The sequence below is a fragment of the Phyllobates terribilis genome, unplaced genomic scaffold (genome assembly GCF_046119375.1).
Source record: "Phyllobates terribilis strain yellow unplaced genomic scaffold, ASM4611937v1 Scaffold_11__3_contigs__length_659146591, whole genome shotgun sequence".
Taxonomy (NCBI): Eukaryota; Metazoa; Chordata; class Amphibia; order Anura; family Dendrobatidae; genus Phyllobates; species Phyllobates terribilis.
Genome location: NW_027362771.1, coordinates 532960784 through 533104962, shown reverse-complemented (window position 1 = coordinate 533104962; position 144179 = coordinate 532960784). Strand labels below are relative to the sequence as shown.

The 144179-nt window shown below is 47.9% G+C and overlaps 1 protein-coding gene across 5 annotated transcripts; it reads right to left on the bottom strand.

Annotated features, from left to right (window-relative positions):
* Positions 1–77445: 77445 nt before the first annotated feature.
* ZMIZ2 (zinc finger MIZ-type containing 2) lies at positions 77446–128082 on the bottom strand. Of its 5 annotated transcripts, XM_073653771.1 has the most exons (20): positions 127939–128066; positions 127589–127695; positions 99974–100048; positions 99213–99327; positions 98815–99020; positions 98413–98599; positions 97392–97655; positions 96969–97142; positions 88562–88636; positions 87426–87597; positions 87192–87333; positions 86895–87105; positions 84624–84729; positions 84059–84216; positions 83669–83736; positions 81952–82020; positions 81578–81822; positions 80811–80983; positions 79011–79214; positions 77446–78916 (listed from the first exon to the last, which is right to left on the bottom strand). In XM_073653771.1, the coding sequence occupies exons 3-20, from the start codon at positions 100021–100023 to the stop codon at positions 78809–78811; spliced, it is 2727 nt and encodes a 908-aa protein (XP_073509872.1). In that variant the 5' UTR covers positions 100024–100048; positions 127589–127695; positions 127939–128066; the 3' UTR covers positions 77446–78808. The 5 variants fall into 5 exon arrangements, with proteins under 5 accessions (XP_073509872.1, XP_073509873.1, XP_073509874.1 ...); XM_073653772.1 differs by lacking the exon at positions 127589–127695 and having other exon boundaries at positions 127939–128082; XM_073653773.1 differs by lacking the exon at positions 127589–127695 and having other exon boundaries at positions 127972–128050.
* Between the last annotated feature and the right edge of the window lie 16097 nt (positions 128083–144179).

Here is a 144179-nt window from a genome sequence, read left to right as displayed (position 1 = left end):
CCACGATGGGAGGTGGCCTCTTGCCCTCCTTTGGCACGCCCATAATGGCGTCCGCTGCTCTTCCAAGGCGGGAAATCTGCGGTTTTGGCGGGAAGCGTCGCCCAGTGGCGGGAAACTCTGCAGATGGCGGGAACAAGCTGGAAATGGCGGACAATCGGCGGGAAACGACCTGTGATGGGGTCCGATGGCGTGGACCCTCCGGAACCGGCGGGAGACTTCTTTCTGAGGTAAACTTGCACTTTTCTTCAGGCACGCAGTACCCGGGTGTTGCGGGCACGTAATCCTGCCGACTACGCCAAAGTTGACGCGCCCCCTGGGACATATTCCTTTTTGAGGGGAATACCCGGCACCGGATCAGATGGGGGGTTGTAGTCTCTGAGCGGCTGTGACCCGGCCCCGTGCCCAGGGCGTCAAGCTCAGTGTTATGTGGCAGTCCTACAGATGTTATTAAGAGTTCTTTTGTGTCGACTACGCCACCCGTTGTGATGCGGTCACTGTGGCCGCCGCTGCAGCAGGGTCCGCTGAGGCTGATGGTGGGTGCGCAGCTTGGTGGGATAACCCCCAACGGGAGGGGTATAGCCTCAGAGGGGACAGGCGCAGAGGATGGGGGTTGTGGTGGTGTAGTGCAGACGGCAGTGAAGACAGAGTCGGGTTGTGCAGTTAAGGGTGTTTACTTACTGCAGATGTTGTACTGGTCACTCCAGCTGCTGGTGACCACCCGAGCCGTGCTGCGTCCACCAGGTCCTGGATCCAGCCAACCCCCAAACAAGTCCGGAGCGTGGCCCTGAGCTCTCCCTCTGTCCCGTTCTCTGGCCGTCCCCACCAGTGATCCACCTAGGTCCAGCTCCCTCGGGCCTTCTGTTGGGACACCCTTGGCCTTGGGTTCCCTGACCCTTCATGTGGTGTGCCTTCGGGGTGGATGTGATGGGTGACCGTGACAAACGCTGCCCACGGTCTCCGGTCTCTGGCTGGGGTGTGTTTTCTGCCCCCACCAGCTTGGGATCCGGTACCCTGTGCCGACTCCTCACCCAGTGCTTTAATTTGGGTTCTTGGGTCCTCTCTGTTTTCCCCTCTGGGTACTCCTTCTCTTCTCCTCTCTCACTCTGGGCCTCTCTCTTGCTGCAGGCTGACTTCCTCTCTGCTTGCTGTCTGCTCCTCTGCAGCTGTCTTGTTCTCTGCATCTGACCCTGATCTTAGTTGGTGCCCACCTTATATACACCCTCTATGTGTGAGCTCAGGTGACCAGCACCCAATGAGCTCCTATCTTTACCCAGGCTGCTCCCCCTATCTGCCCCTACACTACATGGGATGTACCACCCCCCTCCCACTCCAGCCAGGAACAGACTCGGTCGTACCTGCACATTTCTAAGTGGGAGTACCGTCGGCCTGTTCCTCGGAAATGGGATGTATGTAGTGCATGCAGCCTACCGAGCTCAGTTCCACACTCCATCCTTACCCGGGAGTGGAATACCACACCTCTGGGTTGAGGTGCAATACCCCTGTAGCAGCCGAATCCTCAGGGTGCTACACATACAAATTCAAAGTTTGAAAATTACGAAATTTTGATTTCTTTGTCAAATTTTCGATATTTTCATAAATAAACGCAAATCATATCGACCAAAATTTACCACTAACATGAAGTACAAGATGTCACGAAAGAACACCCTCAGAGTCACTTGGATACGTTGAAGTTTTCCAGAGTTCTTACCACATAAAGTGACACTGGTCAGATTTTAAAAATGAGGCTTGGTCATTAACATGCAAAGTGGCGGTGCGCTACTGTACAGGGGCTGTGCGCTGTCGTACAGGGGCTGTGCGCTGCTGTACAGGGGCTGTGCATCTGGCAATGCCATTCTTGTTTTTTTGGGTGGAGGGTGGTCCTTACTCTTCTGCAACCTGAAGCACCATCCTTATAGCGCAGTTGTTGCCTGATCACTCCGTCTATTCACCAGCACTTGTGTATGTGTTTTATTCTGACACATGGCAAGTTACTTTTCAGTTAAACACCTAGACAAAATATCACATGAGAGGCCTAATAAATAGAGACAACCAGCAGACCCACAGCCCCCCTAAAAAATAACTTTTATTAATAATCTCTAAAAAGGACCTAAAAGTCCATAGACAAACAACAATAATACTCTAAATGATAGGACATATAGAATCAGGTAATACACTGACCGGGAGGGAATACAAATTAAAGCTGTCCCTGTTATGTCCCTAAATCCTGTCCCTACCTGACAGCGGAGGTTGGCACCCTAATTTGTACTTCGTGGCTTCTGACTTATTATCGGCTTCTGTACTTATACGTTCACTTTTTCTACCCTTTCTCACTATTGTGGTTTTGTTTAATTTAAGACAAGGGTCCTTGTAGGGACATTAGGGATACCGACGTTGAGCGGGAGCGCCACGAAGTACAAATTAGGGTGCCAACCTCCGCTGTCAGGTAGGGACAGGATTTAGGGACATAACAGGGACAGCTTTAATTTGTATTCCCTCCCGGTCGGTGTATTACCTGATTCTATATGTCCTATCATTTAGAGTATTATTGTTGTTTGTCTATGGACTTTTAGGTCCTTTTTAGAGATTATTAATAAAAGTTATTTTTTAGGGGGGCTGTGGGTCTGCTGGTTGTCTCAAGTTACTTTTCAGAGCAGCTGTGTTATATACTGAATAAGCAGTGAGGGGTCCGTATACGGGGGTTAATAATAGACATGCTCATATTAGTACATGTGTGATTTCAGGTCAGTTGTAAAAGACCCTGATTTTTTTCCCCGTTTGCTACAACTACAAAGAATCGCTGCTATTTGTAACACAATACCTGCACCATGAGTCCCGCTGCTCATCTATGTTACATTTTAGGCACGCCTTGTTCCAAATTTAGCCCCCTTTAGATTAGGATATCTTATATCGAGTAATGATAACCAATACACACTCAACATAGCCATATGCTTTAGATAGAAGTTGGTTAATGGTCCTCCTGTCGACGCAACCATACAGATATCCCTTGTAATTGGCTATTACAGTTGGTTAACGCATACACGTTCAATTAAAACAAGTAATTAAAGGGTTTTCTGGTTTCGGAAAACCCTTTTCCCTGGCTGTAGTTTGTATAAAAAAAAACAAACAGTACTTTACTCACTCTGCCCAGGTCCTTCACTGTTTGCAGTGTCAGTTCTCTGCAGCCCTGATGTTACGTCGACAGCACTGCAGCCAATCAATCAGCTCAGCGGCTCTTAGCGGCTTGTACTGTCTACTATGGCAGAGCAGTTGAGCTCTGTTATTGGCTGCAGCGCTGTTGATGTGACGCCAGCGCTGCCGACAATAGCAGACACCAGATGCAGTGGCTGAGACCCAGAGCTGGACCCGGAGAGGGTGAGAAAAGGACAATTTGTTTGCTTTTAATACAAACTGCAGCCAGGGAACAGTAGTTTTGTGAAACTGTAAAAACCCCTTTTAACGGCCCATTATAACGATTAAAGCATAAAGATCTTTCATAGAATGATGTCGGCTGAAAATTTAAAATATGGCCGACTCGTTTGCAACATATGATGTTCATTGCTAGCCAACCTGATGAAGGTACATTGGAGTAAGGCCAGGTGATCGGAAACTCACTGTCACAGCTTCTTCTTTATTCTTTATTCAAAATATCACATATAAAAAAATTAGTAGCAACACCATTATTGTCTTCCTCTCATCTTTGACCACATCAGAACTGCATTGCAGACTTGTCATCTGGCATTACCCTTATGGCTGAAGTCATCCAATATGAATATGGGAATCTGCCATGTAAAAAAACACTATTAACCTGCAGATATGGGGTTAATCTGCAGGTTAATAGCATTCTGAAGCTTCCCGGCGCCTGCACTGAGAGCCCCACTGCCGGGAGGAAATTAACTTTATTCTTCCCGGCAGCCACTGGCTTTCAGCCTTAGAGGCACAGCTTCAGTCACCTCTCAGTGCATAGCGAGCGGTGGCTGTAACCGAGCGTTGGCACTGACTGACAGCAGCTCGGCATCAGAGTCTGCTGTCAGTCTGTGCCAGGGCGTGGTTACAGATGCCATTCACTATGTCCTGAGTGGTGACCGAAGCCGTGCCTCAATGAATGAAAGCCAGTGGCTGCCGGGAAGAATAAAGTTAATTTCCTCCTGTGGGGCAGTGGGGCTCTCAGTGTGGCTTCAGAACAATATTAACTGCCGATTAACCCCATATCTGTAGGTTAATTTTTTTTCACGTGACAGGTTACCTGTAATCTGTTACGCACACGCCCGGACTGACTGGCGTGAGTGTGGTTAGTGATCCCACTGGACCATGAACCGAGGAGTGCCTGGAGGGGCGTGACTAAGTATCAACTCGGTCCGACCAAGGTCGCACGGCGGCTCAGTCGACTCCGTGAACCAGGGAGGAACAGAGCAGAGGGACCAGGTGCTACTCCAGGTCACATCCGTTGGTTGACACTCTCCGGGGAATGCAGGAACGGGCAGGCACAGCTGGTATGCAGACAGGTGGGTACTGGCAGGCATGGCTGGTATGCAGACAGGCGGATACTGGCAGGCACGGCTGGTATGCAGACTGGCAGATACTGGCAGGTAGGAACGCAGGCTGTATAGGGACCAGTACAGACTGGGATACAGGAACAGAGCCACGGGTGCGGTGGACTAGCAGAGCAGAACCACAGGCGCGGAGGACAAGCGGAGCATAGCGAAACCGCAGGTGCGGTGGACAAGCGGAGCAGAGCGAAACCGCAGGTGCGGTGGACAAGCGGAGCAGAGCGAAACCGCAGGTGCGGTGGACAAGCAGAGCAGAGCGAAACTGCAGATGCGGTGGACAAGCGGAGCATAGCGAAACCGCAGGTGCGGTAGACAAGCAGAGCAGAACCGAGCAGAAGGTGCAGGCAGACAGGACAGGGCTCTGTTCACATGGAACAGACTGGAAAATACAGGAAGATGGATAGAACACAGGAGGTAGATACGGAGGCAGGGAAACTGGACAAGAAGAACCAGATACACATAAGGTACTTACAATGAAGTAGCAAGTGGACACAAAACTCACAAACAGAAGTACAGAGACAACGAGTTGGAGTTAGGTGCAGGTTCAGACACTGCAGGAAAAGGGCAGGTACGGACATAGAGACAAACAGGTAACGGGCTAGGACACAGTTCAGACAGGAACTGAACCCGGAACAAGATACAGGAACGAGCCTGGGAACTCAGCCCCCAGGGTGGCGGAAACAGACTAGAAGTCACAGATACAGATAACGGGCCTGGGTATACAGCCCCCAGGGTGGCGGAACAGACTAGAAGTCACAGATACAGATAACGGGCCTGGGTATACAGCCCCCAGGGTGGCGGAACAGACAAGATACAGGACAGGACCTGACAACTCAGTTGCACAGAACACACTGAAAGAAAGTGTTGCTCAGGCACTTCCTACTGGGTGGAGGGGGTCTAAGTATCCAGTGACTCACAGCAATAGGCTGGGGAGGCATTAGGAGTGCGCACACAGTAACTATAAGAATCAGACAGTAACCGCGCTGCCGCCCTAAGCAATCAGACAAGAGACATGCACACAGTGGGTACTGGAGCAAAGTGTGCAGCCTGGATTGATAGGTAAGATGGCGGTCTTGCATGGTGGAAGGTGGTAAGCCATGCCAGCACGCCGCCAGGGATGTTGCATAATCTAAGGAATATGGGCTCTTTTATTCCTAGAGGGGAAGACCAGTATTAAAACAAGACATATAGATGTTAAAAATGAATATGAAAGTCCCTCAATGATAGAGCATACAAGACTATTCTGTTTTAAAGGGGAGGTTCCATGTCTTACACATAGCGAAGATGAGCCATAAATGTAAAAGATGGGAAGGCCCTTTAAGATCCCATATATATTAGATTAAAGTCTGCCAAACCTGACGATTTTGGTTTGACTGGCCGACCACCTAATGTGTACGGGGCCTTCGCCTCTCCCCTTACAGATGATGACGAGGGAGAGAAGGATCTAATGCCTGATCCTTTTGTTTCCCTGGCAGATAAGCTCCTGCCTGAATTGTCCGGCAGCAGTTTATCCCACTCTCCCTATAGAGAACACGTGCACTCTTAGGCCATTGTGCAGGTATATGGGACAGGCTGAAGAAATCGCTGTTGACCTTACAAGCATTTGTCCCTAAGCTGAAAGCTATAATACCTTCATTAAAAAAAAATATTAAAAAAAAGAAAAACAAATTTTTAATATTCTGAATCATTTCGGCACACTGTTTTTTTTTTTTTTTATTAACATAGTAGAGCTCCTTCTTATAAACACCTACCGTGCTTTTTGACTGCGAGACTTTAGACTTTGCTTACACTGTGCCAGTGACAAATCTAATGATTTTACTTTCTCTAACCTGAAAATCATTTGGCGTGCCTGGAAACTTTATACATGGAAAAGTACTGAGTTCCCACGATGAGCTTTTTGGTGAGTTTTTGATGTTGCAGATTTTCTGCGCCCATTATCTAAGATAGGCTACTTGCATTTTTTTTAAAAAATACGTAACGTCAAAAACTCATTGTGGAACCGTAGCCTAATGATACAATGCAGCACATGCCACCGAACAGTAGTTTTCTACATGATCAAACCTAAAGACTGATACACCCTGGAACATTTGCTACTGGTGGGCTGGACCCAGGGGCGGACCTACCGCCCGTGCAGCCCGTTCATTGAACGGGGGCCCCAAGGGAGAGGGGGCCCCTCCAGCCTCCAGCAGGGCCGCCATCAGGGCATGACTGTCCTGACTCCAGTGTGGGGCCTGGCCGGTCGGGGCCCCCTCGGAGCCCCGTTGGGGCCCCCCTCTTGTGTGTCTCCTCATGGGGCCCCCCGCAGGGCCGGCGTCAGCACCCGGCGCACCCGGGCAAATGCCGGGGGCCTGAGCAGGTGGGGGGCCCCTCACCGTCGGGCACTCCTCACGCTATGGGACCCGTGAGTGGAGGAGAGCGGTGTCAGCACCCGCTCCCCCCCGCTTGCTCAGGGCCCCAGCACCCGGCACAATACTTACCCCTCCCCGTGCCTCCACAGCAGCTTCTGCATCCTCCGTGGCTGATGCACTGTGACGTCTCAGGTCAGAGGTCAGATCTCCTGAGCAGTCACAGTGCAGAGCGGGAAGACGACGGTGATGCTGGAGTCCGGAGCAGCGGCAGCAGGTGAGACGTGAGGTGAGTGTTTGATTTTTTTTTTTTTATTGTATGGAGGCCTGTGCAGTATAAGGGAGGGGGGTGAGGTGGGGGTGTGTGACATCCTGCATGGGGCATTATAAGGGGGGGTGTGACATCCTGCATGGGGTATTATAAGGGGAGGGGGTGTGACATCCTGCATGGGGCATTATAAGGGGGGAGGTGACATCCTGCATGGGGTATTATAAGGGGAGGGGGTGTGACATCCTGCATGGGGCATTATAGGGGGGGAGGTGACATCCTGCATGGGGCATTTTAAGGGAGGGGGTGTGTGTGACATCCTGCATGGGGCATTATAAGGAAGGGGGGGGTGTCATCCTGCATGGGGCATTATAAGGGGGGGGTGACATCCTATATGGGGGGGAACAGCCTGCATGGGGCATTATGTGGGGGAACAGCCTGCGTGGGGTATTATGTGGGGGGAACAGCCTGTGTGGGGCATTATGTGTGGGGAACAGCCTGCATGGAGCGTTATATGGGGGCCAGTATTCTGCATGGAGCGTTATATGGGGGCCTGTATCCTGCATGGAGCGTTATATGAGGGCCAGTATCCTGCATGGAGCGTTATATGGGGGCCACTATTCTATATGAAGCGTTATATGGGGGCCAGTATCCTGTATGGAGCGTTATATGGGGGCCAGTATTCCGTATGGAGCGTTATATGGGGGCCAGTATTCCGTATGGAGCGTTATATGGGGGCCAGTATCCTGTATGGAGCGTTATATGGGGGCCAGTATTCCGTATGGAGCGTTATATGGGGGCCAGTATTCTGTATGGAGCATTTTATGGGGGCCAGCATTCTGTATGGAGCATTATATGGGGGCCAGTATCCTGTATGGAGCATTATATGGGGGCCAGTATTCTGTATGTAGCGTTATATGGGGGCCAGTATTCTGTATGGAGTATTATATGGGGGCCAGTATCCTGTATGGAGCGTTATATGGGAGCCAGTATTCTGTATGGAGCGTTACATGGGGGCCAGTATCCTGTATGGAGCGTTATATGGGGACCATTATCCTGTATGGAGCATTTTATGGGGGCCAGTATTCTGTATGGAGCATTTTATGGGGGCCAGTCTCCTGTATGGAGCATTTTATGGGGGCCAGTATACTGTGTGGAGCGATTCGCTGGTTTCTGAGCTATTGTGGAATTTACAATAGATATTACTCATGTAATGTAAGAAGTGAAATCTTTGCATTGTACTATATATATATATATTTCTCTTCGGTATCTGTGCATCATGAATCGTGGTATGTGTTAAAGGGGCCCACTGAGATTCTTTCGCCTGGGGCCCACAAAAACTTGGAGCCGGCCCTGGGCCCCTGGCCCCATGCTGAGCGCTAAGCGCCGGGACATCTCAGCGCTGCTTTCTTCTGTGTAGCAGTGCAGCGCTGCTGCAGCAGTGCAGCGCTGCTGTGGCAGCGCCTTCATGATTCCCCTGACTTCCGGTCATGTGACGGCGCCATCACAGAGCCGGAAGTCAGGAGAACCTGGTGGCAGCGACGTGGACGAGGGCCAGGATTCTGCAGGGATCGCATGGGGGTAAGTATAAAAGTTTTATTTTTTTTAAATACAATTAATTAACTAGGAGTGGGGGGAATCAGAGATGCACGGGGGGATGAGAGATGCACGGGGGGGATGAGATGCACATGGGGGGGATGAGAGATGCACATGGGGGGATGAGAGATGCACATGGGGGGGATGAGAGATGCACATGGGGGGGTGAGATGCACGGGGGGATGAGATGCAGGGGGGATGAGATGCACGGGGGGGATGAGATGCACGGGGGGATGAGAGCTGCACATTTGGGGGATGAGAGCTGCACATGGGGGGATGAGAGCTGCACATGGGGGGATGAGAGCTGCACATGGGGGGGTGAGATACACATGGGGGGATGAGAGATGCACGGGGGGATGAGAGCTGCACATGGGGGGGAGAGAGCTGCACATGGGGGGGTGAGAGATGCACATGGGGGGGGTTATGTTTACATAACTTTGTTGCCCTATGAAGGGCGGGGGGGGGGAATTTCTTGCACAGGGGCCCACTACAGTCTGTGTCGGCCCCTGGCTGGACCTACCGGGTCACTACCAGATTTGACAAGGAGCTAAACATTGAGAGAGGAGTCTAAAGCTATATTCACACATTGCATTTTTTCATCACTTTTTTTCTGCAGCAAAACCTGATCTCTTGGCAGGAAAGAAGCTGCGTCAAAAACGCAGGTTTTGGTGCGTTTCTTTGTGCATTTTTGGTGCGTTTTTCAGGATCCCAAAGACCAGCTTTGCTTCCACCACAGAAGCATGAACACAGGTCATCAATGCAAGACATACAGTATGTGAAACCATATGAGCCAGAATTTCAAATGTAACAGTGGGGGAGGTGAATTGTTCAGGAATAGTTTACCTAAGGTACTGGCAGTGCATTGAGTTTGTAGGACACTATTTATTTTCACACTATGGTCTGCCATTAAGTTGCTCAGGGATTGTTCAGTTTCACACCTCTGTGGGCCACAAGTTTTGTTCAATCTCACACCTAGGTCAGCCAATATTTACATTGTATACATCACTAATTTAATTAAACTGCACTAATCCAAACTGCCATCTCATGTGACCAAGACAAGATAGTAAACTTGGAAAAATCACAAAAATAAATGAGTTTCACATACTGCTGTACTTAATTACTTGATTTTTTTCATTAAAAAGGCAGCAAAACCTGATAACTTTGTTCACACTAGGCGTTTTTTCACCATCCATTACTTTTAATGAGTGAAAAACGCTGAAAAAACGCTGAAAGAAGTGACATGCTCTAATGTGCAAAAAACATGCAAAGCACAAATTACTGATTGCACAAAAACCAAGGTGTGAGCATGAGATTTCTGAAATCTCATAGACTTTGCTAGTACTGTAAAACGCAGCTGAAAATGTGCTTAAAAAATCTAATAAAAACGCTGAAAAAACGCCTAGTGTGAACATACGCTTAGGCTGTGTTCCCACAATGAGCTTTTTGGTGAGTTTTTGATGTTGCAGATTTTCTGCACCATTTCTGCACCCATTATGTAAGATAGGCTACTTGCATTTTTACAAAAATACGTAGTGTCAAAAACTCACCAAGAACTCATCATGGAACTGGAGCCTAATGGTACAATGTGTTACGCTGACGCACGGACTGACTGGCGTGAGCGTGATTAGTGATCCCACTGTACCATGAACCGAGGAGTGCCTAGAGGGGCGTAACTAAGTATCAACTCGGTCCGACCAAGGTCGCACGGCGGCTCAGTCGACTCCGTGAACCAGGGAGGAACCGAGCAGAGGGACCAGGTGCTACTCCAGGTCAGACCCCGGTCACAGCTGTTGACCCACACCGGGAAATGCAGGAACAGGCAGGTTAGACTGGCATATTGACAGGTGGGCACTGGTAGGCACGGCTGGTATGCAGACAGATGGATATTGACAGGCACAGCTGGTATGCAGGCAGGTGGGCACTGGCAGGCACGGCTGGCATGCAGGCAGGTGGGCACTGGCAGGTACGGCTGGCATGCAGGCAGGTGGGCACTGGCAGGCACGGCTGGCATGCAGGCAGGTGGGCACTGGCAGGTAGGAACGCAGGCAGGATAGGGACCAGTACAGGCTGGGACACAGGAACGGAGCAGCAGGTGCGGTGGACAGCAGAGCAGAGCGAAACCGCAGATGCGGTGAACAAGCAAAGCAGAACCGCCGGAGCGGTGAGCAAACAGAGCAGGGCGAAACCGCAGATGCGGTGAATAAGCAGAGCGGAGCAAAACCGCAGGTGCGGTGAACAAGCAGAGCGTAGCAAAACTGCCGGTGCGGTGAACAAGCAGAGCGGAGCAAAGCCGCCGGTGCGGTGAACAAGCAGAGCGTAGCAAAACCGCAGGTGCGGTGAACAAGCAGAGCAGAGCAAAACTGCAGGTGCGGTGAACAAGCAGAGCGGAGCCAAACCGACGGAGCGGTGAACAAGCAGAGCGGAGCGGAACCGCAGGTGCGGTGAACAAGCAGAGCGGAGCCGCAGGTGCGGTGAACGAGCAGAGCGGAATCGCAGGTGCGGTGAACAAGCAGAGCAGAACAGAGCAGAAGGTGCAGGCAGACAGGACAGGGATCTGTTCACATGGAACAGACTGGAAAATACAGGAAGATGGTGAGAACACAGGAGGTAGATACGGAGGAAGGGAAAGGGGACAAGCAGAACCAGATACACACAAGGTACTTACAATGAAGTAGCGAGTGGACACAAAACTCACAAACAGAAGTACAGAGACAACGAGTTGGAGTTAGGTGCAGGTTCAGACACTGCAGGAAAAGGGAAGATTCGGACATAGAGACAAACAGGTAACGGGCTAGGACACTGTTCAGACAGGAACTGAACCGGGAACAAGATACAAATACAGCCCCCAGGGTGGCGGAAACAGACTAGAAGTCAGAGATACAGGTAGCGGCCCTGGGTACTCGGCCCCCAAGGTGACTGAAACAGACTAGAAGTCACAGGTACAGGTAGAGGCCCTGGGTACTCAGCCCCAAGGGTGGCGGACAGACTAGAGTCAGGACGGGACCTGGAAACTCACAGTTGCACAGAACAGACTGTAAGAAAGTGTTGTTCAGGCACCTCCTACTGGGTGGAGGGATTTTAAGTATCCTGTGACTCACAGCAATAGGCTGGGGACACATTAAGACTGCACACACTGTAGCTTTAAGAATCAGAAAGCTACAGCGCCCTAAGCCAGCAGACAATAGACATACAAACAGCAGGTACTGGAGCAAAAGTGTGCAGCCTGGCCTGAAAGGTAAGATTGCGGTCTTGCATGGTGGGAAATGGTAAGCCATGCAAGCACGCCGCCAGGGATGTTACACAATGCAGCACACGCCACCGAATAGTAGTTTTCTACATGATCATTCCTAAAGACTGATACACCCTGGAACATTTGCTACTGGTGGGCTTGGCCTACTGGGTCACTAACAGATTTGACAAGGAGCTAAACATTGAGAGAGGAGTCTAAAAGATTGTAAATTTTTTACCTCTGCAAGGGTGTGTGGCCTTTTTCTACATGGAGTTCCCAGGTTGCTGCCCCCAGAGTAGCTTCAGCAAGCAGTGTCTATATGTAGATAAGAAGTAGAGACAAGGACTCAGTTTGAAGACAGCAGGCAGGAATCATAGTCAGACATGCAAAGAGCAGCTAATCCCTGTGTTTCCTGCAGAACGTCAGTCTGTCCTTGATGTTTTTGTTGGAGAGAAGTGGCTTCTTTCCTGCCCTTCTTGTCACCACGCCAGACTTCGAAAGCCTTCACCTCCCTATTCTTGCAGATGCACTGACTCCCGCCTGCTGCCATTCCTGAGCAAGCTCTGCACTGGTGATCCCGTAGCTGAATCCTCTTAAGGAGACGGTACTTGATGGACTTTCTTGGGTGCGCTGAAGCTTTCTTTACAGCAATTTAACCTCTCTCTTTGAATGGGGTTTTTGTGATTAAGTTAATTTTTATGGCAAGGGATGATGTGCATTTTTTGCAGCTCATTTGACACTATTCATGACAATCTAGAGTTAAAAGAAACCTGTCAGGTTGAATTAACCTGCAGATATGGGGGAATCTTCAGGTTTTAGCATGTTGAAGGTGCCGACCGCTGTACTGGAAATGTGGCACCTGGGAGAAAATGAACTTTGTTTCTCCCAGTTGCTGCTGGCTTTCAGTCATACAGACATGCCATTTACAATCACAGCTCACAGCACTGAGAGCGCCAGTTGTAAGCACGCCCCGGCACTGACTGAAAGCCGACTCTGCACTGATGCACTGCTGCATGTATGTAGGGGTAGAGACACGGATTCCAGAAATGTGTCACTTACTGGGCTGCTTGTTGCAGTTTTGATAAAATTACTGTTTTATCTACCAGTTTTCCTAATGCTGAGCTCTGTATAACCCCGCACACGCCACTGATTGAATGCTTTCTGTGTACACTGTGCATAGGCAGAAAGCTGCCAATCAGTGCTGGAGGCGGGGTTATACAGAGCTCATGAATGTAGAGGACTACATGGCCGAAGGTTTACTAGTGTATAGTGATAATCTCCTGCTGATAAAACTGTGATTTTATCAAAACTACAGCAAGCAGCCCAGTAAGTGACACATTGCTGGAATCAGGGTCTCCGTCTCAACATTATGCTGCTCTAAGATTAGGTGGTAAAACCTGGTGACACATTATCTTTAATGGGTATTAAATATATAGAATTCTTGTTTGTATGTTGACCTAGTCTGATGACCACATGGGATAAGGAATGATTTTTTTTTGTTGTTTTAGATTTTTTTTTTTTACCTTCCACTGTATCAGTAGGGAAAAGCATATTAGTAAGGTTTAGCCCTCCCCTGCTTCCCTGTTCTCTCCCATCCCCCAGAAGAACTTGACGGATGAGTTTATTTGCACCCTTTCTATATAATTACCGTATATGTTGCCACACATTAAAGAAAAAACACACTAGACTGTTGCATGTAAAAACAGGCAAACCTGTGCATGTTTCTTTACCTGACGTGTTTTGCCCATTCAAAGGACAACTGGAAGTCTGTGAAGCAATTGTAAAATCTCACTAATGTTATTCCTAATCTAACAGGTAAAAATTCTGTAGAGATATTTTTGGGGTGTAACAACATTGAGAACAAATCAAATATATTTCTTCTGGATGAGGGCAAGGGTGCTTTCACATTGCTTTTAGGGTCACGCTCGGTGGCCCCGTCGGGGCATACGTCTGAACCCACCAGCAAAACAGGAATCTGATGTATGCACCGACAGGGCCATAAAATGTAATGGTGCCGACAGAGCGAACGTGCGCTCGGACGTGCCTCATTTTTGGGGGTCTACGCCTACAGAAGGCGGACACCTAGACAAAGTCTACTAAGTCAGAGTGTCCCCCTCCAGAGCTTGTTTTGCTGCCTGGGTCTCCTGCAGAAATAACTGCTGCCAACATGCTGCTGTCCTGTGTATTGAGCTGTGTCTGTGGGGGTCCCAAGGGTCTTCTTTCCACCAATCAAATATTCATGAAAATATCCCAAGGAAAAATCATTATGTATGTTTGCAAGGTTTTGAAACTTTGCAACATTTTCTTTAAAAAGTACCTGTCACTAGTTCAAAAGTGGGCAGTTTTTGCTCTTATTTTATTCCTGCTGCTCCCCTGGGTTTTTTTTTAAATCTGCTATATAGTTAGCAATATATGGGCCCTTTTATTTACTGCTAATTTTTATGATCTTTTCAAGGCTCACAGGATAATAATTTAGAGACTCCTAAAGACACGCCCCAGAGGAACCGATCCTGTGTGCTGCACCCCCTAACCATAAAAAGTAGCACTAATTTAAAAGGCCCATATCTTACTGGTACTGTATGGCTGATGTCTGAAAAACTGTATACTCAGTCGAGCTGCGGAGAAAAAAAAAGGAGCAAAAGCTGAAAATTTTTGCCTGGTGACAAGTCCTCTTGAACCCCTCCACACATTCTGCCATGAAAAACATGGAAAATAAGTATTTTGCAAAAAAACAGACTTCTGAATGAGCCCTAACTAGCAATTTACTGAGCAGAATTGTGAATGCTGCTCTGAGACATAATATACTGAAGGCTATATAGACATTGGTGGGCATTATGCCAATGTGCTGATTTTCCCGATGCAAGATTTGGTTCTCTGATTACAGGTGTTGGAGGGGGTTCTCCAAAATATAATGAACTCCAGTTTTGGACAGGATGGAGCTTGGATACTGAATCCCTATTGCTGGTGATTCTGATTACTATTCCTCCACCCAAACCCTCCAGTACACATGTATTCTGGACGGAGAAAGAGAGAGGACTAAGCTGCTACCAGCGGATTATCTCTCCTGAGAACAAAAGGATCAGAAACATTGATATCCATATGCCTAATCCCACTCTCCTCGATATCTGGAGTCGGGGAGAGTCTAAAGACCCCCTTACACATTAGATGGTTGGGCTTTTGCTGATGTTTGCAGGTTCGTTCCACAATGTATGGTCACGCTATGGCTTAGGTGATGTATACAAGGTATTGGAGCGAATGGACAACATTGAAAAGTGTGGATGTAAGTCTGGGTTTAGTTGATCATATGCAAAATTGTCCATTTTTCATGAAGGAATAAAAAGACAATTTTTCAACTGAACTTAATCCACATGGCCATTTTTACAGCCGTATGGTATCCAGTTTTTTACATGAACAATGAATAACTAATACATTGATAAATAGTTAATTGTAATGTATCCATGATGAGAAAACCCCATGTGATCCATTTTTTTCTGCACCCATTGACTTATAGTGGGCAATAGTTGAGTCTGATCCAGAATACAGACCAAAGTAGTCCATGCTTTATTTACAAGCCATCACAGAACTTTGAGAAGGAAGAAAATCTGATATGACATGTCTGTAATCCGTGTCAAGTATGTAAAAGCCGTGGAGGTGCCCTGCAGGAGAACGCCCTATTTGCTCATGTTACACACAAAATGGTTTGTGTGGTTTTGGATCAGTTTACCACTTTTGATGTCGGAACACGAGTTCCTTTAGCCAAAGAACTGGAGTAATAGAAAATCATCATCCCTAGAGAAATTGTAGAGAAAGTACCAGTATTAGGTCTCATTCAGATATCTATTTTTCACGTACGTGTTCTGTCCGTTTTTTTACAATTAGCACACATATTTTTTATAGTCTTATGGGGCTGTTCATATGTTCTTGTTTTCTTGCAGATCGTTTGTCCGCAAAAAAATGACTCAGACATGTTCAATTCTGAGCCGAGTCGTGGATAAAAATCACCTATACAAGTCTAAGGGTCCGTGAAAATCACAGACCTCAAATGTATGGAATCAGTGTTCAGTCTGTGTGCTGTCCACGATTAACATTGTAAGGCCAGGGCGTATAAAAAATCTTTTCATCCAGAAAACTCGGATGATTTTTTTCTCACTGGCAATTCATGTGCAGTAAATATATTTTTACAGCAATAGCCAGTCTCATAGCTAGATCCCGTTAGGCCCCAGTGGAAAATTTTTACCTGCACCCCTCCCCCACATTTTGGTCAGATGTATGGGCCCCTGTAGTGTTCTAATTCTTATAAGGATATATGAGTTGCCCCTCCTCCCCCATTATGTAGCAATGTCTCCCATCATGGTCCCTTTCCTGGTATTTGTATCCCATCCTGGTATTTGCTCCCCCATCCTAGTATATGTCACCCATCCTGGTATATGTCCCCAATCGTGGTATATGCTCCCCCATCCTGGTATATGCTCCACCATCCTGGTATATATCCCCCATCCTGGTATATGTCCCCCATCTTGGTATATGCTCCCCCATCTAGGTATATGGTCCCCCATCTTGTTATATGCTCCCCCATCCTGGTATATGTCCCCCATCCTGGTATATGTCCCCCATCTTGGTATATGTTCCCCATCTTGGTATATGCTCCCCCATCTTGGTATATTCTCCCCATCCTGGTATATGTCCCCCATCCTGGTATATGTCCCCTATCCTGGTATATGTCCCCCATCTTGGTATATGCTCCCCCATCTCCTGGTATATGCTCCCCATCCTGGTATATGCTCCCCCATCCTGGTATATTCTCCCCCATCCTGATATATGCTCCCCCATCCTGGTATGTGTCCCCCATCGTGGTATATGCTCCTCCATCGTGGTATATGTCCCCCATCCTGGTATATGCTCCCCATTGTGGTATATGCTCCCCCATCCTGGTATATGTCCCCCATCCTGGTATATGTCCCCCATCTTGGTATATGCTCCCCCATCTTGGTATATGCTCCCCCATCCTAGTATATGCTCCCCCATCCTGGTATTTTTCCCCATCTTGATATATGTCTTCCATCTTGGTATATGCTCCCCCATCCTGGTATATGTTCCCCCATCCTGTTATATGCTCCCGATTATGGTATATCTCCCCCATCCTGGTATATCTCCCCCATCTTGATATATGTCCCCCATCTTGGCATATGCTTCCCCATCCTGGTATATGTCCCCCATCATGGTATATGCTCCCCCATCCTGGTATATATCCCCCATCTTGATATATGTCCCCCAATCTTGGCATATGCTTCCCCATCGTGGTATATGCTCCCCCATCAGGCTCCCGATTATGGTATATCTCCCCCATAATGATATATCTCCCCCATCTTGATATATGTCCCCCATCTTGGCATATGCTTCCCTATCGAGGTATATGCTCCCCCATCATGGTATATGCTCCCCCATCCTGGTATATGTTCCCCCATCCTGGTGTATGTCCCCTATCCTGGTATATATCTCCCATCCTGGTATATCTCCCCCATCTTGATATATGTCTTCCATCTTGGTATATGCTCCCCCATCCTGGTATATGTTCCCCCATCCTGGTATATGCTCCCCCATCATGGTATATATCCCCCATCCTAGTATATCTCCCCCATCTTGATATATGTCACCCATCTTGGTATATGCTCCCCCCTATCTTGGTATATGCTCCCCCATCCTGGTATATGCTCCCCCATCTTGGTATATATCCCCCATCGTGGAATATGTCCCACATCCTGGTATATGCTCCCCTCCATTGTGGTATATGTCCCCCATCCTGGTATATATCCCCCATCCTGGTATATGCTCCCCCATCCTGGTATATGTCCCCCATCCTGGTATATATCCCCCATCCTGGTATATCTCCCCCATCTTGATATATGTCTTCCATCTTGGTATATGCTCCCCCATCCCAGTATATGTTCCTCCATCCTGGTATATGCTCCCCCATCATGGTATATATCCCCCATCCTGGTATATCTCCCCCATCTTGATATATGTCCCCCATCTTGGTATATGCTCCCCCATCCGCGTATATGCTCCCCCATCCTGGTATATATCCCCCATCGTGGTATATGTCCCACATCCTGGTATATTCCCCCCCCATTGTGGTATATGTCCCCCATCGTGGTATGTGTCCCCCATCCTGGTATATGTCCCCCATCTTGGTATATGCTCCCCCATCATGGTATATGCTCCCCCATCCTGGTATATGTCCCCCATCTTGGTACATGCTCCCCGATCTTGGTACATGCTCCCCCATCCTGGTATATGCTCCCCATCATAGTATATGCTCCCCCATCCTGGTATGTGTCCCCCATCCTGGTATATGCTCCCCCATCGTGGTATATGCTCCCCCATTGTGGTATATGTCCCCCATCCTGGTATATGCTCCCCCATTGTGGTATATGTCCCCCATCTTGGTATATGCTCCCCCATCCTGGTATATATCCCCCATCGTGGTATATGCCCCCCATCCTGGTATATTCTCTCCCCCCATCGTGGTATATGTCCCCCATCGTGGTATGTGTCCCCCATCCTGGTATATGTCCCCCATCTTGGTATATGCTCCCCCATCATGGTATATGCTCCCCCATCCTGGTATATGTCCCCCATCTTGGTACATGCACCCCCATCTTGGTACATGCTCCCCCATCCTGGTATATGCTCCCCATCATAGTATATGCTCCCCCATCCTGGTATGTGTCCCCCATCCTGGTATATGCTCCCCCATCCTGGTATATGCTCCCCCATCGTGGTATATGCTCCCCCATTGTGGTATATGTCCCCCATCCTGGTATATGCTCCCCCATTGTGGTATATGTCCCCCATCTTGGTATATGCTCCCCCATCCTGGTATATATCCCCCATCGTGGTATATGTCCCCCATCCTGGTATATTCTCCCCCCCACATCGTGGTATATGTCCCCCATCGTGGTATGTGTCCCCCATCCTGGTATATGTCCCCCATCTTGGTATATGCTCCCCCATCATGGTATATGCTCCCCCATCCTGGTATATGTCCCCCATCTTGGTACATGCTCCCCCATCTTGGTACATGCTCCCCCATCCTGGTATATGCTGCCCATCATGGTATATGCTCCCCCATCCTGGTATGTGTTCCCCATCCTGGTATGTGTCCCCCATCCTGGTTTATGCTCCCCCATCCTGGTATATGTCCCTCATCCTGGTATATGCTCCCCCATCGTGGTATATGCTCCCCCATTGTGGTATATGTCCCCCATCCTGGTATATACTCCCCCATCCTGGTATATGTCCCCCATCTTGGTATATGTCCCCCATCCTGGTATATGCTCCCCCATCCTGGTATATATCCCCCATCGTGGTATATGCCCCCCATCCTGGTATATTCCCCCCCCCATCGTGGTATATGTCCCCCATCGTGGTATGTGTCCCCCATCCTGGTATATGTCCCCCATCTTGGTATATGCTCCCCCATCATGGTATATGCTCCCCCATCCTGGTATATGTCCCCCATCTTGGTACATGCACCCCCATCTTGGTACATGCTCCCCCATCCTCGTATATGCTCCCCATCATAGTATATGCTCCCCCATCCTGGTATGTGTCCCCCATCCTGGTATGTGTCCCCCATCCTGGTATATGCTCCCCCATCCTGGTATATGCTCCCCCATCGTGGTATATGCTCCCCCATTGTGGTATATGTCCCCCATCCTGGTATATGCTCCCCCATTGTGGTATATGTCCCCCATCTTGGTATATGCTCCCCCATCCTGGCATATATCCCCCATCGTGGTATATGTCCCCCATCCTGGTATATTCTCCCCCCCACATCGTGGTATATGTCCCCCATCGTGGTATGTGTCCCCCATCCTGGTATATGTCCCCCATCTTGGTATATGCTCCCCCATCATGGTATATGCTCCCCCATCCTGGTATATGTCCCCCATCTTGGTACATGCTCCCCCATCTTGGTACATGCTCCCCCATCCTGGTATATGCTGCCCATCATGGTATATGCTCCCCCATCCTGGTATGTGTTCCCCATCCTGGTATGTGTCCCCCATCCTGGTTTATGCTCCCCCATCCTGGTATATGTCCCTCATCCTGGTATATGCTCCCCTATCGTGGTATATGCTCCCCATTGTGGTATATGTCCCCCATCCTGGTATATACTCCCCCATCCTGGTATATGTCCCCCATCTTGGTATATGTCCCCCATCCTGGTATATGCTCCCCCATCCTGGTATATGCTCCCCATCCTGGTATATGTCCCCCATCCTGGTATATGCTCCCCCATCCTGGTATATGCTCCCCCATCTTGGTATATGATCCCCTCCTGGTATATGTCCCCCCTCCTGGTATATCTCCCCCATCTTGATATATGTCCCCCATCTTGGTATATGCTCCCTCATCCTGGTATATGTCCCCCATCCTGGTATATGCTCCCCCATCCTGGTATATATCCCCCATCGTGGTATATGTCCCCCATCCTGGTATATGCTCCCCCATCGTGGTATATGCTCCCCCATCCTGGTATATGTCCCCCACTCTTCCAGCGCCACTGTTGTTCAATGCATTGAGAAAAAAAAATGATACTCACCTTCTCTCCGCTCCCCCGTCGTGCGGCGGCGTCTTCTGAAGCCGGCAGCTGACATTGGAGTCCAAGCGATGGGAGCACATGATGTCACTGCCATGTGCTCCCAGTCATGTGCACACCGACGTCAGCTGCTGGCCTCTGATTGGCCGGCAGTGTGTATTGCCGTGTACGGACCCGGCGAGTTCATGCGCTGCAATACACTTCAGCTGGTTGTGCGTCCAAAGGCCCATCACACTCACGGGCCGGGTTATAGCTTCCTATATCCTTTAAAATTGTATGCTTTACTGTGACTCCATTCGATTTTATTTGCGCACCCATAGATGCGAATGGACGAGTCTCATTGTATTTATGGAAGGAACTAGTGCATGCTCTGATTTTTTTTCACACGCAGATTTGGTCAGTGGAAAAAAACCACTCATCTGCACTGCCCCATTTCATATTTTTTCACGGACAGCGCTTGGACTGAAAATATGGTCGTGTGAACAACAGGGCTGTGGAGTCGGTAAGCCAAACCTTCGACTCCGACTCCACAATTTCCATGACACCGACTCTGACTTCCGATTCCACAACTCCGACTCCCTCATACACGGCTCATGTTTAAGTGATAAATTTACTGTAGCACAGATTCATCTCAGCTAAAAGTCTAGACCCTTAGATCAGGAATAGGACAGACATTTATAGGACATTTCATAACTTTCCCAAATTCTTATGAAAAAATATTCCCCATAAACTGCATTGAACTACTGTACCCAATTTATTATATATTTTAGGTGTCTGAGTCGGTACGTTTTATACCGACTCCAACTCCGACTCCACCAAAATGGGCTCCGACTTCAACTCCACGATTCCAACTCCACAGCCCTGGTGAACAAGCCCTAATGGATAGAAAAAACTTTTACAATTTTAAAAACTGACACATGGACCAAACACTGATGAAAATCTGTCCAGTTTTTTTGTGTATGAGAAAGAAAACGGGAATCTGAATGAGCCATTAGAGATTGTTAAGATGAGCTTATATGTCCGGATATGATCCGTTAAAATTGGATAGCACATGGACAAATGCAATTGAATTCGCTGTTCAGATTGTTGTTTTTTTTTCACACGGGCTGAAAAAATTGCAGAGTTCATTATTCTGTTCTTTTGGATGAAATTCACTCATTGAATTACCGTATGCATTTCGTTCTGTAAATTGTTTTGAACTCCTACATGTATAAAAACAGATGTCAAACGGGCGTAAAATACAGACATACAGATGAAAACATGGACGGAAGTCATCTGTCTTTTTTTCTGGATCATTTTCCATATTCACTTCTGGACCCATCAATAAGAAGAATTTGTAAAAGGGATTGATTAAGTAATAGGTGATGTCTGCCAGACAAAAGATGATCTTTTGGCTAAGGCTATGTTCACACGTTCAGTATTCGGTCAGTATTTTACATCAGTATTTGTCGGCCAAAACCAGGAGTGGAACAATCAGAGGAAAAGTATAATGGAAACACGTCACCACTTCTGTATTTATCACCCACTCCTGGTTTTGGCTTACAAATACTGAGGTAAAAAACTGACCAAATACTGAAGGTGTACACGTGGCATAAGGCTGCGTTCACACAACCGTATTTCTGGTCCGAGTGCTGTCCGTGGAAAAACTGACATCTCAGACCAAGGTTGTTTAGATAACAGTTCACACTGATCGAGTGAATGCAGTCGTGTCTTCCATGTTTCGGAATGAGACTCGCCTATGAGTGCGCAAAAGAAAAAAAATTGAATCCCATAAGGATCATCCATATTGAATCTGATTTTTACAGATATATTGCCATTGATAACAAAGGAAACATTATTTGGTCTGGTAAATTTTATTAACTGATGATATATACACTGTGTTCCAAATTATTATGCAAATAATATTTTCTCAGATTTTCCCAAATTACCTATATGAATTGCAGTCATTGTAATTTTTCAGTCAAATAACTATTAGAGTACAATTGAAAGGTTTTTGTACAAACTGCCTATGGTAACAGTATATTTTTAAAAAAATAAAAAACTCAAACTACACTCAAAATGCATGTTCCAAATTATTATGCACAGCAGAGTTTTCAACCTTTTCATTTTAATAAAGAACAAAAAATGGTCATTTTTGAAATTATAAGCATTAGCAGGTTATTACAAACTGAAATCAAACAGTTTTCAGCTCAAAACTTTATTCTAGGTGATGTTACATTTGCACATAGGACCCCTTGTTCGAAAGGAGCTTCTGAACTCTCTCGTCCATTGAATTTGTCAGGTTTTGGATGGTTTCTGCTTTAATTGTTTTGCATGAGGACAGAATACCCTCCCAGAGCTGTTGCTTAGATGTGAACTGCCTCCCGCCATCATAGACACTCCTTTTGATGATGCTCCAGAGGTTCTCAATGGGGTTGAGGTCAGGGGAGCATGGGGGTCAGAAACCATCCAAAACCTGACAAATACCTGATAAAGTTTTGAGTTGAAAACTGTTTGATTTCAGTTTGTAATAACCTGCTAATGCTTATAATTTCAAAAATGACCATGCCGATAAAAAAAAATTGGCCATTTTCTCTTCATGAAAATCGGAAGTTTTTTTTATAAACTCGTGTGAACTTAGCCTTTGGCCTCATTTAGAAGTCAGTTTTTCGCAGACAAGTGCTGTCTGCAGTTTTCACAGATAACACTCTTAGGCTGCGTGCCCACATAGCGTTTTTCAAGCGTATATGCTGCGGAATTTCCGCAGCGTAAACGCTTGAAAAACGCATGTATATCCGCACCCCATGGTCCCCAATGGCATTCCGCAATGTCAATGCCCATGCTGCGGATTTTTCCGCAGCGTATATGCTGCGGTCAAAAATCCGCAGCATGTTCATTAATTTTGCGGAAGCGCAGCGGAATCAATGTGCGGATGGTACCCAAGTCTGGATGAGAGGAGACTCTCATCCAGACCTGGGTACCAAAGAACCTGTAAAAAAAAGAATAAAATAAAGTTTATACTTATCTTCTGATGTTTTCCCTCCGTCGCGCTGTTGTCTGAAGGACCTACCACGTCATTGAGTCATGTGACCCACCACATGACTCAATGACGTCACCGCAGGTCCTGCACACAACAGCGTGAGCCGCTCAAGCCTCCGGACGGGGCAGAGAATGCATCAGAAGGTGAGTATAAAGTGTATTTTTTTATTTTTTACCATTCTGAACAAGTTGTCAAGCACTTTTCCAAGTGATGCTTGGAGAAGTGCTTGATAACCCGCATGCGGAAATGCATGCAAAGACGCCTCACAAACGCTTCTACCTGACGGGAAAACCGCATGTAATATCCGCATGCGATTTTCCCGCCAGGGAGAAGCGTAAAAAATATGCTTCAGGTCCGCAACGTGGGCACATAGCCTTACATGTGATAGTCTATGAGGCCTTTCCCGTGTCCATGATTTTTGGGGGACTGAGCGATCCACGGGAAATGGAGGTGACCTGTTCGATTTTGATCGGAGGGTCGGATCAAAGTCACCAATGGTCTACGGGTCCATGAAAAATTTGGAGCGCACTAGGTTAACATCCAAGTGTGGTCCGATTTTCACAGACTGTCAGAAAGGAGAAGATGGAGAAAGTTTATTTTTTTCTCCATGTACAAGAAAAACTGCTAACACTCAGACCAATCTCTGATCAAAATAATCCGTCTGTTTTCTCATACGCGTGAAAAACTGATGTCTGAATGAGGCCTTAGGGCTCATTCAGACATCAGTGATTTTTTTTCTTACATTGAAGATTTTGATCTGACTCTCAGATAATCATGGACATGTCAACAGCCCCATTCACTATTAGGCCATGGTCCCACTATCAGTATTCGGTCAGTATTTTTTCTCAGGAGTGGGAGCCAAAACCAGGTGAGGAACAATCAGAGAAAGGGTATAATAGAAACAAGTCACCAATTCTACATTTATCACCCACATTTATCTCAGGTTTTGTCTCCGACTCCTGAGAAAAAATACTGACTGAATACTGACCAAATACTGATAGTGGTGCCGTGGCCTTAGAGGCACGAGTTCTATCCTTGTATAGGTGCGTCTGAATGAGCCCTTATAGCAGGGATGTCAAACTCAAATATACAGAGGGCCAAAATTAAAAACTTGGACAAAGTCGCAGGCCAACTTTGATATTTATTAAAAAAAATGTGTACAATTGAGGAAGTTTTTCCTTATCATCTAATATGGAAACAAACTTAAAGGGAATTTGTCATCCCCTGGCACTTATCTGACCTCTAATATGGGCATATAGGTGCTAGAAATGTAAATCTATTCCTACCTGTATGCCTCATATTAGAGGTCTTGTTGCTGTGAAATGTTTTTTTATTCATACAAGCTCTGATGTGTTCCAGTCCTGGAGACTGGAAGGAACCCCACCTCCTGTGGTAATTATAATTTTTCCCCCCTTCCCTGCATGTCACAGTGCCCTGTGTTACGGATCCGGGTGGTGGAACCTCTGTGCTGCAGTGCAAGGAGGGACCAGAGGGGCGTAACTAGGTATCAACTCGGACTGACCAATGTCGTACAGCGGCTCAATCGACTCCGTGACCAGGGAAGGACCGAGCAGAGGGACCAGGTGCTACTCTGGGCCAGACCTTGTATGAGAGCAGGTGACTCCCACGGGTCAGAAGGCAGGGACTGACCGGTACAGCAGATGAGCATGGCAGGCAGGCTGACGGGTGATCCGGATAGACGGACTGGCAGACACGGCAGGTCACAACAGGAGCCTCCAGGTAGGCTGGCTGGTAGGCACGGCAGGTAACAAGCAGGAGCCTCCAGGTAGGCTGGCTGGTAGGCACGGCAGGTAACAGGCAGGTGCTTCCAGGTAAGCAGGCGGGCAGGGCCCATAGGCAGACTGGCGGACTGGACTGTAGACAGACTGTCGGGCTGGAGAGTAGACAAGCTGGCGGACAGGACTGGTAGTCAGGCTGGCGGACCGGACTGGTAGTCAGGCTGGCGGACAGAACTGGTAGTCAGGCTGGTGAACAGAACTGGTAGTCAGGCTGGCGGACTGGACTGGTAGTCAGGCTGGCGGACTGGACTGGTAGTCAGGCTGGCGGACTGGACTGGTAGTCAGGCTGGCGGAGTGGACTGGTAGTCAGGCTGGCAGCGGGACCTGAGGGCTGAAGCAGAGTTTAACACGCATAGCTACAACCTTGCACGGGCACCTCCATTTTGGAGGAGGTGCCTTTTATATGAGAGGTCCTATGACCATTGACCAGGGACTCCTTAGGACGGTGCACGCGGCCCCTTTAAGAGGGAGAGAGCGCGCGCCCTAAGCACAGTGCCCGGGAAGCTGCGCGTGCCAGCAGAAGCAGGAGCGCCGGGGGACGCAGGGCTGGGAGCGCGGTGGTAAGAGGGATGGCGTCTCTGCCTGTCAGGGGGCAGAGACGCCAATACTACAGTACCCCCCCCCCCTTTACGCCCCCTCTTTTTTAGGCCTGAAAGAAATTTTTTAAGGAGAAGCGGGGCGTGGATGTTCTCCCTGGGTTCCCAAGTTCTCTCCTCCGGGCCAAACCCCTTCCAATCCACCAGAAAAAGGGTTTTTCCTCTTACCCTCTTGGTGGCCAGAATGTTCTCTTCCTCTTAGATGTCCTCAGTGGAGACCGGAGCTGGGGAGGTACCTGGATTGTCGGAAAAAGAATTAAACACAACTGGTTTGAGGAGAGATACGTGGAAGGAGTTGGGAATCCGTAAGGTGGCCGGGAGTTTTAACGTGTAGGCTACTTGGTTGATTTGCTTGAGGACTTCAAATGGACCGATGAACCGTGGACCCAACTTATAGGAGGGTATTTTGAGACGAACATGTTTAGAGGAGAGCCAAACCTTGTCTCCCGGACGGAATAGAGGCGGATCCAGACGTCTCTTATCAGCATTTTTCTTCATCCGCTCGGAGGATTGAAGAAGTGCTGATCTAGTGTCCTCCCAAATAGTGGAAAATTCGCTGACCAGAGACTCCGCGGCAGGGTTGTCCACTGAAGCAGAAACGGGAAACGGAATCCGGGGATGTTGACCGTAGACCACAAAGAACGGGGACTTGGAAGAAGATTCGCTCTCATGGTTGTTATAGGAGAACTCGGCCCATGGTAGGAGCTCCACCCAATCGGTATGGTGAGCGTTGATGAAGTGCTGAAGGAAGCTGGTAAGGATCTGGTTGATACGTTCCACTTGACCATTGGACTGCGGATGGTAAGCAGAGGAGAAATCCAGGGTGACATCCAGCAACTTACACGTAGCTCTCCAGAAGCGCAAAGTGAACTGGACCCCCCGATCAGACATAATGTGGAGGGGTAGGCCGTGGAGACGAAAGATGTGATGGATGAAGTCCTTAGCCAGCACAGATGCAGACGGGAGACCAGGCAGAGGGATGAAGTGGGCCATTTTAGAAAAGCGGTCAGCGACCACCCAAATGACCGTACAACCGGCAGAAACAGGGAGATCAGTAATAAAGTCCATAGAAATGTGTTGCCACGGGGCAGCAGGTACGGGAAGAGGCAGGAGACGGCCGGCTGGAAGATATCTGGGAACCTTGTTGCTGGCACAGGACGAACAGGCCGTGACGAAGTCTACCACATCCTGGCGCAGGCTAGGCCACCAGTAATGCCAGGTAATGAGCAGGAAGGTCTTCTTCTGGCCAGCATGGCCGGCTAGTTTGGATGAATGACCCCAGTGAAGAACCTTCTTACGATCCAGAACCGCTACAAATGTCTTTCCGGGTGGGAGACGAGACAGGTCCAAGGGGGCCACATTCATCACTTTGGAGGGATCGATGATATGCATAAGCTCCTCCTCTTGATCGGAAGACAGGAAGGATCGGGACAAGGCGTCGGCTTTAACGTTCTTGTCCGCCGGGCGGTAATGTAGGGTAAAGTTGAAGCGGGCGAAGAACAAAGACCACCGGGCCTGACGCGGATTGAGTCTTTGGGCATTCTGTAGATATGTCAGGTTTTTGTGGTCAGTATAGATGACCACCGGGTGCAGAGTCCCCTCGAGCAGGTAACACCACTCCTCCAGCGCCAATTTGATGGCTAGCAGTTCTCGGTCTCCTATGGAGTAGTTGCGCTCAGACGAGGAGAAGAGCTTGGAGAAGAAGCCGCAGATTACCATTCTCCCGGATGGAGATTTCTGGGTGAGCACCGCTCCAGCTCCGGAAGAGGATGCATCATCCTTCAGAAAGAACTGTTTGTTGCTATCCGGACGGTGCAGCACAGGGGCAGAAGAGAAGGCTTGTTTTAAGGAGAGGAAGGCCTCCTCCGCTTTGGGCGGCCATTCCTTAGGATTTGCTCCCTTTTGGGTGAGCGCAGAGATGGGAGCAGTCCGGGAAGAGAAATGTGGGATGAAGAGACGGAAATAGTTGGCGAAGCCCAGGAATCGCTGAATCGCCTTCAACCCCTCCGGACAGGGCCACTTTAAGACGACAGAGACCTTCTCGGGGTCCATCCGTAGACCTGTCTTGGAGATAATATAGCCCAGGAACGGAAGGGAGGTCTGCTCGAAGAGGCATTTTTCAAAATTTTGCATATAGGTGATTCTGCCTGAGCCTAAGCAGGACCTGACGAACATCCCTCCGGTGTGAAGGAAGATCCGGAGAGAAGACCAAGATGTCATCCAGGTACACCACCACGCAAGAATATAAGAGGTCACGGAAGATGTCGTTAACTAATTCTTGGAAGACGGCGGGAGCATTACAGAGACCGAAGGGCATCACACGGTATTCATAGTGACCGTCCCGGGTATTGAATGCCGTCTTCCACTCGTCTCCTTGGCGGATCCGGACCAAGTTATACGCCCCACGAAGATCGAGCTTGGTGAAGATCTTCGCGCCTTTAAGGCGGTCGAACAGCTCAGAGATGAGCGGCAGGGTGTATTTGTTTTTGATAGTAATTTGGTTGAGTCCTCTATAATCGATACAGGGGCGTAGTGAACTGTCTTTCTCTTTTACGAAGAAGAATCCGGCTCCAGCCGGGAAGGAAGATTTCCGGATGAATCCCCTAGCCAGATTTTCTTCGATGTACTCCGACATGGCCCGGGTTTCGGCCAATGACAACGGGTAAATACGCCCACGGGGTGGAGTGGCACCGGGTACCAGGTCGATAGGGCAATCATATGGCCTATGAGATGGCAGTGTCTCTGCCTCCTTCTTGTCGAAGACATCAGCATAGGACCAGTAAGGTGCCGGAGTAGATGGAGGTCGAGCCCAGCGAACCGGAACCAGGCAGGTCTCATGGCAATCCTGAACCCAACGCAGCACCTCACCGGATTGCCAATTCAGAATGGGTTTATGTCTCTGTAGCCAGGGTAGACCTAGCAAAAGGGGATGAGAGAGTCCGGAAAGCACATGGAAGGAGATCCTCTCTGAGTGCAGCATTCCCACCTACAGGGTTACGGGCTCTGTGACGAGCAAGATGGTCACCGGAAGGAGTCTTCCATCCACGGAAGCGACTGCCAATGGTTCAGCCAGAGGTTTGGTAGGAATCTGATACTTCTCTACAAGGGACTGGGAAATGAGATTCCCAGCGGCTCCGGAATCCAGATGTGCGGTTTCAAAGAAGCGGTTCTCTCCACAGGAGATAGAGACGGACAAAGTCAAGAACGGAGAGGATTTACTCTTGCCTAGGATGACCTCTCCGAGCGGTCCTAGACACTGGAGTTTCCTGGCTTTACCGGGCAGGAACGGATCAGGTGCTCCTTACTACCACAGTAGAAACAGCTCCCCTCGGCTCAACGTGTTTCTTGGCGAGACTTGACCATCTTGGTCTGGTCAATCTGCATAGGTTCGGGCGAGCGTGCCCGAGGAGTTGCTGGTTGGGAAGCCGGTTTCTGGAAAACAGGAGCAAGACGAGGAAATCTTCTCTCCCGGGTAGTCTCCTTAGCACGCTCTAGGAAACGGATGTCAATCCGGGTAGCTAGTGACACCAGGTCATCCAGGGTGGTAGGAATGTCCCGGCCGGCTAACTCGTTCTTAATCCGACCGGAAAGACCCTCCCAGAAGGTGGACACCAGGGCCTCGTCCCAGGCAAGCTCAGAAGCGATGGTACGGAACCGTATGGCATACTGGCCCACGGTGAGACTCCCTTGGCGGAGACGGAGCAATGAGGAGGCAGTAGAAATCCTTCGTCCGGGTTCATCGAAGACCCTCCGGAAGGCAGTGAGGAAAGCCGGAAGATCGGACACCAGGGAATCCCCTCTCTCCCATAGAGGGTTTAGCCATGCCAATTCTTCCCCGGTGAGATGAGACACGATGAACGCCACCTTGGCCCGGTCGGAGGGAAACTGATGTGCCAGAAGTTCAAAGTGCAGCGTGCACTGGTTCAGAAAGCCCCGACATAAGACGGGGTCACCTCCAAAACGAGGAGGCGCAGAAAGCCGGGGTCCTAGTCTGGATGCCGTGGTATTGGTAGGCAGCGGTGCTGCCAGATGTAGCATCGGCGTCTCTGCCCCCTGCTAGGCAGAGACGCCGTCCCACTCACCTCCTTTCTCCTCGCGCTCCCTGCTCTGCGTGCTCCAGCGCTTCTCTTCCTGCTGCCGGCGCGCGCAGCTCCCCGGGCACTGTGCTTAGGGCGTGCACGCGCGCTCCCTCCCTCTTAATGGGGCCGCGCGCGCCGTCCTAAGGAGTCCCCGGCCAATAGCCAAGGATCCTCCCATATATAATGCACCTCCTCCAAAATGGAGGTGCCCGAGCAAAAGTTGTTGCACAGTGTTTCTGACCTCTGCTTCAGCCCTCAGGTCCCGCTGCTAGCCTGACTACCAGTCTTGCCCGCCAGCCTGTTACTTGCCTGTTACCTGCCTGTTACCTGCCGTGCCTGCCAGCCCGCTCACCTGGGAGCACTTGCCTGTTGCCTGCCTGTTACCTGCCATGCCTGCCAGCCCTCTCACCTGGGAGCACTTGCCGTGACCACCTAGAGACTCCTGCCGTCACTTGCCGTGACCACCTAGAGACTGCTGCCGTCACTTGCCGTGACCACCTGCCAGCCCACCTAGAGACTCCTGCTGTCATTTGCCGTGTCTACCTGATAGCCTACCTGGAGGCTTCCGCTCACCTGCTCCCTTACAAGGTCGTCCCCAGAGTAGCACCTGGTCCCTCGGCTCGGTCCCTCCCTGGTCACGGAGTCGTTAGCCACCGTACGACCAGGGTCGGTCCGGGTTGATACTTAGTTACGCCCCTCTTGGTCCCTCCTTGCACCGTAGCACAGAGGTTCCACCCCACGGACCCGTAACACCGGAGCAGGTGTCGCTCGACTCGAGGCTGGCACAGGTGGGACAGACAGCATGTCCAGGCGAGAGTTGACAGACCGCAGGTAGGTCAGGATGGTTTCCTGTTGGGATCTCTGACGAGAAACCTCCTGGTACAGGTCAGCAAGCGAAGGAGACTGGGCGCCACCGGGTTCCATGGCCCGTGCTAACTGTTACGGATCCGGGTGGTGGAACCTCTGTGCTGCGGTGCAAGGAGGGACCAGAGGGGCGTAATTAGGTATCAACTCGGACTGACCAAGGTCGTACGGCGGCTCAATCGACTCCGTGACCAGGGAAGGACCGAGCAGAGGGACCAGGTGCTACTCTGGGCCAGACCTTGTATGAGAGCAGGTGACTCCCATGGGTCAGAAGGCAGGGACTGACCGGTACAGCAGATGAGCATGGCAGGCAGGCTGACGGGTGATCCGGGTAGATGGACTGGCAGACACGGCAGGTCACAAGCAGGAGCCTCCAGGTAGGCTGGCTGGTAGGTATGGCAGGTAACAAGCAGGAGCCTCCATGTAGGCTGGCTGGTAGGCACGGCAGGTAACAGGCAGGTGCTTCCAGGTAAGCAGGCGGGCAGGGCCCATAGACAGACTAGCGGACTGGACTGTAGACAGACTGTCGGGCTGGAGAGTAGACAAGCTGGCGGACAGGACTGGTAGTCAGGCTGGCGGACCGGACTGGTAGTCAGGCTGGCGGACTGAACTGGTAGTCAGGCTGGCGGACAGAACTGGTAGCCAGGCTGGCGGACAGAACTGGTAGTCAGGCTGGCGGACTGGACTGGTAGTCAGGCTGGCGGACTGGACTGGTAGTCAGGCTGGCAGTGGGACCTGAGGGCTGAAGCTGAGTTTAACACACAAAGCTACAACCTTGCACGGGCACCTCCATTTTGGAGGAGGTACCTTTTATATGAAAGGTCCTCCGGCCATTGGCTGGGGACTCCTTAGGACGGCGGGTGGCCCCTTTAAGAGGGAGGGAGCGTGCGCGCGCCCTAAGCACAGTGCCCGGGAAGCTGTGTGCTGGCAGCAGCAGAAGCAGGAGCGCCGGAGGACGCCGGGCGGGGAGCACGGTGGTAAGAGGGACGGCGTCTCTGCCTGTCAGGGGGCAGAGACGCTGATACTACACCCTGTGATGTGCAGTTGCAGCAGCCAAATCCAGGCACTGTGACATGCAGGGGAGGGGGGAAACATTGTAATTCACACAGTAGGCGGGGATTTCTTCCAGTCCCCGGGTCTGCAAGCATCAGAAACTTGAATGAATAAAAAGACATTTCACAGCAACAAGACCTTTAATATGAGGCATACAGGTAGGAATAGATTTACATTTCTATCATCTGTATGCCCATATTAGACGTCAGATAAGTGCCAGGGAAAGACAGATTCCCTTTAAAGGGGTTGTCCCACAAACAAAGTACATTTTAATTAATAAATCTTAAAAGACAGACCACATGACTGGATCATTGGGTATTTCTTTGTGAGCCGGGGCGTACAAAGAAATCATGGCATCCCATAGCAGAAGTTCTAATTGGGCCCTGCCCCTTCAAAAAAACCCCTTGAGGATCACAGAAGAGCATATCTCACAAGTTTGCTGCCATTACAAAGTAATTTTCCTACTATTGAAGCCCTTAGATTGCCCTTTATAAAGTATGATGCCAACAAAAGTGCCCTCCAAACACAGTATGGTACACCCAGAGTGAGTTCCTCCACAGTACACTCCACAAAGATGGTATGATGACTCTTCTGTACTCCCCTCAACTCCCCTGGCAAAGTATGGTGACCCCAACAAAATAGGATGCCCCAACTGTGATCCCCATATAGCCATCCACACAGTATAATGGGCCTCGCATAGTCCTCCATACTGTATAATGGGCCCCACATAGTCCTCCATACAGTATAATGGGCCCCACATAGTCCTCCATACATTATAATGGGCCCCATATAGTCTTCCATACAGTATAATGGGCCCCACATAGTTCTCCATACAGTATAATGGCCCCACATAGTCCTCCATACAGTATAATGGGCCCCACATAGTCCCCATACATTATAATGGGCCCCATATAATCCTCCATACATTATAATGGGCCCCACATAGTCCTCCATACAGTATAATGGGTCCCACATAGTCCTACATACAGTATAATGGGCCCACATAGTCCTCCATACAGAATAATGCTCCCACATAGTCCCCCATACAGTATAATGGGCCCCACCTAGTGCTCCATACAGTATAGTGGGCCCCACATAGTCCTCCATACAGAATAATGGGCCCCACATAATCCTCTATACATTATAATGGGCCCCACATAGTCCTCCATACAGCATAATGGGCCCCACATATTCCTCCATACAGTATAATGGGCCCCGCATAGTCCTCCATACAGTATAATGGGCCCCACATAGTCCTCCATACAGTATAATGGGCCCCACATAGTCCTCCATACAGTATAATGGGCCCCACATAGTCCTCCATACAGTATAATGGGCCCACATAGTCCTCCATACAGAATAATGGCCCCACATAGTCCTCCATATAGTACACTGCTCAAAAAATTAAAGGGAACACTTAAACAACAGAATATAACTCCAAGTAAATCAAACTTCTGTGAAATCAAACTGTCCACTTAGGAAGCAACACTGATTGACAATCAATTTCACATGCTGTTGTGCAAATGGAACAGACAATAGATGGAAATTATTGGCAATTATCAAGACACACTCAATAAAGGAGTGGTTCTGCTGGTGGGGACCACAGACCACATCTCAGTACCAATGCTTTCTGGCTGATGTTTTGGTCACTTTTGAATGTTGGTTGTGCTTTCACACTCATGGTAGCATGAGACAGACTCTACAACCCACAGAAGTTGCTCAGGTAGTGCAGCTCATCCAGGATGGCACATCAATGCGAGCTGTGGCAAGAAGGTTTGCTGTGTCTGTCTGTGTAGTATCCAGAGGCTGGAGGCGCTACCAGGAGACAGGCAGTACACCAGGAGACGTGGAGGGGGCCATAGGAGGGCAAGAACCCAGCAGCAGGACCGCTACCTCCGCCTTTGTGCAAGGAGGAACAGGAGGAGCACTGCCAGAGCCCTGCAAAATGACCTCCAGCAGGCCACAAATGTGCATGTGTCTGCACAAACGGTTACAAACTGACTACATGAGGGTGGTATGAGGGCCCGACATCCACAGATGGGGGTTGTGCTCACAGCCCAACACTGTGCAGGACGCTTGGCATTTGCCACAGAACACCAGAATTGGCAAAGTCGCCACTGGCGCTCTGTGCTCTTCACAGATGAAAGCAGGTTCACACTGAGCACATGTGACAGTCATAACAGAGTCTGGAGACGCCGTGGAGAGCGATCTACTGCCCGCAACATCCTTCAGCATGACCGGTTTGGCAGTGGGTCAGTAATGGTGTGGGATGGCATTTCTTTGGAGGGCCACACATCCCTCCATGTGCTCGCCAGAGGTAGCCTGACTGCCATTAGGTACCGAGATGAGATCCTCAGACCCCTTGTGAGACCATATGCTGGTGTGACACCCCAGGGGTCTGGTTGTCACAGTGATAGAGATATTACGTCTGAGAGCAGGTGGGAGGTCCTTTGGTCAGGGATCCTGTGCATGCCACACCTCCTGCCCAGCCTTGGGAGGGGAAGAACTTCCCCTGTATAAACCCGGGGCTGAGGCAGGGTTAGTGAGTCCAGGAAGAGTAGAGACAAGAGCAGCATAGGAAGCAGCAGAGTCACAAGGAGTCAGGGGCTGGCAGCTAAAGAGCTCGCCCTGACTAAGAAGATTCTTTACCGGACCCGGAGTCCGAGGCTGTGGGGACTAACTTCTACCCAGCAGCAGAATCCGTCAGGCAGGGGATTTCAGGTCCCCTGGCCCAGAAGCCCGAAGGCCCGGTCGCACGCGTGGGACCAGCACCGCCATCGTGGAGCGGAAGCCATTAGAAGGCCCCGAGTCACCGGCCATACGGGTGAGCACCACACGGTACACTCAGGGACGTGGGCTACTTACATCAGCTTCTAGCAAGGTAGCCAGAAGAGTACAGTCAGCTTGGGAGGCCTACAACTACGCCTGGCCAGGGGAGATCCCATCTGCTCAAGGACTGACCAGGCCCCGTTCGCTAGCAAGTACTCCGGGAGGGTCTATCGTTGTTACCAGTAAAGACCCTGAACGCTACCATACCGTCTCTGAGTGGTTCCTGCTACCCCCATCATCCACGTCGGCTGCCCTGAGGCCATACCCCTCCCGTTGGGGGTTATACTATCACGCTGCACCATCCTTCCACCGGCCTCAGCGGTCTGCCCTGCAGCAGCAGCCCCCTGGCTGCATTCAACGGGTGGCGTAGTCATCAACCATTTTCTACCGCTAACAGACTGCCGTCCAGTTTGACTCCCTGGGCATGGACCGGGTCACCGCCACGAGACTACAACCCTAAACAGATCCGGCTCCGGGTAAGCTCCCGCGTGCGCAACGCAGCGCGACACAGGCCCAGGGGCGCGTCAACTTTGGCGTAGTCGGCAGGATCACGTGCCCGCAACCACCGGGTACTGCGTGCCTGAAAAGCAAAGACTGTTCAAACTTACCAGTGGTGAAGATTCCCGCCATCGGTGAAGATTCCCGCCATCCGGCGCCATCTTCAGCCTTCTTCCCGCCATCGGTGAAGTTTCCCGCCATCCGGCGCCATCTTCAGCCTTCTTCCCGCCATCCGTGGAGTTTTCCCGCCATTGGACGCCATCTTGAGGACGCCGCGCGGGAAGAAGAGGGGCGTGGACTCCGAAAGCGCGCGAGAACTGAAGCCCCGCCTCACGTCCGGACGTTGCGTAAGGTCCTGGAAGGAGCCCAGCAGACGCCGACGTCACAGGAGCGCGACGGAAGGTCCTCAACCCTGACGATCCACTGCGGAGCCGCGGCCTACGGAACAGGATCATCGCAAGGTAGGCCACGGTCCACTAGGGGGGAGGAAGATGTCGGATACGGAGGAGAGCTCCACTGCCTCAACCCCCGCCAGCGCTACCGCTGTTGCAGTTATGCCCTTCACCATGCCCTATATCCCGGGAGCAGCTTGGCTACCCCAGTACTCAGGGGAGTCACATACCCTGCATGACTTTAGAGAAAAGCTGGATAGCCTCTTCCAGGTGTACCCCCTCACAGAAGAGCAAAAAGTGAGCATCCTGGTGGCCCAACTAACTGGGGCAGCCAAAAGGGAAGTAAAATCCTGGCCACCTGGGAGGAAGACTGTCGCAGGGATACTAACCCGGCTGAAGGACACCTTTGATACCCGCACCTCAGCCGAGATTAAACTTAGATTCTACGGGTGCAAGCAGCGAGCGCATGAGAGTATAAGGGACTATGCACTCAACCTACAAGAGGCCCTGAGGGCCATTAAGCAGACCGACCCTAATGGAGTGGGAAACGAGGACAGGCTGTTGACCGAACAATTTATAGAGGGTTTATATTGCAATGCCCACCGCACCCAGTTGCGGGCAATGGCCTTACAGGACCCTCATCTAGAATTTGCACAGTTCAAGGACAGAGCCATCCGGGTGCTCCGAGAACCGGCACCAGGTGGCGTTGTGACCCACAGACGCCCCACTACCACTTACTACCAGGAGGCGGCGCCCTTGTCAGCAGGGCCTGTGGGAGCTGATGCGCAGGCTTTGGACAATGACCCGGCTCCAGACCTACACCATCAGGTCCAAGAGCTAGCTAAAAGCGTTGCTGCGCTAACCCGAACTGTGCAGTCTTTACAGGTTTCCACTCCAGGGAAGATCCAGCTGGCATCCGGACCGGAGGACATCCCGTGGCGTCGACCAAGGAGGACCCCACCGGCCAGAGGAAGACCCAGTGACCGATACAGCGAGGACGGACGACCCATCTGCCGCCGCTGCAATCAACCCGGACATATGGAAAGGTACTGTTCTTTAAACGGGCACAACCTGGGGTAGAGGGCCAACCCCCAGGAAAAAGATCACCAGGCCCATCGAACTGGCGCGACAGATATGTGGGAGGACGTCCAGTCTTGCCTGTGGTACTGGATGGCATTCCCATGAGTGCCCTACTGGACACCGGGTCACAGGTCACCACCATCCCGTACGTGCTCTTCAAGCAGTACTGGAATGACTCGGATATTACCCGCTACCCTGACGACGACTTGAGTATCATCGCCAGCAATGGTCAGCCCGTGCCACAGATTGGATTTAAAGAGGTGACCATCAAAATTGGTAGAGTCGAACTGGCCGCACAGGGACTGATCATTGTAGATATTGACAAACATGAGAGTCACCCAAAAATAACTCTAGGAACTAATGTAATTGAAAATTGTCTTGCAGAGGTGATTTTCCTTTTACAGCAGGTTGCCAAGAATGCCAGCTCCGGCGAGCAGCGGGTGCTCCAGAAAGAGATCCGGGCACTGATGCAACGGCAACAAGTGGAACTCTCCGGCGGTGAGATTGGTAGCGTAAGAATGTGTGACCCTTTTCCTATTGCCATGCCCCCAAAAAGTGAAATGATGATTTGGTGCCGGGCAGCTATTGGTCTGAGAGGTAGAGATTACCAGGCAATGGTAGAACCAGTTTACTCAGACAGTAGGCCCACCATTTTGACAGCACGGGGGGTGGTCAATGTACGCCATGGGAGGGTGCCCGTTCGCATAATAAATATCGGGGAGAGGGAAGTGTACCTGCCCCGGTATGCCACGCTAGCCAAATTATATACCACTAATCAAAATTCTATACAATCTGTGGAACCCTTGCCTCCATCTCACCCGGAGGAAGGTAACGGCTCTAAGAAAGACATGGAGGACTGGTGTCAGCAACTACATCTGGGTACTGACTCCACTCCCTCACATCAGAAACAAGGAGTCTATCGGGTGGTTCAAGAGTATGAGAGAGTGTTTAGTAAACACCCGTTAGACTTCGGGCGAGTCAAGGGGGTAGAACACCGCATCCCCACGGGAGATCATCCTCCCATAAAAGAGAGGTATCGACCCGTACCCCCTGCACATTACCAACACGCCAAGGGGATGCTTAGAGACATGAAGGAGGCTGGGGTAATCCGGGATAGCTGTAGCCCCTGGGCAGCCCCACTAGTTTTAGTCAAAAAGAAAGACAACACCATGAGGATGTGTGTAGATTACCGGAAAATCAACCGTATCACACACAAGGATGCGTACCCCTTACCAAGGATAGAGGAGTCATTGGCTGCTTTAAGATCTGCTAACTTCTTCTCTACCTTGGATCTCACTAGCGGGTACTGGCAGGTTCCTGTAGCAGAGGCGGACCGGGAGAAGACCGCATTCACCACCCCGATGGGACTTAGCGAGTTCACCTGCATGCCGTTCGGACTCTGCAACGCCCCAGGAACCTTCCAACGATTAATGGAGTGCTGTCTGGGCCACAGAAACTTCGAGACGGTCCTGTTGTACCTGGACGATGTCATCGTATACTCCAAAACTTATGAGGACCACCTGAAACACCTGGCGGAGGTGTTCGAAGCTCTGGCGAGTTACGGCCTAAAGGTGAAACCCTCCAAGTGTCACCTCCTGAAACCAAAGGTGCAATACCTGGGACACGTGGTGAGCGCTGACGGAGTGGCTCCCGACCCCGATAAGATCACCGCAATTAAGGGATGGCCAAGCCCCTCCAGCGTAAAAGAAGTGCGGCAGTTCCTAGGGTTGGTAGGCTACTACCGAAGGTTTATTCCCGGTTTCACCAAAAAGGCAGCACCTATGCAGGACCTCCTGATAGGCCAGTCCCGGAAGGCCAAGAACCAGAAGCCGCCCTTCAAATGGGAAAAGCTAGAAGAAGAGTCCTTCCGCCAGCTGAAGATGGCCCTCACGGGGGATGAAATCTTGGCGTACCCGGACTATAGCCAGCCCTTCATCCTCTACACCGACGCCAGTAACATCGGGCTAGGAGCCGTACTGTCCCAGATTCAGCAGGGGAGAGAACGAGTAATCTCCTATGCCAGCCGAAAACTGCGACCCACCGAAAGGAACCCCGAAAATTACAGCTCATTTAAGCTAGAGTTCCTGGCCGTGGTATGGGCAGTCACCGAGCGCTTTAGGCATTACCTCGCTTCTTCCCGGTTCACCGTATACACGGATAACAACCCGTTGACACACCTGGACACGGCAAGACTCGGTGCCCTGGAGCAGAGGTGGATGGCCCGTCTGTCCAACTACGAGTTCACAATTAAATACCGGGCAGGGCGCTCCAATACCAACGCGGACGCCCTGTCCAGGATGCCCAACCTGCCGGACGGAGGAGAAGATCCGGAGGGACTGGAAGAAGTTGAACTCCCTGCGTTCCACCGTCATGGGACTATCCAGTATTCCCACCGGGTAAGGAGTAAGCAGGCTGCTACGTTGAACCCCTTACCTCACTACAACTGGGCGGAAACGCAAGACAGCGACCCTGCCGTCCGACTGGTGAAGGAGATGCTGACTCGCCCGGAGGCTAGCCTGGAATCAGACGCTCCAGAGGAAGCCAAACAACTATGGGCAGAGAAGAGTCGACTGTTCCTTTACAAGGGGAAGTTGTGCCGCAGAATGGTTAACTCCAGGACGCATGAACTACTCTGGCAAGTAGTGGTGCCACGAAGAGACGCAGCCATGGTGATGGAGGCATACCACGACGGAGCTGGACACTTCGGGTGGAAAAAGCTGGAGTTCCTGCTGCGCGAGCGGTTCCACTGGGTAGGCATGAGGGGAACCATCGAGAAGTGGTGCAGAGACTGTGGCCCGTGCAATCTGAGAAGGAAGGACCGGGCCAGCCAGAAGACTCCCCTGCAGTCCATCGTCACCCGGCAACCGTTGGAACTGGTAGCCTTGGATCATGTAAAACTGACCCCCAGCAGAAGTGGCTACGTCTACGCGTTAACCATCGTGGATCATTACTCCCGGTTTCTGGTTGTCGTCCCCGTCAAGGACTTAACGGCTCGAACAGCAGCTAGAGCCTTCCAGCAGCACTTTTGCCGTCCACACGGGTACCCGGACCAAGTGCTGACGGACCAGGGACCTGCCTTTGAAGCGGAGGTCTTCCAGGAATTCTGCAATCTGTATGGCTGCCGGAAGATAAGGACGACACCCTACCATCCGCAAACTAATGGACTTTGTGAGAAAATGAACCAGGTGGTAATGGATCTTCTAAAAACGTTGCCCCTGGAAGAACGCAGTCTGTGGCCTGAGAAGTTGCCCGATCTGGTGGACCTATACAACCACATCCCGGTAGGTTCCACCAACTGTACCCCGGCTTACCTAATGAGGGCAAGACCTGGTAAGTTACCTGTTGACCTGGAAATGGGAGTCCTGACGCCCGAGGACACTTCACCAGAAACAGACTGGGACACAGAGAGGCAGCAGCAGTACCGGAAAGTACAGGAGAGCGTGGAGCGAAGTCTCTGTCAGGCTAGGGAAAGACAAGAGAAGACTTACAACCAGTATGCTCCCGCTGTTCCCCTGGTACCCGGAGAGCAGGTCTTGAAGAGGAAGAGACGGCTCCACAAGTTGGACGACCAGTGGGAGAAGGACCCGTACACCGTACTGCCCTCAAGCCACGAGAACCCGAAGGTCTGTACCATCAGTAAAGACGGAGGGGAAACCACAGCCATTGTATCCCGGGACCACCTGAAGAAGTGCCCCGAACAACTGAGGAACCCTGAGGAGGAACAGGAAGACCATCGACCCGTGGAAGAAAGGGAAGATATGGTTAGTACCGTGCTCGGGGACTTCCCTCGGTCTTGGACTCAAGTCAATGGTGCAGTTGTGGTACCCGTACTCACCTTCCTCCAACCATCATCCCAAGAACCTACGGAGCAACGGGTAGAGCTGGAAGAGCAGCCGGTCCAGGAGGCAGAAGACTCCACCCAAGCGGAACAGGAGAATCCACCCTCTGCTTATAGTGAGCCTGCCGTACCCCTAGTGAGACAAAGAGCCGGTAGACAGCTGCCCAGTTTACCCTTGACAGCTCCTACACCCTGTAGTTCAGGGCCAGACAGTCAGCTCCGTAGGTCCACTAGGGCCACTAGAGGCCAGTTACCCGCACGTTGGAGGATCTAAATGTTTAAGTTGTTTTACAATGTTTACCTGTTTATTGTTGCTTGTGTGTAATTTTGTGTTTCTAGTTGTTTTTAGGAGTCTTCGGTGGATTTACCGGGAATCCTTTGTATATAGTTGGAGCGTAACCCAGGATGGACTAGAGACTGTTAAGGACTCGGGGTAGGACAGACCCCTACCTGGTTACGTCTCCCTGTGTTGGTGAAATGGACACCTTTGCTTTTCTTCAAAGACTGCACCCGGTTGCGGACATCCGTGACCATCTTATTGTGTTTCCTTATTGTATTTTATTGTTCTTTGATATACCTTGTTATATTTTTCTAAAAAGTGTTTAGTCCCGGAGTACTAAATTTCACTAGGGGGGAGTGTGACACCCCAGGGGTCTGGTTGTCACAGTGATAGAGATATTACGTCTGAGAGCAGGTGGGAGGTCCTTTGGTCAGGGATCCTGTGCATGCCACACCTCCTGCCCAGCCTTGGGAGGGGAAGAACTTCCCCTGTATAAACCCGGGGCTGAGGCAGGGTTAGTGAGTCCAGGAAGAGTAGAGACAAGAGCAGCATAGGAAGCAGCAGAGTCACAAGGAGTCAGGGGCTGGCAGCTAAAGAGCTCGCCCTGACTAAGAAGATTCTTTACCGGACCCGGAGTCCGAGGCTGTGGGGACTAACTTCTACCCAGCAGCAGAATCCGTCAGGCAGGGGATTTCAGGTCCCCTGGCCCAGAAGCCCGAAGGCCCGGTCGCACGCGTGGGACCAGCACCGCCATCGTGGAGCGGAAGCCATTAGAAGGCCCCGAGTCACCGGCCATACGGGTGAGCACCACACGGTACACTCAGGGACGTGGGCTACTTACATCAGCTTCTAGCAAGGTAGCCAGAAGAGTACAGTCAGCTTGGGAGGCCTACAACTACGCCTGGCCAGGGGAGATCCCATCTGCTCAAGGACTGACCAGGCCCCGTTCGCTAGCAAGTACTCCGGGAGGGTCTATCGTTGTTACCAGTAAAGACCCTGAACGCTACCATACCGTCTCTGAGTGGTTCCTGCTACCCCCATCATCCACGTCGGCTGCCCTGAGGCCATACCCCTCCCGTTGGGGGTTATACTATCACGCTGCACCATCCTTCCACCGGCCTCAGCGGTCTGCCCTGCAGCAGCAGCCCCCTGGCTGCATTCAACGGGTGGCGTAGTCATCAACCATTTTCTACCGCTAACAGACTGCCGTCCAGTTTGACTCCCTGGGCATGGACCGGGTCACCGCCACGAGACTACAACCCTAAACAGATCCGGCTCCGGGTAAGCTCCCGCGTGCGCAACGCAGCGCGACACAGGCCCAGGGGCGCGTCACTGGTGCGGTTGTCCCTGGGTTCCTCCTAATGCAGGACAATGCCAGACCTCATGTGGCTGGAGTGTGTCAGCAGTTCCTGCAAGATGAAGGCATTGAAGCTATGGACTGGCCCGCTCATTCCCCAGACCTGAATCCGATTGAGCACATCTGGGACATCATGTCTCGCTCCATCCACCAACGTCACATTGCACCACAGACTGTCCAGGAGTTGACGGATGCTTTAGTCCAGGTCTGGGAGGAGATCCCACAGGAGACCATCCGCAACCTCATCAGGAGCATGCCCAGGCATTGTAGGGAGGTCATACAGGCACGTGGAGGCCACACACAATACTGAGCCTCATTTTGACTTGTTTTAAGGACATTACATCAAAGTTAGATCAGCCTGTAGTGTGTTTATCCACTTTAATTTTGGGGGTGACTCCAAATCCAGGCCTCCGTTGTTTAATAAATTTGATTTCCATTGATGATTTTTGTATGATTTTGTTGTCTGCACATTCAACTTTGTACAGAACAAAGTATTTAATGAGAATATGTGGCGCCCCTGAGGGTTCAGTCGCCACAGGGGTACTGCACCTCAGCTTGAGGTGTGGTATCTCCTCTTCCAGGTAAGGATGGAGCATCTCTCAGGACCCCATTTCACCATTCAACACTACACCACTCCTGTCCTGTAGGGGGTCTAAATGCACCAGGATGCTGCCCCGGCACTGGGATAGAGGAGATGGGGGGAACCAAAAGATAGAGGGAACCATGTAGTGGGTGAGGGTGGAGGACACACTTTTAGGAAACACTTATTGTTTCATATTTAATCTACGGCCATCTTAAGTTCAAGGTCTTTGATTGTGATCTTCGTCTTTGATTGTGGTCTTCGTCTTGGAATGTGGTCTTCTGCCAGTATCCAGCAAAAGTCTGCAGCTGACTGAAGATACACGGTCCTCGTACTCTGGCCTTGAGACGAGGAGTGGGTCAGAGTTAACCACTGTCTCTACCCGGTCAAGGTCCTGACCCAAGAAGGCCTTGGAGGGGAGCGGAGGAGACAAGCTCCACAGGCAAAAGGATCCCAGTGGGATAAGGACGGAGCGGAGTCGTCACCTGTATTCTTTACTCTGGCCTAGTCAGAGGGATTCCTGCTGCAAGAGGGGTGACCGGCCCCCGATATCTGACTTTGTTACTTCACGTCTCAGTCAGAAAAGCCCGGAGGCTTAGTGGATCCCAAAGGGATACACCACGTTCGTACCACACACAGTCAGGAGAAGACTTAGTGGGAGAGCTACCAAGGAGAGGAACACACACCAGAGGGGTCTCGACAGGTGCTCCTGATCTACCTGGGAGGTGCTGGACCCCCTTCCCGGCGGCCACAGTACGCAGTGTGTAGCAGAGAGAAGCTTTGCGGCTGAAAGTACATCTGAAAGTGAGTAAAGACCCGGATAACTTCACACACCGCCTCAGCTCGTTATTTCCTGCGCGGCACTGCACTCACCATTCCTCCTCACACTGCCCTGAGGCCTGCTCTGCCTGCGGGGAGCCATCCCATCTTAGCTGCCCCTAACACCAGCCTCAGTGGACTATAGCAGCGCTGGTGTCCATCACCGGAAACCGCAGGTGGCGTAGTCGAAATACCACTCTCACTTGAAAGCCCAATAATTTTGATTGTGACAGCCCTGGGCACAGAACGGGTCCAGCCCACGACTGCATCGTAACACCTACACCGACCCGGCTCAGAGTAACCCCATTTCCCAGGGAGGGCTAGAGCGTCACAAATATTTCATTCATTCAGATCTAGGATGTTATTTAAGTGTTCCCTTTATTTTTTTGAGCAGTGTATAACGGGCCCCACATAGTCCTCCATTCAGAATAATGGCCCCACATAGTCCTCCTTATGGCGTCGCGGGCCACATATAATCACCCTAAGGGACAGATTTTGCCGACGGGGCAGAGTTTGACACGTATACCTTAGGCTGTGTGTCCACGATGCGTTTTTTAAGCGTTTCCGCAGCTGCAATTCCTCTGCGGAAACGCTTAAAAAATGCTTGGTAGAAGGTCTGCAATGTTCCCCAATGATAATCCGCATGTGCTGTGCACATGCGAAAATTTCCACTGCGGATTATCATTGCGGAAAAATCCGCAGCACTACCATTAATTTTGCGTAATCGCAGTGTTTTCGCCGCCATTGACTTGCATTGAATTGCTTAATATCCGCATGACTACATGTGCACATGCGGATATTCTGCGATTCAATGTGCGGACGGTACCCGGGTCTGGAGAAGAGGAGACTTGCCTCTAGGCCCGGGTACCATAGTACCTGTAAAAAAAAAAGAATTTAAAATAAAAAATAAACATTAAACATTATGCTCACCTTCCGATGTCCTGCAGTCTTCTCTCCGGTGCTTCCTGGCTCCCCGGCGGCTCGCGATGGTGTAAAAGGACCTTCCATGACGTGATTTAGTCACGTGACGGGTCATGTGACCGCTGACGTTGGCGGTCGCGTGACCTGTCACATGACTAAATGACGTCATGGAAGGTCCTTTTACACCACTGCAAGCCGCCCAAGACACCGGGTGCACTGGAGAAGGAGACTGGGGGCCATCAGAAGGTGAGTATAATGTTTATTCTTTTATTTTTTACCATTTTAATTCTTTTTTAACTGTTAACTTGGTCACACTATATAAATCCATGCCGTTTGCATGGATTTATATAGTGTGACCAAGTTGTCAAGCACTTTCCAAGTGATGCTAAAATCACTTGGAAAGCGCTTGTCAACCCGCATGCGGAAATGCATGTGAAGAACGCTTCACATCCGCATGTCCCTGGGAGCAAAAACGCATGTACAATCCGCATGTACAATCCGCATGTACAATCCACATGTACAATCCGCATGCGTGTTTTCTGCCAGGGAGATGCAGAAACACTCAGGAAAAATCCGGAGCATTTCTGCATCGTGGGCACATAGCCTTATAGTGAGGGTTTTCAAGTAGAGAACCCTCTAAATATATAATCTAATGGAGCCTATGGAAAGGAATTATTTTCACAAATTTTGTAATGTAAAGAAGTAAAAGCCAACATCGGCCAACATTTTCTACTAAGTGCTTTGAATTTCTTTGGATTTTAGGAGAAACATGGAGAATTCAAGAAGGTCTGCATGGTGGCCACACTATTGCCTTGTAGCACTGGGGCTCGTGCTTCTTATCCGGCCAAGGACTCCATCTGCGTTGAGTTTGTATGTTCTTGTGTTTTTCTTTTTTTTTATTTTCCACGCTCTGAAATACATTTCGGGAGGTCACTTGTTTCCTGTGGAATTAGCCCGGAGTGTGTGCCGGAGATAGGAAAGTTGGATTGTGAGTCCCAATACGGCAGATGTAAGTAATGACAATGTCGGTAGAAATAAGCAACATAAATAAATGATAGATAATATCCCGTCTCTGTGGATTCTGATTTATTTGTTGCACTTTATATGATATCATCATACATAACGCCTCAACATGCGAGAAGCTCGAAAATGTGATATAGATAGAAGCCTCCGGGGGTTAGAGATCCGGCCTCCACCTCCCGCGGCATCTGCATTCCCTGCTGACTGTCCTGACCTATTTACTCAAGCTGCAAATCACCGCACATCCCTGTTCACAAAACCCGATGAAGCCGAGCAATTTACAGAGACACAATAGTATCGCTCGCTCTAGATCTAATGGTCAATAATATACTCCGCAGTTCTGAATGTGTGGAATTATACATAGTATAGACTGTGATTTAGTGTCACAGTAAAACTTAAATGAAAGGGGTTGCTATACCACACACAACCTGTAGACAGAGATGGCGCTGGTGGAGTGTGTGAGAAAAGCAGAGCATCATAAATACAAGGGCCATCATGCAACCATTAAAAGATCGGGTATACAAAAGAGCAGCTGATGTGTTGTTGTTTAATAGTTTGTTTAGACAGTCTGACCATGCTTCTGATGGGGCATGATCCTTGAAGAAGCCATAAGGGCGAAACTTTGGGTTTGGCAGGACACGGAGTGCATGTTTTTTTTTTTTCCTAAAATTTTATTATATTGATGTGTTGAATATCCTCTTCTCTTTTATGAGTATGTTAATTGTATTTTATAAAAAAAAAATGTTAATGGTTTTACACTGTGTTTTTGACTACTCTGAATTAGGGTTCCTGTAGATGAATGTATGAAAAATCATCCTAGTTTCATCCTGAAAACTCGGACAATTTTTTTTTCTAATTTTCATCGGATTTTTATCTATGTGCCATCTGTGTGTCCGTTTTTTACGTCCGTGTGACATCCATGTGCGATCCGTTTTCATACAACTACATTAAAACATGTCCATGATCACATACAGTTTCGGACCAAGAAAAAATCATTCATCTGAAGAGCTCTACTGAATAACATGGGTCAGTGTGCTGTCCGATTTATACGCTCGTCTGCATGAGCCCTTATAGCAAATCATGTTGTTTATTTGGAGAAGAATATCATAGGCGTTGAGAACACCCACCAACTTTAAGGGCTCTCTCACACGTCAGTGTGCATTGTAGGTGTGGTGTCAGTTTCCACACGTACCGGATACACTGACACACGCAGACCCATTCAAATCCATGGGTCTGTCCACACGTAGACATTTGTAGGGAGAATAAGCTGCACCAGCAAGCAGGGCCCTGCACTGAGCGGAGCTCACTGAGTGACAGGACACCGCTCCTGAGCTCAGCGCAGGGCCCCGTTCGCTGGTACGGCTCATTCTTCTCGGCGTCAGAGGATTACAGCAGGGGACATTTCCAGACATCCCTTTATGGTTTGGGATCTTATATGAAGGTCTGGTGTCTCTTTTCATTATATAAGTGACTTATCTATTATATGTGATCTCTATATGCTAATTATGATATACTGACACTGTCCGTATTTTGAATATAGGGGTATTCTCTTTGCAGTATATTTATAGTGTGCCATATATTTATTTTACCAGGTGTACCCAGCTTTTCTTCATCTGTATCCCCCACCTTGTGATATTCTTTGTTATACTGATTGAATAATTTTTATGATTCATAAATAAAGATATTTTTAGCCCTTTAAGAAATGTCTTCTTTTAGTCGCAGAGTCACGCTGGCCTCTATGAGACTCGCCGAGTCTGATGAGCGTGTAGTTACTGATGTCACAGCTGCTCAGAGCCGCTGGGTCTCGTGCAAGACGGCAACTTTGAATCTCTACTGCAACCTATGGCAGGGGCGTATCAAGGAGGGGGGCAGCCAGCCGGCGGACGGGCGGGGGGGGGCGCAGTCAGGCCGTGCAATGCGGTGGTCCGATGTGTCTTCCCCGGCGGCTGCATTCTGCCGCCCCACGGACTGTGAGTCGGCAGTTCTCTGAGCCGGCTGTCAAGCTGACAGCCGGCTCACAGAAGCTGCAGCACGCTGGCTCCCGGTGATTGTACACGCGTCTCTCAGATATGAGTACAATTGAAGCTCTGACTTCCATTGCAGTCTGCAGACAGCTCCTCCATTCTACACAGATTGACCATTTCCTTATACCAGTCTAATACGTCAGGGGGGTTTGTAAATTTCCAGAACCGCGGGATTACCATTCATGCTGCTGTTAGACAAAACCAAAGAATATCTTTTTTCTGAGTTCCTATTGAAGAAGGTAAAATTGACAGAAGAGCTATTTGAGGGGACCTCACCTTACTATACTGTTTCCCGTGATTCGTTGATAACTGTCAAAAACCTTCTCCCGGAATGACTTGATATTCGAGCACTCCCACCAAATATGAATCATAGAGCCCACCTCTCTCTCACATCTCCAACATACCTCTGAAACTGCTGGATAAATTGCGTTTAGTTTAGAAGGGTAAAGATACCATCTTGTAAGTATTTTATAGTTCTTCTCTTGTGCAATCCCAGCGCTAGCAAGCAGGGCCGGCTCCAGGTTTTTCTGGGCCCCGGGCGAAAGAGTCTCAGTGGGCCCCTTTAACACATACCACGATTCATGATGCACAGATACCGCAGAGAAATATATATATATATAGTACACTGCCAAAGATTTCACTTCTTACATTACATGAGTGATATCTATTGTAAATTCCACAATAGCTCAGAAACCAGCGAATCGCTCCACACAGTATACAGTCATGGCCAAAAGTTTTGAGAATGACACCAAAATTATATTTTCACATCATCTGCTGGCCTCTGGTTTTTATTAGTGTTTGTCTGATGTTTATATCACATACAGAAATATAATTGCAATCATATTATGAGTACCAATAGGTTATATTGACAGTTAGAATGAGTTAATGCAGCAAGTCAATATTTGCAGTGTTGCCCCTTCTTCTTCAAGACCTCTGTAATTCTCCCTGGCATGCTCTCAATCAACTTTTGGACCAAATCCTGACTGATAGCAGTCCATTCTTGCATAATCAATGCTTGCATTTTGCCGGAATGTGTTGGTTTTTGTTTGTCCACCCGTCTCTTGATGATTGACCATAAGTTCTCAATGGGATTAAGATCTGGGGAGTTTCCAGGCCATGGACCCAAAATCTCTATGTTTTGTTCCATGAGCCATTTTGTTATCACCTTTGCTTTATGGCAAGGTGCTCCATCATGCTGGAAAAGGCATTTTTGGGCGCCAAACTGCTCTTGGACGGTTGGGAGAAGTTGCTCTTGGAGGACATTCTGGTTCCATTCTTTATTCATGGCTGTGTTTTTAGGCAAGACTGTGAGTGAGCCGATTCCCTTGGCTGAGAAGCAACCCCACACATGAATGGTTTCAGGATGCTTTACAGTTGGCATGAGACAAGACTGGTGGTAGCGCTCACCTCTTCTTCTCCGAATAAGCTGTTTTCCAGATGTCCCAAACAATCGAAAAGGAGATTCATCAGAGAAAATGACTTTGCCCCAGTCCTCAGCAGTCCACTCCCTGTACCTTTTGCAGAATATCAGTCGGTCCCTGATGTTTTTCTGGAGAGAAGTGGCTTCTTTGCTGCCCTCCTTGAAACCAGCCCTTGCTCAAAGAGTCTCCGCCTCACAGTGTGTGCAGAAGCACTCACACCAGCCTGCTGCCATTCCTGAGCAAGCTCGGCACTGCTGGTAGTCCGATCCCGCAGCTGAAACAGTTTTAAGATACGGTCCTGGCGCTTGCTGGTCTTTCTTGGGCGCCCTGGAGCCTTTTTGACAACAATGGAAGCTCTCTCCTTGAAGTTCTTGATGATGCGATAGATTGTTGACTGAGGTGCAATCTTTGTAGCTGCGATACTCTTCCCTGTTAGGCCATTTTTGTGCAGTGCAATGATGGCTGCACGTGTTTCTTTAGAGATAACCATGGTTAACTGAAGAGAAACAATGATACCAAGAACCAGCCTCCTTTTAAAGTGTCCAGTGATGTCATTCTTACTTAATCATGACTGATTGATCGCCAGCCCTGTCCTCATCAACACCCACACCTGTGTTAATGGATCAATCACTAAAACGATGTTAGCTGCTCCTTTTAAGGCAGGACTGCAATGATGTTGAAATGTGTTTTGGGGGTTAAAGTTCATTTTCTGGGCAAATATTGACTTTGCAAGTACAGTAATTGCTGTTAAGCTGATCACTCTTTGACATTCAGGAGTATATGCAAATTGCCATTACAAAAAATGAAGCAGTAAACTTTGGAAAAATTACTATTTGTCTCATTCTCAATACTTTTGGCCATGACTGTACTGGCCCCCATATAAGGCCCCATACGGAATACTGGCCCCCATATAAGGCCCCATACGGAATACTGGCCCCATATAAGGCCCCATAAGGAATACTGGCCCCCATATAAGGCTCCATACGGAATACTGGCCCCCATATAAGGCCCCATACGGAATACTGGCCCCCATATAAGGCCCCATACGGAATACTGGCCCCCATATAAGGCCCTATTTGGAATACTGGCCCCCATATAAGGCCCCATACGGAATACTGGCCCCCGTATAAGGCCCCATACGGAATACTGGCCCCCATATGAGGCTCCATACGGAATACTGGCCCCCATATAAAGCTCCATACAGGATACTGGTCCCCTTATAAAGCTCCATACAGGATACTGGCCCCCATATAACGCTCCATACAGGATACTGGTCCCCTTATAACGCTCCATACAGGATACTGGCCCCCATATAATGCTGCATGCAGGCTGTTACCCCCCACATAATGCCCCATACAGGCTGTCCCCCCCTTATAATGCTCCATGCAGGCAGTTCCCCCCACATAATGCACTGTGCAGGCTGTCCCCCCCCCTTATAATGCCCCATGCAGGATGTCACCCCCTCTCTTTATAATGCCCCATGCAGGATGTCACCCCCTCTATTTATAATGCCCCATGCAGGATGTACCCCCCCCTTTATAAGGCCTCATGCAGGATGTCACCCCCTCTCTCTATAATGCCCCATGCAGGATGTCACCCCCCCCTCTCTTTATAATGCCCCATGCAGGATGTCACCCCCCCTCTCTTTATAATGCCCCATGCAGGATGTACCCCCCCCTCTTTATAAGGCCCCATGCAGGCTGTCACCCCCTCTCTCTATAATGCCCCATGCAGGATGTCGCCCCCTCTCTCTATAATGCCCCATGCAGGATGTCACCCCCCCCTTTATAATGCCCCGTGCAGGATGTCACCCCCCCATATTATGCCCCATGCCTCCATACATTAAAAAAAAAAAATCAAATATTCACCTCCCTCCTCCTCACCTGCTGCCCGCTGCTCGGGTCCGGGGACTCCAGCGTTGCCGGCGTCTTCCCGCTCTGCGCTCCATGTGACGGCTCAGGGGAGCGCGCGGTGGAAAGACGTCACCACGCCCTCTGACCTGAGACGTCACAGGGAGCACAGAGCAGGAAGACAGCGGATCTGCGGAGGCACGGGGAGAGGTAAGTATCCGGCTGCCGGGGCCCTGAGCAAGCGGGGGAGAAGGGTGGGCGCTGACACCGCTCTCCTCCGCCCATAGCCCGGCGGGGTGCGCGACCGCCAGTGGGCCCCCCGCCTGCTCAGGGCCCCGGCACTTGCCCGGGTGTGCCGGGTGCTGACGCCGGCCCTGCTAGCAAGTTTATGAGTGAAGAGAAACCCCCTTTTCCATTCCTGAGGAGACGAGCTTATCCCCAAGTCTCTCTCCCATGCCTCTTGAAATGTTAACTTCTCAGCTTCACCCTCTCTGCTCAATCCCCCATAAATCACTGATATAGAAGAAGAAAAGAAAGAGAATGACCCCAGAGACATCGTCATCTTTTAGGGACCTGGATGTAAATGTTTTTTTGTGATATTGACTAATGCTCATATTTTTATTTATGTTAGGAGCATTAAAGGGGTTGTCCAAGTTTGTGATGAGTCTGCAGTCAGTCTATATGACTGCAGACTTCTGAATTCTCACATAGTGTTCAGTGCGCTATCAGGATTCCCTCGTGCCGGCAATTTGCATACATGCGGTCAAGTGCCGACTAGACATGTGTGGCCTCACTCAATGAAAATGAATTGTGTGAGGCCGGACACGTCTAGTCGCAATGTGGCCAGAAGTATACAAATCGCATACTTGTGCAAGGGAGAATCCTAAAAGTGTGCAGTGCATGCGCTGTGAGAATTCAGAAGCCTAGAGTGACTGCAGACTTTCATCTCAAACCTGGACAGATCCTTTAATTACAAAATGAAGCCCTGTATCCTGATCCTAACAGCGTGTAATATACTCACTGTCAGGATTCAGCTCTGCTTGCTAGTTACTGCAGTCATCACATGGACACTTCACTCATACAGTCATATGAAAAAGTTTGGGCACCCCTATTAATCTTAAGCTTAATGTTTTATAAAAATTGGTGTTTTTGCAACAGCTATTTCAGTTTGATATATGTAATAACTGTTGGACACAGTAATGTTTCTGCCTTGAAATGAGGTTTATTGTGCTAACAGAAAATGTGCAATCTGCATTCAAACAAAATTTGACCGGTGCATAAGTATGGGCACCCTTATCATTTTCTTGTTTTAAATACTCCTGCCTACTTTTTACTGACTTACTAAAGCACTTTTTTTGGTTTTGTAACCTCATTGAGCTTTGAACTTTATAGCCAGGTGTATGCAATCATGAGAAAAGCTACTTAAAGTGGCCACTTGCAAGTTGTTCTCCTGTTTGAATCTCCTCTGAAGAGTGGCATCATGGGCTCCTCAAAACAACTGTCAAATGATCTGAAAACAAAGATTATTCAACATAGTTGTTCAGGGGAAGGATACAAAAAGCTGTCTCAGAGATTTAACCTGTCAGTTTCCACTGTGAGGAACATAGTAAGGAAATGGAAGAACATAGGGACAGTTCTTGTTAAGGCCAGAAGTGTCAGGACAAGAAAAACATCAGAAAGGCAGAGAAGAAGAATGGTGAGATCAGTCAAGGACAATCCTCAGACCACCTCCAGAGAGCTGCAGCATCAACTTGCTGCAGATGGTGTCACTGTGCATCGGTCAACTATACAACGCACTTTGCATAAGGAGAAGCTGTATGGGAGAGTGATGCGAAAGAAGCCGTTTCTGCAAGTACGCACAAACAGAGTCGGCTGAGGTATGCAAAAGCACATTTGAAGAAGCCTATTTCTTTTTGGAAGAAGGTCCTGTGGACTGATGAAACCAAGATTGAGTTGTTTGGTCATACAAAAAGGCGTTATGCATGGTGGCAAAAAACCACAGCATTCCAAGAAAAACACTTGCTACCCACAGTAAAATTTGGTGGAGGTTCCATCATGCTTTGGGGCTGTGTGGTCAATGCCGGCACTGGGAATCTTGTTAAAGTTGAGGGACGCATGGATTCCACTCAGTATCAGCAGATTCTTGGCAATAGTGTTCAAGAATCAGTGATAAAGTTGAAGTTACGCAGTCGATGGATCTTTCAGCAAGACAATGATCCAAAACACCGCTCCAAATCTACTCAGGCATTCATGCAGAGGAACAATTATAATGTTCTGGAATGGCCATCCCAGTCCCCAGACCTGAATATCATTGAACATCTGTGGGATCATTTGAAGAGGGCTGTCCATGCTCGGCGACCATCAAACTTAACTGAACTGGAATTGTTTTGTAAAGAGGAATGGTCAAAAATACCTTCATCCAGGATCCAGGAACTCATTAAAAGCTACAGGAAGCAACTAGAGGCTGTTATTTTTGCAAAAGGAGGATCTACTAAATATTAATGTCACTTTTCTGGTGAGGTGCCCATACTTATGCACCTGTCAAATTTTGTTTGAATGCAGATTGCACATTTTCTGTTAGTACAATAAACCTCATTTCAAGGCAGAAACATTACTGTATCCAACAGTTATTACATATATCAAACTGAAATAGCTGTTGCAAAAACACCAATTTTTATAAAACATTAAGCTTAAGATTAATAGGGGTGCCCAAACTTTTTCATATGACTGTATGTGATTTTTAATATTACTCTCACGTGACAATGAGCTTCTCTTCATACTTCTCTCTGTTTTTCACTGAACATTGAGAGAATTAGGAAGAGCAGCTCGTTGGCACATGACTGTGTGCAAATCACATACAGTACAGACCAAAAGTTTGGACACACCTTCTCATTTAAAGATTTTTCTGTATTTTCATGACTATGAAAATTGTACATTCACATTGAAGGCATCAAAACTATGAATTAACACATGTGGAATTATATACTTAAAAAAAAAGTGTGAAATAACTGAAATTATGTCTTATATTCTAGGTTCTTCAAAGTAGCCACCTTTTGCTTTGAAGGCTGCTTTGCACACTCTTGGCATTCTCTGATGAGCTTCAAGAGGTAGTCACCGGAAATGGTCTTCCAACAATCTTGAAGGAGTTCCCAGAGATGCTTAGCACTTGTTGGCCCTTTTGCCTTCACTCTGCGGTCCAGCTCACCCCAAACCATCTTGATTGGGTTCGGGTCTGGTGATTGTGGAGGCCAGGTCATCTGGCGTAGCACCCCATCACTCTCCTTCTTGGTCAAATAGCCCTTACACAGCCTGGAGGTGTGTTTGGGGTCATTGTCCTGTTGAATAATAAATGATGGTCCAACTAAACGCAAACCGGATGGAATAGCATGCCGCTGCAAGATGCTGTGGTAGCCATGCTGGTTCAGTAAGTCTTCAATTTTGAATAAATTCCCAACAGTGTCACCAGCAAAGCACCCCCACACCATCACACCTCCTCCTCCATGCTTCACGGTGGGAACCAGGCATGTAGAGTCCATCCGTTCACCTTTTCTGCGTCGCACAAAGACACGGTGGTTGGAACCAAAGATCTCAAATTTGGACTCATCAGACTAAAGCACAGATTTCCACTGGTCTAATGTCCATTCCTTGTGGTTTTTTAGCCCAAACAAGTCTCTTCTGCTTGTTGCCTGTCCTTAGCAGTGGTTTCCTAGCAGCTATTTTACCATGAAGGCCTGCTGCACAAAGTCTCCTCTTAACAGTTGTTGTAGAGATGTGTCTGCTGCTAGAACTCTGTGTGGCATTGACCTGGTCTCTAATCTGAGCTGCTGTTAACCTGCGATTTCTGAGGCTGGTGACTCGGATAAACTTATCCTCAGAAGCAGAGGTGACTCTTGGTCTTCCTTTCCTGGGGCGGTCCTCATGTGATCCAGTTTCTTTGTAGCGCTTGATGGTTTTTGCAACTGTACTTGGGGACGCTTTCAAAGTTTGCCCAATTTTTCGGACTGACTGACCTTCATTTCTTAAAGTAATGATGACCACTCGTTTTTCTTTACTTAGCTGCTTTTTTCTTGCCATAATACAAATTATGGCAACAGTCTATTCAGTGGGACTATCAGCTGTGTATCCACCTGACTTCTGCACAACACAACTGATGGTTCCAACCCCATTTATAAGGCAATAAATCCCACTTATTAAACCTGACAGGGCACACCTGTGAAGTGAAAACCATTTCCGGTGACTACCTCTTGAAGCTCATCAAGAGAATGCCAAGAGTGTGCAAAGCAGTCATCAAAGCAAAAGGTGGCTACTTTGAAGAACCTAGAATATAAGACATATTTTCAGTTGTTTCACACTTTTTTGTTAAGTATATCATTCCACATGTGTTAATTCATAGTTTTGATGCCTTCAGTGTGAATGTACAATTTTCAAAGTCATGAAAATACAGAAAAATCTTTAAATGAGAAGGTGTGTCCAAACTTTTGGTCCGTACTGTAGGTGCTGGGGGGAAGGGAGGGGTGCCAAACTACCTTGAGAAGGGTCCACATTTTTGGACCGAATCGTTGCTACAGCCACGTGGGCTATTAAAAGACATTTTTTCAACATTCGTTTGTGTGCTGCCTCCATTCTCTTTTTTTGCCAGAAAACCTAGATACACCTCTGCCTATGGAGTGCTGTTCTGAGAATGCTGTTTCATAGGTCACTCCCGGTCATGTCTCACGTGTGATGACGCTACTGAGTTACTGACGTTATCGAGCGTGAGACATGACCGGGAGTGCCCTATAAACCATCATTCTCAGAACGACACTCCATTGGTTGCTGTATAGAATCACTGGACGTTGTGGAATCAAGATGGATTACATAAGAGCAGAGGGGATTTTTTTTTTTTAAATAATAAATTGGTGAATGAGGGAGTGTTTCTTGTCTTTATTTCTTTATTTAATTCTCTCTTTTTATGTCTTTCAGGTTCTGGACTACTTCGCATCTTTATAACCAGCAAAGGCAAAGCAGACAGCTGTGAGCTGATATTAATAGGCTGGGAAGGTCCATGGTTATCTTTCCCTTCCTAGCCTGATAATATAAGCTTGCCGCTGTCTGCTTTACCTTAGCTGGTTATTAAAAACTAGATGGTTGCCCGATTCTAACGCATCGGGTATTCTAGAATATGCCCCATGCAGGATGTGACTCCTCCCCCCCCATATAATGCGCCATGCAGGATGTCACATCCCCCATCCGTTATAATGCCCCATGCTGGATGTGACATCCCCCCCTCCCTTATAATACCCCATGCAGGATGTCACATCCCCCCCCCATAGTGCCCCATGGAGGATGTCACATCCCCCTTCCCTTAAAATGGCCCCTCCACGATGTCACACTTCCCCACCCCACCATTTAATTCCCTATGGCCCCATACAATAAAAAAAAAAAAAATCCAATACTCACCTCACTTGTCAGCTGCTCCTCTGGACTCCAGCGTAGCCCGCATGTTCCCGCTGTGCGCTGTGACCGGTCAGGAGAGAGCACGGTGTAAAGACGTCACCGCGCCCTCTGACCTGAGACGTCACACAGCAGCAGCGGAAGACACAGGAGCTGCTGCGGAGGCACGGGGAGGGGTAAGTATGGCGCCGGGTGCCGGGGTCCTGAGCGAGGGGAGAGGAGGAGAGGAGAGGGGTAAGTATGGCGCCGGGTGCCGGGGTCCTGAGCGAGCGGGGGGGAGGGACAGGAGGAGAGGGGAGGAGAGAGTAGAGGAGCGGAGCAGAGGGGAGGGGCGTCACTTTTACCGCCCGGAGATAAGCGGCCGTAGCCGCTGATCTCCCGACAGTAGCCGCATGGGGGTCAGCGGCGCCTCCGGTCGGGGGACGTATGCTGCGAGCAGCCGGCTTCATCTCCCGGCTGCATCGCCGCTCACCTCCGTGCGGCAGATCAGCCGCTAACTGCCGCCATCTTTTTGTGAATGCCGCGTCACTGATTGGCCGCGGCCGGACCAATCAGCAACGCGGGATTTCCTGGACAGACAGACAGACAGACAGACAGACGGGATAAGACAATTATATAGATAGATAAGGGGGACCCCATGTCATTTTTTAAAATTATTTATTTTAGAGGTTTAATAAGGCTAAGCACCGTTTAGTGCCACATGAAAGCCACTAAAGTGTGTTAGTTTATTATATGTAGGGGGCTTCTGACATTACATTTCTACATGACATCTATCTATTCTATTCGGACAGTTCAGGCTTTGAATTTACTGTACTTGGCTGAGTTCAAACAGGTGCAATTAATTCAGGTAATGAGTGCAGAGTAGGAGGGCTTCTTAAAGGCCACGGCCCCACTATCAGTATTTGGTCAGTTTTCAGTCAGTATTTTTTCTCAGGAGTGGGAGCCAAAACCAGGGGAGGAACAATCAGAGAAAAGGTATAATAGAAACAAGTCACCAATTCTGCATTTATCACCCACTCCTGGTTTTGGCTCCCACTCCTGATAAAAAATGCTGAACAAATACTGATAGTGGGGCCGTGGCCTTAAAGAGGAAATAACGATTCATGGTGAGACCCGGCAAGAAAGAGCTGCAGTCACAAGATGGAGGAGAGGGACCGATCATGGTGAGACCCGGCAAGAAAGAGCTGCAGTCACAGAGGGACCGAAGCAGAGCTGGAAATGGCAGAAGATGGTAACCTGTAAGTATTTTGATGCACATCCAAAACACACTTTACTGATGGTTAACAAATGCTTAAAAAAAAAAATACACTGGTACTTTAACAGCTGGTTCGATTCAGACATGTTCTTTTCTTTGCGTTTTTCAAGGCTAAAAAATGCTGTTTTACAATACCAACAAATTTTTTCCTTACGGATTTGAACTGAGGCGCCCCTGCGGGTCCAGTCGCCACAGAGGTACTGCATCTCACCCAGAGGTGTGGTACCCCACTCTCAGGTAAGGATGGAGTACAACCCGGGACCCACACACCCACATCCAATACACTCCACTTCAGGAGGGAAGGGCGAGATTGCTCCTAAGGGGAGCACAGACAGAAAGGGTATAAAAGACAGAGAGAAACATTCTAGAAGGAGTTCAGTTGGGAGTGGGAGCTGAAGAGGAGCTCCGCTCAGGAGAGCAATGAAGGAGAGAGAGGAGTTGGGCTGGTGAGAGAGGCCAAGGAGGAGAGAGTGAGAGAAGACGGGAGCAGAAGGAAAGGCTCCAGAGACAGAAGGGATCCCAGGGGCACGGTGAGTGCAGGAAGCCACCCGTGTGCCCGAATTCACACGGACGTGGAGGGATCAGGCCGCAGAAGGGGACCGGCCCCTAACTAGTGGAGAACAACCAGGCTCAGCTAGCCAACCGGAGGCTGCAGCATTTTCAAGGTGTTGCAGCCAAAACCCACAATTATATCACTGAAAAGGTGGCCACATAGGGTCCAGGGGATTGCAAGTTGCCCGACAAGGCCCGAGGCCACTGGCTTGGGACACTGATTGTGAGGCGCAGGGCAGGAGGGTGAGAGCCGGCGCAGTGAGACGACCTGGAAAGGTACATGGACGGGACCCCGTTCTAAGTGCTCCTGAGATACCTGCGAGTTGCTGGATCACTACCCCAGAGGACACAGGACGACGTGGGCGGTTGCACACCGGTGACTGTAACCTGAGGAACTTAACTGTGAGTAACACCTGAAGATTACACCCCACTGTGTCCTTGAATAATTGCATTACACCTCATCAATAAGATCTACCTCATGACATCACTATATCCTGCCCTGGGGCTAAGCTCTGCCTGTGGAGAGCTGAACCAACGCTGCTGCATCACCATCAGCTCCAGGGGATCTGCAGCGCAGGGATGGCCCCATATAGCCGCATACCACAGATGGCATCACTAACGTTATATATAAAAACTTTATTCCCCTTTGACTTTCCCTTTAATTATTTGACCGCCCTGGGTCACGGACCGGGTCACTGCCACCGTGACATCCCCCAGCACCGACCGACCCGGCTACCGAGTACCCCACGGCCCCACGGGTGCGTCAGAACCATCAATGCCCTTTTTGAAATCTGCAATATGTCAATTCTGTGAGTGTTTTTCAGCCATTCAAATGAATGGGGAGAAAAAAGCAAGTGAAAGGAAGGCACAAATGTGCGTATTTTCCTACCACACTGTTTTTGCTGCACAAAAATCCGCTCATAGACTTGAGTAGTTGGGGAGTTTTTCATGTTGCAGATTTTCTGCACCTATTTCGCTAAATTAGCATTTTTTTTTCATTGCCTTTTTGAGTGCGTTTTTATTTTTTCTTACATGTGTTATCTTGTTTTTTCCAACTGCTATTTTTTGTCTGTCATGTTTTCAATAAAGCTACTTTTTGGTTTTTATTTTTTCTGGTATTTGGCTTTGATAAAACTTTTGTACAGTCATGTGCGGATTACGTGCGTCTTTAGTGCATTTCCACTGCAGATTGCATTTTTTTATCTTCAGATTTTTCGTCATCTCATTCACATCTATGGGGAAAATCCGCAAACAAAACACATTTACCGCAAGAGAAATTGAAATGTTGCGGATTTCCAAATTGCACCGCAGGTCAGTATACGCTGCATAAAAAAAACAAACAAAATAAAAAACAGAGGGTAGGAGATTTCCATAAATCCCATCCACTTTTCTGGAACTGTAAGATGCTGCATTTTTTGCACAAGAAAAAATACGCAGCATAAAAACCGTGGGAGCTTAACCCAAGGCCAAATTCACACGTTCAGTATTTGGTCAGTATATTACATCAGTATGTGTAAGCCAAAACCAGGAGTGGGTGATAAATACAGAAGTGGTGACGTGTTTCTATTATACTTTTCCTCTGATTGTTTCACTCCTGGTTTTGGCCGACAAATACTGAGGTAAAATACTGACCGAATACTGAACGTGTGAACATGGTCTAAGGGGTTGTCCGGTATGCCAAAAACATGGTTGCTTTCTTCCAAAAACATAGCTTCACCTGATCACCGGTTGCATTGCAACTCAGTCCCTATCAATGGAGTCATATTGTAATACCCAGTACAAATTCTGGATTGATGTTCTGCTCCGTTTTGAAGAAAGCAGCCATGTTTTTCCAAACTTTGACAAAATCAGTCAACATAGTATATAAATTGATGCCTACAACATTCTCCAGGAAAGAGCACTCCCAAGCCCAGTAACAGCAGACGTGCTGGCGGTTAGCGGAGCCCCCTTTATCCATGCCAGATAGATGTAAACATGGAAAAAACCTGTCGGCGTCTTGGCCCTATATGGACAGGGATTCACCGCTCAGGCCTCTGTCATCTGAGCGTCTACTTGTATTTATTCTGCAATCTTAGCTCTGAACCAGTAGAGAAACCACAGTGCACCAGTGTCCCTGTGCTTAAGGCTTCTGGACAACTCTGCACTATTTTTTTGCTGCCTAAATGCAGAATTAAAGGGGTATTCCCATCTCCAATATCCTATCCCAATATGTAGTAGGTGTAATAATAATATTAGCAAATAGCTCCAATTAGAAATGTAGTGTAGTTCTGATTCGCTATGCATATTTCCTCATGTGCAGGACCTTAGGTATCCATGGTTATGACCACTAGCAACTCGCTGTCACTATATCAGTGGTCATAACCATAGATACCTAAGGTCCTGCAATGCCCTGCACATGAGGAAAGAGACAGCAAATCAGAAAAATTATACATTTCTAATTGGTGGTATTTGCTCATATTATTATTACACCTACTACATATTGGGATAGGATCTTGGAGATGGGAATACCCCTTTAAGTAAAGTGTCAGTTATCCTTAGGGCTCATTCAGACGTCAAAGTTTCACTGTGATAGTCTATGGGGCCATTCACAAGTCTTTGACGGAGAGGTGCGTGGAAAATCTCCGATTTTTGATCAGTGGGTTGGATCAAAATCAGCAATGGAAGTCAATAGGTTCATGAAAAAAAAAAAAAAAAATGAATCAGGCTGCACTCGGATGACAAAGCCACAGTATATAGTGAAACCGTCTCCTTTGAAGCCCGGCCACAGTCTGGGTTTCAAGGAAGCTCCGTAATAATAAGCACAGGGGTCTTCAGCAGATCCCCGGCTGTCACAGCATCCCATCGGCGACCTAACATCACAGACGAGTGCATAGAATGACGCGTCACCACCCAGCACTCTGTTATTGCTGCTATTTGACAGCAGCATTTAACAGGTTAATAATCGCAGTCCCTGTGGTTATTAGGGGTAGGTCCTGGCTGTAACACACAGCCATTACCTGCCGAGGATGGAGCGAGCTCACACCATGAACCCGCTCCATACATCCGCGACCAACTTGCGCCATACGAATAGCTTGCAATTTTTTTTCATTTTTGGTACATGAGAAAAGCAAACGCCACTGTGGAGATGGTGAAAATGGACATGACTCGCCCCCTGGGCCGTGGGGTACCCGGAACCGGGCCTTCTGGTGTACGGTGCTGATGGGGGTAGTAGTGGCAACCCGGTCCCGTGGCTCAGGGTGGTCAGACCAAATGTTGTGGCAGTCTATTTATAGATTTGTGGATGTCCGACTACGCCACCCGTGGATTGCGGTCAGGGATAACCGCCGCTGCGAGGCAGACCGCTGAGGCTGGTGTTGGTATGCAGCACAGGGGTAGGATACCTCCCCACGGGAAGAGTGTGGCCTCAGGGCAGTGTAGGTGGATGCTGGGGGTGATAGTGCCGGCAGCAATAGTAAAAGTTCAGAGCCCGTTTCAAAACAGTTCTGGGTCTTTATTGTAGATGTTATTAATGACCCAACAGTAGTACCGGTTAGGAATGGGCCTGGATATCTGAGAGCATTCGGGCGAGCCCCACTGGTCAGGGTGAGTGTGTAGGCCTACCGTTCTCTCTATGCTCTTTCTGACTATCCCCCTCTTCATGGTGTAATAGCCCACGTCCCTGAGCTGGCCGTGTACTTCTCGCCTATATGGCTTGTGACTCGGGCCTTGGGTACCTTTTGCTTTCTCCTCGCTGTACTGGTCCCTCTGTGTGGCGGAGCCTCCAGGCTTCTTAGGCCAAGGGACCTGAAATCCCTCGCGGGTTGGTTCTCTGCTGCTGGGCTTGATAACCCGGGGCAGCCTCGGACCCCGATGTCCGGTTAGAATGGTTCTCTGCCAGGACCGGCTCTCGTCGCCTCTGTCCCTGGCTCGCAGTTTCTCCTCTGCCTCACGGACTCCTCAGCTGCTGCTGACCTGTCCCTCTTCTCTGAGAACCCTTCTGGTCACTTCAGAAGTGGGTTCTGGTCTCTCTAACCCTGCCCCAGTTCCAGCTTTTATAGGGCAGCCAGCTCCCCCTACTGGCCTGGGACAGGAGGTGCTGCATGCTAATTGTCCCTAACCAGGGAACCTCCCTCCTGCTCTCAGACACAGCCTTTAATATTTGTGGCATCCAGGCCTGGGGTGACACATTCCCCCATAGTAAAATTTAGTACTCTGGACTAAACACAATTTTAGGGAACACAAATACAGGGTATAAACAATAACATAACATATGTACAAGTACATTTTGTCCTTAAGGTCACAGCGCTTCCGTGACCGGGTGTCCATATCACCCAATAAGGTGAAGTTTTGAACGGTGCGGGGACCTGTCTCCATAAACCCCAAGTTCCCGGCCTTGGGCGTGGAGACAAGGCTGAGCTACCTACTTTGGGCCACAAGGGGCCACGCCGGACAGGTTTTTCTTCTGTGACCATCTTCGCAAGAGGGCACCAAGTGCAACTATCTGCAAGACAGTTCCGGCCATTCAGTGTCCATGACCTGTCAGTCCATTGTACTAGGAAAAACTGGGAAAACACTATTAATAACCAGGTAACAAACATAAAATATTTTCAATATACAGGTAAATATATACTTTGCATTCAGATCCTCCAGCGAGCTGGTATTTGACCCCTAGTGCTCCGGGTCGACCTGCGTAACCCACTGTCTGGTGGTGATCTAACCTGGCTTTCCCCACTAGCATTTAGGGTACAGCTACTAGCTGGGTTTTCAGGTAGTGCAGGCAGCTGTCTGCGGGTCCTTTGGCTTACCGCAAGCATGGCAGGCTCACTGTCAGCAGAGGGTTGACTCTCCTGGGCTGTTGGCATGGGTTCTTCTGCCTCCGGGGCTGCTTGTTCCTCTTGTTCTTCCTGCTCTCCTGTAGGTTCCTGCTGGGTTGGCTGAAGGAAGTGTTGGACGGGTACCACTAATGCGTCATTTATCCGAGTCCAGGACCGGGGAAACTCCCCAAGAACTGTGCTGATCATTTCTTCCTTGTCCTCTGCGGGTTCAAGGTCATCTTGATCTTCTCCTGCACTCTGTAGTTGCTCGGGGCACCGTTTTAGGTGGTTTCTGGAGTGCTAGTGGTTTCTCCTCCATCCTTGGTAATTACACATACCTTTGAGTTGTCGTGGTTGGACGGCAGTACTGTGTTCGGGTCTCTCTCCCACTGGTCATCTAGCTTGTGAAGCTTTCTCTTCCGCTTCAGGACCTGCTCTCCAGGTTCCAAGGGACCAGCAGGGGCGTGTTGGTTGAAGAGCCTCTCTTGCTTTTCTCTCGCTTGAGCCAGACTCCTCTCCACACTCTCCTGTACCTTCTTGTACTGTAGCCGCCGTTCCGTATCCCAGTCCGCGTCTGGGGAGGTGTCCTCGGGTGTCAGGACTCCCATCTCCAGGTCTACCGGCAGCTTACCTGGTCTTGCTCGCATCAAGTAAGCCGGGGTGCAATTTGTAGCATTCACCGGGATATGGTTGTATAAGTCTATCAGGTCTGGCAGCTTCTCCGGCCACAGGCTGCGTTCTTCCAGGGGCAACGTCTTGAGGAGATCAATGACAATATTATTCATTTTCTCACACAGCCCGTTGGTTTGCGGGTGGTAAGGCGTTGTCCGAATCTTCTTACAGCCGTAGAGGTTGCAGAACTCCTGGAAGATTTCCGCCTCGAACGCTGGACCTTGATCTGTCAAGACCTGTTCCGGATACCCATGTGGACGGCAGAAGTGTTGTTGGAAGGCTCTGGCCGCTGTTTGGGCTGTCAAGTCTTTAACAGGAACCACCATCAGGAACCGGGAATAGTGATCCACTATTGTCAGAGCATAGAGGTAGCCCGACCGACTTGGAGCCAATTTCACATGATCCAGAGCTACCAGCTGAAGAGGCTGCCTGGTGACGATGGGCCTCAAGGGTGTCTTCTGGCTGGTATGGTCCTTCCTTCTGAGGTTACATGGGCCGCAGTCCCTGCACCACTTCTCTATGGCCCCTCTCATACCGATCCAGAAGAACCGCTCTCTCAGTAGGAACTCCAGTTTCTTCCACCCGAAGTGTCCCGCTCTGTCATGGTAGGCCTCCAGGACCATTGCTGCATCTCGTCTTGGGACCACTACCTGCCAGGTCAACTCGTGTGTCCGGTGGTTGACAAGCATTCTGCACAGTTTACCTTCGTAGAGGAATAGTCTGCTCTTCTCCTTCCACAGCTGCTTAGCTTCCTCAGGGGCATCCGGATCGGGATAGGCATCTTCCTGAGTCAGCATTTCCTTCACCAACCAAACTGCAGGGTCACTATCCTGCGTTTCAGCCCAGCCGTGGTGGGGTAAGGGGTTGAACATGACGGTGGTTAGGTCTCTGTCTCTTACCCGGTGAGAATACTGAGTGGCCCCATACCGGTGGAACGCAGGGAGCTCTACTTCCTCCAGCTCTTCTGAGTCTTCTTCTCCTTCAGGTAGGTGGGGCATTCTTGATAGAGCGTCTGCATTGGCGTTGGTTCTGCCTGCCCGGTATTTGATTGTGAAGTCATAGTTCGATAGCCGGGCCATCCACCGCTGTTCCAGGGCACCAAGTCTTACATTGTCCAGGTGTGTCAATGGGTTGTTGTCCGTGTACACGGTGAACTTTGCGGAGGCCAGGTAATGTTTAAACCGTTCTGTGATGGACCACACCACTGCCAAGAATTCTAGCTTGAAGGAGCTGTAATTCTCCGGGTTTCTTTCAGTGGGCCTCAGCTTCCGGCTGGCATACGCGATCACTCGTTCCCTGCCCTGTTGGTTTTGGGACAGTACGGCTCCTAGCCCCACATTACTGGCATCAGTGTGGAGGATAAAAGGCTGGCCGTAATCAGGGTAGGCCAGAACTTCATCCCCCGTGAGGGCCATTTTCAGCTGGCGGAAGGAATCCTCTTCCAACTTGTCCCACTTGAAGGGTGGCTTGTGACTTCTGGATTTAGACTGACCTATCAGGAGGTCCTGCATTGGAGCTGCCATCTTAGTGAACCCGGGGATGAACCTTCGGTAGTAGCCTACCAACCCGAGGAATTGCCTCACTTCTTTGATGTTAGAGGGGCTTGGTCAGCTCTTGATGGCTGTAACTTTGTCGGGGTCGGGGGCTACTCCCTTAGCACTCAACACGTGCCCCAGGTACTGTACCTTTGGTTTCAACAGGTGACACTTTGAGGGTTTCACTTTCAGGCCATAGCCTGCCAGGGATTCGAACACCTCCGCCAGGTGTTTTAGATGGTCCTCGTAGGTCTTCGAATATACAATCACGTCGTCCAAGTAAAGTAGGACCGTCTCAAAGTTTCGGTGCCCTAGGCAGCATTCCATCAGCCTCTGGATGGTCCCGGGTGCATTGCAGAGCCCGAAGAGCATACAGTTGAATTCACTTAATCCCATCGGGGTGGTGAAGGCGGTCTTCTCCTTGTCAGTCTCTGCCACAGGAACCTGCCAGTACCCGCTAGTAAGGTCCAAAGTAGAGAAGAAATTAGCTGATTTTAGGGCTGCTAAAGACTCCTCTATTCTAGGTAACGGGTATGCGTCTTTGTGGGTGATTCGATTAACTTTTCTATAGTCCACGCACATTCTCATGGTACCGTCTTTCTTTTTTACCAGAACCAAAGGGGCTGCCCAGGGGCTACAGCTGTCCCTGACCACTCCCGCCTCTTTCATCTCTCTTAGCATGCCCTTTGCGTTCTGATAGTGTGCGGGGGGTACAGGTCTGTATCTTTCTTTTATTGGTTGGTGGCTCCCCTTGGGGATGTGGTGTTCTACTCCCTTTACTCGGCCGAAGTCTAGCGGGTGCTTACTAAAGATTCTCTCGTACTCCTGAACCACCCGGTAGACTCCTTGTTTTTGGTGCAGGGGAGTGGAGTCAGTGACGCGCCCCCTGGGCCTGTGTTGTGCAGGGGAACCCGGAACCGGACCTGTTGTAGAATGCTGGGGGTTGTAGTCTCCGTGTGGCGGTGACCCGGTCCGTGCCCAGGGTGGTCAAACCAGTGGCAGTCTTAATGTATAGCAAATGTCCGACTACGCCACCCGTGGATTGCGGTCAGTGGGGACCGCCGCCGCGCTGCAGACCGCTGAGGCTGATGTTGTTTGCGCAGCTGAGTATGGGATAACTCCCCACGGGAGAAGTATTGCCTCAGGGCAGCTAATGTGAGAGATGATGGGAGTGATGGTGTGAGCGTCCCAGTGCTAATGGTGCTGGTGCGGCGAGGAAACACAGAGACGTGCGGTTGCAGTTTTCAATGCTTTACTCACAGTTGTTGTTCATGTCAATGCTGCAGGCGATGACTGCCCGAGCCGTGCTGCGTCCACCAGGTGAGGGACTCGGTCAACTCCCAGGTAATTCCAGAGTGTGGTTCAGAGCTCCCTTCTCTACCTTTCTCTGGCCGTCCCCACCAGTGACCCACCTTTGTCCAGCTTCCTCGGGCCTTCTGTTGGCGAAACCTCTCCCGGTTTCCCTGACCCTATACGGTATGCCTTTCTGGTGGATGTAGTGAGGGGTCGCACCAAGATGTGGTAACAACTTCCGGTCTTTGGCTGAGGAATCTGTTGCCTCCACCAATTTGGGTTCCGGTACCCTGTTCTGCCAACCCTTCACCCTGTATCTCCTCTGGGCATATGGGGTTCCTTCTGTCCTCGTGTCTCTGGGCCTTTCTCTGTGTTCCTTGCTTCCTTTCTCCTCTGTTCCAGTTCCTTTCTTACTTTCCTTTCCGTTCCTTCTCCTCTCTCTTTCTGCTGTTTCTGGCCTCCACTCCAGGCCTGCCTCTGGAGCTGGGCCCAGACTGAGCCACAGCTCCCTGTCAGCCCTCTCTGGCTGAACTCCTGTCTTCTTCTCCTCCTCTCTGAACTGAACTGGACTGAACCCTGTTCTAAGATGGTGCCCACCTTTTATACCTCCTTCTAACACCCGAGCCCAGGTGACTAGCAACCAATGGGCTCCTACCTATGCCCAGAGACCCACCCCTATCTGCTCCTACACCACTGGGTATTCCACCCCCTCCCCACTCCAGCCAGGGACAGATGCTGTCGTGCCTGCACTTCTGTCTAGTGGGAGCACCGTTGAGCTGTCCCTCGGAAATGGGGTGTGTGTGGTGCATGCAGCTTACTGAGTCCTGGTCCACACTCCATCCTTACCCGGGAGTGGAATATCACACCTCTGGTTTGAGGTGCAATACCCCTGTAGCAGCCGAGCCCTCGGGGTGCTACATTAGCACCCACATGGAGTTTCTGGCACCAGTCCTCCTTGTGTTTCTGGGAGCCATTATCCTCCACCGGTGGAGATGGAGGCAAGGGTTCCACGACCCTGATTGCATTGTGTTCAACAGCAAACAATTTGGCTAATGTAGCGTACCGGGGCAAGTGTACTTCCCTTTCCCCAATATTTAGAATGCGGACGGGCACCCTCCCATGGCAGACATCAACCACCCCCCGGGCTGCCAAAATGGTGGGCCTGCCGTCCGAGTACACGGGTTCTACCATGGCTTGGTAGTCTCTTCCTCTTAACCCGATTGCAGTCCGACACCAGATCATCATTTCGCTTTTGGGAGGCATGGAGATGGGGAACGGGTCGCTCATCCTTACGCTACCGATCTCACCACCAGACAGTTCTACCTGTTGCCGTCTCATCAGGGCTCTTATCTCTTTCTGGAGGACCCTCTGTTGGCTGGAGCTCGCATTCATCGCCACCTGCTGCAAAATTACAATTACTTCTGAAAGACAATTTTCATTCACGTTAGCACCCAAGTCTATCCTAGGGTGACCCTCCCGACGGTCAATGTCCACAACGATCACTCCCCGCGCCGGCAGTTCAACTCTACCAATCTTAATGGTCATCTCTCTGAACCCCACCTGCGGCACGGGTTGGCCACTGCTGGCGATGATGCTCAAGTCATCGTCTGGATAACGGGTTATATCAGTGTCACTCCAGTACTGCTTGAAAAGTACATAGGGGATGGTAGTCACTTGAGACCCGGTGTCCAGCAGTGCACTCATGGGGATACCGTCCAGCACTACGGGTAAAACCGGGCGTTCCCTCACGTACTTATCTCGCCAATTAGACGGGCCTGGTGACCTTATGCCTGGGGGTTGGCCCTTTGCCCCAGGTCGGACCCGTTTAAAGTACAGTACCTGGCTATGTGTCCCGGCTGGCTGCAACGGCAGCAAATTGGCTGTCCATCCTCAGTGTAACGGTCGGCAGGCCTCCCTCTGAACGACGGGATCCTTCTCCGTCGACGCCACGGGACATCCTCCGGACTGGAAGCCAGCTTGATTGGTCCTGACGGGTCCATCTGTAACGACTGTACGGTCCTGGTCAATGCAGCAACACTCTTTGTTAGTTCTTGGACCTGATGGTGCAGGTTTGCAGGCGGGGATGGGTTTAGAACCTGCGCATCAGCCCCCACAAGGTCTGCGGGGTAGGGCGCCGCCCCCTGGTGGTAAGTGATGGCAGGGCGCCGGGAAGCTACAGCACCACCTGGTGCGGGTTCTCAGAGCACCCGGATGGCCCTATCTTTGAACTGTGCAAAAGTCAAATCGGGGTTCTGTAGGGCCATGAGGCGCAGCTGGGTTCTGTGGGCGCTGGACAGCAGACCTTCTATGAACTGGTCAGTCAATAGTTTATCTGTATCCTGCACGCTGCCAGGGTTAGCTTGCTTAATTGCTCCCAAGGCTTCCTGTAAATTTAGGGCATAATCTCTGATGCTATCTTGAGCTCGCTGCTTACATCCATAGAACCGCATTTTGATTTCTGCTGAGGTACGGGTATCAAAGGTGTCCCGTAGACGGGTCAGAACCCCCCTTACAGTCCTTTTCTCCTCAGCTGTCCAAGACTTTATCTCCCGCTGGGCGGCACCAGTTAACTGCCCTATAAGTATGCTTACTTTCTGTTCTTCTGTCAGGGGATAAACTTTGAACAAGCTATACAGTCTTTCTTTAAAGTCGCCCAAGGTATGCGACTCGCCGGCATACTCTGGCAGCCAGGCCGCTCCAGGGATATAGGGCATGGAAAACGGCATCACAGCTGCGGCGGCTACGCTGGTGGTGGAGGGTCCCTCCGTGTCCGACATCTTGCTCCCCCCTAGTTAACCGTGGCATACCTTCTGGCGATCCTCTTCTGTAGGCCGTGGCTCCGCTCGCGATGCTCTGGGCGAGGACCTTGCGTCGCTCGGTGATGACGTCGGCGTCCGCTGGATCTCCTTCCAGGACCTTGCGCAGCGTCTCAGCGTAGGGCGGAGCTTCAGGTCTCGCGAGTTTTTGCAGCGTCCCGAAGATGGCGGGAAACAGCTCCGATTGGCGGGAAATGGCCCCGAATGGTGGGAAACTTCACTCAGGTATGTATAAAGTTTTTTCAGGCACGCAATACCCGTTTGTGGTGGGTTGGTCACAATCCTGCCGACTACGCCAAAGCTGACTCGCCCCCTGGGCCGTGGGGTACCCGGAACCGGGCCTTCTGGTGTACGGTGCTGATGGGGTTAGTAGTGGCAACCCGGTCCCGTGGCTCAGGGCGGTCAGACCAATGTTGTGGCAGTCTATTTATAGATTTGTGAATATCCGACTACGCCACCCGTGGATTGCGGTCAGGGATAACCGCCGCTGCGAGGCAGACCGCTGAGGCTGGTGTTGGTGTGCAGCACAGGGGTAGGATAACTCCCCACGGGAAGAGTGTAGCCTCAGAGCAGTGTAGGTGGATGCTGGGGGTGATAGTGCCGGCCGCAATAGTAAAAGTTCAGAGCCCGTTTCAAAACAGTTCTGGGTCTTTATTGTAGATGTTATTAATGACCCAACAGTAGTACCGGTTAGGAATGGGCCTGGGTATCTGAGAGCATTCGGGCGAGTCCCACTGGTCAGGGTGAGTGTGTAGGCCTACCGTTCTCTCTATGCTCTTTCTGACTATCCCCATCTTCGTGGTGTAATAGCCCACGTCCCTGAGCTGGCCGTGTACTTCTCGCCTGTATGACTTGCGACTCGGGCCTTGGGTGCCTTTTGCTTTCTCCTCGCTGTACTGGTCCCTCTGTGTGGCGGAGCCTCCAGGCTTCTTAGGCCAAGGGACCTGAAATCCCTCGCGGGTTGGTTCTCTGCTGCTGGGCTTGATAACCAGGGGCAGCCTCGGACCCCAATGTCCGGTTAGAATGGTTCTCTGCCAGGACCGGCTCTCGTCGCCTCTGTCCCCGGCTTGCAGTTTCTCCTCTGCCTCACGGACTCCTCAGCTGCTGCTGACCTGTCCCTCTTCTCTGAGAACCCTTCTGGTCACTTCAGAAGTGTGTTCTGGTCTCTCTAACCCTGCCCCAGTTCCAGCTTTTATAGGGCAGCCAGCTCCCCCTACTGGCCTGGGACAGGAGGTGCTGCATGCTAATTGTCCCTAACCAGGGAACCTCCCTCCTGCTCTCAGACACAGCCTTTAATATTTGTGGCATCCAGGCCTGGGGTGACACAGACACATGGACCAAAAATATAAGAAAATCACTCCGATGGAGAGTTGTTTTTCTTTGTATGTGTATGAAAAAAAAAAATAACGCCGCATCTGAATGAGGCCTTCAGCAAATTATCTACGGTGAGAGAAAATTCAGAGTGCTGCTGTTCTTTCTAGTGTGACGCCTCATTCTCGAAAGAGCCCCTTTTGAGTTTACCATGGGTGATGGGGGACTCGGTGTCGGGTCCTGAGATGAAGAGATGGAGTGCAGCCGTGGCCCGGACCCGACCAGTGCTCAGGGCCGTCACATGAAAAGGAAGATGTTGTGGGCTCGTCCGGGTTGAGTGGCTTATTTAACGACTACGCCACCTGTGGTGCCTGAAGGGTCACCAGCGCCGCTGCAGTCCGCCGAGGCCTGGTGTCATGGCGGCCTAAGTTCTCACTGCTCCCCACAGGTGGAGCAAGGCCTCGAGGCAGGCAGACAGGATGGAGGGGAGGTAGTAGTGCGGGGAGTACGGGCACCGCGTCGCGTGGCATGGCGCAGAATGAACAGTCCGGAGGCCATAGGGGTGAACTTCCAAGGCTTTACTCACTTAGAGATGACAGCGGGAAGGCAACTCCTTGCTCCCCAAGGAGTTCTGTGTCTACCAGGGACGGGGGTCCGACTACCTCCGAAGAAGTCCAGCATTCAGTCGGGACCCTACACCAGAGTGTTCCTGCACTACAGACCTCACCCTTTCCCGTCTGTGCGTGTGTAGATAGGCCAGGTCTCCCTCTGAGCTCCTCTCAGAACTAGGGCACGGGTGGCAATTCCTCTCCCTCCGATGACCGGTGGGATCCTCAGGGCCTACCGGACTTTCCCAACCAGGACTTGGAGTGACGAGGTCGGGTGTCGGTACCCCTCTTGCAGCCGGAATCCCTCTGAATAGATCAGGTAGGCGAGGACAGGTGGCGTACTCCGCTCCGTCTGCATCCTCCCCGGGACCCATTTGCTGTGGAGCCACACTCTAGAACTCCCGGGCCTTCTTGCTTATGGTGCTCGACCGGGCTGAGATATTCCTTATCTCCCGCCTGCCCATCATCCCAAGGCCTAGGGACTAGGGCCGTGTCTCCATCCCCCGCAGGCCCACACAGGATCAACTTTCAGGGTAGGAGATCACGTTCTGACGCCAGTCAGGGTACTGCCATAGCACAGCCGAGCACTGTCCGGCATCAGTTAAGAGCGGTCAGAGAGCCTTGAGCCAAGATGGCCTTACATTAACCCTCTGTCGGGGGCAACTGATCTGACAGGCGCAGCTCACTTAGTTTCATTTCTCTATTTTCAGTGGTTTGTCTGGGAAACACCCTCCTCCCAGTACCTTCCTAACTTTAAAGGCTGTGTGATTATGTGTATTCTCATTTATTACATTCCTATTAAGGTAACTGATCACTTTTAGAGCATTGAAATTTAAAAAAAAAAGGAAAATATTGCCAATTTTCTAGCCTGTGCCTGACAGGCGCAATGCCCCTAAACTCGTTATGAAACATGTCGTCCCTGACGGAGGGTTAAATATTAGATTTGAAGCGTAACTAATTTGTTGGTCCTCCACCCATATCCACTAACTGGTTCCTACCACTTTGTGTTCCCCAGTCTCCCTGTAACCAGGGGAGCAGCACCTAGTGCATACTAGCTCCCTCTGGTGGAGAATGTGGTGTTGGATGCTAAGGGTCACGACTATCACACTGTTCTTACCTCAGAGGAGGAACACTACACTCCATTAAAGAAGTGCGGCATCCCTGTGGCGGTCGAACCCTCGGGGGCGCCACACTAGGAGCGAGCATCCTGCTCACATAATTTAAAGAGCACAAGGGTCAAATCCTGAAAGGGGCAGGGTTGGATTGGTCCATCTGAGAACCGGAGAATCCTCTCTGGTGGGCCCTGGCTTCTCCTTCAGGAGAGTTCATAGTGCAAACCTTGCAGCTGCTATGGGGCTCTTGAGTGGGGGAGAAAGGTGGGCTCTCAGAATCTAATCCTCTGGAGGGCCCAATGTTCTTCAGTCTGACACTGGAAAGGGTTGAGCAAGAACCCAAAAAGGTGAGCGCATACTCCGTGTGCACAGACCCTTAGAAAACGCTGAACAAGAATAGTGTTCATGGAAAATGAGCTGTTGCCTCAAAAAACTGTAGCCCATCACAAGTTTGCCAAGACCTTTTAGAGAGATGGTCTATGGCCAGATGAGACAAAAATGGAACTGTAAAGTATGGTGGAGAGAGTACCAAGATTTGGAGTCGCTCCTCTTACCCAGGTGCTAAGCACCTTGCGAACATTTGAGAGAACAATGAATTCAAAGTTGTATCTAAATATTTTCCCCCAAAAAAAAAAAAATGTAAGAGCAGACGGCAAAGCTGAAGAGGCGTCAGGCGATGCAACAAGAAAATAGTCAACGCACACAAGCTGAAAGGGAATCTAGATCAAGCAGCTAAACCGCATATATGGGCTTGCAGGTCTTAGAAGATGTAAAAATGTCGATGACATTTCAACCTATTGCTGCATTCCCAAGTATTTTAATTCATATGGAAATCAGTCATTAAAGGCTCTGGGCGTGTCAGGGCACCTAGCAAGTATCTGCTTCCCCAGGTAGTTTCCCCGCCCTGCACCAGCCACTTTAGCTTGACTGATCACTAGTGGTCTGATTTCCTTGCCCAGCACATAACATCACCGAGACAGTGAGCCATCAGTCAAGCTAAAGAGGCTGGTGGTGGTCAGGGAAACAACCTGGGGATGCCGAGGCTTGGTAAGTGCTCTGCCACACCCAGGGCACTTAGCTTCTCATTTTTATTTGAAATAAAGGTAAACATTTTTGTGAATGCGGCAACGGATATAAGACAGGCCAGAATTCATCAAGAGAGGCGATGTCCATGCAAGCCTTGATGAGGGAGCACGTTGAGAGTCAACTCCCAATTCATTAAGAGGCGCATGGAGCATCTGACCGATGACATGCACCTTGTCACAAATCTTACTCCAGTCAGGGACTGGAGTAAGATTTCTGGAGTGAGGAACACCACAGCTCATCATGCCCCTGTCTTGCGGCAGAGCTAGAGGAAACTTGAACAAAGTTTAGCGACTTTTCAAAGCGATTTAGGATTTTAAAATCTGCCCATACATGCATTTTGAAGGGGCAGATTCAATTAAGGTCTCATTCGGACGTCCGATTTTTTTCATGTAGGGAGAAAATAGTACCGATTATTATGATCAGAGTTGTGTGGACCGAGTGTCATACGATTTTCTCATACGTGGAGAAATTAAAAAAATTTGATTAGACCCTCAGATCAATATTCAGATGTCTGACTGAGGCCTTAAAAGGGTATTACCAGAACACTGGGAGGCGCTATAACACGTTGCAGAAATGTCTAGACACAGAAGCATCTTTTCTTAAAAACTCCAATTAAAAAACAATCAAACATTGTATTACACGATTATTTAACCGTGAGATAATTCCATATTCTCCTTAAACTTTCTTCAACATTCTAGATGTAGCGCTGTGTGCTCTGCAGTAAGAAGTCATTTCTATGGCTGGGTATGTAGTATGCAGGGGAACCAGGCCAGGGCGTCTGCACTTGGCAGATTGGCCACTTCCATGGAAATGGTCCGCCTGTCACTACATAAGACGAGCAGAGTATTACAGAGGATGGCATTTTTAGGTCCTCTTGTAATTATATGTTTAAACTAACGTATAGTTGGTCTGAGTGTCAAACAGACCACTGTTAATGTATTTGCTGACATGAAGGGCTCGCCCTGCCGATCAGCTGTGTGTGTGGGGAAAAAAAAATTATATTATAGCATGCATTAGTCTCATCCATTTTTCAGATGAGACTCCCCTATACATTTCAATTGATGCCCCCCCCCCCTTCCGAAAAAGGATCATATACGTAGACGTCGTCCATTGAAACTTTGTGCAACCGATGAAAGACATCATGATTACTTACCTTTGAAATCGGGAAGATGTCCAGCAGTGCCATCAGCTCAGAACTGGTATAAAACTATAAACTGATGCAAAACAGAAATTATCCATAAGGCATCAGTCTTTAAAAATCCATTGCAAAATATTTCGCCTCATTTCATTTAATTGAGGTATTAAAAAAAAAACAAAAAAAACTTGATACTATACAGATGTAAAAAACAGGCAGAATGGTGACAAAGTATCATTTTTTTCCTGAATTAAAAACAGATGACCTTCATACTTCCACATAGTTTGTAAAAAAAAAAAAATAAAAAAAAATCCATGATTGCTGTTTAGCATTTTACGCACCCTAAAATGTTTGGCTTTTTTAATATGCAAATTGCCTCTACAGAGAGAAGAGGACTTGAATTCTATAGCGCCACCTATTGGAAGCAGCAATCCTACAAGTCACTATCGACCCGTTAACGAGTCGTGCAATATAACTTAGGATAAAACCCAAATCAGAATCTCAATTTGCAGACACGGTGTTTCAGGCTGTTGGCCCTCATCAGTGCAAAGTATGAGGACTGATTTGGCTAGAGAGGCTCTGGAGTGAGGTCTAAGGGGCAATGTTTCTCCTTGTGGGGAGTGACATACAGACTTTGGCATGCCAAGGTAAGGAAGCAAGGCAAAAAAAAAGGGGAAAAAGGGGAACAGGTTACTGTAATTCATTTCAATGGAAAGTGACAATAGAATAGAAGTCCCTCTTTTGAGAACAAAATCACAAATTTATGGCATGTCAAGAATGTGCAGTAGTTTTATGCAGGTGTGGAAACGTGCTATAAAACCCAGAATGCTTTCATGTGTGTTTAAAATATTAGATATAGATAGATATAGATAGATATAGATAGATATATATATATATATCTATATCTATCTATATCTATCTATATCTATCAATTAAAATGAAAAGTCAATGGACAAACGAGAAATCTATAACAAACTAATATTTGGTGTGGACCAACATTTACTTTCAAAACTGCATCCATTCTTCTAGATACATTTGTTCACAGTCGTGCATTTTTTAGGATTATGGTCCATTGAACGAGTACCCAATTATACTAAATATATGAGAACGATCATTTTCACATATAGGTTGAAAAAGTCATTAGCTGAAACAGAAACAGCTTTGTAGGTCTAAAAGGACTGTCAGCACAGAATGACTGTTCAAAACACTGCTCCAGGACAGGGTCAATTATTTATAGAGAGGAAACAAGCAAGTGGGAAGATGTACTTAAATGATTGGCCCCACTGTCAAGCACAGAGCAGCGGGACTTAGTTTAAAGTCTTTCTGTGCTGACAAGAGTCCCATTAAACTGGACTGGAGGAACAGTCAAGCACTGCTACAAAAGGTGAGGTTGTGGAAGACAGTTTCAGGTAAGATCATAAACCATGGCAGAGAATAAGTGCAGCAATAAAACAAAAGGTAGTACACAGAATCAGCACGGTCTCATCCAAAGTTTTCAAAGCAGACTAGGGTCTCAAAATGTGCTCTTCCAACCTCTTTTATAGACGCATCAAGAAATGGTCAACGTTGAGAATCATATACGTAGACGTCGTCCATTGAAACTTTGTGCAGCCGATGAAAGACATCATGATTACTTACCTTTGAAATCGGGAAGATGTCCAGCAGTGCCATCAGCTCAGAACTGGTATCAAACAGTGGGACCCAGCTACACTCATCTACTGTTTAGAGACATCTAGCCAGAAGTGGTCTTCATGGAAGAATTCAGGCCATAAAAAAGCTATACGTGGAAACAAGGCCAAGACCCTTAAGTACCCATGAAAACATAGGAATTCTACATAGGAGTGCAGAAAAATGGCAGCAGTTGCTCTGGACTGATGTGCCGAAATGTGAAATATTTGCCTGTAAGAGAAGGCAGGTTGTTGTCTGAAGGTCTTCTGGAGAGCGGTACAGTGAGTGTCTGCAGAAATAGTGAGGCATGGTGGAGGATCTTGGCAAGCTTGGGACTGCATTTCAGCCAAGTCAGGGATTTTGTCAGGCTCAATGGTGTCCTCAGAGCAGAGAAATACCAGCGGATACTTATCAGTCATGCAGTAGCATCAGGGAGGCTTCTGGCTGTATGTTTTGGGTCATTGTCCAGCTGCAGAATAAGTTTGGAACCAATGTCATTAAGAACTAACTTTAAGAACAACAAGTCGTCCTGGAAGTGATGATTTGGCACCACAGAGCCTTGATCATAACATCCAGTCTGTCTGGGATTACATGAAGAGACAGAAGGATTTATACAAGCGACATCCACAGATCTGTGGTTGGTTCTCCAAGATGTTTGGAACAACATCCCTGCTGAGATCCTTCAAAAAAAAAAAAAAAAAAAAAAAAAAAGTGTACAAATACATAGAAGAATTGATGCCGTTTTCAAGGTAAAGGACGGTCACCAAGTATTGATGTGATTTAGATTTCTCTTTTCTACATTCACATTGAATCTTGTCTATTGATAAAAATAAACTAATAATTTAAAATTTTTCAAAAGCATTCTTACTTTACAGCATTTTTTTCCACACCAGCCTAAAACTTTTCCACACTACTTTGTGTACACAAACACACTAAACAACCACATGAGGCAATCGTTTCAATATATAGAGATATATATTTTTTATTTATGCAAAACGCACATTTTTTTCCAGCACGTAGCACAAACCCTAGATATTTAAATAGAAACCCCGACATTTCACCACACTCACCAGTATGATATATCCCTGGCCTGTTTGCATGTGTCTGGAAAAGAGTAATCTTATTTATTTATTTTTTTTGGCTTTGCAATAAATCTGTACTTCAGTCACTGAGGAGCAAGGCTGCGGACTTCATTTACAACCGATGGTCCCTTTTTTTGTGGCCGCACCTCACTCACACTCCTTCATGGCTTATTTGAAAACAAAAGTTTGTGGGATTATTTATTTATTTATTTTCCTTTAAAATCCAGAAACGAAAAAAGTCCAGAAATAAACTAAAATAATAAATAAAACATAACTATGGCTGATCGGTGGTGGGTCTCTGCAGCATTGTAGATAGTCTATGCAAATCGGAGAGGCAACATTTTTTTTTTCCACCTAAAATCAGTCCACTTCAAAAATTGCTCATAAATGAGGCATCAGGTATGTTGTGCCTAATTTCTCCGACTTAGGGCTTCAAGTTGTCCCCATTGCGGTGCCGGTAGACGTAAGGAATTTTTGAACATGCTGCATCTTTCCCGCGGTTATGTGATTAGTATCAGACAAAAACATATATATAAATATATATTTATATACTGTACACAGATCCCCGCTCTGCTGCAGAGCGAATAATGCAGAGATTGCAAGACTGCAGGCCCGTGTTTATTGCATGTACAGTGGGTTGCGCTGCCCGGGCTACTGAAGCTTTCATAATTGGAAATAACATACAACAACAAGGACACATTACTACAGGGGGTAACTTCCTGTATAATAATATAGATATATGTAGCAAAGTCGCCTCAGACGATGGCTGAGATTGTAGGAAATATAATGAAGTGTGTCACTAAGATCTTATAGTGTCCATTATAACCAAACCACCCTCCCACCCCCACAAAAGGAATGAGTTATGACTAATGGATCAGCAATATTATACAAGTATACACACAAAGTATGTATCTTTACATTACAAAAAGAGGGGAAAAAAAATTTGTGTAGTCTTGTACACACACCTGCATTGTGCTCTTTGCTTCTGTCTCCTCCGGATTTGGGGAGGGTCACCATATAATAAAATGGGCTACCGACCCTGCAACAAACCAAACTCTTGTTTTACTTCTCAGGCTGGTGCTTCGTGACGTATTAGGGGGTCCAAAAAAAAAAAAAAGAACAAACGGGCATATACACAAGTCAGCAGACAAAGCCGACATACACGACGCCTGGTGGCAGAGGTATTAACAAGAGGAACATTGCTGGTTTCTTTGAAATGGAGATCTGCAGATATCATTTAACGTAGTCAACAATTTCACAAAATTTCTGATCTGCAGAGAGTCTCTCTAAAGCTTCCGGGGGGAGCAGCGCTGCAGGCTTACATTAGTGCAATGATCTGAAGAGTCTGGATTCATCTGTGGAGGTGAATTGTTCATATCCAGATCAAGTCTTGTGCTCAGCACTACTCCCATCATCTATTTTTTTATTTTATTTTTTTTATTTTTTTTTTTATTATTATTATTATTATTATTAAAAAGGTGGGCATGAAGAGTAAAAACTAAAAAGGAAAAAAAAAAAAAAAAAAAATCAAACATTTAAAATCTTGAATCAGTTGTTCTCGAACAAGGACAGGAGGTCGTCATTTCCGCTGCTTGGAAGGTCCGGGGGACCGAGGTATGAGAGCAGCTCATCTGGATTTGTCAGTTCGGGGAGAAGCTGGAAAGTAGAGATGATGAGAGATGTATTAGAAGACGGAACAGATACAGCAATGTCAGATTAAAAAAAAAAAAAAAATTGAGAAAAATCTTACATCAAGAGAGGGTTCTGTTACATCGCCTGCAGAGGGGATCCCCACTGAAGGGTTAAATGCCAGGTCATTCCCGGGCTGGGCCATTTGTTGCCGCTGCTGATTCCGATGATGAAGCTGCTGCTGCGGGGACTGATTGCTGAGAGCGGAGGCATGGAGAGACTGCGAGGGATTGTGCGAGGCTTCTATCCGCCCCGTAGGAGGAACCTAAAAAAAGATGCCAAGCTCAAAAATAAGTAGTACCCATGAGTTTCTAGACAACATAATCGATGATGAAATTTCATACCCAGTGATAAGTGCTGAATCACATTATAGAGGAAAGCCAGGAAAAAAAAAATCCCATCTTATCAGATAAAAGTTCTTCATAGCCGTTTGCAAACTTAGTACATTACACCAGGTCTAGCACGCAGCTGCGAGCCACAGATCATGGTGCCGCAAGTCATATGTGGCTCCCAAGCCACAGGTTGGGGACACCAGATTCAGGCTAGGGTCACATGGCTTTTTCTCAAAAACTATCAGTCCGATTGTGCTAATCATACTTTAACCCTCAACTGGTGATGTGGGGTTTCCTATACCCCAGTGTTTAGAAATCTCTTATTTTTACAGAAAATGCAAAGGTCACATTTGTTTTAATCGTTTTCTTATTGGCGATTGATTACACATGAGTATAACAAATTTTTGACACCCACAAATGGATGGAAGCTCGTGAGACACGTATCCTCATACCAGCATTTTTCAAAGAATGGCAGCCGAACAAAAATTCCCTGGGGTGTGGCAAACCCCACCTCACCAGTTGAGGGTTAAGGCTATGTTCACACACGTTGTGCATTGCTGCGTATTTTGCAGCAGATTTTTATGCAAAATTTTCAGCTGTGTCTTGCAGTACCAGCAAAGTCTATGAGAAACCAGAATTCTCTGGTCACACACGTTGCTTTTTGTTTGCTGCGTATTTTCTGCCTTGCTTGCGTACTTGGAAAATAAAGCATGTCACTTCTTTCAGCGTTTTTCACCAATAGAAAGTAATGGGTGGTCAAAAAAACGCAGCAAAAAACGCACCAAAACTTGCATTTTTAACGCAGCTGTTTTCCTGCCAGAGAAAAGTTAGCAGATTTTGTAGCAGAAAAAAAAAAAAAAAAACACGTGTGTGAACATAGCCTAATTAGTCTGATCCAATTTTCTTGGGGGAGGAGAAAAAAAAAAAAAATCTTCTCCATTCTGTCCGTATGTGAAAATTGGACAGGTGTCATCCGACTGCGGTCACATTTTCTTCACAGACCCATTGACCTGCATGGCCGAGCGCAATCTTATTTATGGATGCAAATAGTGCATGGTGAAATTTTTTCTCTCAGACACACTGTCCAAGGGAAAAAAAAGCACATGTGCACAGCCCCATAGAATAACATTGGTCCGAGTGCAATCCGATGTTTTGATGGATAGCACTTGAACCGAAAATACAGTTGTGTGACCCTAGCCTTGGAGATCCCAAAATCAGACAAAATTTCTGATCGCTTTGCCAGTTTCAACATTTTAATCGGGCAGCCCATTAAATGATTAATGCAATGCACTGGAAACCCACCTATAAACTGAGCCTTCTCCTGCATACAGAGCAGAGTAGTCTGCTGCTGGCTCCCAGGTCTGTAACAATCACACTACGCGCCCGTATCAGTGCCCATCTGTACATATGGCTGCATGTCCGTAGTCTTGTATGGGACACCGTCACTTATTCCCGTGCACACACTTCAATTATTGTCCCGTTTGCAGCTTTGGCAACATAGAAAAAAAAAAATCCAATATTTTGCTCACCTGCCCAGCTAAGGGTGGACCCCCGCTCTTTTCCATCATGGAGCTTGGAATGTCAGACTGATAGGAGATGGGTGGCGGACCACTAGGGGTGAAGTCATTCATTGTTGGTGTGCTGGGGTTGGAGGATGGGAAGCCACTCTCGGGAAAACCACCCTGGTTCTGGAAAGCCGGACCTGGAAGGGATAAAGACCCAGTTGAGGAGGTTGTATCATCACCAATGTATTTACACAGAAGGTGTGTCAAGTACTTTGTGTCCAAGCTTCCCACAGTTCACACCCGTGATCCTTGGCTGCCATTTCCGGGTTCATCAACAGGTTTACAACCTAACGCCATGTGACCTGATTAATATATTGCTTCGATATAATGGGTTGATTGAATTATTAGAATAATACAACTTGTGTAGCTTTTCCATAAGATTTGCACTAAATTATGTAGTCTTATCCTATATTCTCAAAATGTGTCAAATGTCTGAGATGAGCCATATATTCACTTGTCGGAAAAGCAGCATGGGATTCAGACCAGCTTTCCCTTAAGACCAAGGTCAGGAAGTCCCTACACCTGGCCGGCCATTTTGGTTGCTACTGGTGCCAAGTATGGTCCCTGGGTCACTAAACCTGCTTTTCCTCGTCTAAGTCTTGCTCATGTCCTACCAGCATGGAGCGACATCCAGATGTATAAAGTAAAAATCCTCAGCTTAACGGTAAGTGAAGCTCAATATGAACAATTATGGAGGAAAAGCACATTACAGCTGCATGACTATTACCCACCCTGCTGGCCGCCGTAGTCGGTCCGCACTCCACCGCCCGACTGCATACTATTGAAGGGAGAAGAATTTGGTCCCAGAGCAGCGATCATATCCATAACATTTGGCATAACCATGTGTGCTGGGCTCAGACTGCGGCAGCGCTTCAGTACTGGTCCATCTGCCTCCTCCTTCACGTGGGTGTCCGGCTTCACAGGGACCGGCTTCCAGCAACAGGAAGGATCAATAGTAATCTCTTCATAATCAGAGCTAAGGCACAGAACAGAACAACATTTTATGACGAGAGTCCAGAATCAGACACATTTTGGTACAGAAACATTATAGAGTAGCCTGGAACATGTAACTATGGCCGATCATCAACATAGGCATTATACTCACTTCTGGATATACAGCAATGTTCCCAGCATGTACTGGTCAACTTCTAATCCCTCTAACAGGGCGGTTTTACTGCAAAATAAAGATATAAATTGAGTTATTCATGTGATAGAAGCAATAGTGCCGTCTCTGGATTTTAGGATATTGCTTTGCAGCGAGCCAACAATGAAACTGCACCGACAGTGTGAAATGCATCTCATGATCCTCTGGCACCATCTACTGTCTGACAGGAGGTACTGCATCTGAAGCTTTCATTGCCGCTGCCTGCCATTACATGTACCTTATTAAGGAGCAGCTTCAGAATTGATGTAATTATTTTCAGTATACAAGTACCACGGCTGCGACTCTACAGTGGCTTCTGGCCCCATCTAGGACACCATTAACACCCTCTAAAGCACATTACTGAGCAAATCTACCCGAACCAATTCTCTCTACAATTCCCTGGTTTCTGAGCAAACATAAATTGGACAACCAAGAATCAGAAAGATCAACGATAAAATTATCGATCTCAATAGATTGTGCCACGGTAATATTAGTAAAGGAGAGGAGTGCGGTGGATCCCGGGCGCTGCCGCAAAGTGTAAAAAAAAAAAAAAAAAAAAACCCTCCAAACTATTGTCACGCGTTTCAGAGTAGAACCTATTCCTTCCTCAGGCATGACAGGAAAGGAATCCCTGTGGGAGAAGGCGGAAGGCGATTACTTTTCTGTGATGCCTGAGGAAGGAATAGGTTCTGGTCCAAAACACGCTGCAATAAATTGGAAGGTTTTTTGTTTTTTTAGACTTACCACCTGGATTAACCTTTGTCAGTGGCAGCGCCCGGGATCCACCGGACTCCTTTCCTTTACTTATTATGTCCGCTCTCCATTTGGTGTGAGTACAGCAGCCACGACTGGACTATAATTAGAGATGGGCAAATCTGAACAGTGACTGCCCGCTGCAAAACGGCAAACACGGACTTTCCCCAGAAGTCCATTGCAATGTTAGAGCGCGACAGAGACACAGCGCGACAGAGTTTCCATTTTCAATGGGGGTTCGGGACCTGAACTTTCTTAAGAGTTCGGGTCAGGTACCAGAACCCGAACATCCACTGGTCTGCCCATCCCTAATTACAATCCAGATATGCTTTTCCATCACTCTTCATGTAGTTGTGCCCCATACAACCTGGTCAGGTGAGTGACCAGCCCTCCAACTCTTTCGGACCTGTTGCCCATGGTGTTACACAGGGAGCGGCTCCTGTTTTTTTTTTTAATCTCTCGCAGTAATATCAGTGGCACGATCAGTAAAAATGCCACTTTAAAAGCCCCCAACCTCCTGTATGCACATTAGATCAAATTGACCAAACCCATCGATTTCACAGGGCCTGCCATCTCTCCCTGGACAGATTTCTGTGAAGATGTAAAATTCAATTGAAATGCCCGACCCTTTGATCATAAGCCAATGACAGAAGTTCTCCCCAATGAAGACACATGAATGCTCATCCAACAGCTATCTCAGGTGTATGACCACCTTAGGAGCTCCTTTGGTGATGCACTTCATGTGGCTGGAGGAAATGCCACCATGATGACTGCAAAGATTCACATTATGGAAATTTCCATCATATCCTTGCAAACAACTTTTAAAAATCGACTGGTAAACAGTGGCATAAACAGAAGTTTATCGAAAGTTTTCATACAGTTTTGTGAAAGGCGAGGAAAGGAAAGCTGTGTGGGCGCCACTTACTTGCACACAGGACATCTCCACGTCCCACGTTCACAGTTCAGCTGCAGGTAGGATTCCAGATCAAAACACTGTGGAAAGGAGAGCGAAAAGAAAAATAAAAGTTTGTGAGTAAAATGCTCCATGTAGAGATATTAGTAAAGCTAGATTCACACAATCCCAGTCTGGCTGTCGGGGCCAAGCAGGTTCCCAGGCAGATATGGGGCTGTTCGTTCATCAGGTCAGATGTCAGGAACTGCAGCCACGGCACTGACCATAAAGCTCTGCTACACAGATGTGTGAATCGAGCCTTAGATTTATAGCTTATAATTGTGACTATGAGCAACCAAGCCATAAACGCAAAATATAAAGAAGGGGGAGGGAATATAGCTCAGGTTGTCAGACCCTTATTACCTGGATGTGTCTACAATCGTGGCCCCTGGCAGGAAGTTGAATTCTTCGGAAGGTGATTGGACATTTTAGGGACACCTTAATAGCAGTCTGCTCCACCCCATCCTCACCATTGGGCCCTGGTGTCCCGGGGATGCTGCCATTGCTGAAGTTTCTTTTAACTGTGGAAGAATTAAATATAATGTAAGGGATAATAAAAGGGAATATTGATTTGGATTTGGTTAACTATTCTGCTCTGAAATCCGCTGACAAAACTTCACATTGCTTTAACTTGAAGATCTGATTTGCCATTTATACAGTCGCAGAGTTTTGAGAAGTGACAAGTCAGCTGCAGCAGGCGGCTACACGTGGATTAACTTCATTGAATGGGGCCAATGCGGGTCTGAGACCACTCAATCTGCAAATCTGGGGCAGAGACTTGAGGGTCAAGCCTCAGATTTGGATTCTAGTGGAAATACATTTTTAATTTTTCCACTCCTCCATGTGAACATAAAGCAGGACCAAGGAACGAAGGGTTTAAACAAAAAAAAAAAAAAAAAAAAAGCTCGATATGGAGCCATGAACTTACTTTTGGTGATGCAATGTTCTGCGGGGAGCAGCCTCTTCTTTATCAAACCCTGGAGGACAGATCTGACAGATGGTCGGTGCACCAGTTGGAGGACAAAAAGATGAGACTGGAAAAGGAAAAAAAAATGTTATAAACACCTAAAGGGAGTAGAAAATGTCTATACATTTCCACACGTCCTCATTGTGTACGAGTGTTTGTAGGGTCCCCCCACCCCAATCACAGATTATCACCATACATCTTCTACCCTGACTAGTAAAATCAGTGCATCGTTTCAACTATTTTGCTCCGACGATCGGATGATAAAGGCACTTAGACAACCGAAGAGTCACAAGGTAGAGCAGGATCCCAGGTAAACAGCATTGGTATTGTTGTAAACCCTCTTGCACTCATCCTAATTTTCAGGTTGGAGTATAATCCTTTAATTATGGGAGTGGGTCGGTGAGACAACACCTTGTTAAGAGTCGTGTCCAGCTGGTATGAATGGTTTTGAGGGTGTTTATTAAATTACCAGCAAATGAAGCTTTTATAACTTCCATGTGGTTCCCAGGAGACGGCATGTACGCGAGCGGTCGGCTGGGCCAGCAAACACCACTGCACAACCCGAATGTAGAGAGTGACGTTACTATCGATCAGCTGGAGGCATTTTATCATAGCACAGAATTTTACATCTTTGGCAATGCAAGAACAGCCGGTGATCCGGTATTGAAAAACGAGTGCGGTGATCAGAAAAATGTAAAAGCGTGATGTAGGCAAACTTGGGGTCTGCATTGGCATATCATACTAACAAATTACCAAAAGGGTAAGTAGACAACTTAAGGGATAATGTGATTAAAACTTGACTTTTATTGTAATTATTATGGTCTAACAAATAATGATTAAAATAACTCCGGTGGTATTACTGTGTAGTATTTCTTTGGGACATCACTCTCCTAAAGCAAATATATCTCCTACCTAGATTAATGGCTGCAGTCCACTAGCTAGGATAGCTTTTCTAAGGACAATTATAGATGTCAGTTGCAAGACCACTAGAGCTGATTAAAATTCACTCATAGCCTCCGCAACATGTTTCGCCATGACTGGCTTCATCAGGGGACTGAGGCTACACTCGTTGGCATAAGACAGATATTATATTAGAGTTAGTGGGTAGTGATGAGCAAGTGTACGCATTACTTGAGTATGTATCGGGTGCTCGGATACGTACCCAGTATTGCGGGTGCTCGAGTGAAATGTTTACGTCCCCGTGCCCTGCGTGTTTCGCGGCTGTTAGACAGCCACAAAACATGTGGGGGGATTTCCAGTGTTTGTCAGACAATCGCCGCATGTTTTGTGGCTGTCTAACAGCCGCAAAACATGCGGCGCGCGGGGACGTGAACATTTCACTTAAGCACCCGTGAAACTCGAGTAAAGGCCCCGTCACACATAAAGAGATCGCTAGCGAGTTCGTTATTACGTCACGGTTTTGGGATCGCCGGAGAGTCGTTTCGTGATCGCTGGGGAGCTGTCAAACATGCAGAACTTCCCAACGATTTCGGCCGCCCCAGCGATTTAACTAACGATCTCGGCGGTCGTTGGGACGCTTTCACACAGCAGCTATTTCAACGATCCACACCATGATAGGGACTGTACTGTGTCACAAAGGCGTGCATAAAATTACTTTTCCGCGCCCAGCCGGAGAAAGCTGGTGGGATCCGAAAAAACAAGGACGCAGTCAGGAACAAGACCAGATGTACGGCCAGTCACAACCGGAGAACGCTACAACGATCCGCAAAATCAGGACTCAGTCGACTGAACGGATATCAACAGCCCGGAGAATTCTGCTAGGATCTGCAATCCAGCACGAGGTCAGAAACAAAGGATGGGATCGCTATTCTGTTGCCTTCTTTATGCACGGCGGAAAATGAGAAAGGAGTAGCGACCACCAATTGGGGACGAGGGGCGCGGAAAAGTCCTATTTATGCACGCCTACCTGTCTCAGTTCTGAATTGCTAACGAGTTCGTTGGTTAGATGTCACATACAGCGATGCACACTGCCCAGCGGGAGCGCAACGACCCAGGAATGGTCCAGGAAGCTTTGTAATGATCAGCGATCTCACAGCAGGGGCCTGATCGTTGCTACCTGTCCGACATAACGAGATTGCTATTGCGTCACAAAAACCGTGACGTATCAACGATCTCACTAGCGATCTCGTTATGTGTGACAGGGCCTTTACGAATACGCACAGAGTGTTTCGCATTCAGGCAGGGTGACCTCCCTCTCCGGACTGTACTTACACAGCAGCATGCACTGACGGTGATCTGGATGCTGTTACGGCCAGCCTGGCACACCTGCTTCAGGTACAGGGGTTTATGGGAAGTCTTGTTATCCCCCCGCTCAATACTCAGCGGTGTGGAGTTCACGCTGACTTGTACAGAACATGGCCAGTTTGTGTTCATCTGTCGATCCTCGTGGTGGTAACACTTAAATTGGAGCTCAAGATCAGGCCTGGAAGCAAGAGAAGAACGTGAAGATCACGATAAAGTCTCATATCCCCCTTAACCCCCATGCATCACCACGTGGCTTGAGCATACCTCATCATGAGGGTCTTATACACAGATTCCCGCAGGTGATAAACGTGGTTACTGACTGCTAGGTTGTGCTGCAATCTGAATGGTTCAAGAACGATCCCATCCCGTACTGGGAAAGTCAGTCTCAGCTCATCATTGGAGGCGCCTAAAGATAAAGGATAGGAGTCATGTAGTCATATTACCTTAGTCTCGACCTTAAAAGTCCTCAATAGAGGCAACTGTGGGTTAAGAACTAACCTGTGGGGGACTGGTGCAGAGAGGCGTGTGAAGGTTTGACATCCGGTAGGAAAGGGGACTTGACATCTTGACTAGGTGACATATAGGGTGGAGCGCTGCTCCCAGGAGTCATGGGTGGTGTAGGATTTCCTGGTAAGGGAGAGCTGGGGTATCCAGGCAAGGGGCGTCCCGGCTGGAAGACAAAACAATTGCTTAAATTTGGATTTATCACCACCCCGGGTACCTCCATCAGCTAACGATGCTGGGGGAAGTGTAAGCATTATGTCACCGCCATCCAGATAAATGGAAGTCCTTGTAGAAACAGCTCGCGTCCACCAGAATAGGACCCCTTGCTCTAAGATATCCATATTCCCTATAGTATAGGGACAGGAGTGGTCCTCAAGAGGATAACCCCTAGAAACATGATTAAAGGAGCATTTAATAAACAGCCGAGCACTGTGCCCGTCTTTCTCCATCAGTTCTACAGAATGAATAGACTAGAGGTAAAGCATGTGCATCTTTGTACTAAACTATCCGGCCACGTTAAGGCCTCATTCAGACGTCGGATTTTCTTACGTACGAGAAAAATCAGACAAATTATTCTGATCCGAGTGTGGTCTGAGTGTCAATTACGTGTACGTGAAGAAAAAAAAAAAATTATAAAGTGTCTCCACCTTCTCCATTCTGACAGTCCGAGAAAATACGACTGCACTCTTATGTCACCCGAGTGCAGTCCGATTTCACGGACCCATAGACTTGCATTGTAGATTTTGATCTGCCCCTCAGATCAAAATCAGACCATATCTCCGTGATTTTCCAAAAAAATAATAATCATGGACATCTGAATGGACCCATAGACTATCACAGGTATAAGTGCTATCCATGAAAATCACCTGTACGCAAAAATTGGACGTCTGAATGAGTCCCAAGAAAGAGCAGAGTGACTGAGCTTTGTTTGAACAGTCAATTTGTTTAAAAAAGGAAATCGAGAGGTTGCTGAGGAGTCCCATGATTTTACTGCTACTCCAGAAGACCCCCATGGAGACATGGGATAGATCCACAAAGATCGGTTTACTAGAGCCGTTTCCTTACGGTGGGGCATGCACTCTACCCAGTCATCTGCAGTTATGGCAGCTCAGTTTCTGCTTCATACTTACCCCACTCATAGTTTGATTATATGCGAAATTTCCACCATTGAAGTTATTGCTCTGTCCATTGTATTGATCTGTGAGCTAAAAAGAAAAACAAAAACCAGGACCTTATAGATAAGAAAGACAGATTTACACAGAAAACATCAAAGAACTAATCTGCTCATTTACTTATCCCCACCACAATGAAGGCGCCAGTATATGGCCAGCTCTATGTAGCGCTGTGAGGGCCATATCCCCACCACAATGAAGGCGCCAGTATATGGCCAGCTCTATGTAGCGCTGTGAGGGCCATATCCCCACCACAATGAAGGCGCCAGTATATGGCCAGCTCTATGTAGTGCTGTGGGGGCCATATCCCCACCACAATGAAGGTGCCAGTATATGGCCAGCTCTATGTAGCGCTGTGAGGGCCATATCCCCACCACAATGAAGGCGCCAGTATATGGCCAGCTCTATGTAGCGCTGTGAGGGCCATATCCCCACCACAATGAAGGTGCCAGTATATGGCCAGCTCTATGTAGAAATGTGGGGGCCATATCCCCACCACAATGAAGGCGCCAGTATATGGCCAGCTCTATGTAGAAATGTGGGGGCCATATCCCCACCACAATGAAGGTGCCAGTATATGGCCAGCTCTATGTAGAAATGTGGGGGCCATAACCGCACCACAATGAAGGTGACAGTATATGGCCAGCTCTATGTAGCGCTGTGAGGGCCATATCCCCACCACAATGAAGGTGCCAGTATATGGCCAGCTCTATGTAGAAATGTGGGGGCCATAACTGCACCACAATGAAGGTGACAGTATATGGCCAGCTCTATGTAGAAATGTGGGGGCCATATCCCCACCACAATGAAGGTGCCAGTATATGGCCAGCTCTATGTAGAAATGTGGGGGCCATAACCGCACCACAATGAAGGTGACAGTATATGGCCAGCTCTATGTAGAAATGTGGGGGCCATATCCCCACCACAATGAAGGCGCCAGTATATCGCCAGCTCTATGTAGAAATGTGGGGGCCATAACCGCACCACAATGAAGGCGCCAGTATATGGCCAGCTCTATGTAGCGCTGTGAGGGCCATATCCCCACCACAATGAAGGCACCAGTATATGGCCAGCTCTATGTAGCGCTGTGAGGGCCATATCCCCACCACAATGAAGGCGCCAGTATATGGCCAGCTCTATGTAGCGCTGTGGGGGCCATAACCGCACCACAATGAAGGCGCCAGTATATGGCCAGCTCTATGTAGCGCTGTGAGGGCCATATCCCCACCACAATGAAGGCGCCAGTATATGGCCAGCTCTATGTAGTGCTGTGGGGGCCATATCCCCACCACAATGAAGGTGCCAGTATATGGCCAGCTCTATGTAGCGCTGTGAGGGCCATATCCCCACCACAATGAAGGTGCCAGTATATGGCCAGCTCTATGTAGCGCTGTGAGGGCCATATCCCCACCACAATGAAGGCGCCAGTATATGGCCAGCTCTATGTAGCGCTGTGAGGGCCATATCCCCACCACAATGAAGGCGCCAGTATATGGCCAGCTCTATGTAGCGCTGTGGGGGCCATATCCCCACCACAATGAAGGCGCCAGTATATGGCCAGCTCTATACAGTGCTGTGAGGGCCATATCCCCACCACAATGAAGGCGCCAGTATATGGCCAGCTCTATGTAGAAATGTGGGGGCCATAACCGCACCACAATGAAGGCGCCAGTATATGGCCAGCTCTATGTAGTGCTGTGAGGGCCATAGCCCCACCACAATGAAGGCGCCAGTATATGGCCAGCTCTATGTAGCGCTGTGGGGGCCATATCCCCACCACAATGAAGGCGCTAGTATATGGCCAGCTCTATGTAGTGCTGTGAGGGCCGTATCCCCACCACAATGAAGGCGCCAGTATATGGCTAGCTCTATGTAGAAATGTGGGGGCCATAACCGCACCACAATGAAGACGCCAGTATATGGCCAGCTCTATGTAGCGCTGTGAGGGCCATATCCCCACCACAATGAAGGCGCCAGTATATGGCCAGCTCTATGTAGCGCTGTGGGGGCCATATCCCCACCACAATGAAGGCGCCAGTATATGGCCAGCTCTATGTAGCGCTGTGGGGGCCATATCCCCACCACAATGAAGGCGCCAGTATATGGCCAGCTCTATGTAGCGCTGTGAGGGCCATATCCCCACCACAATGAAGGCGCCAGTATATGGCCAGCTCTATGTAGCGCTGTGAGGGCCATATCCCCACCACAATGAAGGTGCCAGTATATGGCCAGCTCTATACAGTGCTGTGAGGGCCATATCCCCACCACAATGAAGGCGCCAGTATATGGCCAGCTCTATACAGTGCTGTGAGGGCCATATCCCCACCACAATGAAGGCGCCAGTATATGGCCAGCTCTATGTAGAAATGTGGGGGCCATAACCGCACCACAATGAAGGTGCCAGTATATGGCCAGCTCTATGTAGAAATGTGGGGGCCATAACCGCACCACAATGAAGGCACCAGTATATGGCCAGCTCTATGTAGCGCTGTGGGGGCCATATCCCCACCACAATGAAGGTGCCAGTATATGGCCAGCTCTATACAGTGCTGTGAGGGCCATATCCCCACCACAATGAAGGCGCCAGTATATGGCCAGCTCTATGTAGCGCTGTGAGGGCCATATCCCCACCACAATGAAGGCGCCAGTATATGGCCAGCTCTATGTAGTGCTGTGGGGGCCATATCCCCACCACAATGAAGGCGCCAGTATATGGCCAGCTCTATGTAGAAATGTGGGGGCCATAACCGCACCACAATGAAGGCGCCAGTATATGGCCAGCTCTATGTAGCGCTGTGGGGGCCATATCCCCACCACAATGAAGGTGCCAGTATATGGCCAGCTCTATACAGTGCTGTGAGGGCCATATCCCCACCACAATGAAGGCGCCAGTATATGGCCAGCTCTATGTAGAAATGTGGGGGCCATAACCGCACCACAATGAAGGCGCCAGTATATGGCCAGCTCTATGTAGTGCTGTGAGGGCCATAGCCCCACCACAATGAAGGCGCCAGTATATGGCCAGCTCTATGTAGCGCTGTGGGGGCCATATCCCCACCACAATGAAGGCGCCAGTATATGGCCAGCTCTATGTAGTGCTGTGAGGGCCATATCCCCACCACAATGAAGGCGCCAGTATATGGCTAGCTCTATGTAGAAATGTGGGGGCCATAACCGCACCACAATGAAGGCGCCAGTATATGGCCAGCTCTATGTAGCGCTGTGAGGGCCATATCCCCACCACAATGAAGGCGCCAGTATATGGCCAGCTCTATGTAGCGCTGTGGGGGCCATATCCCCACCACAATGAAGGCGCCAGTATATGGCCAGCTCTATGTAGCGCTGTGGGGGCCATATCCCCACCACAATGAAGGCGCCAGTATATGGCCAGCTCTATGTAGCGCTGTGGGGGCCATATCCCCACCACAATGAAGGCGCCAGTATATGGCCAGCTCTATGTAGCGCTGTGAGGGCCATATCCCCACCACAATGAAGGCGCCAGTATATGGCCAGCTCTATGTAGCGCTGTGAGGGCCATATCCCCACCACAATGAAGGTGCCAGTATATGGCCAGCTCTATACAGTGCTGTGAGGGCCATATCCCCACCACAACGAAGGCGCCAGTATATGGCCAGCTCTATGTAGAAATGTGGGGGCCATAACCGCACCACAATGAAGGCGCCAGTATATGGCCAGCTCTATGTAGCGCTGTGAGGGCCATATCCCCACCACAATGAAGTCGCCAGTATATGGCCAGCTCTATGTAGCGCTGTGAGGGCCATATCCCCACCACAATGAAGGCGCCAGTATATGGCCAGCTCTATGTAGAAATGTGGGGGCCATAACCGCACCACAATGAAGGCGCCAGTATATGGCCAGCTCTATGTAGCGCTGTGGGGGCCATATCCCCACCACAATGAAGGTGCCAGTATATGGCCAGCTCTATACAGTGCTGTGAGGGCCATATCCCCACCACAATGAAGGCGCCAGTATATGGCCAGCTCTATGTAGAAATGTGGGGGCCATATCCCCACCACAATGAAGGCGTCAGTATATGGCCAGCTCTATGTAGCGCTGTGAGGGCCATATCCCCACCACAATGAAGGCGCCAGTATATGGCCAGCTCTATGTAGTGCTGTGGGGGCCATATCCCCACCACAATGAAGGCGCCAGTATATGGCCAGCTCTATATAGCGCTCTGAGGGCCATATCCCCACCACAATGAAGGCGCCAGTATATGGCCAGCTCTATATAGCGCTGTGGGGGCCATATCCCCACCACAATGAAGGCGCCAGTATATGGCCAGCTCTATGTAGAAATGTGGGGGCCATAACCGCACCACAATGAAGGTGCCAGTATATGGCCAGCTCTATGTAGAAATGTGGGGGCCATAACCGCACCACAATGAAGGCGCCAGTATATGGCCAGCTCTATGTAGCGCTGTGGGGGCCATATCCCCACCACAATGAAGGTGCCAGTATATGGCCAGCTCTATACAGTGCTGTGAGGGCCATATCCCCACCACAATGAAGGCGCCAGTATATGGCCAGCTCTATGTAGAAATGTGGGGGCCATAACCGCACCACAATGAAGGTGCCAGTATATGGCCAGCTCTATGTAGCGCTGTGAGGGCCATATCCCCACCACAATGAAGGCGCCAGTATATGGCCAGCTCTATGTAGAAATGTGGGGGCCATAACCGCACCACAATGAAGGCGCCAGTATATGGCCAGCTCTATGTAGTGCTGTGAGGGCCATAGCCCCACCACAATGAAGGCGCCAGTATATGGCCAGCTCTATGTAGCGCTGTGGGGGCCATATCCCCACCACAATGAAGGCGCCAGTATATGGCCAGCTCTATGTAGTGCTGTGAGGGCCATATCCCCACCACAATGAAGGCGCCAGTATATGGCTAGCTCTATGTAGAAATGTGGGGGCCATAACCGCACCACAATGAAGGCGCCAGTATATGGCCAGCTCTATGTAGCGCTGTGAGGGCCATATCCCCACCACAATGAAGTCGCCAGTATATGGCCAGCTCTATGTAGCGCTGTGGGGGCCATATCCCCACCACAATGAAGGCGCCAGTATATGGCCAGCTCTATGTAGCGCTGTGGGGGCCATATCCCCACCACAATGAAGGCGCCAGTATATGGCCAGCTCTATGTAGCGCTGTGGGGGCCATATCCCCACCACAATGAAGGCGCCAGTATATGGCCAGCTCTATGTAGCGCTGTGGGGGCCATATCCCCACCACAATGAAGGCGCCAGTATATGGCCAGCTCTATGTAGAAATATGGGGGCCATATCCCCACCACAATGAAGGCGCCAGTATATGGCAGCTCTATGTAGCGCTGTGAGGGCCATATCCCCACCACAATGAAGGCGCCAGTATATGGCCAGCTCTATGTAGTGCTGTGAGGGCCATATCCCCACCACAATGAAGGCGCCAGTATATGGCCAGCTCTATGTAGTGCTGTGGGGGCCATATCCCCACCACAATGAAGGCGCTAGTATATGGCCAGCTCTATATAGCGCTGTGAGGGCCATATCCCCACCACAATGAAGGCGCCAGTATATGGCCAGCTCTATGTAGTGCTGTGAGGGCCATATCCCCACCACAATGAAGACGCCAGTATATGGCCAGCTCTATGTAGTGCTGTGGGGGCCATATCCCCACCACAATGAAGGCGCCAGTATATGGCCAGCTCTATATAGCGCTGTGAGGGCCATATCCCCACCACAATGAAGGCGCCAGTATATGGCCAGCTCTATATAGTGCTGTGGGGGCCATATCCCCACCACAATGAAGGCGCCAGTATATTGGCAGCTCTATATAGCGCTGTGAGGGCCATATCCCCACCACAATGAAGGCGCCAGTATATGGCCAGCTCTATATACCGCTGTGAGGGCCATATCCCCACCACAATGAAGGCGCCAGTATATGGCCAGCTCTATATAGCGCTGTGGGGGCCATATCCCCACCACAATGAAGGCGCCAGTATATGGCCAGCTCTATGTAGTGCTGTGAGGGCCATATCCCCACCACAATGAAGGCGCCAGTATATGGCCAGCTCTATATAGCACTCCTTCCCCATTGTTTAGACCTCATACAATCTGAGCAAGGAACATACAAGAGAAGGGCTTCTGTGAGGAGCTACGTATAGAAACTTTCCACTGTAGGAAACATGAAGACTAATAATAAATGTGTAAGTCAGTGTTACAAGGGCCACTTCCTTTTTCGTTAACCAGTTCTGTTCCTTACAACATACAACTATAAAGCTCCGATGTCCTTGAATGAATTGATAAGGAGACTAGAGAGTAACACGCTCCTGCTCCTGTTGCATAACCGCATCCAGCAGATTACAGAAAGGTACATGGGGCCAATCAATAAAACAGAAGCGGGCTGTCAGCCACAGCAACCAATCACAGATCAGATTTCATTTCTCAAGAGCACTATAGGAAAAGAAAGCTGTGCTGTGATTGGTTGCTAAAGGCAACAAGGCCCGCTTCCCTGATCCTCAGTTTTGCTCAGTGATACCCAAATTAGAAGCTGTCCCCTTTAATATGTCTGCATCTATGAAGTTAAATTGTACCAGAAACAATAGTGGAGATTTAGTAAACGGTCAAAAAACTCCTCTCTTTGTTGGCCACAGCAACCAATCACAACACAGATTTCATTTTATGACAACAATATCAGAACTGAAAGCTGGGTTCTGATTGGTTTTCCTTCCCTGGATACATTCATGAATCTCCTCCAATATGGTTTTTTGTACGATTTTACATCAATGCAAGTGTTATATTGCAGGGAACAGTTGATATTTTGGGTCTCATTGAGGAAAACTGTTTCACAGAGATGCCGTCCCTCTCACACATACCGACAAATCAGAGCTCAGCTTACATTTCTTAAACTGCTGTGGCAAAATGAAAGCTGCACCGTGATTGGTTGCTATTGGCAAAATGCCCTAGTTTTTTTTATTATAGACTTTCAATAAAAAGGTGACAACCCCTTTCTAAATTTTATGCTCCCAAGTGTTAAAAAAAAAAAAAAAAAAAAAAAAAAAACCACTACCACCAGTGATGGTTGGTGGTGGGTTTCCCAAAGCACTTCCTTCGGACGAACCTCGGAGTATGTTAAGAACTGCTACCCATTAGTGCCTGCTAATTGGCTGCAGTGCTTACATGGCATAAATCATGCAAGCATCAGTAGACCCGGCACTGACATCACTGGAACGGCACTGGTATGGAAGGGAAGCAGGTGTTATTTTTATTTAAGGAGTAATGTTTCTCATTGTAGAGAGTAACAAGCCAGGCCTGGCATGTCAGAGTGAGGAGACTTATAGGCCATGCATGCTTCTCTGGGAAATTAAAATATGCAAATTGCCTCTTCGGAGAGGAAGAGGACTAGAACTCTGCAATTTGCATATTATTTTTATTTTACACAGGGAAATCTAATATTTAAGCTAAAATCCCTTATAAATATTTATGCAATGACGTTTCCATCGATGTTCTAATCCTCTTCTGGACCAGGTGACCAGGAAGCTCAATGTGAGGGTAACATTGGGAAAGCAACTACCGGTTCACACAAGTGGCTGTGAAGCACTATCACCAGGTCCAGAAGCGGATTGGAGCATCACTAGAAACCAGAGAATATGGAGTGGAGATGGGCATGGATTTAAAGATGGCCACAATCTAATATGTCTAATCGTTGAGTGTCATCAAAACTTTTTTTTTTTTTTTTTTTTTTTAAAAAACACACTATAGTTTTCTATTTGGAAAAAAACTCATGAAATGCAAACTAGCTAATAAGTTCCAGAATGGCACAGGGTTTTATGGGTTTTGAACTCTGTGTTTTTTTTCCCCAACATGTCATGGAGAAAAATCACAATTCAGGATCTGAGCCCAATAATGAGGCACCCTCCAACATTAATTGGGCCTATCACACCAACTGCAGTATTCAGAAAGTCAGATATAGCCACACTTAAGAAAAAAAACTAAGTGGGGATCCCGAGCAATAAAAACAACTGACCTGAAACTTTTTTAGTAAAAAAAAAAAATAAAAATAAAATTAAATTATACATATTTTACACCCACTAAAAAATTGTCAAAAAATATAATAAATACCAAGAATATAATTTGTAACAATACTATCGTTTATCCTGTTATCCCGTCTAACAGTATATTGGTACAAACCCGAGACACTAGTCTAAGACTTCTTACTAGACATAGAAGAAGCTGAAATTTCTAGTTGCAATATAAAAATAAAGCGGAAGAAAAAAAAATAGAAAATAAGGAAACAAACAGCTGTGATTATGGAGAAATGATTTAAAAGAAAAAAAAAAAAAAAAAATAGGGTATCACCCACCTTATAAAAATGGCCTCCAGGACCTGCTTGGGTTATGTACTGCGACATATTCTGCTGTACACGATGCCCAGGATAGGAAGGGGACGGGGCGGATTGCTGAGGTGCGGATGGTGCATACTGACCCCCATGGGGCGGATACTGGCCGCTTTGGATGTACTGTTGAGGTGCATAACCCTATGGAGAGGTGCAAAGAAAAAAAAGGGAATACTTACAAAAATTTTGCACAAATAACAGATTCATCTACTAGATGCAAAACCCAAAATAAAAATGTTTACATTTTTAGTATAATAAGAAACTTTTAAAATCAGTAGGAACAAGTTTCTGACATTTTGCACTAACAGTCTGTGCTTCGGTTACGTACAATTAAAACCTTCGCAATAAAAGGGACTTTGGGTCCGTTACACATTAGAGCTGGGAACTCACCTCATTGGAGTATGTCCTTTTTACTCCTTGACGTGGCATCTGCTGGCCCTGGAGCTGTCCAGGGTAGCCATGAGGTGGTATCCTTTGACCAGCATACACTGGGTTCATACTTGGGGCTCTGGCTGAATTCATACTCATCTGAGCCATTCCTGCAGGTCCCATGACTGATCCCATACCCGCAGATGTCATTCCACCCTGAATAGAGGGCCCCCGAGGACCAGAGTGAGGCATGAACTGGCCACCAAAATTATGAGTAGGCCCCACCTATAAAAAAAAAAATAAAATTATATCATAGAACACCACATATTCCCAGATTTAAAAAAAAAAAGAGCTATATAGATCGAAAAGTCCTTTTGGTACTGCACAGATTTCTGCAGTGAAGGGTCACTGACTGAATGATCCCAGATTTTTACTAAAATCTCCGAGCAGCACCAAAGTCCTTTATAGCTGCCTTTAATTTCTGAAAATTGGGTTTCACCAATGTGATATACTCACACAAGACAGTTTTTACCCCTTAGAGGGGTTGTCTCAACTTGTCTTCTGAAGCGCACTGCTCCCCTTCCTCCCAGCTTTCTGGTTACAGAGGGCTGTGCTCCCCTGGTTGACTTACTGTCCAGACCAGCGGCATTGTGGAGTCGCTGGGCTAGACGGTGCGCTCTCTGATGCTACAAGCAGAGGCAGCTCTGCCTCCAAAGCTTCGGAGAAGCGTAGTTGGACAGACTGGCAAGATTGGGAACTAAGTGCGCTCATTGCGACGATCTGGCCAGCTTCAGAGCAGTGCTTACAGGCTCTATTAAACAAAGCACATACAGTCTAGCAGCAGTTGCCAGTGACCTACACAACGGTCAGTAAACAATATAGCAAGTACATTGCAGAATTGTTGGTTTTTACATGTGCTTTGCAATTAAAAACATGAGAAGAATCCTTTAAAAGGATCAATAAAACATAACCGGTATTGCATGATATTTTCTTTGTTTTTCTGCATTTTAGAAGCGATTTGACTCGCAGGCTGACAACTCACCCCACCGTATTGATTCATCTCCTGGGTCTGCTTCTCCTGAAGTGCAGCCACTGTCGCTGTCGCAGTCGCTGTTGCTGTCGCGGCCGCCACTGCTGCAGCTGCTGCTGCCTGTGTGAAGTCTGTGTGACCGCGTCCTGTATGCTGAGCCATGCCCATTCCACCGCCAGCTGTTGGGCCGCCGGGGTAACTAGATAGAAAAAAAATAAATAATAATAACTATAATAATTTGAACGGTTGCAAAAGCAGACTACACACACGATAAGTGTCTCCCCCCACCCCCAACTAGAAAAATGTCAAATCTTTCTTTTTTTCTAGATTTAGTGGTCTTAAGCCTTCCCTACCCCCAAGAAAAGATATTGTAACCCCCCCCCCACTTTAATTGTATTTCCATAGCGCTGTTACCTGTTGGTATAGGCAGAGCTTGCTGGATACCCCCCACGTCCATACATGTTTTGTGGCAGATAACCCTTTCCGGCTCCACTTTCTGGAAACCCTTGCTGATTAATAAATTGAGGGCTTCCCATTCCTCCACTGTTGCCAGCCAGACCTGGCATGACTCCGCCTCCTGTGGGGCCACCGCTGGGCACCATGGGATTTCCAAGACCCTCCTAAGGAGAAATAAATAAATATATAGGCAATAAATTTAAGTATTAGACCAAAATAAATCAATGCAAATATTAAAAAAAGACAGAGGTGATGGAATAAGAGGGGCGGGTGCTGGAAGGGTTAACCGAAGCGATGCCGGAGGGACGGGTGTATAGCGGGGTTGTGGGGGGGGGGGTTGACGTCATGAGCGTTACCTGGCTCTGCGACGTGTTGCTCAAACCCCAGACGGTGGTTACTACGGAGAGCGATCCTGCAGGCTGATTGGTGTTTGGTTGCCAGGGAACAGAGTCGTATGCAAATGAACCATCACTGTTTAGGGGGCAGAGGCGGGAGTTAGCGGCGTGTGCACGAACCATATGAGAAATGTTTAGATACATCGGATACGGGAGGAACAGAAACAGGAGATTATGCAGATATCATTTACACCTTAACAGATGCGGGGAGGGAAAAAAAAAAAAAAAAAAAAAAAATTTCTATTCACCTATTAAATCAGGGATTGCCATGCCAAAACCAAAACGCACCTTTTATTATTGTCAGATTAAAATATGCAAAAAAATAAAATTATATATATTTTTTAGATTTTATTGTAAAATAAAATATATATAAATAAAATAAAATTATATAGATTTGATTTTATTTTAATATAAAATATTAGATATAATAAAAAATATATATTTATATTATTTGAACACATACACAATAAAGAGAAAACTGATCTCCACGCTTTATTTTTTCAGAAAATATTACAGCATGTAGTAAATGTAAATATAAAAAAAAAAAAAAAAAAAACACAAAACAAAAAAAAAACAGTACACCACTGAAATTGAAGAGAAAAAAAAAAAAAAAAAAAAAAAAGGGACACCGTAAAATAATAAAAATAAAATAAACCGCAGAGAGGCTATGGATGGACACACTGATGCGCAATTCGCTGGGGTGGTGCCTGTGTGGCGCTTACCTGTGTCCTGTGCCTGGATGAGATGGTTTCATGGGGTTCATTGAATTCATTTGCAGGCGACTGTTTTGTCAGTGGCTGCAGAGAGAAGAAAGAAAACCCTAGTCATCTATTATGTCTCATTCCCCGGAGGCTTGTCACCGTGCACCTTTAAATTGCCCTGCAAGACTCGCAGCTTTTCATTTCCAAGATCTCTGCAGCACGTAACATGAATGTTGCATTGCTAAGCATTTTTCTACCTGCAGCAAAGGGTTAAGATTGTGCTCATCTGCCCCCGGCCTTCCCTCTGGTCACATGATCACTGTGCATTCTGCACACAGGACAGGAGGTTGGCACCATGCCGGCAGTTGGCACTCATTATATAGACAACCCTTGGTTAACCCTGGTGCTGCCATGGACAACCAACCCAATGACCATCAGCACAAAATACATGACCTCAGGAGATGGACAGCCATCCACAATGGCGTCTCCTCCTTGGTAAGACGAGATATGGAAACCACAAAAAATTGACGCAATTAAACTTGTGTCAGCAGCAAAATTCTGAGATTTGTGTATTAGAAGCCAATAAATGAGCTTGGAGCCGCCATGGTGCAGGTGTTAGAAGACGACGACCACAAAAAGGAAATTCCAGGCAATGGAGGTGGGTGGAGACAGCTGGCATAATAAACGTGGGGTGCCAGCTGCACCGGGTGAGGGCGACAGTGCAGGGTGTTCTCGGGGAGGTGGGGGACAGGAAGGAAGCAAGCAGAGGAGGGAACGGAAAACAGCGCATAGCAGGTGGGAGTCAGCAAAGTGCAGAGCTGGAAGTCATGGCTAAGCCATGCATGGAGGACAAGTAGCCTGAGGTGACAGGTGCACGACCCTTGGCCCGGCGCACCGTGCACGGGACATCTGTATAGTGGGCCACACACACACACACACACACACACACAAGTTTACCATTGGTGGGAATGTGGCCGATCGATGGCCGCTCAGATCATTCGTACATATGAACAATACAACCATCAACATGCCAGGGTGACCCAGCAGATCAAATGGCACAATCCACCCGCCGTGCAACATGGCCATGTCTGCCATTCCCCATAAAATTTACAAAAAGAACAGTCAGCGGAAATGACCCAAACCAGCATGGGTGGCACAGTGGCTCAGTGGTTAGCATTGCAGCACTGGGTTCAAATCCCACCAAGGACAACATCTTGTTGCTTAGGTTACCAGCCACCGCGGCAGTGTAGTAGTGGTGGCTGAGCATTTGCAATGCTTATAAGTGTTTTCCAATAGTTTATAAGCGCTGCACAGATTGTTGGAACGCGCCGTCAGCTTCAAATACGCCAGTCCGGACTGTCAATCAAGCAGGAGTACACTTTCCCCGAACTAACCAGCTTGAAGGCTGGGGAGCGGTGCGCACTCCTACGTCAGAAGATGGGAGTAACCCTTTAGGGTTACGCTAACACAAGGCAGATATGGTGCAGAATCTCCATTTAGATTTTGGGGCAAAAAATAAGCAGTGGAGGATAGCGGATTAAACTTCATTCATATATGATGCAAAATGTAATTGTGGTGCAGATTTTAAACGTAAAACATGCAGATTATTTGGTGGATTTGCCATAAATCTGTGGCAAAATCTGCATGTGTGAACATATCCTGTGCAGGGAATGTTCCGCCGTGGATTTGTGGGCAGAAAATCTGCCGCATTTATAGTACTAGCAATGTGGATGAGACAAGATCAGAACCGTGTGGACGGGACGTAAGGAACAATATAATCTGAGAGTAAAGAAAGGGAGAACAGTAAATATCCACTGCTCACTACCAGAGGAAGTCAGTCTGTGAGTAGGAGATAACGGTTTGTGGTTACAGTGCACTCATCGCAGCCATTTTGTAGGCAGAACATTCTTGGAAATATCAGCTCACTAGACATCGGTGTCATCTGTGACTCATGAGGAATATCCTGCCTCGTGTCTCTGCGATGGAACGCAAGTAGCGGACAACTACCAGGACAGAAGACAATCGTGATTTACTGTTAGTGAGAACCAAAGCTTTAAAGGGTTTGTCCATTTCTGGACCGCACCTTCTTAAATGCTAAAGTGATCCCAATAGACTATAAAAAAAAAAACCCACATACCTCCCGGATCAGCGCAGCTTCTGCAATGTTGGTGCTGTGTCTCTGTGGTCACGTGACATTGTCAGGTGAGCTCTGCAGCCAATCGGGGGCCGAAGATCGCCTGCAGCCTTCATACTTCAGTCAGATGAAACAGTTCCATATGACACAACAGTTAACACTGCAGCTGATCACCGGCCGCCGATTACGTCACGTGACCAGCCAAGAAGTTAGCTCCGATACTGCTGGAACCGCGCCGCTCAGGGAGGAGAGTATGTGCAGTTTTTTTTTTTTTTCTCTTTATTAGGGGACTTTTCTACAATAGTAAACCTCTTTAAGGCTCTGTTCAGACCAGTTTTTGTGGAATCCATTACATATTAGTGAAATAAGTGTCATAAAACCCTATTTATACTCCGTGGGAGTTAACGTCACGTTTTGAGGAGCAGCTGTGACTTTTTACTTGCCATACATATGCAATTTTCTTACCTCATGTAAATGCCGCTGTTCTCCCAAATCCGACATGTTTATCTTTTGTTCCTGTGCCTCTCAGTTCCTGAGATACTGACCCCTTTGTCAATGTATTAAATCTAGGTTTCTTTAGCCAAGTGGGCTGGTTCCCAACTCTTCACTATGGTTGGATTCCTGAAAACCACACCTACTTGGTTACAAAAGAATTTCCATACAGAGCCATATCTCAGGAACAGAGGCGCAGGAACAAAAGAAAGACCACGCCGAATTCAGGAGAACAGCGGCATTTGCACCAGATAAAAAGTTATATATTTATCTCCATTGAGAGGTCCTTTTCAACCCTTCATCTGTGTCACATACTTCATATATACGGTAAGGACCACAGTGAAAGATATATAGGCAGTATATGAACATTTACAGAACTGATTGCAGAAGACCAGACAGATGACTCCATGAAGAGACCAAGGCAGCCATATTTAATCCAATACTAGCAAAGTGACATTAAATACCTTCATCTCTCGTTCATGATGGTCAATAGGTCTCCACATTAAGATAACAGATAAACCAACTTTCTGAGAAAAAATAAAAAAATGGGCAAAGACAGATATAATCATTTTATTGACAGATGCCATAGTAATTCCGGGAATATTTTTCCATCTCACAACTTCGTCACTTTCTCTTCATCTATTATCAGTCATGGCCTGACGCGGTTATCTATTGTCTAAATAGTTTCACCAAGACTAATCCAGTGAATGGAGGAAGAGATATCACCAATCAGTCCTTGTGCGATGCACCAGGGGCGTGAACATATTTTGTAACCAGTTCAAAAGTTACAGATGGCAACAACAAAAGAGTTACAGGAACCAACGTGGAACGTTCGGAAAACTACAATTCGGCTTTAAAAAGTTCTAGTCTACATCAATATCTGCCACCAACCCTTCTGTGGGATATGGGGAATGAAAGTGGTCACCCACTGATTTTGAAACCTGGTGCTAATCAACCACCCAAGTATACAATACAGAAGTGGTGGATTTTATTCCACACTTTCGAATACGGACATAGATGTCCATACCGACTGCGGGTCTCCTGATTCGAACGCAGACTCATAGGCACATATGAGGCTGATGAATTCAGGTCAGGAGACCCGTGGCCGGTATGGACATCTTGGTCAGAACTCCCATTACGCACTTCCAACATTCATGGTCCAAAAAGAAGAGGTTAGTCATTAAAAGGGATCTCAAGTTAAAATCATCTCCGATACAAGAGCTTACAAAAGAATAAAGTTTGATCTCTAGTCCTTTAATTCCCAAACATTTACCCCACTAAACAGTGCCTAAAGTGTTTTGACACATTAGATAGTTGACCCGAAATGGCTGATGTTAAATTATAACAATTTCTTGTCACATTTCGACAAAATAGCTGACAAACACTTATCATTCAAGACATTGATAGGGCATGTTGACAGTTTTTCAGTTGATTATGAGCACGGTGCACATCATCGGATCCCAAAAATTCCTACATCGGTGAATGCGGCTTGAGATCGTTGATCGGCTCATATATGGTGGTCTTTAAGTTGGCCATAAGCTTTAGATGACCATCAAGCCCAATGCTTGTTCAGTCAACGTTCAGCTTGGCCTATCATCCATAGGTTCTAAATAGGAAAAGGGGAATAAGCAACTGCTGGACATCGCCAGTGGTGTATCTCCTTAGAAAGCATAGGGATCAGACGTATTGAATCCTACTTCCCCTCAACATTCGCCATCAGGAGAAAATTGGAATAACCCTATTGCTGCTGTCTGCTGTGTATGGCCACCATCAGGAGCTTACAAAAAAAAAAAAAAAAAAAAAAGGTCTTACAGCCTGACTAATGGAGCAACTTCTTTAATACCAGATCTTGGAAATGCGTTGGCCACAAAGTGTGACAAGTGGCGTCACTTGAAGCACGTCGGCTCAAATGCAAAATGTCCAACAGGGTTCCCAAGCATCACAGGACTTTAAAGTATAGTATTGGTCTTCTCATATGGGCCAATTTAATATATTGGGTCCCTCAAGGCTCCAACCCCAAACCCCCATAGTTACGACTCTGCGTGTGGTTATCTCTGGAGCACAGACCTCCCAAAATTAGGATTGCCCATTCCAAATAATATTCCAGGTCACATACTGGTCAGTGCAGGTTTAGTTTTTGGCCTTGTAAGCAGAGGTACATCTTCATGTGTAAGGTTCTCAGAACTGCAGACACATGGACACATGGGATTGAGTGATTATGGCGGCCCTTTTTTTTTTTTTTTTTTTTTTTCTTCTTTTTCCAGACTTCCTGCCAGTCATCCCTTTGAAGAACACTACTGTCCGCCTCTTTACAACATGACTGGTAGTAACAGGGATGGGGTGGGGGGAAGGAGTCTTTCTAGGCCTTAACGCTCCCCCTCTATAGTATTTTTGACAGCGGGGAATGGATAGATCACTAATCACTATCAAGACAAGGACATTAATAAAGATAGACCTTCATGGAGAAGATGGACATGCTCCACTTCTCTATCTTCCCCTTGAGATCCATCTTCCTTAGTGTTGGTGTGCACAAACGCTCTGCTACTAAGATCAATCACTTATGGATTACCTCTTCCCCCCCGCCATTCCTTTTTTTTTTTTTTATGTGTGCTAGGTATCAACGCAGACATTTCCCGTCTGAGGTATATTTATCCAATATTGGTACACCTGCAGGGATATTTTCTGACATTCAATTGGGTCAGCAGAATTCTCCTCAGGTCAACGGCCACTTTTACCTCATTACAGAGCAAATACGAGTGTGCGTCTGGTAAAGAGGACGTCTGAGGGATACTTCATAGAAAACCACTTGTTTATGGATCCACCGTGGTCAATATTGTCGACCATATGGTAGACGCATCTACATACATGAGGGCAACACCACGGTAGATGGCACTGAATGGTCTTATAATGCCAAGTCAGTCTGAGCTTACCACCTAGAATTCCTGAGATGGCCGCACATAAAATATTTGCACATATGAGTATTTTCCAGAAACAGCGCCACTTTTCTCCATGGCTTGAGTCTAACATTGTAGTTCAGCTTTATTCACTAGAGTAGGACTGCATTTTTCCATGCGTTTTCAGGGGAGATCAGGCGAGTTTTGCAGTGGTTTTCTCCCCATTCCTGGCTGAAAACAGATGAACGCTCAGCCAATCCGAGCATTCATGTGATTCGGGAGAGATAGATTGTTGGGAGAAACAAAGGATCGGCTGAAAGCTATCTCGTGTATGGCCACCTTTACGCTACTTAAGGGGTTATCACCCAGTTTTTCAAAACTGCGATACAGATCTAGAAAAATTTTCCTTTTAGCCATCATGACTTTTTTTGGGAGTGGCTATGATAGCCATATTGGTTGTCAACGTGATTTCTTTATCCAACATAAATCCCAATGGATTCCTAAAGGCAGAGAAGACTACAGGATCCTTATGCAGCCGACATGACTGACACTTCTGGATCGTACGGAAGGACATACCATGTGACAGATCAGATCAAATTATAGAATAAGAATAGGTACAAGATCGGGGAAACAATTCGCTCATCTTTTCCTAGAAATGGAGACAACAATGAATTCTAAGAAGAGAGTCTTCAAGTTTGGTCCAAAGAACCAGTCGGGAAGTTGTCTACAAAAGGCACGTAGACAGGGTTAATAGCTGTATTGCAGTATGTACGGCTGGCATCTCTACACAAATCCTCATGATGCTCCCCCTCCCTCCTCCTCTCCGTCATGTCCCTGGAACATCGGGTTCTGTCTTGTTCTCTCTCACCAGGATCTCTCTGTCCAACCCAAACACAAAAATGTACGAGCACCCCCCACCCCTCTCCTTCAAAGCACAGTACCCCTCCATCCCTCACAACCCCTCCCTATTTTTCACACATAAACCAAATGCTTAAAAACTAAAAATGCTGCAATCCACATTGTATTCTCTCTTGTGCCGCAGCATCCTCGCCATACCCTACACATCCAGAGCGGCATCTGTTTTACACATCACCTCTGCAACACTAGAATAAACCCAGAGCTACCACCTCATCCTGTCCTCGAACCCTGAGGCCACCATGTAAAAAAAAAAAAAAAATGTATATGTATAGTTAAGACATTATAACCCTCTCGTCCCTCTTACAATAGCGTGGTAATACAAATGGCTGCCAGACACTGTCAATGGAGGAATTCTGGATTTAGCAGCCAAGGTGCGGATATATCTATTGCATGGAATGGTGTATTTTATGTGCACAAAACGATATGGAAGTCTTCCACCTGACTCCGAAATCAGCTAGCTTGGATAGCAACATTCATTACCAAGTAGGCGAGCAGCCACTTTTCTCTGTCCCCCCATGGAAATAAACAGACATGTTGGGGCAATACCCATCTTATGTGTAGGGCCAGGTTCGCTCATTAAAAACCCGGATGTTCAATAAAAATATGATTGAAAAGTGGGGAGGGGGGGGACCTGGATGACAATTAATACCGCTCTTTGCGTCTAACTAATACAGCCATACTACTAAAATGATGAGAATTTTACTTGCAGATCAGAATGATAGGAAACAAAGTCCTGTAATGAAGTTCGGAAGCAGTGATGATGACAACAGCCATAAAGATCACCCAGAAAAAGATGGGTACAGCCAAACGGAGAAAGCATTGGGACTTTATCAAGTTCCGAATATACAGAGAAGTGACCGCAATACAATATAGCATTGTACTCACCATAGTGTGACAACCTAGATTGTGCGCTGTCACAACCACTCAACCAGTTCTGAAGTTCATGTGACTCATGGACATATGACCCCGTTGTGGCGTCATGACTTTCTAGTGTGGGTGTCGGGCTGGATCTCAGAGCCAGGAGTAGCTACAACGCAAAATGACGACTTCCTAGAATGGATACATTAATAATTCATGCAGCTCCTCAGACACACAAGGAGAAAATGTATACATATGTGAACATATACATACACGTGGTAAAATTGCAAAGTGTAAGAACCAGCTACTTTCCTCGTATTATAAAATTTCTCTGCTTCCAAGGACAGAGGGATTTTTATTTTCTATGGTTCCCTACTCGTTGCAAATGTTACCAGCCACCTCTGCAGTCTAATAGCGGTGGCTAGACTCCTTGGCAAGGAGAGTATGCGTGCAAACTCTTAGTACACAGCTTGCAAGTGAAGCTCTAAAGAAGTCCAGGTTCAGGGCTCCTCCGATGCTGCAGAGACAAAGCTGCCTCGTTTTGTAGCCTTGGAGAACCTGGGGCTCAGCCACACATTGCACGGGATATATGGAGGACGTACTGCCGACACGATGAGGTATGGGGACAGAACTATAGTATTACCAACCGCGTTGTTCTGTTCCAGTCAAAGGCCAAAAAACGAGCACTGAACGACTTGTGTATGTGTTAGCAGGATCAGCCCACCTATACGTCCCACTACACCAGTGCTGCCACCTCTTCACTCCCAGTCGTCAGACCACTAGGATCTAGATCAGGGACTACTGGTATATACACCCATACATTAGGGCACTTCGGTCTACAGAAAACATTGCTTTTGTTGAAACTCTTTAAAAGAGGGATTCAAACAACACAATCCTCTTTCAAAATGAGAGAACTTTTTAAACATTCAGTTCGGAATCTCGCGTTCCGGGAGAACAGATATTTTCATCCATTGAAAACTCAGCCCAATGAATTCAATGACAACTGCGTAATGCATAATTTCCCCTGCGGTGGCGCTAGTAGGAGATAAAACACTTGACCGCTGGATTTTCCTGCAGCAGGACATCCTGTTACGAGCTTAGGAGAGGACAAAAAAGGGATTGTCCGATGCCAACAATTCCTTTAGATACATTCTGTATTATTACAGCTCACATATCATCCAAGGTTATCTACATCCATCTGTAGAAAGAAGTCTTATGTTTGCTGTCAATGAATGGAAAGCATACCTAAAAACGGACCGACTCGGGTGGGCGTGCCACTAAAGTTTTCCCACCACAGTAATTTGTGATCCTTAGGTATGACCGGTCAATAAACATTAGCAGGGATTGGATCGCTGGGACCACCACATTCCCAAAACAAGACATTATGGTCCTGGTAGGACCTCGGGGTCTCTAGATCCAAACTTACAACCTCCTGTGTGCCTATAAGGCTGAAAGTTCAGATCGGGAGACCCGCAATTAGTCCAGGCATTGCAATCTTTATACGCACAGTGAAATAAGCCTGTCTGAACACAATTTTTAGATCTGCGGAAATCTCAAACACTTTGTCAGTGTTTCTAGTATATTATTAATTGCACCAATGTAGCATGCCCCAAACTAAACACCTTACAAAACCTTAATTTTGTGAATCTGACGTAATGAAGAAAGTTTCGATTCACTGACAACAAGCAGAGATCTTCAAAGTAGTGAAAAATAGATAGAAAGTGGCAAAAATTCATTAAACAATGAATATACTTCATTCACGGAATAATGATTGACAATCCCCTTTGACTGCAGCCCGTACGTTGGATGTTAATATCAGGGGGACCGATGGGGAACTCAGAGTTTAGAGGGTCTTGTAGGTAAATACTTCCGTAGACATATTTCACCCACCTGCCCAGGTCCATTACGAAGGGGGGGTGTCCTGTACTGAACAACCCCTTGTGACTTTTTCCATGTACGAATGGCGTTTTCCATCTATTGGAAACATCAATTTTGTGCCATTTGAGACAGAACATCTAGAAACTAATGCCCCTCAGATTATAGACTTCTATTCTAGACAGCTATCCACCATTTTGCCCCGTGCCTGGTGGGCTCATGCTTTCCGAGAACACGTCATCTTTGATGGTGCAGATAGATGTAAATAACCCATTAGGTAAATATTAATTTCGCCTCATCAGCGCCGGCCACAGTGGAGCCGGTAAGTGGCGCCATCATACATTCATGCCCAAACACTCCTCAGCCCCTAGGGACAAATTAGCCAGGAGCCAGAATATGGAAGGAAACCACATATTGGCATAGGGTCAGAGATAAACCCTCTGTGCTTCCATACTGGTAGGGTGAGAACTGGAAGCAGTAATCATGAATATGCAGACATCATAAGCAACTCTGGTGTCAATATCCACAAGCCAAACCGGCACATTCTATATCCTGGAGACCTCGGCGACTGTCTACAACACACTCCGGGAAAATGCTGTCCACATTTTGGGACTCCACACAGTCTATAGGCACATTATATATGCTAGTCAATAAACAGATAATATTTAGGGACACGTGCCTCTTTACTCTCCCTATGTCAGTCCATGTGCTGCAAGGAGAGTCCGAAACAGAGCCGGCAGTGGAAATTTTGGGAGTTAAAGATTTTCTCTACACCATATCAAATGGATTACTGTTCAGAAACGCTGGCGTATGGACCATAAGCAGCAGCCTGTAGTCTGCTGACAGATTCACAGAGAAACAGTGGGTTGTGTAAAAAAATCTTTAAAAAATTATTTTTTTTTAATTAGTTTTAGGCAATTCATTGTGATTTCAAGATCTCTGCTTGCTGAGACTTTCATTGTCCAATGTCCTGGTTAAGTGATGATAACGAGGGTGCACGGATCGCTACAGTATGTAAGGAGCCCCGGGTGCCCATTACATACCCAGGATAGATTTATAGCCCTTGGGAGAAGACAAATGACAGCCATAACCAGGTGAGGAACAATCAGAGAAAAGGTATAATAGAAACAAGTCACCAATTCTGCATTTATCACCCACTCCTGAGAAAAAAATACTGACCAAATACTGATAGTGGGGCCGTGGCCTTAGGCTGAGGCTACATAATGCAGGTGAATGGGATCGGGCAGGTACTGCTGCTGCAACAAGCAAGAAATAAAAAAGTTCTGTCCTTTATGACTTGGTTGTCTCGATACCTTGCAGGTCACAATGTGGCCCAATTCACTTGCATTATGCTGCAATGTACCAGCGACATACAGCGAAATTTCGCTGTGTGACTCATGTACCAGTCAAAGCTGCCATGCAACAGATATGTGCCAATGACTACATACATGAAGTACAATATCCCATACAGTTTTTTTTATTCCTAAAAATTTGGGGAAAAAGAAAAATTAGACATTTGTTAGAAACAAGGAATTCCAATTTTTTTATTGTATTTTAACCCAATGTCTATACTTACATAAGGCAAGACTACCACCCCCGACAGCCACACTTTTGTCCCACAACTCTCCTCACCCAAGCCAAGTTCTTATCTCCTCTCCACTAGGGAATTCTCCGCTCCATCAGTCCAGTTTCTCCCCCATCTTTCCCTCCTTGAACAATTCTCTTGCTTGTCACACGAGATACTTGGAATTCTCCCAATTATTTAAATGCACAAGACTTCTGCCAATTCTCTCCCTGCCCCCTCCCTGTCCAACCTGCTGTGCAAAGCCTTTGCCTGAGGTAGCCTGTCACACCTCCCCCGTCTCGGCCCTATCTGTGTCACACAGGCACTACAGGAGCAGGATGATGAGCTTTGTAGTCAGTCAGTGCCACAGGGCAAACATGTAGTATCATGAGGAAAGGAGGTAGTCCATCATATCATGGTGACATGGGCACAGGAGGAAGCCAAAGCCCGCGACACCGAGCCGCAGAGCCATCCGCTGTGACAGAACATTTTGTATAAAACACAAGGAGGGGGGGGGGGGGGGGGGCGGACATTTGTACTTTTGACCAATGTACCATATTAAGGCCCGAGTGAAGGCCCTTGAGGGATACAGTCTTGTGAAGCTCTTCCCCTTCAAAGGTATCACACGTCATTTGTCACTGCAACCTATACCGTATACTGGTATATACCCTATGAACTATATGGACACGCCAGGCAAACGAAGGCTGCGCCAAAGTGCATCTCCATTGACAGGAAAGGTCCCGGACAAGCCCTATTACCACAAACAAGTTAGAATTGCTTAAAATTTAGGATATTGAAGCAGAATATGCATGTGCTTAAACGGGAACCAGTCACTCGATTCATGCTGCTCCAGCGTTCCAGAACAGAAAAAAAAAAAAAAAAAAATGTAGTTTGGACGATAATAGGGAGAGACTAGACTAGTCTGGGGCGGGCCCGGCTGGCTAATCCCCATATCACTATAGGTGATTGATAGGCATCTTGTTAAATACACACATGGGGCCCGATGCCGGACTAGTCTTATCTCTCCCCATGGTGCCCGGCCAGATCTTCAAACTATGTTCCCCTCCCTCTGGAGGGTTTGGAGAAAAAACAAACACCATACCTGCTACAATTGTGCAGCCAGTTTCGGATTCATGCTTCCCGTTGTTTGGGCAGCATGAATAGAGTAAAATAGGTTTTCTTTAAATGCTTGGGCCCAAGTCACTGTCCACATGTGGATACTGGTGTGACGGAGTCAAAATCTTAAGGAAACCCCTTCATGTGTGACAATATGGCATCTGAGGGACTCCAATAGAAACCAAGGCTGAAGGGTCATTTGAGTTACAGAGATGTTAGCCTCTACCACAACTGAGTGAAGATGAGCAAATAGAATGGAAGCTCATTACAATGTCCCCCTCCAACTGGCTGTAATCTACCGCCCCCCAGGATCAGCCACCACTTTCTTTGACCACTTCACCACTTGGCTACTTCATTTCCTCTGTTGACATCCCCACTATCCTCATGGGCGACTTTAACATCCCCATTGATACTTCCCTCTCAGCTGCCTCTAAGCTTCTATCCCTCACTTCCTCCTTTGGTCTTACCCAGAGGTCTTCCACACCCACCCACAAAGACGGCCACACGCTGGACCTCATCTTCACCCGCCTCTGTTCCCTATCTAACCTCTCTAACTCACCTCTCTCTCTGACCACAACCTACTCACTTTCTCTTCTCTCTCCTCCCTGGGGCAGCAATCCCCACTCCACAAACTTGAATACCCTCGTAGAAATCTCAAACACCTTGACCTACACTCTCTCTCTGAATCCCTCCTCCCTCTTACAGACATTAGTTCCTTACATGATGCAGATGCTGCTGCCACTTTATACAACACCACAACAGCTGCAGCTCTCGATTCGGTCGCCCCCCTCACGCATACCAAGACTCGCACAATCAACAGACAACCCTGGCACACCAGCCTAACTAAAGAACTGCGACGGGCCTCCAGGGTTGCTGAACGTAGATGGAAAAGGTCCCACTCCCATGAGCACTTCATCGCATTCAAACAGTCCCTCACTACCTTCAAGTCCACACTCACTGCAGCAAAACAAACATACTTCACATCTCTCATATCCTCCCTGTCCCACAACCCCAAACTATTCAACACCTTCAATTCTCTCCTCCGTCCCCCAGTGCCTCCTCCCTCTCCTCTTATTTCAGCCGAAGACTTTGCCTCATTCTTCAAGCAGAAGATTGACACCATCAGACAAAGCTTTTGCCTAAAGCCCCCACAGCCCCTCCCCACACCTACTCAACCCTCCTCCTCCAAAACTACATTCTCCACCATTTCTGAAGATCAACTTTCCTCCTTACTCTCCAAATCACACCTCACCACCTGTAAACTTGACCCAATCCCGTCCCACCTCATCCCAAACCTAGCCCACCTCTTCAACCTGTCACTAACAACTGGTGTCTTCCCCTCATGTTACAAACATGCCTCAATCACACCCATCCTCAAAAAGCCCTCCCTTGACCCATCCTCTGTGTCTAGCTATCGCCCCATATCACTTCTCCCCTATGCCTCAAAACTACTGGAACAACATGTCCATTCTGAACTGTCCTCCCACCTGTCCTCCTGCTCCCTCTTTGACCGCCTACAATCTGGTTTCCGACCGCACCATTCTACTGAAACTGCACTGACTAAAGTCACAAACGACCTACTAACCGCCAAATCTAAGCGACACTACTCTGTCCTCCTCCTCCTAGACCTGTCATCTGCCTTTGACACAGTGGACCATTCCCTCTTACTACAGACTCTCTCATCTCTCGGCATCACAGACTTGGCCCTATCCTGGATCTCCTCATACCTAACTGACCGGACATTCAGTGTCTCCCACACCACCTCTTCATCTCGCCCCCTATCTGTCGGTGTCCCCCAAGGTTCAGTTCTAGGACCCCTGCTCTTCTCCATCTACACCCTAGGCCTGGGACAGCTCATAGAGTCTCATGGCTTTCATTATCACCTCTATGCTGATGACACACAGATCTACCTCTCTGGACCCGATATCACCTCCGTATTAACCAAAATCCCACAATGTCTGTCTGCTATTTCATCCTTCTTCTCTGCTAGATTTCTAAAACTTAACATGGACAAAACAGAATTCATCATCTTTCCGCCATCTCATTCAACCCTCCCAACTGACCTATCCATCATAGTCAATGGCCGCCCACTCTCCCAAGTCCCTCAAGCCCGCTGCCTTGGGGTAACCCTGGACTCGGAACTCTCCTTCAAACCACATATCCAAGCCCTTTCCACTTCCTGCCGACTCCAACTCAAAAATATCTCCCGGATCCGCACATTCCTAAACCATGAATCTGCAAAAACACTAGTGCACGCCCTCATCATCTCCCGCCTTGACTACTGCAACCTCCTGCTCTGTGGCCTCCCCTCTAACACTCTCGCACCCCTCCAATCTATCATAAACTCTGCTGCTCGACTAATCAACCTGTCCCCCCGCTATTCCCCGGCCTCTCCTCTCTGTCAATCTCTTCGCTGGCTCCCCATTGCTCAGAGACTCCAGTTCAAAACCCTAACCATGACATACAAAGCCATTCACAACCTGTCTCCTCCATATATCTCCGACCTAGTCTCCCGTTACATACCTGCACGCAACCTCCGATCCTCACAAGATCTCCTGCTCTACTCCCCTCTTATCTCCTCCTCCCACAACCGTATACAAGATTTCTCCCGTGCTTCCGCCCTACTCTGGAACTCTCTACCCCAACGAATCAGACTCTCGCCTACCGTGGAAACCTTCAAAAGGAACCTGAAGACCCACCTCTTCCGACAAGCCTACAACCTGCAGTAACCACCGCTCCACCATACCGCTGCACGACCAGCTCTACCCTCACCCATCCCTCGTAGATTGTGAGCCCTCGCGGGCAGGGTCCTCGCTCCGCCTGTACCAGTCGCTGTCACATTGTGTTCAAGATTATTGAAATTGTTCTTGTATTATACCCCCTTTTTCACATGTAAAGCGCCATGGAATAAATGGCGCTATAATAATAAATAATAATAATAATGTCACACACAAACAAATATAATTACAGCCCCGAGTGCCCAGATATTTTGTGCAGCCACTAAGAAAGTCAACTAAATGTGCTCCACCCAGGACCATCATGGTAGAAAAGGAATTCTATTTTCTGGTGATTTCATTAACAGTGAAAAAAAAAAAAAATTAGGAATGCAAAAAAGGCAATCTAACATAAAAGGGACCACACACACTCCACAGAAAGCAGGGTAGCAGGAACTCCACCTTTCTAAAACCTGTGGGGAGGGGGGGTCCTCAGAAGTTGGCTTCCTGCTGATCTGATTTTTATAACAGGTCGTAAACCTGCTGGCACTTCAGCAATGATCAGGCAACACACACATACTGTACATAAGATAAGCACAAATCATGGACAGGGGGGGGGGGGACGTCACACTCAAACACACAGTGGGCCCCAAGATGAAAAACACGGACAAAGTTGCGGGCAAAAACAGTACAAAGTTGGATCAGCCTGTAGTGTGTTTTTCCACTTTAATTTTGGGGGTGACTCCAAATCCAGGCCTCCATTGGTTAATAAATTTGATTTCCATTGATGATTTTTGTGTGATTTTGTTGTCAGCACATTCAACTTTGTACAGAACAAAGTATTCAATGAGAATATTTCATTCATTCAGATCTAGGATGTGTTATTTCAGTGTTCCCTTTATTTTTTTTGAGCAGTGTGTATTTTAGGAGTCGGTCCATTTTATACCGACTCTCCACAGCCCTGCTGGTGACCATAAATGATTTTACATAAATGCAATATTGCTCTGTGCCCCCTTTTAAAAATATTTGGAAAGCGGATTTAGGCAATCCAATAGCTTTACTATACTGGCCATTGATGTAAAATAGTTCTTAATCTTAACCTTTTGGTAAACAGTAAAGATCTGCTAGGACATCTGCCAAATATTGTGTACAACCTCATTTGTGCCTCAAAAACTAATTCTGCCCCATCAATGACTTCACGTAATATTTGAAGATTTTAGGGCATATGGTACCAATAGATTTGAAGCAGGTCGTTAAGTTATGAGGACTAATGTATAAGATAATCTCCGAATTATAAGGGTTGTCCACTACTTGGACAACTTTAAATTTAACAGGACCCCATGTAAAATAAAAAAAGCATACACTCTGCTCCTGAACTGGCGACATTCCAGAGATGTCGGTGCTGTGTCTGCCAGAACTCGTCAATACTCAGCAGCACTCGCACCTTCCCTAGATGTCCTCAAGTTTGTTCCGAGGGAAGTGCTAGTGAAGCAGTCCATTAGCGGCCGTTGACTTAGGTCACGTGAATCTTGGGAGACCTGGTGGTGCTGATATCACTGGAACATCGCCGGCCTGGGAGGAGAGTACTAGCTAATTTTCAATGGGGCCCTGTTCCACTTAAGACTATTTAGACAACACCTTTAAGATCCAGGGAATTTGGAGCCAAAATTGTTAAGGAATGGATTGAGAAATAGGACAACGTGGCAGGGGGCACTATCCCGCTAACATAGGGCATGGTCATAAAGAGGTGTACTTGGCTTGTGCAATAATTAGGTAGGTTTAAAAGTTTCATCCATATGAATGCCAGGAAACAAGGTTGCCCCAACAGAGCATTGCCCAAAGCATCGGACTGCCTTCACCGGCTTGGTCATCATGCAGCATCTAGATGCACTATTAAACCAGGCCACCTCTTCGATTACTCTATGTCCCAGTTGTGATGTTAACAGGGCCATTGTAGATATAGATAGGGATCCGCATAGTCCGTTTTACTGGTCTGCAGCTATGCAGGTCCATAAACAGCGAACTGCAATCTGTGTGATCTGCTACCTTTCTATCCTAAACCAGTAGGCTTCTGGAAGTTTATGACACAGTAACTCTTGTAGCTTCCAATCCTTGAGTGGCCATCACCCCATTGCTGGTTCTCCTGCGGTCCCCTCCTTGAATGACTCTTATTCTGACCCAATCTGTTACCATACTTTGGCTTTATAGGGGTGAATGAATAGAACAGGTATGGTATATATTCCACTCCCATATGCAAGGCAGAAGTCTGTGGTCACTACTACATCATTGGCCCCGGTTTGCCTCCAGATGCAGAATTAAAGGAGCTGGCTACCAGACAGCCTTACACTCATTCGGCAAAAGATTTCTCTCATCCAATACTTTTCCAATGAACATGCACGCTTAGGAAAGGGGGAATAAGACTTCCAGGCACCTCTTTCCACAACCCCTGGGATTCGAAAAGCTGGACATATGGAAACATAGCTGATCCCATTACCACCCTTCCACCTCTGACGTCTAGTGTTGAGAGGAAGGTCAGGGATAGCCCCCCCTCCGCCCAAAACAGAGGGTGCAACTGGTATCTCACATTACGGTTTACACGGACAGTGATCTTCATGTGCATGGCCATCTTTCCGCTCGCCCATAGATTCTACTTCCATTACATCAACTTCAAAAACTGATAGTTCACTCGCTGCCCGATAGCGCTCATCTCTTGTTACCAGATAATCAATGGTATTCACTTCATTTATCAGTGCACGTTAGACTGAGGATCATGCCAAAAAGTATCTAACGTCTATGGGCAACTTTACCAAATGTCGCCGGTGACTCGAATAACCCACTCCGCCTGGAAATCCCCTTTTATTTCAAGTGATGAGAACACAGGACTTTCTCGTAACAAATGTGGAAGTTCATGGTGCTCACCCTTGTGACAACGCGTCAGCATTGGTTTAACTCCATGTTAAAATGGTCACTGGTGGGGGACACGTAGTCCTTCAAGAACTTCCTAAAAGAATCTGGAATGCGGTGCCAGCTGCTCAACATCATGCTCTCATCTTTTGGAAGCGTAAAAAAAGGCAATTTCTTTTGTGAAAAGAATAAAAATTAAGGTAATACTAAAACAAATAGTGATTTTTCAATAGCCAAGAACCATTAACATAGTAGTAGGAAAGCAATTTAGGAAATATGTCCCCAAAAAAGGCAACGGAACGTCAGATTTATACTTTTACATTCCGCATGTATGGGAATCAGGTGCGGAGGGCACACTGGGGTATTCCTTGGTTTATATAGAGGGCAGAGAGGCAAACTGTGGGAAAACCCTGCTGCTTTGCAATACAAAAAGTCAATCCATATAGGGAGCAAAATATAAAGAGCAGCAGCTATGGCGTTTCCAAGCCGGTGGAATTCACATGAAAAGACTCCTTCTATCTGAGAATCTATAGCTATTTGCAGAATGATGACCGCCCACATTATTTCCCCGAAGACAACAAAAATCCATGAGTCCTATCCGTGATATAGAAGGGGCTCGAAGTGTAGGTTATTTTTATTCCTAGCAGCAGTGTTTCCCTTTTAAGGCCTGAAGTACGGGTCTAATATGTGTGCTTTATAAAGCTATGTGGTAATACTACGAATCCGCAAACATAACGTGTCTGCTCACCTAAACCAGCCATGGATATCTGTGCAAAAGGCCTAAAAGTCATACCCTAAATCCTACTGCAGAAGCCAGGGGGCAGACCTTCAAATATTACCTTCCTTGGCTTGTTTTCCACCTGTAATAGGACTTTTTAGTGCCCCATTTATTTGGTGCTGGGGGTTGAGAAGACCCCTACAAAATTGTACCTAAATTCTTTTAACTTGTCAGGAGTGGAGCCATAATATATATCTATTTTTTTTTAATTAATGGGTATCCTTACTAGTAGTTAGGCATGGAAACAAGACAATCCTTTTAAGCAAGGTTTACAAGTAATTTATCCCACATACCTTCCCCAAAAATGAATATAAACAAATTTAAATGTGAGGGGTCGGCACACAGTTTTACCTACAATCCCAAATTTTGCAGCACTAGGATAACAAGAGGAACTTCATTTGCAGATGTTATCCCATAGATCATTTTGATACCAAATGTCCCGTTTTGGAATACTCCTCAGCGTTTATAGCATTAATAAAAAAAAATAACTCATTTTTTGCTGCTGCTGATCAAGGCTTCTGAGCGTAATCAGTCTCCTTCTCCCTCTGGCAGCTGGCAATACAATATTCTTCCTTCCCCTGAAGGTAGGAGAGACTAAGCTTACAGTATCATTGTGAAGTATATTTTGCGTGTATCCTGGGAAAAAAAAAAAAAAAACCTTGGGAGGCCAAAAAGCCAAAAGAGAGTAAATAGTACAAGTGTGTAGTCCATAATGCTTGTTTGGCCAACAGTTTTACATTCTCACTACCCCATACATCTGCTGAAAGGTCCACATATACATAAAATTAGTTGCAAGTACAGTCAAAATTGACGAGTCTGGATGGAAATAATCTAGTGTGTGCGCAGGCCTTTAAAAAACAAAACAAAATCACTATAGACGGCGTATGCATGTGCAGTGATATTTCTACATAGAGACCTTGCTGTGGGGAGGGTGATTGAGCATGCGCGTCCTCCAGCACTCCGCCCATATGGTGGTTGACATGCACTTTGCTATACACTATGAACACCAGGTGGCGCTACAGCATGTAACTTTTCAAGGAAAATATTGGTAATTTTTCAAGATCTATACGATATAAGTGATATTTGAGGAGCAGATTCTATGAAATAAACGCTGTACACATGATAAACTCTGAATCTGTAGCACAACACGGCTAAGCGTGGAAAAGCACAGGCAGTGGGGACATATTAGACTACCTGATAATCATTTATGCACAGAGGGTCTTGGAGGAGGCATTAAGCAACCATTTCCCCTCCCAAGGAGGTGAGGAGTAAACCTGCATGGATGCCAGTGATTGCTGATTAAATATTTAGAGAGAGGAGCCATCTGATAAACATTTACAAGTGGGAAAGTTGGCAAAAACCCGAGAGGCTATGTTATAGAAGAATATGATCCATACCAGCACATCCGCGGACTTATAGAAACTGCCACCAAGAACAAATTAGCCATCTGTAATACAAGATGTCACGTTCTAATAAAGCCATATACCTGGCAGCAAACAAGCAGTAATTAACATTGCTGCAGAGCAAGTCAACAAGAAGGTAACTAGAGGTCATGACTCAACGGCTGGGATGACGCAAGTAGCCAAAAGGCCATGTAGACAAGGTACTTTGTGGACAATTGCATGTCCCCATCACTGAACTTTAGCAGTCTTGTAAATGTAAAAGGGACAAGTCTTTTTTCTTAATGTGTAACTCCAGGCATTGCTTCATCTCCCTCCCCCCACAAAAATGTATTTGAGCGGGCAACTGGGGCCTCAATCAAAAGCAAGACACAATTTCCTGCCTTGGCTGTGATAGAAGGGGCTGGCTGAGATTTTTCAATTGCGTTAAGACAACCAGCCTCCTTCACACACTGTTTCCAGTCCAATGTGTTCGAAACCCAAACTTGCAGCTGATGATAAAGACACCTTTCTGACCACATAACATCTCTTACAGATGTTGAGACTGATAGGGAACACCATGGGAAGTGCGGAGTAGCTGTGCCAGTCCAGGAGGAGAGTATAAGATTTTTTTTTTGAAGAGGAGAAAACCACTTTAATATTATGCCAGCTATTACATGATGTACTAGAACATGGATTATACCAACTGTTTAGACCTCTTGGCCCACTAGGAGGAAGATGACCATGAGAAAGTCCAGATATCTTGACATGGACAGAGAGGAAGAAAACTTCTTAGGATTGAAAACAATGGTTTGGTTTGTTTACAGACTCTTTGGGGCTAATGGGGGCCAAATGAAAAAAAAAAAAAAAAAAAATTACTGTTCCAATGCCTGGACAAGTTAGTAATTGGCCAAGCCGTAATTGCGATTTCATTCAAAATCAGTTTTTGTAGGAACGTTTTTATGATCTACACCACCCACAAGAATGTAAGAAATAATCTGTGAGCACAAGAAGGCGGCTTGCCCTCAGAAGCTCCTAATCAGTAGCTACTATTTACCTGGACAGACATTTCTCAATCCTTCACCAAACAAGAGAGATTTTGTGATCTTTACCCATTGAAACCAAGCATCTATCCCTGCTGTCAGTCTGTTGAAGATCTCAGGTACCTGCCTGCCTTGAGTATTCTCAAGCTTAGAGGCTATCCCCCATCTGTTGGATAGGAAATAGCAGGGTGGGGGGGTTCTGACCACTGGGATTCCCACCACTCCGGAGAACCGCCCTGCGTGAATTCATTCTTCTGGGAGTGCCACAGATCAGCCAAGTGCAGTGCTCTTTTATTACCAGTGGCCTAACTAAGCATGTTCACAAGTTTCCTTTTTCTTTGCAGCTTATTTTTATACACACAAAAAAAAGCTGCAAAAACACTATGTGTGAACACTCCATCCATTCACATGTGGCTCTTCCATGTAGAAAAGAATAACTTAGAAACTTGAAAAAGGAATGCCAAAACTTTGTGAAATCTGGAGAACAAACGAGCCTCTAAAAATTCTGACATGCTAGATGCAGAACCACAAAAATGTGTCCATCATAGAGTCATAATAAAACCATCAGTAAAGGTCCATCTTCATTGGACAACATATCAAGTCACCAAAAAAACTGTCTCTGGTAAAACAACGAGAATCTGATAGTCATTACCATCACGATGACGGAAGTCTCGTCTAATCCAATGACCACCCAACCAATAAAGTCCTTCCAAAGTTGGGCAAAGACTTCAGAAGCCAGGTACAACCCATGCTTGATTAGACATTTTCTACCGAATACTAATGAATAGAAGACAACTCAAAACAGACATTAATAATATATTACTAAGCACTAATGGCTCCTAGGAATTCTCCAGCCCGGACCTAATAAGAGATCAATAAAGGCAATACAGGAAATTATGGTAAGGACCTGAAGACATTCATAGCACAGGCCAAAGTTCATTTCTAGAGATCCTTCATACTGATCCTCCAGGGGAAGAGACCAGATGTTATTAGGACCTATCAAGTGACTAATCTACTGGACCCCAAGATTACAGGGAGATATCGCTCTTCCCAGATAGTACATAAGACACCAGCGAGTACCGTACACATTGGGACGTGCCCTCTCTAATAATAAAGGTGGAAGGCTTTCCAAGAAATACAGTTGACAACCAACACCCAAACCAGTCAAACTATGAACACCATGTAATTTATGACAAATCTCACAGAAAGTAAGTCAGGCCATAGTCTGACAATTAAAAATAATGTTCTACTTGTGAGTGTTAACGAGTGTCATTACTTTCAACTGAATCACACAGAACTAGGCCTGTGTACCAATCCTGGACAGCAGGGCTCAACTGTGACCGGCCAAGCTGTGGACCTCACGTATGAAGATATTCTTCCCTAAAAGCAATGCAATAAATCACATTTTTTTATAGTTAGGACACATACAGAATCGAAGAAAGCCTCTGTAATGTTCTCATTGGACATGAAGGTCATATATGGAGCTCATACAAAAGAGTTATAATTTGGCCATATACTTGAGGCCTAAGTGCCAGGCTAAAAACAGAATGGATATGCTTATGGCTGCCAAGGGAAGGTCACTATGACAGAGCATTTGGGCTACTGCAGTTTACTGTATAATGCCAATTTAACGGACTTGGTGTTCAAAGGAGATGTTGCTCCTTTCCAATAGAAGTAGTGTTTGGTGGCCACAGACTTTATTTTTTGGGGGAAGCAGCAATCAAATTGTCTCATTTCCAGAGCTTCCAATGGCATCCATGTTTTCCAATTGATGTCAGTTTGTTTTCGAGAACCATAAGTGCCTCAATGGCTCTTTGCCCTAGTTACAATTGGGGAGGGGGGGGGGGGGGGAATCAGTGGACCCCTCCTATTTTTACGTTACATTGCCTGACCAACATGGCACCACTCAAAAATTAAACTTATATGAGGGACTATTGTGTCACTGCTCAAAAGTGCCAAAAAAACAGCAACGACAATACACTGCATTACAGAACTGGAAAATGCCAAATCATGATGACAGGTCTGGTCTGCTGCTCAGTTTTAGGCTCCTGACAGAAAAAAACGGGACTTACTCATATTTCCTAAATCCAATGTAGCAGAAGACGTACGTGCTCCCGGCCACACTTATCATATATAACAAGGCAGAAGAACTAGAGGACCACTCAGAATCACAGCACGTTCCGAAAGATAACTAATGGACTGAAACGTCCCTCAGGCCCTACGTCACATCCATTAGGGGGTTCCTTGTTTGTCGCACACAGGTATAACAATAGGTAACGCTCTATAGTGTCAGGACAACACCGTAAATGCCAGAATGGTAAAGACATTATAAGTTTGCACCAAATCGAAAAGGCCCCATATCCTCTTGAACCGTATGGTGGATAACAAAAAAAAAAGTGAAGCAATGGGAATAAGAGAGCAAAAATTAGACACTTAACCTAGTGACAGGTGTTTGTTAAGTGAGACTAGGGTTTAAGTTGTCAGCTTTTAAAATGGAGCCAAACAGGTAAGAAAGTATCTAGCAGAAAACGTTCGCCTGATTGCTATACCCCCCAAATTCCCTCACAACCTTGGCTTGGTCAAGGGGAGCAAGACACTGCCAGACACCATTAGCAGCGGCTTCTGTCCAATGGAAAAAAAAAAGGCTGGGCATGCTGAATGCCAACATGTCCAGCCCTTCATTTCCTCCATCAAGGGAGAGTTGAGACACCCTAGATGCTGGCTGGTCAAGCCAAAAGGTTTGGCTGACCCTAATCCAAGGTGAGGTGCTCATTTAAAAAGTATGTAAATGTATAGAAGACTGAATTCAGACATCCATGACGTTGTCAAGTACAGGTAAGAAAACCTTTGGCCAAGTACGTGCAACATGGTCCGTCCACAGACTGATACATGGATGTCTAGATGAGGCCTAAAACCTTTTCTTGAAGGGGTTGTCCAGTACTTTTATACTGATGGCCTCTCCTTAGGACAGGTCATCAATGTCAGATCGGCGGGGGTGCGACACCTGATCAGCTTTTTCAAGGGCTGGATGGATTTGACCAGTTGCAGAGCAGAACAGCACAGATCACAGCTGTGTAGTGGCCACAGCAGAGTACTGCAGAACCATTCCCATTCATCCGTGACCACTATATAATTGGTGGAAAGGTGCTGTGCAGATCCGCAACTGATCACATTTGTTCATCGACAGGCAACAGCTGATCAACCGGGGTGGTGGATGTCACACCCCCACCGATTTTATATTGATGACCTAACGATAGGCCGTCAGTATAAAATTACTGGACAAACCCTTTAAAATTAGGACTATCAGAAAGTCACTTTTGACAAGTTAAAGGAAACTAGTCGAACTCTGAAAACCCTTGTAATGCTGAGGGGTGCTACAAAATAAAATGCCCCCAGATGACTACTTATATAGCTACTGTATAACTATTAATTGTGGCGTTTCAGAGCGAGGTTCTATAGATAAAGTAGGTCATGGTGGCAGACTGTCAGATATGTCCTCATGTGGCCCTGGCAGCTAGTTTGGCACAGAGACCGATTGGATTGTGCAAGGTTTATGAGGTAACAGAAGATGGTTCAGTATACGGGGCAGAAGGGCGCTCCACCATCTATAATTAATGTGAGGGAAGCTCCACCTCAAATCTCACTTTCCATTTAATGGAAAAGTCAATGAAATCTGTTTTGTTTGTTTTTTCCTGTGTGATCGGCCATTTCAGGCCAGGGCAAAGATGACTAAAGTATTCTGCAGTTACTAACAGGAAATCGACAGAAATGTCTGCCACACTTGGAAGAAAATAGGAGAGATGGCTCCCGCTCATACACCTGCAGGCGATCAACCATGCACATCCGCTACAGCCATCGTAGTTGCCAACTGTCCGGGATTTCCAGGGACTCTTGGGTCAGGAAAGGAACTTAAGCATCCTGAGAAATGGCAACTATGCAGCCAGTGACTGGCCACAGTGGTCATGTTACAGAGTCAGAAGCTGAAGCTCCGCTTCAAAAGTTTTTGGTTTTTTTTTTAAACCAATTTTGAGCTTTTGTTAGAAAATGTTTACACCCTGGACAACCCCTTTAAAGGAAGATATGCTGATAAATGTAACAACAAAGAAAAAGTAGTCACTCAGAGCAACCAGTCAGGACACTGCTTTCTCAGGGGCTCTCTGAGAAAGTTGGCATTTGATTGCACAACACAACCAAAGGCAGATTTCTATCTAATGTCTACCGCCGCCGGACTTCACAAAAGCCTACAGTGATCAGCTTTGTCTCAGGGTTTGTCATGACCTGCCCCTTAGCTACTTACAAAAAGGTAACAAGGAAAAGAATCACAAAGGTCACTGACAAACAAATGCTACAAGTCCAAGCTCTGCCATCTCCGTACGGTGGAGGCTACGCGGCTAGGAAAACCAGTGATGTCACCAGAAGCCAACACTGAGATGTTATGGGGCCCGTGAACCTGCTCCTATACCACAGCAAGAAGGCTGGAACAGGGGGTCTCCGATCAATTACTATTGATCTATTAACAGGGTCCAAGTGCGTACGGTAGTTATGTACAACGTATGGGCCTATATTTCCACCACTATCAACGCCGAGGGTTCATACGCTTTCCATAAGGAAAAAAGGGAAGCAAGAAGTCTCTGGAGGGGTTGGGGGAGGACAAGAAAGGTTGAAAATTGTAATTCAAAATGTCTGACCTTTTGGAAACAGACATCTACAGAATCAAATTGCCCCCTTACACATCAGATGGTTAACAGGTCCTGCCAAAATCATCGCTCTACAGGCAAGAATTTCTCCACAATGTGGTGCCACACCAGTACAGAGCGCCCACCTCCACCACGTTCATGAGCACATAGGCCTCGATTCATCACAGACCGACCAGAGACACTAAATGACTGGTAGATATTTACTGATCGGCGGTCATTTCATAGTCCAAGCACGGTAAATAATGCGCACTGAATGATCTGTAATAACCTGCCATTGTTCTCTACACAGGATACCCATCAGGGTGAAAAGATCTTTTGTGCTGCACAAATAACCATTGTTCTCGGCAGCACATCGTCTGTCCTATGTAAACAGGACTAATGCTGCCGAGAACAATGGTTATTTGTGCTGCACAAAAGATCGTTTCACCCTGATGGGTATCCTGTGTAGACAAAAAGGTTATTGTGAACGAGCTTTCAGTGTCCATGCACCTTCAGAGTACGGTCAAGAGACATTCCAAGAAAAGTTGCCCACAATGATTTACCAACATGATGTCCCCAAAATTTGTAAACTTGGCAGTTACACAAAATATTTATTACAGGCCCCAATGATTTCTGCAGTATCCACTCAAATCGGCCACACATTAGATGTACGAGAGCAACACAAATGTAGCCAAAACCTGGAGAATTCCAAGTCATTTTTCCCCGCAGGAGATAAATACACTGTGGGAGTCGTCTACGGCAACATTTTCCCCCCTCTCCCCACATCTATGAGCCTTTATAGAAGAGACGGGAGATGGAATGGGTGGTGGGCTACAGCCCGACTGGTGGTGGGCTACAGCCCGACTAGTTCAATATCTGCAAATTTTTTTGTTTCATTCAGAGATAAGTGTGGAAAAAACAATATCAGACTGGAGACTCATTTAACACATTGAGAATACAGTGGTCACCCAAAAGACCATTTTCCCCTACAGCCATCTTGTGAAGTGCAGGGATGTATCGGCAATCCCAATACATTTCACCCAAGAGCGTTACATTATTCACCCAAGTAATTGAGCAAATCAATCAATGGCAACGTCCTATTAAGACAGCCCCTTCCATTTCTACTATGAGGATGTTCAGACGTCATACAGGGGGCGCCTTCCCTACTAGCCAGAAACAGCTTTCATTCTGGAGGGCTCGGCATCGCTAATGTTGCGTTCACATCCAAGTTGGATGCTTCATCACAAAAATCAATGCTTTGTGCAGCTCGGCCAGACCAGACATACCCCATAAGTCAATAGGGCCTATTTGGCTAAAAAGGGTATAATAAAAAAAAAAAGGTCTTCTGGCACTCATCTGTTGCGTAGAACCCTATGGACACATTTGGAGAACGCAGTTTCCCCTCCGGCTACGCCAAACACCACATTGAATACACCATGAATGATTTCCAAACATATCAATGGCTCAAAACGTAATCATTCATAATTCCTACACATGAACCAATAATTACTTCTCCAAGTCGTCAATTCACAAAAACGCGTCCATAAACCACCTCTACGAGAGCTGATCCTTCAGCGCAGCCTCCATCGCCCTTGTCTAACTGACCCATCCATATTGGTCACTGCTGAGGACCATGCACACATAACCAACTATATGCTAACCACACACCACAGCCAAGTGACTAAAATGTGTGGACTAATGGGGTCAGTTGCCTGTAATCTTAGTCCGAAACCCCAAGCCTACATACCCACAGACCATGACCTATAGCGGCCATTAGATCTGACCATGCCTAACCAAAAGCACCCTTCGACTGATCACACACCACACGCGTTTCAGCCACACGCCTTACAAGTGCAGTTGTCTCAGCCATACCCTTCAGCTGCCCATGGAAGGGACATAACCAGACCTTCGGGCTGACCGCACACCACTTGGCCTTTCGTGCTGCCAGGTACAGCACAAAATATTAGGACGTAGCATGCCGGCCGATATGCAGATCATGTCAGCATACGCCGTCCTACACATTTCCCACATATGGAGCAGCACACGGCTCATGCCCAGTCTCTACAAGCACCCAGGAGCATGCACAGCCCGCACCCAGGAGCATGCACAGCCCGCACCCAGGAGCATGCACAGCCCGCACCCAGGAGCATGCACAGCCCGCACCCAGGAGCATGCACAGCCCGCACCCAGGAGCATGCACAGCCCGCACCCAGGAGCATGCACAGCCCGCACCCAGGAGCATGCACAGCCCGCACCCAGGAGCATGCACAGCCCAATATGAGGGCACTTACCTGGCCAGGAAGCTGTACCAGGCTGGGATACAATCTCATCTCCCCATACTACTCAGAGATCTGAGCTGGGGAGGGGGTCCTGCCCCCAAAATATCCCAAATCAGGAACTGGGAGAGGGAGAAGGGGGTAAATCCTGGCACAAAGAAGGTGAGAAGGTGCAGATTCGCGTGCAGTGCACAGGGAAGTGAGGAAGGTGCAGTGCATGCAGTGAGAGGGTGCAGTGCAGGGAGGATGAGTGGGGGAGGGGCAGAGGGAAGTGCCAGCCAGATATAGAGATAGACAGAGCAATCAAGTGACAATAAGGAGCTGAGCTGCGATGCTGAGCCCCATGCTGCAGTGCGATCACCCACCTCCTCTCCTCTCCCCGTCTCCTCCAGCCTCACCGTCTCATCTCCAATTGCACAATGCTGCTCATTAATATTCACGAGCTTCCTCCTTCTCCTACACGGCTAGGCCACGCCCTCATCCCACCATAGCGCCGCCCACTTCCCCCACCCCACCGCGCGCCTTTCTCCCTCCTCCAGACCGCGCCAGACAAAAGCAGACAACCGCCGAGAGCGTCGAACTGCTAACGTGCCTGAGAGGGGGATGGGGCGGCATTGTATCGCTGCTGCACTGGGAGAGAGAGAGAGAGAGAGGGCTAACCCTTTCGCGCCTGGAAGTGATTGTTGTGGCTCTGTAACTCTTTGTCTCCCTGAGAGACGGGAAAGTTGTGCTGTAATATTCATCTATAGGGTTATAGCACGTTATAATAAGCCACAAGCTGCAAAATATTAAAAGGTACAAGGTAGAGATGGTACAAATGATTCGCAGGACCTGGTCAGTGATCTGTGGCGCCGAGCGCAGCCTCTTACCAGATGGCATCGACAGCGAGTGTGAACCAAGTCAGACCAGGGATGTCAAGCTCACAGAGGCCAAAATGAAAAACTTTGACAAAGTCGACGGCCAACCAGTATACAGTATAATGGACCCGACATAGTCCTCCATACAGTATAATGGACTCCACATAGTCCTCAATACAGTATAATGGACCCCACATAGTCCTCCATACAGTATAATGGACCCCACATAGTCCTCCGTACAGAATAATGGACTCCACATAGTCCTCAATACAGTATAATGGACCCCACATAGTCCTCCATACAGTATAATGGACCCCACATAGTCCTCCATACAGAATAATGGGTCCCACATAGTCCTCCGTACAGAATAATGGGCCCACATAGTCCTCCATACAGAATAATGGGCCCCACATAGTCCACCATACAGAATAATGGGTCCCACATAGTCCTCCATACAGAATAATGGGTCCCACATAGTCCTCCATACAGTATAATGGACTCCACATAGTCCTCAATACAGTATAATGGACCCCACATAGTCCTCCATACAGAATAATGACCCCACATAGTCCTCCATACAGTATAAAGGACCCCACATAGTCCTCCATACAGTATAATGGCCCCATATAGTCTTCCATACAGTATAATGGCCCCACATAGTCCTCTATACAGTATAATGGCCCCACATAGTCCTCCATACAGTACACTGGGCCCCACATAGTCCTCCATACAGTATAATGGCCCCACATAGTCCTCCATACAGTATAATGGGCCCCGCATAGTCCTCCATACAGAATAATGGGCCCCACATAGTCCTCCATACAGAATAATGGGCCCACATAGTCCTCCATACAGAATAATGGCCCCACATAGTCCTCCATACAGAATAATGGGCCCCACATAGTCCACCATACAGAATAATGGGTCCCACATAGTCCTCCATACAGAATAATGGGTCCCACATAGTCCTCCATACAGTATAATGGACTCCACATAGTCCTCAATACAGTATAATGGACCCCACATAGTCCTCCATACAGAATAATGACCCCACATAGTCCTCCATACAGTATAAAGGACCCCACATAGTCCTCCATACAGTATAATGGCCCCATATAGTCTTCCATACAGTATAATGGCCCCACATAGTCCTCTATACAGTATAATGGCCCCACATAGTCCTCCATACAGTACACTGGGCCCCACATAGTCCTCCATACAGTATAATGGCCCCACATAGTCTTCCATACAGTATAATGGGCCCCGCATAGTCCTCCATACAGAATAATGGGCCCCACATAGTCCTCCATACAGAATAATGGGCCCACATAGTCCTCCATACAGAATAATGGCCCCACATAGTCCTCCATACAGAATAATGGCCCCACATAGTCCTCCATACAGAATAATGGGCCCCACATAGTCCTCCATGCAGAATAATGGTCCCCACATAGTCCTCCATAGAGAATAATGGCCCCACATAGTCCTCCATACAGTATAATGGGCCCACATAATCCTCCATACAGAATAATGGCCCCACATAGTCCTCCATACAGTATAATGACCCCACATAGTCCTCTATACAGTATAATGGCCCCACATAGTCCTCCATACAGTATAATGACCCTGACATAGTCCTCCATACAGTATAATGGACCCCACATAGTCCTCCATACAGTATAATGGACCCCACATAGTCCTCCATACAGTATAATGGACCACACATAGTCCTCCATACAGTATAATGACCCCACATAGTCCTCCATGCAGAATAATGGTCCCCCACATAGTCCTCCATACAGTATAATGGACCCCACATAGTCCTCCATACAGTACACTGGGCCCCACATAGTCCTCCACACAGTATAATGGCCCCACATAGTCCTCCATACAGTACACTGGGCCCCACATAGTCCTCCACACAGTATAATGGCCCCACATAGTCCTCCATACAGTATAATGGGCCCCGCATAGTCCTCCATACAGAATAATGGGCCCCACATAGTCCTCCATACAGTATAATGGCCCCATATAGTCCTCCATACAGTATAATGGCCCCACATAGTCCTCTATACAGTATAATGGCCCCACATAGTCCTCCATACAGTACACTGGGCCCCACATAGTCCTCCACACAGTATAATGGCCCCACATAGTCCTCCATACAGTATAATGGGCCCCGCATAGTCCTCCATACAGAATAATGGACCCCACATAGTCCTCCATACAGAATAATGGGCCCACATAGTCCTCCATACAGAATAATGGCCCCACATAGTCCTCCATACAGAATAATGGCCCCACATAGTCCTCCATACAGAATAATGGGCCCCACATAGTCCTCCATGCAGAATAATGGTCCCCCACATAGTCCTCCATACAGTATAATGGACCCCACATAGTCCTCCATACAGTATAATGGACCCCACATAGTCCTCCATACAGTACACTGGGCCCCACATAGTCCTCCACACAGTATAATGGCCCCACATAGTCCTCCATACAGTATAATGGCCCCACATAGTCCTCCATACAGTACACTGGGCCCCACATAGTCCTCCACACAGTATAATGGCCCCACATAGTCCTCCATACAGTATAATGGGCCCCGCATAGTCCTCCATACAGAATAATGGGCCCCACATAGTCCTCCATACAGTATAATGGCCCCATATAGTCCTCCATACAGTACACTGGGCCCCACATAGTCCTCCACACAGTATAATGGCCCCACATAGTCCTCCATACAGTATAATGGGCCCCGCATAGTCCTCCATACAGAATAATGGGCCCCACATAGTCCTCCATACAGTATAATGGCCCCATATAGTCCTCCATACAGTATAATGGCCCCACATAGTCCTCTATACAGTATAATGGCCCCACATAGTCCTCCATACAGTACACTGGGCCCCACATAGTCCTCCACACAGTATAATGGCCCCACATAGTCCTCCATACAGTATAATGGGCCCCGCATAGTCCTCCATACAGAATAATGGGCCCCACATAGTCCTCCATACAGAATAATGGGCCCACATAGTCCTCCATACAGAATAATGGCCCCACATAGTCCTCCATACAGAATAATGGCCCCACATAGTCCTCCATACAGAATAATGGGCCCCACATAGTCCTCCATGCAGAATAATGGTCCCCACATAGTCCTCCATACAGAATAATGGCCCCACATAGTCCTCCATACAGTATAATGGGCCCACATAATCCTCCATACAGAATAATGGCCCCACATAGTCCTCCATACAGTATAATGGGCCCACATAGTCCTCCATACAGAATAATGGCAATCCTCGGACTGGCCGGCGGCTCTCCTGACCCGAGCGTGAAAGCTGCAAAGAAATACATGCTGCCACACTCGGGTCGGGAGAGCCGCCGGCCAGTCCGAGGATTGCGATGTGATCCTCACCCGAGTTATAAAGCCGTTTGACTCTTCCTTAATAATGAATTTAACGAGCGGGTGTTCCCACACCCCATCCCCGCCCAGCTTCACCCATTTTCTCAGAGCTGCATCAAAGACACCAAAAGGCACAAATTTTCTTTTTTGGTAGAGTGTCCAGATGACGCTGATATACGCTTTTTTTGTGCCAAAATCAATGGGATTGCATACGCAATGGTAAGTGTGCAATACCTTTGCAGCACCATCACTGGGGACATAAAGCATTACACCATTCCCATTGACCTCAATAAACTCTCTCTTCTCATGGGCTCTCCAGAGTAAGAGACAGAGTAAGATGAGGGTCCTAAATGGAGACCTCCAGCTAATGAGGTATTTGAAAATGGGTTCTAATATATAAGACATCACTGACCCTAAAACCTCCACCTAAAGGCCAAAAAAAAATGTGTGTAGTGTGCTGTTAGTCTTTAGTCTCAAAAAACGGTATAAAATGGCTAAAAGATAAAACCCTCTATGTGGGAAATGACCTTAAAGATTTTCGTATTCCGCAAGCTTGCTCTTTATAAAGAGAAGAAAATGAGCATACTTACCTGCTGTCATGCTAGGTATGGGAAGGATCCAGTGAACGACGAAGGGAAAAGGGCGGAAGCCCAGCAACTAGGGAAAGGGAGAGTGGAGACCCTTAGGTAGATATAACAACACCCTGACTCCCCTATCGTCCCTAGATAGGTCCCTCACCTATCGCTGAGCAGGATACTTAAACATTGGCTGTCCTTAGAGCTAGGCCCTTGCTAGGGAGGGAGAGGGGTGAGCACTAGTCAGCCCCGACTGCAACTAAAGACAAACAAGGGAAACAGACAAGAGGATACACTTAGCTTTGAGAAGACACCAGAGAGATCACGACTACAATCCTCAACGGAACTCCAAGACGAATCTAGCCGACTGCTAGTATACCAGACTTGAACAGAGGAATTTACTCTTATCACCAGCGACTCTCTGGAGACACTGAGGGCATTGAAAGATCAAGCAAGCGTGTGGCAATTAGCAGCAGAAGGTGGAGATCACCACTGGGACCCAGTGATAAAAGGATACCACCACACTACAAAGATGAAAGGATCAAGAAGGTGTCTGCAAGGCCAAGCGCAGCGACCTTCTACAGCTGGATCCAGAGCGACTGTCAATAAAACCTGATACACCCGTGACACCCAGCATTGCCCAGGGCTTGGCTGGCATAAAGGTAGCAGTGATGTCACAACTGCCGAATGTGACCACTGCAGCCAATGACTGATTTAAGTGGTCTTGAGTTGCCTACATCGGCATCACTGCTGAGCCCAGTGATTGGCTGTCACTTAACAGGTTCTCCTTAAGAGGGTATCCGGTACTTTTGAACAACTGTGGCTGAGATACTTAAGAAGCTTTGGGCATAGCTCCGGTCACTCCCATTGATTGCAGGTGGGGCTAAAGTTAGCCACAAACATTAGATATCTGCCGGCAGCATCTGTTTAGCGGGAGGGCACATAAGTCACGTTACCCTGAGGCTTCCACCTCCAAACTCCCTATCTACCTTGATTCTTCCCATCTGGTTTAGTGGTCCCAAGGGAGCCTTTGACTCTCGGCGCTGCAAGCTAATGAAACCCCATGGCTTAGCGGGCATCTTCTTTCCAAGCAGACCAGCACAATGCAATGATGTTCTAATGGATAGGCCCACTCTACATTTTTTACCCAGGAGCCTCCACCAATCTTAATAAAATATTGTCTCTGGAAACAGTCATGCCATTCCCCAAAGTCTGCTCTCCAGAAAAATAATAATAAATAATGCTAATAATCTTTATTTCTATAGTGCCAACATGTTCTCAACATTTCACGGAAGTGGTGCAGCACGAGAGACGTTTAGAGATAGGGAGTGGTGTAGCGCCCTGAGGGTTCGGTCGCTACAGAGGTATTGCATCTCACCCAGAGGTGTGATATCTCACTTCCAGGTAAGGATGGAGTGTGGCTCAGGACCCTAACACCCACATGCACTAGACCACATTTCCGGGGGACAGGGCGACAATGCTACGAAGAGTGAGCAAAACTGCCCCTGTCCCTGGCTGGAGTGGGGGGAGGCAACACCTAGAAAGCGGGAACCCAGTAGTGTGTGGGTGGGGAGAGTAGATTCAGGGTGCACTGGAAAGAGGAGTATATAAGGTGGGCACCATCTTGGAGTCAGAGAAAAGAGAGAGAGGAAGACTGGGAGCAGGGGCTCTGTACGGGCTCTGCTCCGCAGGGAGGCCAAGCCTCAAGGCCTGAGCCTGGAGAAGAGAAGAGTTGCTGAGTTCAGTCAGAGAGGAGAGGAGCGGAGGAGGCTCCAGGAGTGGAGTGAAGGGACCCCAGGGGTGCGGACTGGCCAGTCGCCACCGTACGCCCGGAGTAGGGGGGTCAGGCCAAGAAATGGAACCGGATCCCTCAGCTAGTGGAGGAGAGCAACTACCCTCAGCTAGTAACCGGAGGCTGTGGCATTGTACGTGTCACGGCCCCTCACTACACCCGTTAGGAAGGCACCATATAGGGCCCAGGGAAACGGAACATATGTTTGCCCACCAAGGCCCGAGGCAGCTGGACAGAAACGTGAACAATTGTGGGGTACGACGGGCCAGAGGAAGGACACACGAAGGGGGTCCTGAAAAGCATTCCAAAGGTACCTGGGAGTTGGCCGAGCCTCTCACCTGGTGAGCATAGTACAACGTGGGCAGCCATTACCTGCAGAAGTGGCTTGGAGTGTAAAAACTGTGAGTAAAGACCCTGGACTGCATCACTGGACTCTGAGTCATTACTGTTGCTCCCACGCACCACCGCGCACCATCACCCCCATCATCTGCACTCACTGCCCTGAGGCTATACTCCTCCCGTGGGGAGTTATACTACCCTCTGCTGCGCACACAACATCAGCCTCAGCGGTCGGCCCCGCAGCGGCGGTTCTCAGTGGCCGCAATCCACGGGTGGCGTAGTCGGACATTTCAACATTAAAAACCAAGTAGACAGATCCGCCACTGGTTTCACCACCCTGAGCCACGGGACCGGGTCGCCACCACGGAGACTACAACCCCCAACATTACACAGAGACCCGGCTCGGGTATTCCCCACACACGGCCCAGGGGGCGCGTCAACTTTGGCGTAGTCGGCAGGATTCGAAACCAACCCGTTATCATCGGGTATTGTGTGCCTAGAGACTGTTTCACTGTATTGAATGTGGCGCCCGCCCCAGAAGAACGGGCGCCATTATGTGCGCGCCAAAAGACAACAAGAAGCCACCTCCCATCGTGGGCCAGGTCCCAGAATGGCGCCAAAGATGGAGCCCACCCCCAACGGCCATGAGTGCGGCTGTAGAGATGTCCATCAACGTGGGGGGGCTGCCCCTGAGAGTGATTGCCAGCAGGTTGCCCCGGGACCACCCCCAACAGGGGCGGAAGGGAAAGAAAACCGAAGGGCAGGGTGTGGTTTGGATCAGTCTTGGCAGACCACACCCGGAAATGGCGAGGAGCGCCAGCCCCAGGACCCTTACCAGTGGCCTGCTGCAGGCCGAAGCGGCTCTGTGCAGCCTCGCGGAGCTGATGGCCCAGCTCCCCAGAGAGGACCCTGAATTCCTCCGGGCTGGAGGATTTGGACCGGAGGATGGTCCAGGCACAGCGGGAGGCCATCGCGGGGTGGAAAGAGGAAATGGACCGGCGGGTCGCGACCCAGCAGCAAGCGGCGCTGCCAGCACCTGACAGCGTGCCTGCCCCCGAGGACAGAGAGAGACGGCCAGAGGCCGAGAGCAGCGCTGCTATGGGAGCAGGTAAGAGGGACGCCCCTGCTACAAGCCCTGACGCCATTAGCCTGCCCCTGGACCCCGCCGTGGAGCCGATCGTCCCGGGAGTCGCTGCACCTCCTCCACTCCCGCCGCCTACACCTAGGCCCCAGGCCCCAAGCGCAGCCGCCGGACCACGCCCCACACCATGCCTCTTGATCCCGGGTGCGGCCGGAAGCGACCCGCTCCAGGCCTGGTTGCAAGGCCTGATGCCCCCAGGCGCCTTCCACCAACTAGCGCCCCCGGTCCCAACATTACCACCCCTGGGCACGGACTTGTATAGTCAAATTACCGATCCTGATGGAGAGCCGGTCCCCTTACTACGCGGATGGGTTCACCCTTGCCACCGGAGGGACCCGTACGCGGAGGCCAAGGCCCCGCTTCCTCCGCTCCTGCCCGCTCCGCAGCCAATCACCATCCCCCAGCTCCCGGATGAAGAGGTCCAATTTGAGTGGGACCAGACCGGGGAGGTCCTGATGGGGTTCTCGCAAGAGACGCAGGCGGACTCAGCCCGCAGGCGAGAATTCCGCCACCGGGAGTTGGCGCAGCTGGAAAAGGAGAGGCAGGCGCGGCGCCAAAAACAGGAGCAGCTACAGGCCCGGAGCGCGGAGGAAAAGACCCGGGCCAGCCGAGACCCCCAGGCTGCATGCGGTCCCAAAGTCACCGGGACTGTGGTCGGGTTCCACCAGAAGAAGGGGTGGGGGTTCATTCGGGACCCGGCGACGAACACAGACATCTTTGTCAACCGGAGGGATGTGGAGAGTCGCCTGCCCGAGGGTCACCCGAGACGGGTTGTGTTCCAGTGGAATCTGGTGTCATACTCCCGACATCGAGGCCTGCGGGGTTGGTACGCCCTCAACGTTCAGCGGGTAGAAGAACAGCGCTACCCTGAATCCTGCTACACGGAGGACCCGGACGGGTCTGAAGAATTTGATGAGCAGGAACGTCCACCAGGGGGACACCGCTACTAGAGAGCAGCAGCAGAAACTGTAAATAAGTTACTTGAAAGGGTGCAGGAAACTTTGCAAGTTTGACCGGTTTTGTGTCTGTTTAATTAGTTACCCGTGTAGGTATAGAGACAATAGGGAAGAGGACGGTGATCTCCCAAAAAACTTTCCTTGTAAATAATTGCACTTATTAAAGTGCCCCCTATTGGTTTTATATTAATACAACCTATGACCTCAGAACAAAAACCCGTTGGAGGTGGCCGAAGACGTGGTCCAACACCTGGATCATCTATGCCCTGCAGCCACCCCAGGGCCTCCGTTGAGGGTTTGGGACGGGTCCCTCATGTTCGCAAATTTGCACTTTATGGAAAGATGGACACCGGGTTGCAAAGTGCACTGTGACCAGTTGATAGAAGTGTTACATGAAGAATGTTTATGAAGAAAAATGTTTTATATGTGACAAATGTGTTTATGCAAGTGAAAAGAGTTTTATAATGTCCTATATATGTGAAGAAAGTATTATAATATTTTTGAAAAGAGAAAAGTTTTATAACAAGTAACGTTAAAAAAACAAACAAAAAAAACAACAACTTTAATTCTGCATGTCTTGAAATCAATTGTCTTTTGCTCTGTTGCAGCCCGCGGACGTGCTGTGATTTACCAGGGGGGGAATGTAGCGCCCCGAGGGTTCGGTCGCTATAGAGGTATTGCATCTCACCCAGAGGTGTGATATCTCACTTCCAGGTAAGGATGGAGTGTGGCTCAGGACCCTAACACCCACTTGCACTACACCACATTTCCTGTGGACAGGGCGACAATGCTCCCAAGAGTGAGCACAACTGCCCCTGTCCCTGGCTGGAGTGGGGGGAGGGAACACCTAGAAAGGGGGAACCCGGTAGTGTGTGGGTGGGGAGAGTAGATTCAGGGTGCACTGGAAAGAGGAGTATATAAGGTGGGCACCATCTTGGAGTCAGAGAGAAGAGAGAGAGGAAGACTGGGAGCAGGGGCTCTGTACGGGCTCTGCTCCGCAGGGAGACCAAGTCTCAAGGCCTGAGCCTGGAGAAGAGAAGAGTTGCTGAGTTCAGTCAGAGAGGAGAGGAGCGGAGGAGGCTCCAGGAGTGGAGTGAAGGGACCCCAGGGGTGCGGACCGGCCAGTCGCCACCGTACGCCCGCCGCTACCAGAGTAGGGGGGTCAGGCCAAGAAAGGGAACCGGATCCCTCAGCTAGTGGAGGAGAGCAACTACCCTCAGCTAGTAACCGGAGGCTGTGGCATTGTACGTATCACGGCTCCTCACTACACCCGTTAGGAAGGCACCATATAGGGCCCAGGGAAACAGAACATACGTTTGCCTGCCAAGGCCCGAGGCAGCTGGACAGAAGTGTGGTCAATTGTGGGGTACGACGGGCCAGAGGAAGGACACACGAAGGGGGTCCTGAAAAGCATTCCAAAGGTACCTGGGAGTTGGCCGAGCCTCTCACCTGGTGAGCACAGCACGACGTGGGCAGCCATTACCTGCAGAAGTGGCTTGGAGTGTAAAAACTGTGAGTAAAGACCCTGGACTGCATCACTGGACTCTGAGTCATTACTGTTGCTCCCGCGCACCATCACCCCCATCATCTGCACTCACTGCCCTGAGGCTATACTCCTCCCGTGGGGAGTTATACTACCCTCTGCTGCGCACACAACATCAGCCTCAGCTGTCTGCCCCGCAGCGGCGGTTCTCAGTGACCGCAATCCACGGGTGGCGTAGTCGGACATTTCAACATTAAAAACCAAGTAGACAGATCCGCCACTGGTTTGACCACCCTGAGCCACGTGACCGGGTCGCCGCCACGGAGACTACAACCCCCAGCATTACACAGAGACCCGGCTCCGGGTAGTCGCCCACACACGGCCCAGGGGGCGCGTCAAGTGGAAGGCTCAGATTCTAGAGGATGTTAGTCTTAGGTCATTAGTGGAATGGAGGGCACAGGTAGGGTGGTAGATTGAGATGAGGGAGGAGATGTAGGATGGTGCTGAACCGTGGATGAGAGTGATAAGTTTATACTGGACTCTGTAGCAGATGGGTAACCTGTGCAATGGCTGGCACAGGGTAGAGACATCAGTGTAATCGCTGGACAGGAATATGATCCTGGCTGCCACATTCAGGACGGATTCGAGAGGGGAGAGTTTAGTAAGAGGAGACTGATCAGTAGAGGGTAGCAGTAGTCCGGATGAGAATGAATAAGAGTGACAGTAAGAGTTTTTGCAGCTTCAAAGGTGAGAAAAGGTCGGATTCTAGAGATGTGTTTCAGGTGCAGGTGACAGGAGCGAGTGAGTGATCGGATGTGGGGAGTGAAGGAAAGATCTGAGTCAAATATAACCCCAACACAGCAGGCGTGCTGCTGAGGAGTAATGGTAGAATCACACACGGAGATGGTAATATTGGGCTTAGGTAGGTTACTAGAGGGAAGAAACACGATGAGTTCAAATAGGGGTTAAAACTAGATTTATGGAAGAGAAGGACATTTTATTTCTTTCAGGAGCAGGTATTTTATTTCTTAATATTAGGAATCAATCCTGCAGGTGGCGCTGCCCCTATAACTCTCACTAACACTTAGCGGGAGATGACATTATTCACTGGCATCAATAGGAACATCTATATCAGTAATTTACACAAAGTGCCAGGAAGTATACACCATCCTGTGAGTTATGGTAATGTGCACACATCCATTTACCCCCTGACAATGCAATATTTCTGTTTGTATAGTACAGTGTGCGTATCTGCAATGGAGCTGGCGGTGATGGACGGGCATCCACTGGGCACACGCTGCTCACACACCAGACTCATTTATCTTGTGCTACTACCTAGCAGCCATTCTCACATATAATAGCGGTTTGCAGCATTGGGAACTTCATTATTTAGAAATGGGGCATCGTCTGCACTGGGTACTCTCTAAATGAACTTGGTCTATTTTTCTACCCATTTTCTGCCGCATTGAGAGTAGTACACAGAGGACGTGCACATTTTCCCGGTACTAATAAAATTGCAAGAAACACAGAAGTGTCACATAACAATAATCCCGATCATAGGTGTGCATAGGTGTGTTTGGTTATGATGTGCACCCAGGAAATGAGCTACCTCCGCTCATACAGGACTTATGTTGGACTATATTAGGGTGTTTCTGGGCACACCCTATATTCATGTCTGTGGTCCCGATAACCCCTTAATCCTATGAGTAATCTAGAATTAGGTTTATGTGCGTTGATTCCCCCCCCCCCCTAAATTAGTTTGGTGTCTAAATAAGCAGATATGAGTCTTAGTTAATTAGTAAGGGGTAAGAAAACGTACGGCCCCGATACACATTGGTGCAAGGTCGTCTGGTCCTGCCAATCTCAACGGGACTGCCCTATGTATATGGGGTCTCCTGATTCTTCCCTAGCAGATTGTGAGGACTGGGCATGTTAAATTTTAATGCCCGATCATTTTGCAGAGGAGATAAGCCAGCATCATAGACAACGCCCCTCATCCAATTATAATTCATGTGTATGAGGGCTCAGGAGAAAAAGCCCTTTAAGAGGTTGTCCACTACTTTTATATTGATGGCCTATCCTTAGGATAGGTCATCCATGTCTGGTCGGGGTCCAGCACCACCGCCGATCAGCTGTTACCAGTGTCGCCGGAGATACTCGTTTGTTGAGCTGCTCTGTCTCCTTGTAGTAGTCGGGGCTTGGTACTGCACATCAAACTTCTATTCAAATCAATGAGGCGGATGTGCAGTACCCTGGGCGGCCACTACGAGAAGACGGAGCAGCTTGGCAAGTGAGCACTTTCAGACGGTAGCCTCTGCCGCCAACACTGTTAACAGCTGATCGCAGGGTTGCCGGGTGTTGGACCCCAGCCGATCAGACATTGATCACCTATCCTGAGGATGGGCCATCAATTTAAAAGTAGTGGACAACCTCTTTAAGGAATGTGCACACGGCATCTCTTAGGGCCCTTTCACACTGTGTTTTGCCACCTGTTCCTTGGTCCCTTCGGGGCTTGAGTCCGAACCCCCCCTGCAAAACGGGATTTGGGTGTATGTGCTGACGGGTCCATAGACTATAATGGTGCCGACGGGGCCTTAGACTATAATGGTGCCGACAGAGCGAACGTGTGCTCTGTCGTGCATCATTTTTGGGTGTGTACTCCTACTGGAGTAGCTCTCCAAATCTCAAAACTCTTCAAAAACTTTGAGTTTCCCGTCAGTTTCTGCTCTGAAAACTCAGCAAAAAGACTCCGCGTGCTTATACCCTTGGGGTGTGTTCTGGAGCAGACCACTGGCTTACCTACAACTGTCTCTAGGTTTCAGCCTTCTAATTACTGTGTCATAAAGTATATGTGACTCCTTCCCAAGATAAGCAACAAACAACATTACACATAAGTAAGGCTTCCTACCGCCACCTGGTGGTTACCAGAGACGCAGCAGCGTTTTCTATAAAAAGCAAACTTTTAGGGTGTGTTCACACTGTGTCTTTTTCTGCTGTTTAAAAAGCAGAAGACGCTTCGGAAAACTTTCCTTTTGTATGGAGGTTTTGTAAACTTGACGAGTCTTTTGCTAGTTTTTTTTTGTCTGTTGTCTCCCTAACATTTTTATTCCCCAGCTTATTTGATCTCTGGACGTTTTTCTGATCTCCATGAGGAAATCAAAAGACTGCTAACAGTTTTTGCAAAGGAAGCACTGAAAAAAAAGTGCAAAAACTCGCACTGGTGTCTTTCGAGCATTTAGTCATCCCATTGATTTGTATTGTAAAGTATCGAGCATCTTCCTAGTGAAAAGTCACTGAAGAATGTGCCTTTCATAGTTTTAAGGTTGTACAGAGACTTAAGTCCATCGCGTTCAACCTATAGTCTAACATGTTGATCCAGAGGAAGGCAAAAACCCCATGGGGCAGACACTAATAGCTCCATATTAGGAGAAAAATTTCTTCCCGACTCCACATACAGCAATCAGACTAGTTCCCTGGATCAATGTCCCATCACAGAATCTAGTGCACATATCCTGTAATATTATATGTTTGGAAGACATCCAGACCCCTCTTGAATTTTAGTAGTGAATCAACCATTACAACATCATGAGGCAGAGACTTCCACAGTCTCACTGCTCTTACAGTAGAGAATCCATAGTCTCACTGCTCTTACAGTAAAGAATCGCCGTCTGTGATTATGATTAAACCTCCTTTCCTCTACGTAGAGGATGCCCCCTTGTCCCAGTTACTACTGTTAAACACTTGTCTTTTGCCTGAACATATGAACAGCAAGTCATTTTTAAATAGAAATGATTACTTTCATTCTATTGAGCTTTTTTTAGTGGCTTTTTTGTTTGTTTGTTTTTATGAGTTTTTAGCCCAAAGAGCGACAGAAAAACAGAAAAAGCACAAACACACCCTTAAAATGCTACAAAGAATGAACATAATGCACAGCAATGTCAAAACGACTCTGCTGTGCATATGTTCCATCTTTTGTCACTTCATTTAACCGCTTCAGGCTTCGAAATCCTTGAAACGGCCAAGAGAAGTGACCAGTCCTTTTTTTGGTGGCTTCTGCTTAGAAGCCACCACTATTTTACATATAGAAAGTGGAAAAAAGATCCCTGCGGCGAAGCCACCGCAAAGGACGTCCAAAAAGAATTCAAGAACTCTGCCAGGGTTTTCTTAAAGCATCTTTGTCTGGGAAAATTCGGTGGGAATGCTGGCATATAAAAGACGTTGTGTGCACATATCCTTGGGCTATGTGCACACAGAGTATTTCAAGGAGTTTTTAGTGGAGAAGCTTTCCAAATCCTCCTCCAAATCTCAAAACTCCTCAAAAACTTTGAATTTTCGCTTAGTTTCTGATCCAAAAACTCAGCAAAAAGACTCTGATGTGTGTTCTGGAGCAGAAACTCTTCAAAGACCATGAGAGATTAAAAAACATGAATTTTGATTTGAGAGTTGGGGTGTTTTTGTTGTTTGTGCTTTTTTGCAGAATTTTTGGAGCAGATGCTGAGTTTTGCCAGAGGAAGACGTTGCAGGACCTACCAACGTTTTTTGACAAGAAACATCTTTCTCTGGCATATTTAAAACATTTTTTTTCATCTTTTTTAAGAACATTTTGATATTTATTAATGAGCGACTTCCAAAATGAAGCTGCATAAAGAATGGATAGGTCACTTCTTATAGCCGCTTCATGTCTTTCAAAGCCCGAAATAGTTAAAAGAAGTTCGAAAAGGCTGAAAATGTTCACAGCAAGTTATTTTGACATTGCAGTGCATATGTTAATTTTTTAGCATTTTTAAAGCAATTTTTCAGACGGATTTCAAGCAGAATCTGTCTGATAAAGACATTGTGTGTACATACCCCAACGGTACTTCAAGTATCCAGAGCAGGTAATTTAGGCACCTGAAGATTGAGTATGTCACTTCTTTTAAGTGTGAACAAATGCTAAGAAGTTTGTTGAGCTTTTGTTTCCTGAAAAGGTTTTGAAAACACTTTGAAAAGTTCATATTACTTCTTTCTAGAAGATCCTGTAGGAAACTTCTCTAAACGAGGCACTTTGCAATTAAAAGGTTTCAAAGAGCATTTCAGGAAACTCTCCAGGAAATTAAAAACTTCTCCAAAAGAAAATAATTGTTTCTTGATGTGGTGTCTGCTTAAAAAAAATTCATCTTCTTTGACCACATCAAAAAACTCTGTTTGTACTTTGCCTTTGTCTTGTAAAAATGCAAATTGCATCTTCAGAGGGGAAGAGGACTTGAATTCTAGTGCCACCTATTGCAAGAAACAACCCTAAGGACACGTTCACACATTCAGTATTCAGGAAGCAGGAGAATTGCTGGAAGTAGTGGTCCATGACCCGCTCTGAGCCAGAAGACATCGGTGTAGGACAGGACAGGCAGGTAGTTAAAAACTACCTGGCAATAAGTTCTTAGCCCGATAGCAGGGATGCCAAACTCAAACACACAGAGGGCCAAAATGAAAAACTTGGACAAAGCCGCAGGCCAACCACTATACAGAATAATGGACCCACATAGTCCTCCATACAGAATAATAATCTTCATTTATATAGAGCCAACATATTCTGCAGCGCTTTACAATTCAGAGGTTCATATACAACAGTCATAAGTAACATAGCTAAAGATAATACAATAATTAAAACAAAAATAATGCTCATAAGAGCTTACAATCAACAACTCCATACAGAATAATAGGCCCCATATTGTCCTCCATACAGAATAATGGGCCCCACATAGTCCTCCATACAGAATAATGGGCCCCACATAATCCTCCATACAGTATAATGGCCCCCACATAATCCTCCATACAGAATAATGAGCCCCACATAGTCCTCCATACAGAATAATGGGCCCCACATAGTTCTCCATACAGAATAATGGACCCCACATAGTCCTCCATACAGAATAATGGGCCCCACATAGTCCTTCATACAGAATAGTGGGCCCCACATAGTCCTCCATACAGTATAATGGCCCCCACATAGTCTTCCATACAGTATAATGGCCCCACATAGTCCTCCATACAGAATAATGGGCCCCACAT

Excerpts from the sequence above, each read along its gene's own strand:
- ZMIZ2 (XM_073653772.1), bottom strand. The coding sequence starts at position 100,023 with ATGAATTCAATGAACCCCATGAAACCATCTCATCCAGGCACAGGACAC. Across the intron at positions 97,143-97,391 it reads AAAGGACATACTCCAATGAG|GGTTATGCACCTCAACAGTA; the intron begins GTGAGTTCCCAG and ends ACCTCTCCATAG. Across the intron at positions 84,217-84,623 it reads AGAACATTGCATCACCAAAA|TTAAAAGAAACTTCAGCAAT; the intron begins GTAAGTTCATGG and ends ATTCTTCCACAG.